We start from the raw sequence: 144,179 nt of genomic DNA, 5'->3' as shown, positions 1-144,179 counted from the left end.
ATGGATATGTGAAGCCTTTGAGGTGATCAGTTGTCTTTCTACTAATTTGGACGACGAATGTTGACTCGGTAGCTTCAGTTCGATGAAACGGAACTAATGGATTTGGAATTAGCGCAATTAGCCTTAGATAAGGTTAGTTTTTTACGGAAATGCGTAGAATTGGCTCGGAACAAGAACAAGTTCTTTTCTGATTACATGGAGTCATGATTTACACTTGCAGTGTGTGACAACGTGTTTTCTACAGATTCTTGGTACTAAAGATGACATTGGAAGGTGTGGAAGAAAGATAAGTAGAATCGGGGTATTTTACAGATACAGGTTTGACAATGGATTGTGGCTTCAACTAAAGAATTGTGGTGTCTATGATGATAATTGTGGAATTTATCTATCATGTTCAAAGGGGTGATTATGATCAAAATCAGATATTTCAAGTGGAGTCTGATCAAATATGTGAGGATCAGACCATTGACCTATGTTAAAGGCAGATTTGGAGGATTAACAAGCGCATTGCTTTCGACTTTTGTGGTGGGATTGTCACGCACTTTGAAAAAGTTTGATGTAATTTGGGTCATTGTGGACCATTTGACTAAGTCAGCTCTTTTCATACCAGTTCATACTACTTACTTACAATTCAGAGAATTTGGCCAGAATCTACATCTGGAAGATAGTTCATTTGCATGGGGTGTTCATTTCTATCGTTTTTGGATCACGGAAAGTAGTTTACATCTCATTTATCTTTGGTCTATGTAGAAGGAGTTGGGTACTCGGGTTTCTTTTGGCGGAATTTGCTTACAACAACAGTTACCATTCAAGCCACTATATGGTTGGAGATGTCATTCTCTAATTGGTTGGTTTGATGTGTTCGAAATTAGGTATTGGAGTACAGATTTGTCAACGAATTCTTTGGACAGATCAAATTAATTCAAGAGAGGCTTCTCACAACACATAGTAGACAAAAGGGTTATGTGGATTGGAAGATTCGTGATTTGGAGTTTATAATTAGCCAACGGCTTTTGTTGAAGGTTTCAACAATGAAGGGTGTGATGAGGTTCGGAAAGAATGGCAAGTTGAGCTCGAGGTAGGTAGCTTACGAATTGGATTTGCCACCTAGTTTTGGTGTTCACCTCAGATTTCATATTTCGATGCTCAAGAAGTACCATTTGCATGGTTCTCCAGTGATTCAATGCGATCCAGTGTTGCTTGATCAGAATTTGACTTTTGAGGAAAAGTCGGTAGCCATTTTGGATAGGCAAATGCGGAAGTTGAGATCTAAGGAGATAATTTCAATATAGGTTCAATGGAAGAATCGTTCGGCCGAGGAGGCTACTTGGGAGACCTAGTCGGACATGCAGAGTAGATATCCCCAAATTTTCGAAATTCAAGTACTTCTGCTCTCTTTACATTCGAGGATAAACATGTGTTTAAGTGGTAGATGATGTGACAATACATTAGGTCGTCTTGGCATTTTTATTCGCTTTTCCTTAAATGACCCTTCCCATACCTTTAAAATGATGCCTTTAACTTGTGAGGATAAGTGGCGCGATTCTCGAGCCAATCGGGTGAGCTTCAGAAAAGGAGAATGATTTATTGAAAATACTTAAGTTAAGAAATCAATATGGTGGACCAAAATCAACATATGGAGTTAATGAATCCATATGCGAGTTGGATAGTTTCATTAGGTTCGGAATGTGATTTATGACTTAGGTGGATAGTCGGGACGGATCTTGAGGGGTTCGGGTGCGTCTTGGACTCTTGTGATTTATGAATTGGAGTTGACCACGATCAGCATCGGATCAATATGACCCCATAAAGGTAACTTGGTGCGCTAGTAGTTCTATAGCATGTTTTATTACTAAAATGCATTTTTGATTTGTGTCGCGGGAGGTTCCAAATTAGCTTTGATTGGTAAAACAAAGTTTGGAGCATTGCTAGTTGTTGGTTTCTGGTCTTTGGGAGATTGGTCATCGCGTTCGCAGGCATGGAGTCGTATTCCCGAAGGGTTGCATGGCCAAGGCACTGTGATCGTGAAGAGGGAACCGCGATCGCCAAGAAAGGACCCCTCGTTAGTGTTATTTCATCCCCCAAACGAACTTGAACGTTTCATTCCATATCTTGAGCTAGGGACCTTGATTTTAGAAGGGTTTCTCAAGATTCATCGTGGGGGAAGGTAAGATTCTAACCTCCCTTTTATCATTCTATCTTAGATTCTTGCGGGATTTCATCATTTAAATCATGATTTGGGTTGAAAAATTGGGATGTCAAAGCCCCAAGTTGAAAATAGGAAATTCTTCAAATTGAAAGTGGAGTTTTTGAGTCATTTTCGGTAGTTAGACTCCATAGACTATGAGTAAACTGATTTAGGGAAGAATTACAATTTTGGCTTTCGGGCTCAGGATTGCCTTTTTGGGTAACCTTTTAGGGCCGAAATTACAATATCGCAATATGGGTGTCTACGGACTCATATGCGTATGCAGAATTCGTATTTGAAAAGATAGGGATTACTCAGAAGAGTTATGAAAGGTCAAGGTTTTGTTGTGAGATTCAGACTTCAAATCAGGCAAGTTGAGACCTTACTTGACTCTATTTCAAGCATGTGGATGGTAAAATTGACTAATAAAGAGGGAGTACTGGGAAATAAAAGAGGTCCCGTACTTGTGAGGTGAAGAGAACTGTTATTGGGTTGAGGTGTCATGTTCTGGGAAGTTGTATAGCATTGAATTGTTTATTTTCCTTGTTTGAATGTCAAAGCATATGAGTGTTATCTGATAGCTAAGATCGAGTCATGTGAATCGTGATGTGCGATACGAAATCCCCTATTTGATACTTTTACATTATATGCATCTCTTATTTGTTGCTTATGTGTTCTCATCACTACATAATACTCATTTAATGATGAAAAAGAGCTAAGATTGAGCTTTTTTTTTTTTTTTTACTTTATAATCTTGTTGCTTATTATGTGCATGTCATATTCATTCTTTCATATGGTATCTCATGCATATTACACTTGAGGATATATATGTGATATCTGGTAGAAAGTGATTCCAGACGGAGTGATGTGAATAATAAAGAGCCTGATTGGCTAAAGAAAGGTAAGTAGAGCTGAATTGGTTAAGTCTTTGAGATTGAAGCCTAAATGGCTAAGAACCCGATGAATAATGATTCCGGATGGTATATAGACCTCGCTAGTCCCCCATGGATTACGTATTCCATATTACAGAGCGTGTGTATACTAGTGATGGAAGGACTTTGCATCACTTGCATATCATATCATATCATTGATTCCTTATTGGTTGGATTACTTTAAATATTGATTGAAATGTACTTATCTTGCTTAATGACTATTTGAATACTTGTTGATTTGGAGGATTTCCTTACTTATATTTAATTTGGTTTACAATTATATCCTGATGGACTAATCGTGTTTAAGTGTGAAAGTAAGCATTCGTTAGACCAACCCTCGTCACTGTTTTAGTTTAGGGTTTGTCGACGATGTTGTTGAGTACACGTTGATTTCTCGTGCTCACTCTACACTTACTGCACCTTTTTGTGGGCAGATTCTATTTGTAGCACTAGCGGAGCTCAAGGCATCCCGATTGTTGAGGCGGTTGACTTGAAGGACTCGGGGTGAGCTAATGGCTGATCCGTGGCACCAGACTCTTCTCTCTTATTATATTTCTGTCTTTCCTCATTTTAGACAGTGTCTTTGGATACTATTTTAGACTTGTATTTTTTCTAGTGGTTCTTGTACTGGTGACACTAGGTTTTAGGGATTGTAGTACCTATTCCACATATTTATTATTATGAGACTTTATTATGACTTGATTTGACTTATCTATTTCATTTTTCGTATGATTTACTTGGTTAATAATCTGTCAGGGGATTGTGGATGGTTCGCTTACCAGGTGGAGGTAAGTGGCTTCACGGCTTGTAATTTTGGGTCGTGACATCTTTAGTTGTTGGGTTTGATTCTTGTCATGAGTTGTAACCTATTCACTTTACTACTCCATTAGCTTCAAAATGTCTATCTTACTTTCCTTTTTAGTTTGTTTCAAAAAGTATATCTCTTTCCTTTTTTGACAATTCCTCAATTTCAACTTTCCATATGACATGTTTAAGACCACAAGATTAAAGGGCATTTTGGTATATTCTACACATCTTTAATTTAAGACCCTAAGATTAAAGGGCATTTTGGTACATTCTACATATCTTTAATTTAAGATCACAAGATTCAAAAGTTTTCTTTACTTTCTTAAACTTCGTGCCAAGTCAAAACCAGACAAAATTTTAAAACGAAGGAAGTAGTTGTTTTGAAATAGGTGTTGCATTGAGTTGTAAGGGCTTCTAAGATTGAGTAGAGTCTTGGAAGAAATAGCTACAATTAGAGAGCATTGTAGAGGGCGAAGGTACTAAGTTGTTAGTTCCCTAGTTATAGAGTTGTAACCTAAAATTGCTCTTGAGTTTTAGTAAAGTTTACTATTCCGTAATTTACTTCTTGTTATTGTTGAAGAACCCAGTTCTTCAGTATATTAGGGAACTAAATTAACAATTAATTTAAATATATTATCATATGTGAATAAGAGGGATGTAGATAAATGTAATCATACACTAAGGGAGATGAAATGTTGTTTAGATAGTTAGGTAATATCTTTTTCATTTGTCAAAGTCTTAATTAGATTTAGAATTGTTCAGTATTCAATGTTTTGTCGAATATAGAAGACACGAATACCGTCTATTTTAAAAGAAGATAAATAAACATAAGAGAGGTGTTATAACTATCTTGGTCGCTACACTTGACCTCCCACTTTTTGGCAGTAGCTCATAAATTTATTTATATTTTTCCTCCAAAAGATCTTTTTATTGAATCATAAAAAACTATTTGTTACAACAATAATTATAAAAAATGTATAGAATATATCATGTTTTTATTTTTGAAACAATTATAAATTTAGCTAAATATTATGTGGAAACTTAAATAGCGTGGCAACCTAGACAAATCATTAGTCATTTGACCCAAATTTCAATTTATTATAAATTTTACCCCTATTCCTTTTTTACACAGTAGTTGCCTACATCGAAATTGGCCAATCTCATCAGTAATGAACCTTATAGTTTTCGATGTTGAATTCACAAATGCCGATCAAGTCGAGGCCTTCGGTTATAAAATTGGATCGAAAGAAACAAATGGAATCTATTGAGACGGTGTATATCTATGTATATTACCATGTATAATTGTGTATATCCATATATCGATGTGTATACCATACATATCTATGTATATTCACATATACATGTGTGTAATATACAGGGATATACGATGATGCACATGTGATATACATGTGTCACAATGATATTTTCCAACTCGAGTTCAACCACTAGTTTTAGCTTCAGATCAGTCCAAATCACCTCCACCTTTTCTCAAATTTTGAATATTGCCTCGTTCCGGTATTTTAACGAATTTCAACCATGCCCATAAAAAAGAAAAAAATATATTATTGAGTCTTTAAAAGGTTGTACTGGTTGTAATATTTTGTCGGACACTGGTTGTAAATAAAATTTTATGACTAACCTGGTAAATATTATCTATTTCTTGTGCATTCTTTTAACAAAAAATCCTAAATAATAAGTAGCATATTATAGATTCCAAACGGTTATACACATTTCTACTTCTCAAACTTGGGTCTGCAGATAATATTGGGTTGACTCTCAGTGAATCCAGATCTAATTCAAAGCCTGTACAACACTAGCTCAATTCTTCTATTGATCAGAAAAAACTGAGGAACCGAGGAGCAAGGTAGAGAAGATTGACAAGAGGGGGTTGCTCAGGCGGTAAGCACCCTGTGCCTCCAAGTTGAAGGTTATAGATTTGAGTCACCCGGGGGCAAAAAAGGTGAGCTCATGCGAGGGGTAAAAAAATGTAGAGAAGATTAATATATGAAGAAGATTGTTTCAGTTTTTTTTTTTTTTTTTAATTATTTGTCCATATAAGATAAGCTTTTATCTCTTTCTATGTCGTTACGTGTTGCAAATATTTTTAGATCCAGTACATACATCTCCCCCCCCCCCCCCCGGCCCACCCCCACCTTCCCCACCTTTTTGTCTCTGATTCTAAGTTGTGACATATTCTTCTTCTTTGAATTTTAAAGAGACGAAAGAGGTGTATATGAAGTGTACATACTTTGTATGTCCACTGTTCGATAATGTATACATGTGTTTATTTTTTTATACCCATGTATAATTATGTATATTTGTCTTCAAGTAGTGTATATTTATTGTATAATAATGTATAGTCAATATATATCTATGTATAATAATCTATACAAAGTATTTTATATTGTAATTTTGCATTTTTCAAGTGAACACAAGAATTTTTCCTTTGCCTTTTGATCTTTATTTATTTACTTATATTATGTTCGGGAGCATTGTCAATTTCCTGCAATTTAAACACACCTTTTATTCTTTGTTTTCCTATATATTGACTGCCTTCGTAGTATAACCAATTCTGTGGTTTTTGATTTCTATGGAATTAGTCACTTATTTATAGTAGTTTTTTTTAAAGGGAAAAGGGTCAAATTTATCCTCCAAGTATGATTTATAGTTTAAATTTGCCCTCCGTCAAAGTTTGGGATCAAATTTGCCCTCTCCGTTAGGATACTTGATAAATTTGCCCTTATATGGATGGAAGTCTGACTTGAACTCCACAACACAAAAAAATAAGCCACGTCGGATTCATGTAGGCTCCACATAGACTCCTAAACCCAATTCTCTTTTTAACCCGTAACCTGTTTCCCAATCCCAATTCTCTTAACCCCTTTCCACAACCCTAGTTCATTTTATTTTAGAAAGAGGGGGAACTCAAGAGAGAACAGAAGGGCAATCAACGATATTGTTCTCCATCGAAAAGGGTCATCAGTTGGTTTATAAATTGTTGTCAATTTGCAGTCTTGGAACATCTTTTTTCATTTTGCTAATTAGTATCAACATGAAAATGTTTGCTAATTAGTATCAACATGAAAATGTAGTGAATATGGCATATTTAGATTGACCAAGACATCTATTTACCTATGCCTTTATTAAAGATTACTAAATATTTTCAATTGAAATGTGGCAAATCAGTTAAATATTTGTTGAGCTTTTGGGATAATGTTTTATAGGACCAAATAGAGCAGCTATCACTAGCAAGTATTACAAAACGGTTGATAAAACCGTGCATTTCTGGGTAGGGTATGTTAGAGAAGAAATGGGAAGATAAACTCGCCATATATACATGCTGCCAAGATATTATGCCGTCTGTGAAATCAAAAGGTAGAAGCAATAAAAAATGTTGAATTGTTCATTTATATTACGCAAGAAGAGTTCCTTGCCTATGAGTAACCCCATTTATCATAGCACCAGTAGCATAGCACCATTGGCATAGAAACCATAACACCAGTAGGGTTGTGGAGATGAGTTAAGAGAATTGGGATTGGGAAATGGGTTAAAAAGAGAATTGGGTTTGGGAGTCTACGTGGAGCCTATGTGGATCTGACGTGGCTAATTTTTTTGTGTTGTGGAGTCCAAGTCAGATTTTCATCCATATAAGGGCAAATTTATCAAGTATCCTAACGGGGAGGGCAAATTTGATCCCAAACTTTGACGGAGAGGGCAAATTTGATCCCAAACTTTGACGGAGGGCAAATTTAAACAATAAACCATACTTGGAGGGTAAATTTGACCCTTTTCCATTTTTAAAAAGAACACAAATATTTTAAAAGTCATATGGACCAATAATAGTTACTTTCATATTATATTGGAATCAAATAACGTGTCAGCGCCAAAATTAGTATTCTCTCTGTCTCAATTTATATGATTCAATTCGGATTTCGAGAGTCAAACTTTTTATTTTGACCATAATTCGGACATGGAATCTTTAAGATTATTTGAAACAAAATTTACATATTAGAACTACGCAAAAAATACTTTTAAGTCGGAATATTTAACAATTCAAAATATTTAAAAGACATTTGCAAAAATTATAATTAACAAAATTCCTTTGACTCTCGAAATCCGAAACCTGAGTATTATATGTATTACATACGGATAGATGATAGGATGCTGAGCATTCAATGAGATTTTCTTTAATTGTGTTAGCAACTAGGACATGGTATTTTCTTTTTTAAAAAATCTTTCTTTCTCTTTTTCTTTTACACCCTCTAGAATGACATAATAGCAAAAAAATTAATAAAAAATAAAAAACAGTACCTATAAAAGTTGAATTGAGTATGATGTTCGGCAAAAAATGCATATATTTAGCCATTATCTTACATCTTGATACTTTTAATCGTCTTGTGAGTATTAATTCTATTGCTTTGTGCTTAATATTATATTTTTAATGTATAGGAATAAAGCTATGCAAGGATGAAGAGACTTGAGACAAAAATTGGATGAAAAGTTTGAAGTTACAAGAAAATGAAGAAAAGAGAACAATGTAATTGGATGAAGGCAGCAAACGTGAAGAATGGAAGACATTACTTGTTTGTCTATGTGGCAATAAGGTTATGGCTATGATTAATTAATGATTGGATAATTATTATATAATGATTGGAAAGAGTCAAAAGTGCAAATTAGAGGCCAAATGACGTGACAAAATTAGCAGCCGAAGATTCATTCTTTTTGCTAAAACAGTGAAGTATGCACGCCTCGTACAAGTATAGTTTTTAAACACATTTTTGAAGCAGGCGGTGTTTTGGAGACCTGGGGACGAGAGGGAGCAGCCCGCCAAGGAACAAGGTGAAAGATTCGGCAACGAGTTTTTTCCTTTCTTCTTTCTATTTCCCATTGTTGGTTATGAAACTTAGTATTGTGTTTTCACATACTTTTATGAGTAGATATTTTCTATCTAGTGTTTTGATGGAACCTTTTGTAGGATGAATTCTTGTTACGTTTTTATATAATTGAGCTGTTGGATTTTCTACTTGTTCAAATACATGTTTATTTCAATTGATTGAATGACCATCGATTAGTTGTTCCTATTTATTATGTATTGCTCGAGAGAGAATGCACAATTAGGTAGTTGTTGAACAACGTCACTCTCTAGGTATATGAGAGATCAATACAACGGATTTAAAAGCAGGATTAGAGATAACAAAGTTTTGACGTGGTCATAGCGAGCGGTAAGAAACTGCTAGCTAGAGTAGTTCGAGAGAATACGTTTAGTAAATAATTGTGATTGCTCGAGAGAGAATTACGATAAGTTGAGTGCTCACGATCCGTAGAGAATAATTCGGCGAGATTGTGGATAACGTAGCTAGAAGGATTCCGATAATTAGGGAAATCATGACCCTAGACCTCCTTAATTGTTTCCAACTTCATCCTCTTTAGTTGATAATATTTACTGCTTTATTATTTATTAGCTAAGTAGTTTAAAAGAAAAATCCTAATCTTTATAATTCAGAATATTGTTCAAACTTATTTTCTTTGTAATATTGAACAGCTATAGCTAACATTAGTTCTCTGTGAGATTCACTCTGGACTTTTAGACCGGATTATATTTGCAGCGACCGCTTATCCTTTTTACGACTACAGTTGGGCGTGATCAGAATACATGACATTATTGATTATAATATAAAGTTTTATTCGAACAATTTGAATTAAGTATTAGTAGGAAGACTTTGCTGATCTTTTAGTTGTACAATTAGAAATTTAGAATGCACGTCGAGGGAAAAATTTTAGTATGTGCCTCACATAACTGATAATAGCTGTGTATAATACTCCTTTTTGTGAGATAGAAAAGTGGACCTAAAATTTGTGGACCCAATAGTGTAAAATGTAGGTCCACTTTTCTGTCTCACAAAAAAGAGCCTCACACAACTGTTGTGTGAGGCACATAGTAAAACTTTTCATGTCTAGGGCAGGGTGCTCTCGCTTTGTCCTTTTTATCTTTGGCAATAATGCATGACTTGTGAATATTTTATAAAAGATTTAGTAGCCATTTGGCCATAAAAATTATTCGCTGTTTTCCGGAAATTTTTTTCACTTTTTTTTTTACTTTTAGGCGTTTGGCCATAAATATTCGGAATACAACTTCAAGTTGTATTCCGGAATACCAAAAATAAGAAAAACTTGTTTTTCAATTTTTTTTCATTTTTTTCATTTTTTTACACTACATTTCACCAAAAACTACAATTTCAAAAACTATGGCCAAACACAACTCCAACTTCAAAAATTTCAAAAAAAGTGAATTTGTTTTTGGTATTTATGGGGAAACGGCACCTTAAGATTACTGGACCTAAAATTTGTGGACCCAAAAGTGTAAAATGTAGGTCCACTTTTCTGTCTCACAAAAAAGAGTCTCACACAACTGTTGTGTGAGGCACATAGTAAAACTTTTCATGTCTAGGGCAGGGTGCTCTCGCTTTGTCCTTTTTATCTTTGGCAATAATGCATGACTTGTGAATATTTTATAAAAGATTTATTAAGATCACTACGATTTTTTTCGTTTTTGGATTTTGACTTTCTTCCTTTTATATTTAAATTTTTATTTCTTTTCTTGGTTAAATTTTTTCTGCTTATGCATATTAATTGAATTTTAATTAAAAAACATTTATGCTGTTAAATTAATTGATGAAAAGAATAACTAATTGCAGGAGAATAGAATTACCCAATCAGGACACTTATTTAAGTATGTTTTCCGCACTAACAGGTCACTGAATGTTTTGTTAATAGCATTGATTACATTATCTACTCATTGTGGATCAATTGTGTATGTGAAAAAAGAATATACATTCAATGTATGTAATTTTTTTTTCCCTTCCCCTACCACCAGGAAATTCCCTCTTTTTACTTCCTTGGTGATTCGAACCAACAACCTTCGGGTTGGAGGTGAAGAGTGCTTATCATCTGAGCAATCCCTCCTGTCAATAAATGTATATTTATTCTCCAACTCCTTGTAGGATTCCTTGACTTAGTGTCACGATTCATATCTAAGCCCCGTCATGACATCTGACACATCACTATCTGCTAGGTGTACCATAAAAAATAAATTCAAAAGAAATATCATCCTTGTCTCAGAAATCTCATAAGATAATAAATAGTAATATCTTGTAACAATGAAAATCTGAAGTAGAAATACATTAACCGAAATGATAGCCCAAACCCAATATACTATTGGAGGAGCATTTAAGGAGGAGTAATTACATAAGTATGAAAGACATAGTTTGAGAAGAAAAGAACTGTACAGGGTTAGAATAAAAGTTGCTCCACAATACAACGGTGAAAAACTCAACTCTATTGGAACTCCTTACGCCTCGAACAAGATCAACGACGCCCAACAACACTATTAAATAGATTTGGACAAAGTGGTGCGTGAAATTTAGTGAGCCTATGCCCAGTGAGATCATATGGCCCTTTCTTCCTACCCTTCGGAGCAAGTGATTTAAAATATGCATGAAAGAAACCACAACAGAGTATATATATATATATATCTGATATTGTAATAAACAACAAGTAAGACATGCAGCAAGCAGATAGCAGGTCAAACCACATCATAGTTCAACCATGGACCCTTGTGGGTTACAACCACTAGGCCAGTCAATCCAATCCGCGAGCCCTTGTCAATAGCGGGTAATCAACTAGATCGAAATCTTATGGTCTATTACAAGTACCCCTCATGGATACAGGGGATCATATTGACCGAACTATCTGATATAGATATTAACTTAAATAACTAGCATGTACAATACAATGCAAGAAATCACTGTGACGACCTGTTTGGCCGTTACCGTGATTTCCTCGAGTTTTGCGTCGCAAATTGTCTTTTGACCAGTACAACTTAGTCGCGCGGGAAAATTATCCAATTAAATTAACCCAGAATCATGTTGGAAAGATTTAAAATCATAAAGGGCCACTGGGCCCAGTAAGGCGCCATAGCGGCTAGAGGACAGCTATGGCGCTACCGCCACGCCACGGTGAGTCAACTTTTGCATAGGACCACCACGGCGGCCTCCTTCTCCGCCATAGCGTGACTGCTGCGCTGGACATGCAGTCCGCTGTGGCTGACATGCAGTACGCCACAACGGATAACGCAGAATTCTCCTAGTATTTAAACCCTAATTCTGGAATTGACCCCATTTTTCTCAAAACCCTAAATCTCAGCCGCCACCTGGGGCATTTTGAGAGCTAATCTCATGGTTTCTTGGAGAAGGTAACCCCTCTATCTCATTTACTTTATCTGTCTTCCATTTAGTATCCCATTTCACTAAGAGTTCATCTTCCAAGCTAATAAAAATGGAGGTTTCGAACTATTCAAGTCTATGATGATAAAATGGAATTTCTAAGCTTAAAATCTGGGCATCTTTGAAAGAATCCTTCAAGGTCTTACTCTAGGAAGATTAACCAACCTCTAGTTTCTAATCTTTTCTCTATTTTGTAAATGGGTTCCAACCTTAGTTCTTGATATTGGGATTTTATAGGAGGTGGAATATTAGTAATGACTTAGGTGACTTAGTCAACAATAAAACCCGGATTATTAGTTCCTAAAAACCTAGCGAATCTAGTTGAGAATAAATTCAAATCTTTTCCTTGCAAAACCCGAAGCTTGAATAAATTCCTAGAATATTGACTCTTGTTCTTTGGGGTTCCTTGATATTCCAAGACTCTTTGTTGTGGGTCACAGCTTGAAAAGGCGAAGTTAAAGATCAGCGGGATGTTCGTGGCACCTGCTCGGACTCGAGGTAGGTTACCGTTTACTTGATAGACTCCGATTAGTAACTTATATATATGCAAATAGAAAGTGATGGAGAAAGCATGCCTGGGTCGACGAATAAGGAGCTAGGATGGTTATTCTAGGTTGATTTTGTGTACTTAAGATTGTAGATTAAATTAGGGATTGATGGAGACATCATGTGCACCTTCGGATATAAAGTTGGGATGAAATTCTTAGGTTGGTACTGTTGATTGTGGTTTGTCGCCTTGATATGTTATGTTGGCATGTGGTTATGCGTTTGGGTTTGTATCCTATTAGTAACTCTAGGACTCATGCTTAGCGATTACTATATGTTTGGAGGATTCTATGCACTATGGTGGACTAGTTAGAAGGAAAGGAAAATTATGATATTGATGTTATTATTGTTGTTGTGATATGGGTCCAAATGTGGCACGAACATTCATTCATCCATGCGATCCTTGTTATCGTGCATTCACTCATTGATTTATATATATATGGATCGGGTTGCACATACCGCAACACTGGCTTGGATCGGGTTGCTCGTTCCACAACACTGACTATTGGATCGGGTTGTACGCCACAGCAGGTACATGGACTTAGCGGTCCCCTATGAGTCATGACTGTCGGAGCGTAGACATCGTCCGCCTGAAGTATGTGTGTATCATTGCATCTCATTTGCATTTGCATTCATATCATATTCTCATATTGCTTGGTTCAGACAGTTATTGACTTTTTGAAATTTTTGAGCTTGATAGAGGTTGTCGTGTTTATGTTTCAGACTTGCAATGGACCCTAGGGGAGATATTGGAATTGGTACTGAACTTTGCGTATATTGGACTGTATCGGATGTTGGGTGATTATTTGGCTTCTGACGGTTCCGGAAAGATAGACTGAACTTAGAAATCTGACTTAGGTTTTTCTTGAGGCGGTGTGGGAATTGTGACTTAAGTGTACCTTGGCTTGGCATAAGTGATTGTTGGAGTGTGATGGTATAGTTAAGAATTGGTACTAGACGATTTAGTAGTACGTGAACAGGAGTTGGGTTGATCATCCTATGGATGGGGGTAGTTGCTGCTTAGTGTCGATTTGTGGCGTAAGTCGGAGTAGTGTCTTGAGTGTTAGATTGCGGCGAGGTTTATTCTTGGTTGGGGTCCGTTTGTGTTGACGTTTGCCTTAGTATGGTCCATGTGGGTAGTTCTTTCCTTATTGAGTATAAGTGTAATGGAATGGTGTTAGGGTTGATTTAGTTGGTTGTTTCTTGAGTGTTAGGAGATAGTGGAGTTCTCTTTTCCCTTTTCACTTTGCTTAATTGCTTATTGTCTAAATTTTCTACCTATTATACTTATCCATTGTTATCTATTGCTTTTGTGATTTCCTAATCATTGTCGGCCTATGATATTTACCAGTACGAGTGTTATATTGATTCTGCACTTGCTACACCCTTTTGGGTGTAGATATGTTTCAGGTTGAGTTCGTGGTTTAGCTAGTTTTAAGGATTTGCCGGTGCTATCGTGAAGACTCTGTCATCTCATTCCGACAGGGTTGCTTCAGTTACTTTGTATATTTGTATTTAAGTTCAGTTATAGTAAAGTCTTAGAAGCTCTTGTACTAGTCCACACCAAATTCTAGGAAACATCTAAAGTCTTGTATACATTTTTACATTTATGAAGGGGAAATGGGTTATTGATGAATTTATTTTTAATTCGTTCCTTAAATGTGTTTATTGGTAAGGGAAGGTTCCCCTACTAGGTGGGAATAAGTAGGTGCCCGCACGGACCTGAATTTGGGTCGTGAAAATCACATTGACGAATATTATCATATCAGACTAGCTAAAATAATGCATGTCACATATTGCAAATACCCCTAGTATTATTCAATAGTGAAATCTCTATAAAGCCATACTCAATTTGTAGAAAATAATTTTAATCATGCTTTAAATTTCAACAAAGTGTCATTTCATATTTATAAGAGAGTATACCATAGAAAGTAACTCGAAATAGCATAAATGACCTAGCACGCAACGCGCAACACGTACCAAGTGTTTAGAGAGCAATAATGCACATTTCAGGTCACGCTTTTAGAAAAAGCAAGCAATCTAGAAGTTAAATTTGAAATCGGGTTGATTTGAAGTTAGATTTTTGTCACACCCCAATCCTGATAGGGAATGATGGGCATCCGACCCTTACTTAGAGCCGAGCAAACCCGCTGGTTCTCGTTATACTCATAATCTCCTTTGGACTCTTAAATCATGAAATGAAATGCATAATGAAAGCTTTCCAAAAACATTCTTTTCGTCTTTTTCAAATCAAGTAAAATCTGTAATCATATAAAATCTGTAAAGTCATGCATAATGATACATCGGCTTAGACAGCCGCTTACAAGACTGACATACTGTATATATGATTTTGTCTGCAAAAGTCTCTAATGTAAGATATGATATCAAAACCTAAGTTGGGACAGGGCCCCAACATACTCATAATACATATGACTCAACTCATAAGGAAATACTCTGACGCGGCATCACTCCGAATAGAATGGAGTTTACCAATCCGACTCCATGCTTTGGGATATCCTATAGTCAAACTCTGTATAACTTTCCTGCAAAGCAATATGGGGCTGTGTGGGATGAAATACAGCGCCCCCAGGCAAAGGGACGTCAGTACGAACAATGTACCAAGTATGTAAGGCAGCAGTACTCATAAAGAATGAGATATAAGTCATAATGAAAGTACGAGAAACAACCAGTAATATGAATAGCCCCGAAGGCAGAGAATACCAATGTAAGTAGCCCCGAAGGCAAGAATCATGCATGCTTTCATGTAAAACCATTTATGAATGCATAAGTATCCATAGGTCTTTATCGCCATCATATCTATATAACGTACCCGGCCCTAGTAGGACTCAGTGTGTATAACGTACCCGGCCTGTATCAGGACTCGGCGTGAATAGTCAACTGATCAGTGATTGCATATCTACGTGCCGTACCCGACCGACTATAGCGCGGCCCGATGTCAGTAACATAATATATATATATATATATATATATATATATAATGCATATGAGACTCATAGAATCATTATGGAACCTTTTGATAAGATGTAAGGACATAAGAATTTCAAGTGTCGTTATGAAGCAGTAATGTTTAATAAGTAAAGCTGTCGGTATCATAGACATGAACGATAGATAACAAGGTAGCATTTGGGGTCAAGTCATAATTCCCCTAATCTGTCTAAGAGTGGGAGTCACTTTTAAGGTTTATATGTTTGTCATTCGTTTGTATCGTAAAGATCATGTCAAAAGAAGAAAAGGAAATAGCCTTAACATACCTTGTCGCTTCTCAAGTTAACCATAACCTAGGTCTCGGGCTTCACCAATCTACAAACAATACCAAACATGCCAATAATCAAATTAAGATACTCTTCAAACCAATCCCTAATTACTTAGGAATCTAACGATATTCGGGCAGCATCTCCCCTAAAAACTTAATAATTCTCGTGATTCCAACTTAGCCAAATTATCAATCACAATACCAACAACAATATCAACAAATACATATTCAAATAGAATCAAATCCATTCTTAAATGACTTCCAAAACAGCCCAATATACATTCGTATACTAATGCTTGTATACACTTCTTTATTTTCGTATATACATAGTATAACGGCAACAAAAACAACAACAACTAGAACTACAACCAATCCCCATGATATTCCAGCCCACAAAGTAACTCATAATAATCACCAAATAGCCCACACGATAACAATAACAATTTATCCGATTTCCGATATAACTTTATTTCTTTCATCTAGCAACGTAGATACGACTCGGATAACTCAAATACATCTAGGAGAGAGGATTTCTTACCTTATATGCGCCAAGAACTACTCTTCTTCCACGTTACTTCACTTTGAAGTACAACGAGATCAAAGCGGTTAGCATAACCCACATGTTGTTCTTGAGAGTAATGATACTTTGCTTCTTCAAGTTGTATCTCGCGTTGCTGTTTTGGTTATTGAAAGAAAGCAAAATGTTGTCCAGTTCTAATATCTCAGTAGCTAATATAGGAATAAGCAAAGAAATATGTACCTCCTTTGCATAGCTAAAATAAATTAATGTTGCACCTACAATCATTTCTCAAGATAACATATATCTCAACCTAAGTAAAGAGGTGAGTTGTGCAATATATATAGTGGATCGTGAGGTCCACTAATGAAAGCAATTCATATCTTAAAAGACACCTACCCATATTCTTGCTTAGTCATTTTCAGCAAATTGCCAAAAAAAACCACGTGTCAATCATAGCAATCAACTTAATGCTTATCCCCCTTTCCATTAATTACACAATTAATCTTTACTCTCCCACTTTATGCCAACTTTTAACCAATTACCCACATAACTAATTTCTTGATCTCAATTCACTTAGATAATAATCATTTTTAGCACACCTTATATACTCATGTGATATGTCACTAGTCCATAGTCTCATTTGCCACACATAAAATATTATTTTCAATCATCGTTGTTACTCTTTACCATCTTAAATCATTTTGGGACTTCATCCTTTTATACACCGAGCTCTTAATTGCATGCTTGAATATGACCAAATCCTTCGGGCTGGGGTAAATTTGCTCATGTTGGATGGTTCAATTTCCTAGTCCAAAAATACGGGATGTTATAGCTTGAACCGTATTTCATTCAAATAAATTTCGAACCTTGACGAAACTTATTTTCTTCGATTTGTGTAACTTCTAATCCTTATGATAAATCTGTACTCACTCTAACCACCTATAAGCTTGGGGGATAACCTCGTTTCCGTTACTAGTGTCATTTAACTCACACGCTTTCCAACGCATGAAAACACGGGCTATAACAATTTTGTTTAGAAATGCAATTTGGATTTCTTAAGTTATAAATTTTCTCATAAATATGAAAACTCTACTATTTATGAAAACTATCAAAACTTCCCCAACTCTTATACAATTTTACCAAAGGAGAAAATCATAGTTCATAAATAATGTGTCTGAACTTCCTAAGGTGGCACATTAATAAATCAAATATCTCCATGTTGTACGTGAATAAAATTATCATGGTATTTATGATTTATTGTTTAAACATGCGTGTGCATATCTTTTTTTGGTAAATTTTTTTTTTTTTTTTTTTTTTTTTGGAGAAGGAAGATATGTACATACAAACCAGCAACCTTAAATGTTAATCAGAGATCAAATGAAAATACAAACAACATTCTATCCATCCCTACTCAATCCCAGAACTACATCAGACATACTACTACTACTACTGCCTTGCTGCATCTCTATGGATAAGAGTCCATATCCTTCAACACCCTAGCAGTTCTTGCATTGCTGATTCCTCTACAATGGACATCCCTTACAATTTCCCTGCTTAGCTCATCAATTCCCTTTTGTTTATTTTGAAAGACTCTTCCATTCCTTTCTTGCCAAACTGCATACATACAACAGGCCAGCACCATTCTAACACCTGGGCTTGCCAGATCTCCCAGTTGCATTCCTTGTAGACCTCTCAAGCTCCTGAGACCACTGTAGAGGTGCTCTTTGGATCTACTGTGACTTTAACATTTTCTACCATAAGTTTGCTGAAAATCTGCACTAAAAGAATAGGTGATCTATAGTCTACTCAGCATCATCACACAGTGGGCAAGTAGTGATATTAGTGATCTTCCATTTTGCAAGTCTGAATTTAGTATATAGTCGCCCATGAACTACCAGAGTTGAGTTAAATATCCACTTGGGGCACCCAACATTGTGACAAACAAGCCTTCTCCAGCTGACCTTAGGCGGGCCATCCCTTATGGCATTGTATATGGACTTGATTTTGAACTCGGAAAGTCGAAATTCATTCCGTGTTGCTTGACTTTAGCACTATCTCCTTAGCCTTGAGAATCTTCCTGAATATATCAGGGGAGCCTTCTCGGGGTTAGCTTTTTCAATGGGTTGATTTTTAATGTGGTAAGTGAGAAAAATGTAGTATGTCTGAATTCATTGGATCCAAAGCCTGTCCTTTTCTTGCAAAGATTCCAATAATGTTTACATATGGCTGCTTGTTCCACTTCAGTATGTATGTAACATTAAACCCACCAACACACTTACATATGGCTGCATTGCGTATCTAATATAACATAAGGTGGGATAAAAAGACTCAAGCACAAAAGTCATAATGCACAATAAATCTAACTGTGTGCAATGTAGATCATTGAAAGATTTGTGATAGGGTGTGTTTTACCATAGTGATGACTGAAGGGCAAATTTATTTCTGAAGTTGATTTAAAATTGACTTTTTCTTCCGTTTGGTTCAGAAGATAGAGATTTAAGAAATTAATGCCCATTGCACTTTTTTTGGGAAGTGGTAACATTTGTATTGAATTCCGTACTTGGGTAGTCCTAGAGAAACCATATTTACAAAGAAAGAAGAAAGAAAGAAAAAAAAACTTCCAAAACTGAGCCTACCATACTAGATAGAACCTAAACCATCTAGAATTGTCTCTGTCTCACTAGGGAAAACTTTTGTACACAAAAAGCAGAACAACAAAAAACAATTAAGCTTAATCTTCTACACATTGCTACTCCTATTTTCAAAACATCTGTCATTTCTTTCCTTCCATATAGTCCACCAAATGCAAGCAGGAATGATCCTCCATCTATCTTCGTTTCTAGCATCAAATCCAGCTTTCTCCCAATTGAATAGGGTGTCACCAATCTTACTATGCATCGTCCATGAGATGCCTTTGAGATTGATAAAAATCTGCCACAGTTGGTCAGCTACTTTACAGTGTAGGAAAAGGTGTCTAACTGTTTCAGCATCCCTACCACATAAGAAATGCCTATTTCATTAGGGGATTCCCTTTTTTTCCAGATTGTAAAGAGTTAGAATAACCTCATTAGTTAGGAGCCAAGTGAAACATGCCACTTTATAGGACACTTTAACTCTCCAAATATGTTTCTAAGGCCAGTTAGTAATCTGAGGTTCAACTTGATTTGCCTTGTTGTAGCCTTCCTTCACCTTATATATACCTTTGGTATTTCCATTCCACCATAAGCAGTCCTCTCTACTCTATACTCTATGGAAACTTTCCAGATACCTTTACAATTCAACCACTCTCGGATCTCTCAGTCATTCAGATGTCTTCTAAGTACCAAATTCCATCCTTGTTGTATCCTCATTTCAGCTACTGTCTTGTGTTGGTGCTGGGACAGAGCATAAATATCAGGAAAAGTGCCTTGTAAGCTGTCAGAACCCATCCACTTGTCTTTCCAGAAATGAGTCTTGTTGCCATTGTGGACCTTGATATAAGACTGACTTTTGAGAAATGGCCAGAAGAACCTGATGGTTCTCCAAAGGCTAACACCATAAGGAGTAGTGACTTCTCTAGTTACCCAATTGTCCATCTCCCTATATTTGGTTTTACCTATGTACACAAGGGAAGAGCTCAGGTATATATAAATATCATAGAAACCGCATAATTATAAAGTGTGTACTCGTGTATAAGTTGAATTTAGATAAGTTCCTTGAGTTGAGGTTCAGTTTTCTATACAAGTGTTTAGAGTAATGTAAAACACATGTTGTATTTAATATGTTGTTATTCCAAATCTGAATATGCCGGCTTCAGAGTTTAGGATTTTGTGAGCATTTCACTTAAATGAAGGGATTGGGCCATGGATAAATGCAAGCAGTAAGTAGTCTATTTGTTCAATCTTTTTGTCTCAGGGCAAACGCTCATTCACGAAATCACTAAAATGATTTTGGTGAACATTAGCCATTTCTAGTTCTCCATCTCTGCTCATGTCTACGGTGCTTTTGTTCTGGATTCGCCTCTCGGATTGAAGGGCCAAAAGCTGATCAGTGCGCGGAGAGTGGAGAACCTTAAGGACCAAGGGGATAGGAAGCTGAAAGGTATGGCAGGGATGAGATCATGAGGATCTGGCAAACTAAAAGAAAAGGAGCTTTTTTTTTTCTTGGAAGGAAGTCTAATTTTTCCCAGTTTTTCTTACCAAAGATCATGAATGACTCGTGTTGTGGAATCCGAGTAAGAAAACATTATCTTTTTTCATCATTTATACTTTAAAATATTATGGGCAAGTGGGCAACAGAAAGCATGGTGTCCAAAGACAAAAGTAGACACCGTGTAAAATAGTAGGAGAGTAAATTGTCATCTAAATCTCATCAAGACCACTGAGCAAAAGGGAAAAATGGGAGAAAAGATATGTGCACTCTGATGTTTTGTCTAGCTAACTGTTTTATTCCTTTTTATCTCACTCTAATTGTGTGCAAGTTTAATTTGTAGAGCATGAAGATATTTGGAAATTAAGTCCGTGTAGAAATTTTTACACCAAATGAAAGTGATGCATTCAGTAGAATGTCTTCTACTTAATCTTTCCAAAAATAAACAACATGTTATAGCACATGCACAAGGGTTTAGAGGGAATACTCTGAAGCTTTTAATGAGTATTGAGTGAAGGTTTCACTTCCCATTCATAAGAGTGTATAAAAGGGAAAAACAAAAAGGGTAGGTATTGTTAATCTCAAACTTGAAGACTGTATCTTGCATCCGTTGCAATCCTTTTTTGGTGGTGCTTGCTTTCCCTTCTTCTTTCAATTTTGTGATGTGTGCGTATGGAGCTTTGTTTCTGTTCCCTACTACGTCCATAGTTCCACAGTTGCCTAAGTGAATTGAATTTGAGATAATTCCCATTTTCAGAATAAATCTACACACACTTAATTGCAAAGTTAAATTTCGAGTTGTGAAAAGTCATTTTTTGATTCTCAACTCTTCTTCCAAAAGGAAAACTATATAGCACTTGTTACCATTTTCAAAAAAATACACTATATAGCAGTATATTTTTACTGCTATATACTATGTAGTTGTCATTAAAAAAAATGTGTGTAAGGAATAAAAAGAGACTTTTGAATCTTGGGGTTCTAAATTAAAAATGTGTGTAATGTACTATAATGTTCTTTAGATCTTGTTGTTTAAAACTTGTCGTGTAGGATGTTTGAATTGTCAACTTACTAAATATAGAAAGAGGCACTCTGGAAAGTAAGACACTTGAATTGGAACGGAGGGAGTAATTTTTAAAATTATTTATGAAGTTTCTATTCCTTCTATGTGGGCTTCACATCCTTTTTTTTTTGACATTTGCATTCTTTGGTTTAAGGTTTTGACAAAGAAAGAGTGATTGTTGCAGGATGAGTTTCAGTTTAGAAGTAGCAGAAAATATAAAGGGCTCAAATGGAGTGAACAGATATAGAGGATTCATATAGCCTGACCCAAATAGTTTGGCATTAAGGTGTAAGTGTTTTTTATGATGTTGCTAAAGTAAGGAAATGGTATGCGGGACACTGGAAATGTAGTGGATTTTATTGGTGCCGATCCGTGTTGGGAGATAGTCCAGAAACTTTTATGATTAGCACAAGCTAGATGATGTGAATTGATTGCCAATATTGACTAGAATTTAGAAAGATAATTCTATTCCTTAAGGATACCATTTGGAAAAGTAGAAAAATAGCAACTTGAGAACTCGAAGCTGACTATTGTGTGCTGTTATAGTGTAGGAAAGATTCCACTGCTCTCAGTGGATCGTGCTGGCACACTGGAAATGTAGTGGATTTTATCGGTGCCAGTCGACTGTGTTGGGGAGATAGTCCAGAAATTTTTATGATTAGCATAAGCTAGATAACGTGAATTGATTTCCAATATTGACTAGAATTCACAAAGATAATTCTATTCCTTAACGATGCCATTTGGAAAAGTAGAATAATAGCAACTTGAGAACTCAAAGTCGATTATTTTGTGCTGTTATAGTGTAGGAAAGATTTCACTACTCTCAGTGGATCGAGCTGGGACACTGGAAATGTAGTGGATTTTATCCATACCAGTCGACTGTGTTGGGGAGATAGTCCAGAAACTTCTATGATTAGCATAAGCTAGATGACGTGAACTGATTGCCAATATTGACTAGAATTTACAAAGATAATTCTATTCCTTAAGGATGCCATTTGGAAAAGTAGAAAAATAGCAACTTGCGTAACTACCCATTTCGTCGTTATTGTGAATTTCGAGAAAACCCGCAACTTCAACTCATTAAAAATGTCTTTATTTCAGTCATACTTCTGAAAATCGCTAATTTGATCAAATCCGTTGTGCACGTCGCATGAGAGTTTTGATATTTGGGCCACTAAGCCCAGTAGGACTGCTGCAGCGGCTAGTATGCCGTTACAGTGGTAGTGCTGTAGCGGTGGACTCTCTGTCGAAACGATTAGGTGGTTTGGTCAGTGGACCACCACAGCTGTGTCTTGCCGTCTTAGCGGCGTCATCAAAGAGGTCCCCATACCGCTAAAGTGGTGATGTACAGTGATTTTCCCTATTTAAGAGTTCATTTCAGGAATTGACCCCGATTTTCTCAGAACCCTAAAGTCCAGCCACCCCTCAAGCCTTTTGGGAGTTCAAATTCAGATCTTCTTGGGAATGGAAATCCTCCTAACCTCTTCTAATCCCTCCTTTCACATAGTAAATTGTTCCTAAGGTCTTCACCTAGAGAGCTAACAAAATGGGTACCACCAATTCCTAGACTTAAAAGGTCAAATGGTTAGCAAGTTCTTAATATGGGTTATATTGGCTCAATCTCTCATATTCATCACCCTAGAGTGGTTACTAACTTGGATTCTCTTCTTCTTCTTCTTCTCAAATTTGTAAATGGGTCTCTTCTATAATCTTGAAAATGGCTTTCTAAGGAATGAAGTTAAAAATGGTGACTTTACTTAGCTAGTAGCTTAAGTGGTTGACTTTGATCATGAATGGAGGCTAATGAATCACCTAGCTTTATTATGATGGGAAGAGAGTTTCTTGGTAATGGAAGCCTAGAGAATCTAGGAATATCCAACTCCCAATTTTCGTTATCAACCCGAATCTCTTGTAAATGACCTAATGGTGATTCCTATTTTTGGGGTCTCATGATTGTCTCAAGTTCCTTCATGCGAATTACAACATGATGACAAATCAAAGAGCTACGGATGTTCGTGGCACCCGCTCAGCCTCGATGTAGGTTACGGCTTTCCTTTTTGGTAGACTGCAATTAGATTTACATATTCATGTATTAGAAGGAGCGGAGAATGCATGTATAGGAATTGGAGATTGGGATGGATTCTTAGGATAGTACTGTTATGTTATATATGGTTCGGGCTTGTGGCCTGTAGATTCCCTAGGATTCTTGTATCGTTTCCCTTGAGCTTTGGTGGATTTTATGTGACTTGGTAGTTAGTTGTTTGGTACTTTCTTTATTATGACCCCTTAATGAGGAATTTTCGTAAGATGCAAGTAAGTGGTTCTATGCTATGTATAGTGAACCTTAATTATTATTGAAACGGATAAAATGTATCAAGGGCTGTGAATCGATTCTATACTGGGTATTAATGATGTCTTGTAAGTAGATGGTGAAGTTATCCTATATTGAGGTTGGTAGGTAGTAAGGATATGACGTGATATTGTTATGTGACTTATCCGTGTTGATTTTGGAGACTATTGATATACCTTGTTCATGATATTGTGAGGTCTTACTTGTTGAAGTTCGATACGAAGATAGTGTCATATATGAATTGTGTAGTATTTCATGATATGGTTGGTGTACCCATGCTTGGTACTTGTGATATCGATCTGATTATTGATGTCAACTCATACATTGCACGCATTCTCATCCTTTATGATATACTGTTGATACATTCATGATACTTGAGGAAACACTGGGATGAGCTGGGCTCAGTTGCATGAGAGTGACGTAAGAGTCCGATATCCGATAGTTGTCCCAGAATTGTGGATTGAGTGACACGATTATCGAGGTTTGTGCCAGAACCATGAGGTACGTGGACTTCGCGAGTCCCCCATGGGTTGTGCTACCGAGACGTCAATACTTTCGTCCGGAATACATGTGTACACAGCATTGCATTGCATTCATACATCATTGTATTGCATTACATTATGGATTATATAGTGATGATCTTGTGATTACTCGTGTTGTTTGGTTTCGGATTGGATATATTGAGACTTGATACAATTGGGTTTAGTTTCTAAACCATAGGCCATGATCTTGAATTATCTTTGTTAACTGTTCGTGGTTCCAGTTTTATGTGTTTGTTTCCTAAAATTAGGTGAATAAAGATTATCATAATGATGAGTTGACTTTTATACTAAGATCGAATAGCGTAATGATAATTGACTTGCGAAGCTGGTGTGGAATTGCCTAGTGTTTATTAGAGAAGAGTTAATTAACTTAAGAATCCTGATGTTATGGCGAGCGGTAGATAATGTACCTTGTTGATCTAGTTTACTTATCATGCTTATTTGTGGACTCTTTTACTGATATGTGCCTCTAACCATTGTCGGCCTATGATACTTACTCAATACGTGTTGATTGTACTGATACTACTCTTGCTACATCCCTTTTGGGGTGTAGAGTGTTTCAGGTGATTGATTGTTGGCATGTTTCGGAAGATGCACGGTGCCTATCTTGAAGGCCTCCACCCACTTCATTCCGGGATGGAGGTTGGGTCTTAGAGTTATTATTGCATTTCGATTTCACATTAGTCGCTCTTGTACTAGTCTAGACCAGGTCGAGGGAATAGAAATGAGTTATTGTAATGATTTATCTGTTGTAATCACTTCCGCTATTTTGGGTTAATATATTGAATTGATTTCCGCTGTTATTTATTCATATATTGAAGAAAAAGAATTGTTCTTTACTTGGAAAATATTTAATTGGATTAATGGTTCGCCTACCGAGGTGAGAATGGTAGGTGGCCGCACGATTCTGAATTGGGTCGTGACAACTTGAGAACTCGAAGCTGATTATTTTGTGTTGTTATAGTGTAGGAAAGATTTCACTGCTCTCAGTGGATCGTGCTGGGACACTGGAAATGTAGCGGATTTTATCCGTGCCAGTCGACTATTTTGGGGAGATAGTCCAGAAATTTATATGATTAGAATAAGCTAGATGACGTGAATTGATTACCAATATTGACTGGAATTCATACAGATAATTCTATTCCTTAAAGATGCCATTTGTAAAAGTAGAAAAATAGAAACTTGAGAACTCGAAGCTGATTATTTTGTGTTGTTATAGTGTAGGAAAGATTTCACTACTCTCAGTGGATTGTGCTGGGACACTGGAAATGTAGTGGATTTTATCCGTGCCAGTCGATTGTGTTGGGCAGATAGTCCAAAAACTTTTATGATTAGCATAAGCTAGATGACGTGAATTGATTGCCAATATTGACTAGAATTCACAAAGATAATTCTATTCCTTAAGGATGCCATTTGGAAAAGTAGAAAAATAGCAACTTGAGAACTCGAAGCTGACTATTTTGTCTTTGTTATAGTGTAGGAAAGATTTCGCTGCTCTCAGTGGATCGTCCTGGGACACTGGAAATGTACACCTTGTTTGTTCTTACAAACAAATCCAACTGTGTTTTTGTAACGACCCATTGACCCATGTATCCTTGTTGACCCTTCCCGAGAGTCCCGTTAGTACGATCTATGACTTAATGAAGTCATTGGTTTGGTTCCCGAAAGGTTTGAGTGTGATCTGAGTTATTGGTGGAGGAACTAGTTAAGTTAGCTAGTTAGAGTTGACCACGATCAACATTGGGTTAGGACGACCCCGTGTCAATATTTTGGAAGTTCCAATATGTTAGTATGATGATTTTTAACTTGTCCACAAGTTTTGTCACGCTCGTATTCGATGTTTTCGCCATAGGTCTGTGGATAGAAACAACTACAGATTGATCAAATGACCTTTGTTTTGTGTGAGGTTTGAACCATTAGATCCGTATCGTAATTATGAAGCTATAGCAACAAGAATTATCAAGTCATGCCCTTTTTTGTTAGGGCTGTTCCAGCAGGTCCGCTGGCAGCGGACCTATGGCCACCATAGCGGGTCCGCTGCAGCGACCTACTGGCCATCGCAGCTACCGACAGGGGCAGAAAAGCCCTATTTTAATACTCCAACTCCTAACCATTACCCCCAAGACCCCAAAGTCAGTTTTCAAGAGAGAAAGAGCCAAAATTCATTCCATTCTTTGGTGAAAGCATCTTTGTCATGACCTATTTTAGCCTAGGCCATGCGGGCACCTACCATTCCCACCTCGGTAGGCGAACGCTTTACTCGGCGTTCACAATCAATAGACATAATAAAATAGCAGAAGAAGTAAATGACGTAAGTCTCACAATATGATATAATATAGATAAGTGCGGAAGTAAACGAATCTAACCAGTATCTGGTTTGGTCATACAAAAGCATCTAAATCCGAATACTAAGGTCTGAATAATAATACATAAATGTCTCAAATCATGTCTTGAGTGAAAAGTAAGGCATGATCACTAAAATCCCCAAATCGGATTCTAGTAAAAACCCCCAAATTGGATATGAACCCTAATTCTCCAAATCCGAAATTCAACCTTTAAAGTGAAAGATATATGATCACTAAGATTAGATTCATCATATTTTAGTATTACCATCATCAATTTTATCAATTATAACCCTAGGGAGAAGCCTTCCAAATCCCTTCTTCAAATTCTATTTCTAAAGGATTGAAAAGGGAAGGGATGATTCTAAGATGATACTCATTAAAGAGAAGTAAGTTATTAGACCAAGCTTTACCTCCAAGAAATTCCTCAATTTATCCCCAAGAAAGCGACCTTCCCAAGCTCCGTATTGAGTTATGACATAATGAGGGTCTAAGTCTTATTTTAAGACACATTTAATGAAATTCCCATTTCAGTGACCGCCACGAAGGAAGTGCCGCTACGGTGGCTCGCGGCGGGTCGGGACTGTATGCCCGGATAAAGTACATTTCTCACATGACCACCCCAGCGGTCACGATACCGCCATAGCGGTACCGCTGGGGCGGCTCTGGTGCAGCCGTTGCGGGCACCAGACACCAGAAATCCCAATTTTTTTCTAAGTCTTCCATCAAATTTTTGGATTATTCCCGAGGCCATCTGCTCACAGCCCGACCACCTAAACTCATACAAAAATACGCTACAAAAGCATTCGTGGTCTCAAAATTTTCAACGGAGGTCCCGTTGACCGAGTCAACCACCGATGCTTACTTCCCATTTCCCATCCAAAGTCCTGAGATGCACTAAAATGCATTGGGAACCGAACCAATCATACACACCAGTTCTAACCAATCATCCGGACCTCTCGGAGTCGACGAAACTCCGAAAATGGTCCGTTCGCTCAAAAGTCAACCTTGGGTCATAAGTGAGTCAATCAATGCTCGAAAGTGGCGAAAGTGCCAAAAGATCCATAATGACCAAACGGATCCTTACAATCTTGGAGGGTAAGTCCCCATCTTTATTTGTTCTTTTTCCTTTCTTTTTCAAGTTTCTTGATTATTTTAAGGTCCATCAATGGTGGGTGAAAATTCTAGAACCCTAGAATTAGTAAACCCTTAAATAAATGGTGGGTTGTTGATTTTGTTGTTGATTAATCATCTAGGAGTATAGATTATCACTTTCTAGGAAGGGAATTTGATTTTTTATGGTTGAAATTGCATGTTGAGACTTGGGGTTGTAATAAACATGGAAACTTTGTCCTAATCTATTTTAAATGGTAAAATTGATTAAAAACCCATGAATTGAAGGTTAATGATTGTAGAGATAGAAGTTATGATAAATTCACCATTAAAGGATGGTTTCATCCATTGAAAAGGGTAGAAGTAAGTGGGTCTTCTTCCCCAAATTGTTTTTCTTGTTTAAATACATGGTTTGTTGCTTAGCATTATATTATTAGACTTTGACCGTTATGAGGCGTTTCGGAAATAGAAGGCTCGTGTGGAGTAGTTCGTGGCTCGTGTGGAGTAGTTCGTGGCTCCTGTTCTGCATTCGAGGTAGGTTACGACTTACTTTAGTTAAACTTTGATTAGTGAAACATATGTATTGTGTAGAATTGACGGGAGAAAGCATGGTTTTCGGACATGGTGTTTTGGTTGGATATTAGCTAGGTTGGTATGAATTCTGATTTTGTGGGCTCGTCGCCATTACTTTATGTACTGAAATATGAGGTGTAGTTGTATTCATACTATGGTGATTCGAGGTGGATTTCTATTAGGTTGATTACTGCTGATGGTGGCTTGTTGCCCTGTTATTGTGATTAGACTTATTTCCTAAATTGTCGTCTTTGTACTCAGTTCTCTCTTATTATGACACATATTATCAGAGAAAGGAAGGATAATGAGTTTAGATTTGAATTGCGATATAAACTTGTGACAGTACGTAGATGAGAACTTCATGTATGATTTACTGTTGATGATAATATATAGAAAAATGTAGCATCTTGGTGATACAAGACTTTGTTGTGAGGCATACGTGCTATGTGTGGAAGTAAAGAGGGACATAGGCTCTTATGTTGGGTGAGATGGTTTGTATGATCCATTTCATGGTTGAGTTGATCTAAGTCTTGATATGACTTGTGGTTGTGACTTGTACCTTCACCGTTTCTGTATTGGTTTGCATTGATTTACCATGTTTACACTCATTTATGCATTCATACACTCATACATGATAGAAATGGTTCAGTAAGGATTCATGAAAGACTTGTGGTGTGATTCCTTATGTTTGACATTGATATTGCTAATTGTTCATAGTCCATACATACTAATAAACTGGAATACGTGGAGACATACATTGTGATATAAAATTAGTGAACAAGTTAATATAATCTTCTTGTTGAACTTGTGATACTATTTGATGCTAGTTGTGAGCTTGTGGTCCGAGGTTCGTTCCGAAAACGAGTGGTACATGATGTGGATCTGCATCCGAAGTTCTTTCCGGAGCGGAGGGTTTATGGCTCGGGTCCGATGAGTATCTAGAATGAGTGGTACATGGACACGATGGGTCCCCTGCAGGTCATGACTACTGAGCAATGACATCAGTTAGCATGTGTGTACAGTGTGTAATTGGCCAGTGCATTGCATGCACTTCATCATATTTTGCATTGCGCATCATTACATTTTATTCTGCATTATTATATGCTCGTTTAGTTCTGATTTTTCTATGGTTTGTTGAATGGCTTTTGGGATATAAATATGACTACTGATTGAGTTAAATTATGGATTAGTTATTCTACCTAGGGACGGAACTTGGACTTGTGATTATCAGGTGAGATTATTAAAACTTGACAGACTCGTGGTTTAGAAGCTTCATCTTAGGCTGTGACTCTGTTATGGGATATTCTGTGACTTGGATTTGAGTATTAAGTGCCTATCTGTTTATCTTATTGATTTTATGCTTATATACGTGAACTATCTTAGTCGGCCTATAATGCTTACCGGTACATAGTGTTTTACGATACTACCTTCTTTGCGCGCACTTTTTTAGTGCATTGTGTTTTAGATTTCATCCAGACTACAACTCTAGCTTGAAGCTAGTTAGCTTGATCAGATCCGAGGGTGAGCTTCCATTCATGCCATGCCACCTGAAAATCTCTCTTTCCAGATGTCTACTTTCATTCTGGACATTATTTGTTATTTTATTTGAGATATATTTTATTTTTTAGACATTGTTGGTTAGAGTTCTTGTACGATGATTTTTAGATTTTGGGGGTGTAATAGTTAAGACTTCTGCACTTCTATTATCTATTAATTATGACTTGTTGTATTTATTTATTCATTCACGTATTTATTAATTGTTAGAGTATAAATGATTAAAGAAGTTGAAATTGGCTAGTGATTAATGGGTTAACGGGTAAGAGTTCACCTACTAGTGTTAATAAGGTAAGTTCCCGCACGATTGGTTATTTGGGTTGTGACAGTTTGGATCGTAAAATAACTCATAATAAATTTTAAAAAAAACTCTCTTAAAATCTTATTTAAAGACTCATAAACAATAGAATTAAAATTTCAAAATAAAACAAATCACAACTAAAATCGTTACCTAATCCAAACGCACGCACATTTGGAACACCAAGAGGTGTTTGGTTGGGCAACACGTTCTCCCAGAATTAATTATCTCAGGATTGTTATGCCACCCTCCCATAGAGATGCAAATAATACTACAATCTCGAGATTAGTTATATTACGATTTTATTCCAAACAAATGCGAATAAACTCTTCTCAAATTTAATCCCGAAATTAATTATCCTTATCCCTCGTACCAAATGAGCTCCAAATCTTTTTTGAAAAGAGTTCTCAAAGTGGACTTGTATTGAGTGTTTCTTTAAACAAAAGTGTACTATGACTATCTTTATACTACAAGGGGTTTAAATCGAACATAAGTAAAACCTCATGGAATAATGTGAAATTATCCATTTGTTTATTCTCGTTAATCATGGTCCTTAAAGGAGAAATAAACATTAAATACCAAAAATTGAAAAAATCCCCAATTTCATTACAAAGCCCCTGGCAAAATCGAGAAACCTTAGAAAATGATCAAATCAGTAGTGAAGCATGTATCGACCATCTTCAATAGGCCAAACGTAGTCTTAAATCCACTAAATTGGGAGCTACAACAATGGCGAGGAATAAGACTGAAGGTTAGGAACAACAACTTAGACCAAGCGTTGTTTTTATGCAAAGGAAAATGCAGTCTAGTGCAATGGAAAGGTTGATTAAGCGTGAACAGTTACATCATATTAAGAACTCGGAGAAGCGGGTATTGGCTCGTAAGATTCTTGAACGTAAAATCCGTTCTCAAGAACTCGCTCGTAAGCCTAAATCTATCCTCATCAAGAAAGTCAGGTAACATATAACAATTAAATTTTAGTATCCGAGTCTTCCTTATTCCTAGTTTTCTATTACTATTTATTGTCTCTTTATGCTTTAATTTTCTTACTATCATGTTCTTGTTACCGTGTATGTTTTCGTATTTGTGTTGTTTCTGCTTTACTTAAGCCGAGGGTCTATCAGAAACAACTTCTCTCTATCTTGCCAAGGTAGGGGTAAGGTATGCGTACAACAATTTATGCAGTTATTGAGACTTCTATACTAATTGTTGTAATAACTGCAAAATACGTTGTATAAATAATTTGCAGCAATTGATGTACTAGTTGCAATAAGAAGGTGGCACGACCCAACCGGAGGGCCATGACGGATACCCGGTGCTAACCCACCCGGGCACCTCTCATCGTACATTCATATTTACATCTAGGTGAGCCACATGGCCTATGCATACTTTCTATACATCGATAACACTAATCACATCGGGCAACGACACATTTATATCATCACCAACAACAATGCCCGTATCCACATACACAAGCCGATGAGGCTAACAAAATAATATACAAAATATGAGCCGACAAGGCTACAAGACATCTAACCATACACAACTATCCAGGAGCCTCTAAAGAGAGTATGTAACATCATATAGACGGGCGGGACTCGCCATGCCTATATGTATGTACACAAAATAATACCAACTCGTAGCTCTGTGATGAATGGAGCTCTCACATGCAAGTCCCCCGGACAAATAATCTATGGATCAAGTCTGTCTCCCTGTCCACATGCGGGCATGACGCAGCGTCCACAAACAAAAGGACATCAATACAAATAGTGTACTGAGTATGTAAAGCATAATCAACATCATATCAGGAGCATAAGAAATAGCATAAGGAATAACTTTAGATAGAAGAATCATGAGGTAATCGAGCCATTTGTACCTCTAGTGGCCATCATCATATTTACTTACTTGTTTCTCATAGGGACCTTCCGTTTCAAATACTTACTTACATATTAGTACCATACCCGACCATGAAGGTTCGGTGTTTCACATACCCGGCCATGACAAGGCTTCGTGTCATATATACCTGGCCCTACCAAAGCTCAGTGTTATCCGTACCCAACTGCAGTGTTGTGCGCGCGATAAACATCATACCCGGCCATAGAAGCTTGGTGTTACATAATAGCCATACATACTTATACACGTATACATAAGAGTCCATAAGTATCATCAATATCATTGGCATCATTGTTTTCGTTACATCTATCCTTAGAGGATCAATTGTCATATAAGGGAGGTAATGGCATCGTGAAAGTATTGAGGATCATGAGCTTTAGTAATTTTTGAGATAGAGTCATTTGGAAGACATTATACAACTCATGAGAGGGTGTATAGAAAGGGAATCATCCCTTAGCGAAAGAAGGGTTAGCCTTACATACCTCGTCGTTTTCTTAACTACTTAACGTTCCCCGTCGAAGCTTGGAGAATCTACATTTAGAAGGATTCATGCCATGGTTAAGCCTTAATGATACTCTTAAATTCAACTAGAACAATTCATGATCTAACGAAAATTGGGAAGCATTTCCCCTATTTCATCAACTTCCACCCTATTACAAAACAACTCCCAAACAACCACAATAATATCCACAATATCATAATCAAATAATCACATTCCATTAAGTCTTCAAAATTCATTCCCATGATCAACTTATACTAACAACTCCACACCCATCCTTAGCATATTTTTCATGCAGCGCTTCCTCATCACTATTATTACCTTCCATAACAAGATTATACCCATATCACACTAGGAATCATGACTCAAGTTAGCTTACTACTAAAAAACATCATAAAAGCTGCATTTAGACCTCATTTTCTACTTTCTTCTTTCACCCAAGTTGTCAACAACCAAGCATTCATGATAACATGAAATAAGCATGAAAACTAACCTTTTATCTCATAAGAATGAGCTTTGGAGCAACTATCAACTTATATGAAAACCCTAGCTTCAATACCCAAGAATTTCTTATTATCTACTAACCCTAGCAAGACTTCTAACACATGGATATCTTGATTCTTGCCTCTTGATCTTTGTTTTCTCTTGGGTTGGATTGGAATATGCTTGGAGAAGGGTTTTGGAGCTCTCAATACTTGTGGAAAAGTGGGAAATGAAATAAAAGAACAAGGGTCGTCTATTTATACAAAAATTAAAAAGCAGCCCGATGGACTTATACGGACCATTTATATGGTCCGTATAATATTATACGGTCCGTATAAATGGATTGAAAATATACCTTTCTGTAAAGGTCATGTTATACGGACCCCCCTTATGCGGACCGTATAAAGTTATACGGATCGTATAAGTAGTCGTATAACTCACAGTTATCCGAAACTTTCTCTCGTTGACTCGTTTGACTCCCAATCCTTGTGGAACCTTCTTGACACTTATATAACACTTCATTGACCATACAATAGGCCCTATAGCAGACCCTCAAGACATTACCAAATAAATATTAGCTCAATTATAGCGAAAACCTTTCCGAACATGACTTACATTTCACTTTCTTCAACAAACTTAGGCTCATATATTCATACAATTTCAAAATCTTATAGTATGCACCTTAAGCTATCTAATACCTTCCTTAATCTCGTAAGGGTTTTGATAATCACCTTAAGCTCAATCACCTTAAGCTCACATTAGCCTACTCACAAGGCAACAAATTCAAAATTTTCAAGGTGTGACAGAAGGTTACTTGTTGCAACAACTGCATTAGTTGTTGGAGATCTTCTGATCGTTGGATTAAATAGAACCAAAAAAATTGAAGCTGCCTCCAATGACTTAGTGAGTTGTTGCAATGTCACGATCCAACCGGAGGTTCATAATGGGCACCCGGAACTAACCCAACCGGGCAACTCTCATTGTACATTCACATTCACATCTAGGTGAGCCACATGGCCTACTCATGATTTCTATACGTCAATAATACGAATCTCATTGGGCAATGACACTTCTATATCAACATCAACAACTATGCCCATATACATATACACAAGCCGACGAGGCAAACAAAATAATATACAAAATATGAGCTGACAAGGCTAAAAGACATCTAGCTATACACAACTGTCTACAAGCCTCTAAAGAGAGTATGTAACATCATATAGACGGTACAGGACCCCGCCATGCCCATATGTATATACACAAAAGAATAATACTAATAGTTGCAGCTCCGAATCAAATGGAGCTCCTCTATGCAGTCTCTGAACAAGTAATCTACGGATCAAGTCTATCTCCCTGTCCACCTGCGGGTATGACGCAGCGTCCACAAACAAAAGGACGCCAATACGAATAATGTACTGAGTATGTAAAGCATAATCAACATCATAGTAGAAGCATAAGAAATAACATAAGATAAAAGAGTCATGGGATGATAGAGCCATTTGTACCTCTAGCAACAATCATAATGTTTTCTTACTCTTTCTCTATTAGGAACCTTCCATTTCTAATGCTTACTTATATAGTAGTACCATACCCTACCATAGAGGTTCGGTGTCTCACATACCCGGCCTTGACAAAGATCGGTGTTATACATACCTGGCCCTACTAAGGCTCAGTGCTATCCGTACCCAACTGCAGTGGTGCGCGCGATAGATATCGTACCCGGCCATATAAGCTCAATGTTACATAATAGCCATACATAATCATACATGTATACATAAGAGTCCATAAGTATCATCAACATCAACATCATCATTGTTTTCACTATATCTTTCCTTAGAGGATCAACTATCATATAATGAAGGTAATGGCATCGTGAGAATACCAAGAATCATGAGCTTTAATTCAAGGGATGAAGTCATTTGGAGGACATTATGGAACTCATGAGAAGGTATATAGCAATGGGAACATGCCTTAATGAAAGAAGGGTTAGCCTTACATACATCTTTGTCCCCTTAACTACTTAATGTTCACCGTCAAATCTTGGAAAATCTACATTTAGAAGGATTCATACCATGGTTAAGCCTTAAAGATACTCTTAAATTCAAACTAGAATAATTCATGAGCTAACGAAAATTGGGCAGCATTTCCCCTATTTTATTGACTTCCACCATATTACAAAACAACTCCCAAACAACTATAATAACATCAACAATATCATAATCAAGTAATCACATTCCACTAAGTCTTCAAAATTCATTCTCATATTCAACGTATACTAACAACTTCACACCAACCCTTTGCACATTTTCATACAACGCTTCCTCATCATCATTATTACCTTCTATAACAATATTACATCCATATCATACTAATAATCATGACTCAAGTTAGCTTACTACTCAAAAACATCATGAAAACTACATTTAGAACTCATCCTCTACTTTCTCCTTTCACCCAAGTTATGCAACAACTAAGCATTCTTAATAACATGAAATAAGCATGAAAACTAACCTTTATCTCATAAGAATGATCTTTGAAGAAAGTTATCAAGTTGTGTGAAAACCCTAGCTTCAATACCCAAGTTATTCTTGAAGTCTACTAATCCTAGTGAGCTTTCCAACACATGAACACCTTAATTCTTGCTATTTGATCTTTGTTTTCTCTTGGGTTTGAATGGAATATGTTTGGAGAAGGGTTTTGGGAGCTCTCAAGACTTGGAGAGTAGGTGGGAAATGAAATAATGAACAAGGGTGGCTATATTTCACCAAAATAATTTTGGCCCGACCCAGATATATGGCTCACAGTACGGGCCGTATAATTTATACGGTCCATATAATTGGACCGTATAATCTCACCAAAGAGTCATCCTTCTCTGGAAGCATTCTACGGACTATTATACGGGTTGTATAATTTATACGGTCCGTACAAACTGGAAATTCCCGAAACTCATTTTCGTCGACTCGTTCAACTTCTAGTCCTTATGGAACCTTTTGGCACTTATATAACACTTCATTAACAATATAATAGGCCCTATAGCAGCCCCTCAACATATTTCTCAATACGCATCAAATCAACTATTGCGAAAACCTTTCCAAGCACGTTTTGCGTTTCACTTCCTTTGACAAACTTAGCTTCACACATTCATATAGCTTTAAAATCTTATGGCATGCTCTTAAAACTACTAGATACTGTCCTTAATCTCATAAGAACCTCGTGTTCATCTTAAGCTCGCATTAGTCTACTCACAAGACAACTATCCGAAATCTCCGAGATGCAACATCCCCCCCTCCCCTTTTAGGAACATTCGTCCTCAAATGGTAGGTTCTTGGGGATTCTATAAAAAAAAATTCAGAGTTTCCCCTGTAATATGGCACTACCATCCTATCACAGCAAACCAAAATATATCGCCTCACAGGGCTACAACAATAACATCAATAACCATTGCCACACACGACCAAGAAAGCATTACATACCTGAGGACATTGGCGTCTCTGCCTGAGTCACTTCTAGAGGTCGAAATAAATGCGGGTACCTGAACTTCATGTCTTATTTCGCTTCCCAGGTCATTTCCTCTCTATTATTATTATTTCTCCATAAAACTTTAACTGAAGCTACATCTTTAGTTCTGAGTCTCCGTACTTGCCTATCAAGAATGGCAATAGGAACTTCTTCATAAGACAATTGTTTGGTGACTTGGACATCATCAACTGGCACAATTCTAGAAGGGTATCCAATACACTTACGAAGCATCGACACATGGAAACCTGGGTGAACTGTCTCCAAACCAGGAGGTAGATCTAATTCGTAAGCTACCTGGCCTACCTTGCGCGCAATTTCATAAGGCCCAATATACCGAGGACTAAGCTTGCCCTTTTTGCCAAATCTCATAACGCCCTTCATTGGCGACACCTTCAAGAATACCCAGTCTTTCACTTGAAACTCTAAATCTCGACGATGATTATCTGCAAAAGATTTCTCGCGGCTCTGAGCTGTTAATAGTCGATTCTGTATGAACTTGACCTTTTCTGTAGCTTGTTGGACCAAGTTTGGTCCTATCAATTTAGCATCTCCCACTTCGAACTACCCGATTGGCGATCTACACGTTCGTCTATATAAAGCCTCATATGGGGCCATTTGAATGCTAGAATGATAACTGTTGTTATAAGCAAATTCAATGACCGGTAAGTGATCATCCCAACTACCTCCAAAATCCAATACACATGCCCGTAACATATCCTCAAGTGTCTGGATGGTACGCTCAGCTTGCCTAGTCTGTGGGTAAAATGCTGTGCTAAGACTCGCCTGAGTCCCCAAACCTTCTCGAAAAGATTTCCAAAAATTGGCTGTAAACTGAGTCCCTCGATCGGAAGTATTAGATCTTTGGAACACCATGAAGTCGTACTATTTTCGTAACATATAGCTTTGCATAATCCTCAGCTACATATGTAGTTCTGACTGGTAAGAAATGAGCTGACTTCGTGAGTCTATCTACAATCACCCATATAGAATCATACTTATGTCGAGAACGGGGTAAGCCTGCAATGAAATTCATATTAATTACTTCCCATTTCCAGGTCGGAGTTTCTATATCTTGTAATAACCCACCGGGCTTTGGATGCTCGATTTTGACTTGTTGACAATTAGGACATTGAGCCACAAACTCCGCTACATTTTTCTTCATTCCATTCCACCAATATATGGATTTAAGATCATGGTACATTTTCGTTGCTCTGGGATGAACAGAATAACGGTAACAATGGGCTTCTTTCAATATCTGATGTCGTAACCCTGCAACATCGGGAACACACAACCTGCCTCGATATCGGAGAACTCCATCTCCCGAAATCTCAAAGGATGACTTCTTCTTCTGGGGAAGTGTATTTCTATAACTAACTAGTATGGGATCTTCGTATTGGCGCTCTTTCACTTCAACTACTGGCGACGAGACAGCTGAATTCTGAATGGTAGCTCCCACACTGCCTGAGTCCATGACCCGAACTCCTAGGCTAGCTAACCGCTGGAGCTCATGAGCTAACTCTCTTTTCTCCGGCTGAATATCATATAGGTTTCCCATAGATCTACGGCTAAGAGCATCGGCCACAATATTCGCCTTCCCGGGGTGATACAAGATGTTAACATCATAATCTTTCAACAACTCCAACCATCACCTTCGCCGTAAATTCGACTCTTTCTGTGTGAAGATATACTGAAGGCTCTTGTGATCCGTATAAATATCAACATGGACCCCATACAAATAATGTCTCCACATCTTCAATGCATGGATCACCGTAGCTAACTCAAGATTATGGGTTGGGTAATTTTTCTCATGTTTGCGCAACTACCTTGAGGCATAAGCAATCACCTTACCATGCTGCATCAACACACACCCTAATCCAACGCTCGATCCCTCTGGAAGTATCAGGACTGGGGCAGAAGTTAACATATTCTTTAACTCTTGAAAGCTACGTTCACAAGCATCTGTCCATTTAAATTTAGCTAAATTCTGGGTTAACTTCGTGAGTGGTGCAGAGATGGAAGAAAAACCTTCTACAAATCTTCTGTAATAACCTGCTAAGCCCAGAAAACTACGAACCTCCATAGGTGTTGTAGACCTTGGCCAAGTCTTTACGGCCTCAATCTTCTGGGTAACTACTCGAATGCCATCGGCCGAAATAATATGCCCTAGAAAGGTCACTGAGTTTAACCAAAACTCACATTTCAATTTTTTTTTAAATAACTCTCGAGTTTGGAGAATTTTAAGGACGGTACATAAATGATCCGCATGTTCTGCCTTGGACCGAGAATATACCAGGATATCGTCAATAAACACGCTCACAAATAACTCTAGGAAAGGTCAAAACACATTGTTCATTAAATTCATGAATACTGCCGACGTGTTAGTTAGCCTAAATGACATTACCCGGAATTCGAAATAGCCATATCTTGTTCTGAAGGTCGTCTTAGGAATATCTTTCTCCCTAACTCTCACCTGATGATACCCAGATCTCAAATCTATTTTTGAGAACCACTTGGTACCATGCAATTGATCAAATAAATCATCAATCCTTAGGAGCGGATATTTATTCTTGATCGTCACCTTATTCAATTGTCTGTAGTCAATACACATCCATAAGGAGCCGTCTTTCTTTCTTACAAATAGCACGGGTGCTCCCCATGGGGAAGAACTAGGCCTGATGAAGCCCTTCTCAAGCAAGTCCTTCAATTGCTCTTTCAACTCTCTCAACTCTACGGGAGCCATTCTATAGGGAGGAATAGATATGGGTTTTGTATCCGGTAGCACGTTAATAGAAAAATCAATCTCTACGCTTTGAGGGAAGGCCTGGAAGCTCATCCAGGAATACATCCGAAAACTCATTCACTCTTTGGGATAGACTGAAGAGTTGGCGATTCAGCTTCTACATCTTGAACCCGGATTAAGTGGTAAATACAACCTTTAGCAATCATTTTCCTTGCCTTGAGATAGGAAATAAAGCTCGCCTGCTTGGCGTCTTTGTATTTCCTTCCATTCCAAAAGCCGGTTCTCCGGCCGGAAGTGAACCATCTTCATTCTACAGTCAACAGTGGCATAGCAAGAAGCCAACCAATCCATGCCCATAATAACGTCAAAGTCCACCATTTTCAACTCATATAAATTAGCCATAGTACGATGATTACAAATCACAACTATACAATTTCTATATACTAAGCTAGATATTACCGGTTCACCAACGGGTGTAGATACTTCAAAAGGTTTAACTGACTCCGATTTCAACCCAAATCGACCAGCAATATAAGGAGTAACATATGACAATGTGGAGCTCGGGTCTATCAAAGCATATACATCATGAGAAAATACCGTTAATACTTGTGACGACATCAGGGGAAGACTCAAGATCCTGTCGCCCAGCCAATGTATAAATACGGTGCTGAGGACCACTAGAACTGGGAGCTCCTCCTCTACCTCTACCACGGCTGACTGGTGTCTGTAAACCTTGCCCTGGACGGCGTATAGACGATGAAGACCTAGCTGCTGACCCTAAGGGCTAGACCCTACCCCTACCACCAATCGAGGGGCAGTCTCGCATGATATGGCCTGGCCGACCACATGCATAGCAAACATCTGAGCCTAATCGACATTGGCCTCAATGTAACTTCCCACACTGAGAATATCTTGGCACGGGTGGCCTTGCCTGACCCGAGTCGCCTCTGAAATGAGAACCTGAAGCCCTAAAACTCTGACTCGGTCCTAAGTGAGTAGATCTATCAAATCTCTGGCCTATAAACTGTGCAGGTGCACTAGGCATAGAATGGCCTGAATACCTAGAAAACTGCTGTCTTTGCCCTCCTCTAAACTCACTAGTCAGACCTGAAGATCTAGCCCCCTTGCCATACCTTCTATCATGCTCATGCTCACTTATTTGCTGTTGTTGGCTTTCCTCCAAATTTTGGGCATGGGCTTGAATGCGTGAAATATCCATGTTGTCCTGAAGGGACGCAGTCGAGCACTTATCCATCAAGTGTGGCCCTAAACCATTCACAAATCGGTGTAGTCGATCACCCATATCCGCTACCATTGTCGGAGCATACTTAGCCAAAGAATTAAAACGGGGGCTATACTCTAAAGCACTCATACTCCCTTGCCTTAGATTTAAGAACTTATCGGCTCTAACCCGCCAAACCTCTGGAGGCAAGTAATGTCGGAGGAAGGAATCCATAAATTCTTGCCATACTGGGAAGGTGCAGTAACTCCCCTTGAAGCCATCCAAACCTTATACCAATGAACAGTGACATCCCGCAATCTATAGGATGCTAACTCTACCGATTCAATGTCTGAAGCATGCATTAATCGAAGTATCCTCAACATCCCATCAATAAAGTTTTGAGGTTCCTCATCCGACTTTGACCCGAAGGGTTCAAGCAAACAAAGTCACGGGCTCTTGCACTAACAGCCCTATCCCCGCACCCGTACCTTGCCACTGGGCCGGAGCAGCAACTAATTGCGTGAGAAAATGAATGACCTCTTTCACATCTTGGCCCGAGGCATCTGGAGGAGGAGCTGGGGCTGAGGCTCCCTCATGCTCCTCTGAAGCAGGTAATGAATGGGAGGACCTAGTTGGAACCTCATTCTGGGATTCATCCTCCTCTATAACTGTTGGCGGTATTCCTTCAGCCCGTTTTTCCATCACTGTCTTGCCCTTTTGTGCTGCCGTAGCTTTTCTCTTTACAAATATTTTTGAAATACATAATGCACGGTTAAGGAAAGAGAAATCCTTATATCATGGCTCTATCACACGATCTGTGAAGAAAGAAGGTCATTCATTCCTAAAATGCCCGCAGCCTCTTGTTTATAAGTGTGGCGCGCAACACACCCATAAATAATACTCTACTGGACACGGCTCGTAGACACACCCTAGGACGGAACGGCTCTGATATCACTTTTGTCACGAACTAACCGGAGGGTCATAACGGGCACCCAGAACTAACCCACCCGGGCACCTCTCATTGTACATTCACATTCACATTTAGGTGAGCCATATGGCATAATCATGATTTCTATAAGTCAATAATACGAATCTCATTGAGCAATGACACTTCTATATCAACATCAACAACTATGCCCATATACATATACACAAGCCGACGAGGCTAACAAAATAATATACAAAATATGAGCCGACAAGGCTAAAAGACATCTAGCTATACACCGCGCGTCACGAGCCTCAGAAAGTATGTAACATCATATAGACGGGACGGGACCGCCATGCCCATATGTATATACACAAAAGAATAGTACCAACAGATGTAGCTCCGAATCAAATGGACCTCCTTTATGCAGTCTCTGAACAAGTAATCTACGGATCAAGTCTATCTCCCTGTCCACCTGCGGGCATGACGCAGCGTCCACAAACAAAAGGACGTCAGTACGAATAATGTACTGAGTATGTAAAGCATAATCAACATCATCGTAGAAGCATAAGGAAAAACATAAGATAAAAGAGTCATGGGATGATAGAGCCATTTATACCTCTAGTGACAATCATAATGTTTTCTTACCCTTTCTCTATTAGGAACCTTCAATTTCTAATGTTTACTTATATAGTAGTACCATACCCGACCATAGAGGTTCGGTGTCTCACATACCCGGCCCTAACAAGGATCGGTGTTATACATACCTGGCCCTACTAAGGCTCAGTGTTATCCATACCCAACTGCAGTGGTGCGCGCGCGATAGATATCGTACCCGGCCATATAAGCTCGGTGTTACATAATAGCCATACATAATTATACATGTATACATAAGAGTCCATAAGTATCATCAACATCATCATCATCATTGTTTTCACTATATCTTTCCTTAGAGGATCAACTATCATATAATGAAGGTAACGGCATCATGAAAATACCAAGAATCATGAGCTTTAGTAATTCAAGGGATGAAGTCATTTGGAGGACATCATGGAACTCATGAGAAGGTATATAGCAATGGGAACATGCCTTAATGAAAGAAGGGTTAGCCTTACATACCTCTTTGTCTTCTTAACTACTTAACGTTCACCGTCGAAGCTTGGAAAATCTACATTTAGAAGGCTTCATACCATGGTTAAGCCTTAAAGATACTCTTAAATTCAAACTAGAATAATTCATGAGCTAACGAAAATTGGGTAGCATTTTCCCTATTTCATCGACTTTCACCATATTACAAAACAACTCCCAAACAACCATAATAACATCCACAATATCATAATCAAGTAATCACATTCCACTAAGTCTTCAAAATTCATTCTCATATTCAACGTATACTAACAACTTCACACCAACCCTTTGCACATTTTCATACAACGCTTCCTCATCATCATTATTACCTTCTATAACAAGATTATATCCATATCATACTAAGAGTCATGACTCAAATTAGCTTACTACTCAAAATCATCATGAAAACTACATTTTGAACTCATCCTCTACTTACTCCTTTCACCCAAGTTATGCAACAACTAAGCATTCTTAATAACATGAAATAAGCATGAAAACTAACCTTTTATCTCATAAGAATTATCTTTGAAGTAAGTTATCAACTTGTGTGAAAACCCTTGCTTCAATACCCAAGTTATTCTTGAAGTCTACTAAACCTAGTGAGCTTTCCAACACATGAACACCTTAATTCTTGCTATTTGATCTTTGTTTTCTCTTGGGTTTGAATGGAATATGCTTGGTGAATGGTTTTGGGAGCTCTCGAGACTTGGAGAGAAGGTGGGAAATGAAATAATGAGCAAGGGTGGCCATATTTAACCAAAATAATTATGGCCCGACCCGGATATACGGCCAATTATACGGGCCGTATAATTTGTGCGGTCCGTATAATTGGACCGTATAATCTCACCAGGGAGTCACCCTTCTCTGGAAGCATTCTACGGACCATTATACAGGCCGTATAATTTATACGGTCCGTATAATTTATACGGTCCGTACAAATGGCCGTACAAACTGAAAATTCCCGAAACTCATTTTCGTCAACTCGTTCAACTTCTAATCCTTATGGAACCTTTTTGGCACTTATATAATACTTCATTAACAATATAATAGGCCCTATAGCAGCCCCTCAACACATTTCTCAATACGCATCAAATCAACTATTGCGAAAACCTTTCCAAACATGTCTTGCGTTTCACTTCCTTTGACAAACTTAGCTTCACATATTCATATAACTTCAAAATCTTATGGAATGCTCTTAAAACTATTGGATACTCTCCTTAATCTCATAAGAACCTCGTGTTCATCTTAAGCTAGCATTAGTCTACTCACAAAACAACTATCCGAAATCTCCGAGATGTAACATGCAACTTCTATGTTACTTGTTGCAACAAATACTTCAATTGTCGCAACAACTTACTAAGTTGTTGCAACAACTTATCATTTTTTTATAGTTTGGTATGTCTTTGTCATGACCATTCTTTTAAAACAATATCTCTAAGTACCTCGAACACTAATAATGGGGGACTCAATAACAAAAGGGGTTAATTGCCATGTTGAATGGGTTGAGAGCAACCATCATTTTATTTGGCGTCGGAAGGCTGGTGAACATGGTAGAGACGATAGTGATGACTGTCCAAAGAGAGTGAATGACATGTTAAGTCGGGCAAACCGAGAAGAAGGAGGACAAAAAGAAGGCGTGGAGTCGGGAAATCATTTCCAACGAGAAACAAATAAATGCCCTATATGCAAAACGTTGGCACAAAAGAACTACATGCCCAGACCGAAATACTCCATCGTTGTTAATCTTGCACTGTATTGTAATAATAAGTATTGTTGTTGTTGTTTGTAAACTTGGGTTGTATGACATTTTAATGTTGTTGTTCTTTCTTGTAATGGTAAATTATGTTGTTGGTGTTTGTGAAATTGATTTATATGATATGTTGATCTTGTTCATATCATAAATGTACGTATTAACAAATTGCTAAATAGTTTCCAACAAGTAACAAATCTGTTGCGACAACTTTGTAACTTGTTCGGGGGTTTTTCAACAAGTGACAGGACTTGTTGTAGCAACTAGTTACTTGTTGGTGGTTTTTTCAATGAGTGACTTGTTGCAAAAAGTATGTACGTGTTATGATATTTTCAACAAGTGTCACGGCTTGTTGCAATAACTAATAACTCATGCCATGTTGAAAATCCATGGAATAGTCTCTAACAAGTAACACATTTGTTGCAACAACTAAGTTACTGTTGTTGACGTTTGCAAACTTGGGTTTTATGACATTTTGATGTTGTTATTTCTTGTAATGGTAAATTATGTTGTTGGTGTTTGTTAACTTAGTTTATATGATATGTTGATCTTGTTCATAACACAAATGTACGTATTAAGAAATTGTTAAATAGTTCATATCACAAATCTTGGTTCTTATAAGAGAAAGAAACATTAAATACCAAAAATTGAAAAGAAAAAAAAAATCCCCAATTCAATTACAAAATCCCTAGCAAAATCGAGAAACCCTAGAAATGATCAACTCACTAGTAAATCATGTATCAACCATCTTTAATAGACCAAACGTATCCTTAAATCCACTAAATTGGGAGCTACAACAATGGCGACGAATAAGAGTGAAGGTGAAGGACAATAACTTAGACCAAGCATTGTTTTTTTATGTAAAGGAAAATGCAGTCTAGTGGAATGGAAACGCTTATAAAGTGTGAACAGTTACACCATATTAAGAACTCGGAGAAGCGAGTATTAGATCGTAAGATTCTTGAACATAAAATCAGTTCTCAAGAATTGGCTCGTAAGTTCAAATCTAACCTCATCAAGAAAGTCAGGTATAAGTAACATTTTAAAAAGTAATTTTTAAAAATTATTTGTGAACTTGCTATTTGGTGGGTGTGTTTGGTATAACGAAAAATGTTAACTCCAAGTAAATATTTTTCTTAAAATAAAGGATTATTCATATCGTTAGGCTTTGAAAATCATTTGAAAGTTTGCATATATTCAAAACAAAGTGGTTGACAAGTTTCAATTTGGGGCACCTATAACCCACTTGATTTTAAGAATATAAAAGGAGGTTTTAAACTAAAGAAATGTGGAATGTACCAAAATATTCTTTAATCTTGTAGTTTTACACATATCATGTGGCAAGTTGGTATTAAAGAGTTGTCAAAAAAGAAACAAGCATTTTTTTTTAAACAAACTAAAAAGAAAGTAAGACAAACGGAGGGTGTAATTCTCTTAATTATTCATGACATTCCTATTTAGTTTATGTGGGATTGACATCATATTTGAGATTTGTAATTTAAGAAAACTTAAAAATGAAGGAGTTGATTGTTGTTGGATAGCTTTCCAACGGTATATTATGTGATTGGAATAAAACTTGTGCTAGTGGGAGAAATAGATATATCTAATTTTAATGAACGCTATTGATTTAGGATAAAAGTTAGGTGTGTTTATGATGTTGCTAAAGTAAGCAGATGGTATTGGGAAGACTAGCAATTAGTGGATTCCAAAAGTGAAAAAAATTCCGTAGGGAGATCATCTAAGTTTAAAATAAGACAAGGGAGCATGCTAGCCCGTGAAAGGAGCTAATATTACTAGAATTCACACAACATCGTGCTAAGGATGCACGGGGGGAAAATAGAAAAATATAAATTGAGAACTTAACTCGAAATTTCATATTATTGTTGACATTCCAATTTTTTGCGTTCCAAAAATTCAAATGGCCATTTTCCTCCTCTCTTATCCTCGCAAATCAAGGTAAAAGATTATTCAAAAAATCCAAAATAATTATAACATTAATTTTGGTGATATTTTGCCATTTCATTTGGCCAAATACACTAATATATATATGTTATGTATATTTTACATATAACTTCAAGTAATCATGCGTTATTTTAAGCATATTTATTAATTTGCAAAATCAAATTATGTCAAAACAAGTGTTTTAATTAGGTACGCATTTTTAAATTGTCAAATGAAGTCATTTATGGCTTAATTACTATAATTGATCCATTATGGTAAATAAATGTTTTACTTTGTCAGAGTTAAGAAGCTTGATTAATTAATTGATTAAATGACTCATCTTAATTTCATTTCAAATCGGTTAAATTGGTCATTTTGTTAACAAAAGATTGTATGTTGAATCCAACTTTTTGGCTATCCTTTAAATTTTAAACCAGCCTCCATTTCTAGTCCAAAGTCTCATTAACCCACCCCAAAGGAAAGTTTATGGTCCATACGGGCATTAAAAAACCTATATACTTTCATTTCCTTCAAAAAATAGAAATATCCATGTACGAACCCTAAGGATCCTCTTCCAAACACCTCATGTTAACTACAGCTGGGTAACACTATTTCTGGCTAAAATTCCAGCACACTTTTGCGAGATTCAGTCTGGTTCGTCCATTTCGGGCAAACAATTCCTCTTGTCTTCTTCTTCAGAAAAACAAACGGCAACATGCTTTTCTCCAAATGTTTTGATTTTCTCTTTTCTTTTCAGATTTCAAACCTTTGTAAACGAATTACAAGTTCTTGAAGTGTCCCACATCGAATTTGAACATCTCAAACCCTAGAACTGGCCTTCTATAAATAAAGAACCATTTCTTCATTCTTGGACAGATGGTTTTGGACACGATAAGTTGGCTTTTTACACCCACAAGAGTAGAAACACTTAGAAACGCCTTGAGTTCTAAGGAAGTTTCTTGCTCATAGTTAAATTTTTGAAGTTGTTTCCATTCGTCAGAAGCTAGGTTTGGGTGAAAGGATGTTCGTCTACTCTCGTCGCCCCCGTCGCTGCTCTCAAAAAAGGTAATCCTTAGTTCTTTCATTTAATTTCTATCTTCATTCATGTTTTTAGTTTAGTAGGTGTATGATTAGCATGTTCAGTTCTTATTTACTGTTTTTGCACTGGTTTGGTATAGCTATTAAGTGTGACTTAGCTCTAGGTTTCTGGTAAGTTTTTAGATAATGTTGATGTGAAGACTTAGTATGTGAATCAGTTGCTTAAGCTTTCCTGTATTTGCTCTTGTATGTTCAGTATATAGTTTAATTTGTTTAAGTAGCTTGATAATATTGTTAGTAGTGTTATAATCTTGTTTGTATAATCTGTAACTAGGTTGTTCTTGATTAGTAATGTAGGAATTAAGGTAAAATAAGATAGTGAGTAAGCCTTGATTAGTTGGCTGTTAAATTTATTTAAATATGATCTTGTTTGATTAGCTAAGCTTGAGCTTACACTGGACCTAAAACGATCCTTGGAAATTTGATAAATACTTAAGATCACATAAATGTGTTTAAAAACAATTAAATGGGTGAGGTTTTGACCCTTAATTGCTTTTCACACTTTCCTGATAGAAGAAAGGGATAGCTAGCAAGTCTTGTAGCTTTAAAGGGATTTAAAAGGAAGAAGGTAAGACTAAGCACTTAACTGGTAAAACTTATTAGCCTGGTTTGTGGTTAGGAAATCTGTTAAGGCTAGATCACTTAGAAGAATGGAAAGGATTTGAAGTGGTTTGAATAGGATAATAATAGAGAACCCCTACTTAGTTTGAAACTGCTGTGGGGGATTAAGTATGACTCTGTCGATCCCTACTCATATAAATGTGCTAGTCTGAATACATTTTAGCCTTGAGTGATAACTGCACAACTGTTGTATTGCCTGTCTGATGTTGTGACTTTTACTTTTATTTGGTGGATTAATGACTGTTATTGGTGTGTCCCTCCTTGTGCCTGTTCTTTCTCATGAGATAGGTATAAAGTTGATCTAGAAGAATTGGTTCCTAGTTTTTGTCCTAATTCCAGTATTGCTGATGGATATTAATTAAGCTAAAAATGGGTCTTCAAAACTGTTATTCTATGTGAAAGAAGTATGCATATGAATCCTATATCCATCTTCCCTTTAAGATAGATAAGCAGCCCTCTTTGGCATAAGGTTGAGTCTGAGTCTGATGATATATGCAGGAACTGTTCAAGTGTTCCTTTCCTGCATTTCTTTCTTAAAAAATGATCCCTGTATGAATGTTAGTGTGTATTTTACTTGAAAGTATGGTGAATTGCCGAGTTTCTGGTGCTACAATGTGTTTGTAGATGTTTTTTGTCCTCTCTTCTTGAATATGTGATAAGTTGGAATATGCACTGTATATATATGCCTCTATGTCTTGTATATACTTATATGCATATGAGATGTACATCCAATGTATACACTTGTATATCACAACCCTATTTGATTGAATAGGCTTACCTCTTTTGTACCCCTTTGAATATATGCTAAAATGGCCTTATTGGTTGCAGAGTGGATCTGTGTGTAGACTCAGTTATGGTGATCACACAACAACATGAAATTCTTCACTTTACATTATTTCTTGGTTGGAACTATATTCATTCTTCACCCTTCTTCTTCTTTACATGACTTGGGGAAATTTCCCAATCTCAAATGTTCCCTGAGTTGCTGCTGAACTTTGGGAAAATCTGCTGTACTTGTGAGGCCTTTCAAAAGGAGATGAGTTTGAATAGCCAACCTACTGTGGCTACTCTTAAATGGAAAGAAGGTGGACTGATTGCTTTATTATTCTGAAGCAAGCAGATGCTATATTGGTGTCCCTTTGCATTTTCTAAAGCAAGCAGACTGCTCCACTAGAGCTACTATCTAGGAGAGCAATTGGTACTTTGTGTCGGACTATGGCTGCTGAGTAACTATTCCATTTGACATGTACTGTTGCTTTCAAGTTGCTGTGTTTGGAAGCACAATATGTTATGAGCTTGCTACCTTGAGTTGCTGTTGTGAACTACTGATCTTTTGAACAATTGTTGTGTTCTTGAGCCTTGGGGCCTGATATACACTTTGAGATGCCCTGATGAAATTACTACTACACTGCTGTTGTTTTGCTGTTACCTACAACTTAGCTTCTGCATTTAGTATGAGTTTATGTTCTCAACACAACTACTGGTATTTTGAAGCTTGAAATTGTGTTTTTGGTTGCAATATTAAGTTGGTTGCTATTGCATTTTTAGTCGAATTTTGGGGCAACTTTGAGGCCAAATGTTGCTCCTCTAAATGTGAAGAGTTGCTAAGTTTTCTGAAGTATGAAATGTTGTTTCTTGGTTGAACAAACTGCTGCTTCAAAGCTGTTTCGAACAGCTGCTGTTACTCTTGTCATTTTGCTGAAAATGAATAGATTGCTATGCTTGGTGAAAATCTCACTGATTTGAACACGATGCTACACTAGGGCCAATGAGAACATTTAATTTGAGGCTAGGCCTTGTCGGAAATGTTATCCCTCTATTTAGGCGATGATGACCTCATAATAATATCACGAGGTAGGAACCAATATGCGTTTGGCGAGACAACTAGAATCGCCACTAGTTTGGAGCCAAGACATGTTTCGAGTGTCTTTGCCACATTCGGAAACATGAGTCTAAGCCTCCGTAATCAAAACTCTCAAAGTTTGATGCGAGTCCAAGGGATATTATTTTTATGTTCATAAACGTCATCCTATGGGGTGACGTACCATTTTGACTGACTACTTTTCTTTTCATTGTGTGTGGTACAAATAAAACAAGTATGGAGAGCAAAAAAGACGAAGTAAAAGGATCGGATGATTAATCGGATAAGAACTAGAAGAACGTGGATTGCTAAGGATTTGGGCCCAAGGCCAAAAAAGCTAAATCTTTTTCCCCTTTCCTTTATTTTTTTATAAACATGCTAATTTTATATGTTTACATCATTTTGTATGAACATTCATACTTGGAAATAATTGTGTATTATTGAAACCCTTTAGATCTTAATTGAAACCTTGCATAAAATAAATGATTGAAGTTGTTTTCAAAAACTGTTTTGGGCCTTGGCCCGGGTAAAGATAATAAAACAAAAGAAATTCCACTTAAACCCAAGTTGGGGAAGATGGCTTTGTTATGGAATATGGTTGACCTCTCTCTCTCTCTCTCTCTCTCTCTCTCTCTCTCTCTCTCTCTCTATATATATATATATATATATATATATATATATATATATATATATATATATATATATATATATATAATGATAGAATCATGACATTGGACCAAATTAGTGGAAGATCTAATTAAGAAAAATCTTAAGTGTGCTTTGGTCTGAAAATGAAGTGAAATTAATCCATTATAAACATTTTTTTTAAAGAAAAAATCAACTTTTCTTCTTTAAAAGATAAGTTTGCCAAAAAGTGGAGTTTTATGATTAGCAAGACAGTTTTAGCAATAAACTAAATATTTTTAGCAAATAATCACATTAATCACACATTCAAGCTCGTAGGTCAACCGTATTTTACGAATTCTTAATACTAGGATGCTTAAAACCTTTCCTAGGGGATCACCAGAACCCTTACCTCGAACTCTGATCAAAAAGGATTTTTTTCTTGTTTGATAAACCCTTTTAAACCCGGTTTTTTTAGTTTTCCTTAAATAAATTAGGTGGTGACTCTAAAATACTAAAATCCATTTAGAGCACCAACAACATCTTAGTAGTTTTTATGTGCATACGTGAAAAGTGAACCATAACAGTGATATAGTGTAGGTAAGATTTCACTGCTCTCAATGGATCGTCTTTGGGAACATAGCAAGCTGCTTTTATGTTAATCACACACTAAATGACATGAATTAATTGTTGATGATGACTAGTATTAGCAGAGATAGTTCTTTCCCTTAATGAGGCAACACAAAAAGATAAAAAATAGAAAATTGAGAACTTAAGTGGACTAGGTTTTGTTATGATGTGTAGAAAATATTTCATTTATTTTCCCCCGGAGGTTAGCTCAATTGTCAAAGGTTGAGGGTATTGTATCATAGGTCATAGGTTCGAGCCCTGCGCCAAGTGAACTAACTCTGGCATTTAAGGGAAGAAGGGCAGAGACGGGCCCATTATCCCCAAGAATAAAAAATGTTTACCAAAATATTACATTTATTTCAGTGAAGAAAAGTTGTCTTGGCGATTGTTGCATATGTGTGTCTTACTGTGAGGAGTTAGGTTTGCTCCACCTTCCGTCCCCAAGGTTTAGTTTTGCTTATTTAAGATGGGTGATTATTATAACTGATATTTAGTCACACGGAATTTGATCGACTAATGTTAGCGAACAATCTCAATATGTTGTATGTGAATGGAATTATCATGGTATTTTTAATTCACTGCTTAAACAGGCATGTGCATATTTAATGTAACACAAAGTCGGGATAAAAGAAGTCAATCATTAAATCGTAATGCATAATATCTAAATGTGTGCAATGTAGGTTGCTTATTCATTTAACTGTTCTAGTGTCATGTGATAAGGTTCATTTTACCATAGTGATGACTGAAGGATGAATTTATTTCTAAAATTGATTTGAAATTGATTGTTTCTTCCGTTTGGTTCATAAGACAGAGATGTAAGAAGTTAATGCCTATTGTGTTTTATCTACGTACAAAAAGGAAGAGCTCGGGTATAAACATTTAAAAAAGTCGCATTTACTAATGACACTTTGATTATAAAGTGTGTAATCCTGTATAAGTGTTGAAATTTAGACAAGCTCCTTAAGTTGAGGTACAGTGTTTTCTATGCAACTGTTTAGAGTAATGTGAAAGTCTGTTGTCTTTGTTGTGTTGTTATTCCAAATTTGAATATGCCAGCTTCAGAGTTTAGGATTTTGCGAGCATTTCACTTAAATGAAGGGATTGGGCATATAATTGAGTATCCGTTTCCCTCCCTTTCCTACCAGGATTGGAAATCCTATATTTTACATATCCATACGATTGAGTCCTTTAGTTTCCAAAATAGTGTAAAAAGAAGTGTTCGAATCATTGCTATTTGACTTGGACCTGTTCTAAAAAAGTTGAGGTATTTTGGAATTGTTTGTTGACACGGACAAAGTTAGGAAATTCTTGCTCCCATTGGACCATTTGTATCTATATGCATTAGGATCCCAATTCATGTACTATCTTTCTTTCGAATACTGATTACTAAGAATTTGAACAAAAAGTGGATACGGTTGTCGAAATGCAAGCACTGTGTAGTCTATTTGTCCATTTTTCTGTCTTAGAGCTAACGTTCGTTCACTAAATTACAAATGGTTCTGGTGAACATTAGCCATTTCTTAGTTCTCGGTCACTGCTCACCAGATGGACAGGACATTAGAAATAATAGACTATCTTCAATGCTCTTGTTATGGATTCACCCCTCGAATTGAAGGGCTAAAAGCTGAGCGGTGCATGAAGAGCAGAGAACTTTAGGGACCGAGAGGATAGTAAGTTGAAAGATATGGTGTGGACGAGGTATGAGGATCTGGGAAGCTAAAAGAGAAGGAGTAGGAGAATTCTATTCTCGGAAGGAAGTCTAGTTTTGCTTACTGAAGATCATGAGTGACTTTGTCGTGGAATCCAACTAAGAAAAGATTATCTTATTTATCATTTATGCTCTAAAATATTACAAGCAACAGAAAGCATGGTGTCCAAGCACAAAAGTAGACACGAGGTAAAATATTAGGAGAGTAAAATATCATCTAATTGTCACTCAGACCACTGGGCAAAAGAAAATAATACTAGAAAAAAGGGTCTGTGCACTCAGATTTTTTTTTCCGGGGGATGTTGGGGGGGGATGCAAAATAGTTACTACAAAAGTCCAGAAGCAAAAAGAGATGTTGGGTCCCCCATCTGTCCCGGGTACCTATGTTGGTGGAGGTAGAAAGTACCCCGTGGAATTATTCGAGGTTCGTAAAAGCTGGCCCAACCACAACAGCTAAAAAGAAAGATGTTATTCCCATTACCGATGTTCGGATTAAGACTAGAGACCTAATAGAGTTCGAAATATCTTAGCTTTGAGGATTGATTTGTAGCTGATAGTCCATGAAAATATCTTTTGTTCCTTTCATTCCAGATACTCCAAAACAATAGCAGCAGATATCATCTTCTTAATGGTGCTATCAACTTTCCATTTTGTCTCAGTCTAATTGTGCACAAGCTTAATAGTAGAGCATGAAAATATTGAGAAAATTAAGTCCTTGTAGAAATTGTTAAAAGCAAATGAATGTGATACATTCAGTTGAAAGGTTTCTGCTTAACCTTTCTAAAAAATAAACAACATTTTATAGCACAAGGATTTAGAGGGAATATCGTGAAGCTTTTAATGATTAATGGTTTCACTTCCAATCATAAGAAGGGTATGGAAATAAAAAGGGAAAACAAAAAGGGTAGGCATTGTTATTCTCAAACTTGAAGATAGGATCTTGCATCCGTTGCAATCCCTTTGGTGTTGCTTGCTTTCTCTTCTTCTTTCAGGTTTTGTGATGTGTGATGTCTGCATATGGAGCTTTGTGTCTGTTTCCTACTCCATCCACAGTTTCACACTTGCCTAAGTGAACTGCATTTGAAGTGATTGTCATTTGCAGATGAAATATACACACATTTAATTGCAAAATTTTATATTTAGCCGTGAAAAGTCATTTTTCGAGTCTCAATTCCTCTTCCAAAGGGAAGATAGTATAGCACGATAATTGATAGTATAGCAGGATAATTGCATGAGATATCAATTTGTTTTCTGTTATCCTTTCGTTAAGCTTTCCTGATTAATGACGAACACCTTCTCTTATTGCCAATTTCCTGTGTATGACCATTCAAAACTGCTATCATTTGTAATGAGGCTTTCCTATGTAACTATTTTGCAACAGTTTGTTGCTCTTTTATACAATACTTATACCAATAAAAAAAACTGCCTTCATTTGTAATATTAATGGCCTTAACTGCTATGCCTGCTGGGGTTTATAAAGGAGGATGTTCCAGCAGAGTTTTCTTCACCAACTATCTCGACTTGGCAGGGAGATTGCTACAACCACTATTTTCTTGCACCTTCCTGTGTGGACTACACACACCTTTAAGAATAATGCACTTGATGTAGACTTTTGGCAAGGTTTAGTGAATAAGATCATTGCTAGACTTTTTCGGACTCATGGTTAATTTGACAAATTAGTTTCAAAGGATGCCTGTGGTGTACTGGGAATGCATGAATGCCATAACGATTCTTGGTTTGACAACGCCAAATCTGGTCAGTGAAGGTAGCTGGAAAAAATAATTATATTTACCCAAAAAAAAAAAAAGTTGCTTTTCATGCAAAAAAATACTACTAAATTGTATTTATCTTCTTCAACTGTTGATGATGGTGTTTGTGTTGAGTTCCCACATCGGTGTGATGTGGATTATTAGCCCTTTTTTTTCTTGGAAATCCTCATCTCATGAGCTAGATTTTGGGGTTGAGTTAGATTTAAGGTTCATTTCTTAGAATTATTTGTCTCCTTTTTACATATGGACTTAGGGCAATTTTTATTGCTTAAGCAATGCTTTTGGGGTGGGGATTTTCATTTTTTAGTAAAAGGTGGAATCAGCAACACGAACAAGAGTTGAACTTCAGTATCAATTCAAAGTAAGGCCTAATTACTAGAGAAATTTATTGAAAGCATTATTGTCGGGACTCTTCTAACAAGCCATAGCTATAGTTTAGCTAATTACGGCTCGTAGCTACTAATTCCCTGTCATAGGTTGTATTTTGTTATATTCAATTTGGTCATTTTCAATTTGTTGTACAATTCGGTTGTATTTAAACAACAAAAATCCAAAAAAATATAGGGATAGTCATCTGTATTAAATTCATTGTATTCATTCTTAGCTACTTTTACACTATATTCAATTCGGTTTTATGCAAATAACAAAAGTTTCAAAAAGTACAGGAATTTGCCGAAAAAATCTCATTTGAAATATAGAAATAAAAACGAACATAGAGAAATAATATATTGTATTTATTATTTACACTCAAAAATAAAGAATACAGTCAAATCCCACCAAATCTGAGAAACAAGAAATAAAATACACTCAGATCTGAGAAATTCCGATCGTTTGGCCATGGATTTTGGCCAGAGATGATGACGGCGGTGGAGGTGATGAAGTCGATCTGGGACTCGAGTTTTCCGACGGTTTCACCAACAAAGGCAGTGGGCCTTACGATGATGAGAAAAAAGCAAGAAAGAGGAAAGCATATGATATTGTTCGTGGTGGGAGCTCATCAGACTTTGAATTTCGCCGAAGTGGCTCGAGCAGGCTTGGAGAAGGAGACGGTCAGATTTGAAGAAATGAGGGAGAATAAGGAGAATTTGTTCTCGATGTATTTTTCTCTCTGGTGTAGTATTTTCTTTAAATATATAGTATAGTTACGGTAGGTAATTAGATATAGAGTATAGCTATGGTAGGTAATTAATTTAAAATATAGTTACGGTAGGTAAATACCTCTTAGATGTTATCTACAACATGTAAAATTTTCTTATATTAAAATAAGCCCAAGGCCTAAGAAACACAAACCCAATACAATTAACTATTGAAATGGCTTTTATCCTACACAGAATAAAAAAGGAAAAATCACCCCTACAACTAAATAAGACCTTATATTATTGAATATATAGGTTAACCCTATTTACCAAATATAGTAAGGTTTTACATTTTATAACAGATTGGGAAAAAGGTGTGCTTGTGTGTGTAAACCTTCTTTCTTTCTTCTAGCAATTTAACACAAACTTGATTTATTTCAATGAATCTCAATCCGGAATATCCAAATTTTGATGGTCTGTCAATAGTGTGGCTTTGAATTTCTTCAAATTTCAGCTTCTAGAAACTCCAATGTCAGCCATTAAAGGACCTTAAAGCTCAAGTTCGAAAAATGAATTTGCCTCAAATGAACTTCGTTTTGAGTGGGTGATATCTCAAAAGAATAGGAACGCCAAGGAGAGCTTGAATCTAGCATTTGGGACTATTTGGGTAAGATTTGAGTTTAGTCCTAGTTTTTTGGCTTGAATTTTAGTCCTAAGTTTTTGTTGAAGTCTAAATATTGTATGACAATTGTATATAATATTAAGTTACAGTTGAATTGTATCAAATTTGATATATATATATATATATATATATATATATATTAAACTTGTATTCTAATTGTATGACAAGTTGTATGAAAATTGTATTATAAGTTTGTAAAATGTTGTAGTTTTATTAAATTTGTCTAAATATTGTATGACAATTGTATATAATATTATTGTAGTTGTATTAACTTTTCGAAACTAACATGAACTTTATCCTTATATATATATAAATTTATATATATATATATATATATATATATATATATATATATATATATATATATTATACAGATTTTATACATAAAATCGTGAGCGAGATATGAAGCGTGATTTATTCCAAACACCTAAAGAGAATTTTATATAATTTTTTCACAATTATATACGTATTTCATATCCATTTTATACAGTTCTTATAAACGAAATTGTGGACCAAATTCTAAACCTTGAGCGACATTTGAAGTGTGGTTTCGTATATGTTTTGGAAAAAAATTCCTACTATATTTGGTAAACAAAAATCTCCTACAACTTTCGATAAATATAAGTCGTACTTTAAATATATAAGTTTTTTTTTTTTCCCAATAAAAATGTAGCAAGCCATAGTGTAAGTTTTGTTTCCAATAAAGTTACCTCGATGTTCTCTATAGCAAAAAGATATACTCACCCATCTCACAATTCTCGTCATGTTTTTCATTTACATGCCTTTGAAAAAAATTATTAGGAGGGGTGTTTTACTCTTTTACCTTAATTTATGTCTTAAGATATAATCTCTCTTCGTTGAATATTTACTTTTTTTGTGTGGCACAATTGAGATATTTGTAGTATTCAATAATAGTTACTACTAAGAGTAAAATGGAAAAAAGATAATTAATTTTATCTTAAACTTCTAAAATAACAAGTATTTTGAGAAAGAATCTCGGCAAATGTAACAATGTTAAAACATGAATAACAACGGTTTGAGAATTCATATTTCTCAAACAAAAATATCCATCTCTCTTTTGTTTTTTTCAATTTTTCTCTTTTTGGATGGGCAAAATGAATAGGTGAAGCAAAGAAAGAAAGTCAAGAATTCATATCTCTCAAACAAAACATATCCATCTATTTCTTTTGTTTTTTCAGTTATTTTGGATAGGTTGGATTATGATAGGTAATGCAAAGAAAGATTGAGACCTTAATATTTTTAGTAGGACAACTGAACAAATTTTCACCCGATAAATAATAATGGTTGCCATTATTAATTTATCTTCAGTATATAACAAATATGCAATGTATATAAAGTAATCATCCATTGATTGTACAGACTAAAATATGTAAGAAATAAACATTAAAATTATTTTTGACATGAACTTTGCTAGATTGCTATGAAGGTAAAAATTCAAGGAAGCTAAGAATCTATTTTTCTATTATTTCTCAAACAAATTACCAATTTACTTCTTTTATGAGATTTGTTGTGAATTAGGTGATGCAAATGATGGAAGGTAGCAGGTGTTTGGTAAAATTTCTAACACTCACCTTCACCTAAGTGATACATAGGTTGTTCATGGTTCGATTTGGCTCGATTTTTCTTTAAAAAAAAAAAATCAATTAAGTTAGTTTTTCAAATATTGGAATCAAACTAAATCAATTAAATCTATTTTTCATCATTTCGATTTTGTTGTTTTGCCAGTTAATTTGATCTTTTATCGTTTTAAAATATGTGATAATACACTTCCAAATACATATTCGAGTGACTATATTCCAATATAACGCTACCAAACAATTACTCTTTAAGAAAAGAATGAATTATATATTTAATCAAGTTATATATGTAGTTATACAATAACATACCCAATATAATTTCATAAATGGGGCCTAGGGAGAGTGGCGTGTACGAAGCCTTAACCCTACTTTGTGAAGGTGAGAGGATGTTCCTGAAAGACTCTCGACTCAAGTAAAGCAGGTGTGAAAAGGAAATACAGTAGTGAAGAAGCTATTTTGAAAAATAATAAGAAAAGAACATTATCAACAAGTAACGCGATAACTGAAGCAAAGAAAACTACCGGTACTAACAAAATCAGAGAATAAGATAGTAAGAGAGTAAAAAGAATATCACTAATAAGGAAATTTGACAACGCTCTATTACCTACTAACCGTCTAAACTAATACTCGACCTCCAAATCCTCCTACCTAGGTTCATGCTCTCGGTAAGTTAGGTGCTTCATGTCTTGTTTAACAACCTCTCTCCAATATTTCTTCGACCTACCTCAACCTCTTTTCAAATCACCATATCCAACCCCTCACACCTCCTCACCGGAGCACCTGTATATGTAGCTTCCTCCCTAAAATTACAAGCATTGTCTAAGAATTTAGCCATTCTCCCGAACTTAATAAAACTCCTTACAATGAATTTTTTTAATGTAAAAAAATAATGATTAAAGAGTTCATTCAATTAAACAATGACGAATAATTAAAGGACTCAAACAATAAATCATTCTTAATATGAAAGAGATTCTTGGACTTATCAAAAAAAAAAAAAAGACCACATGTCAAAATAGTAAGTAAAGATAAAAAAAATAGATTACTATAAAGGCAAACACCTAAATTACAAATCAAGAGTGTAAAAGAATAATATATACAATAAATTTTTAAATATTTATGTAAAAATACATATATGCATGTGCAATTATAATTTTTAAATAGGTATTTATATAGTCAGTTTGGTTTGATATTTTCGCTTAAAAGCAACCAAATTTAATTTTGTCATTTAAAAATCAAAACCAAATTTTATATATATATATTTTTTTTCTCTTCGATTTGTGATCTTTTTATTTTTCCATAAACATCCCTCACTGATACATATGAGTGTTACAATTTGAATTATAACTTACAATTCAAGCTAAGAGTTGATCGTCTTTCAAAAACTGGAAAAACCCCAATTTCAGTACAAAACGAAACCCTAGAAATGATGAACTCAGTGGTGAAGCATGTATCAACCATCTTCAATCGACCCTTAAATCCAGTGCTACAACAATGGCGAGGAATAAGAGTGAAGGTGAGGAACAATAACTTAGACCAAGCTTTGTTTTTGATGCAGAGGAAAATGCAGTCTAGTGGAATGGAAAGGCTTATAAAGCGTGAACAGTTACATCATATCAAGAACTCGGAGAAGCGGGTGTTGGCTCGTAAGATTCTTGAACGTAAAATCCGTTCTCAAGAACTTGCTCGTAAGCTCAAATCCATCCTCATCAAGAAAGTCAGGTACTCCATCTGTTTCAATTTGTTTGTCTGGTTTTGACTTGGCACGGAGTTATAAGAAACAAAGTGAGACTTTTGAATCTTGTTTTGTGGTCTTAAATTAAAGATGGTTGTACTTCTTTAAATCTTGTTGTCTTAAACTTGCTAGGTAGAATGTTGGAATTGGAAAACTTACTGTGTATATAGAAAGATCCATTGTTTTTGGGACAGGCCAAAAAGAAAAGTAAGACACTAAAATTGGGATAGAGGGAGTAAAAAGTAATTTTTAAAATTATTTATGACGTTGCTATTCGATCTTTGTGGGATTCACATCGTATTTGAGCTTTGCATTGCTGGTTTAAGGTTCGGATAAAGGAGGAGTGATTGTTGTAGGATGAGTTTCAGTTTAAAAGTAGCACAATTGGAATGTAACGGTCTCAAATGGAGCAAACAGATATAGAGGATTCATATAGCCTGACCTAACTAGTTTAGGATTGAGGTGTAGGTGTTGTTTTTTATGTTGCTAAAGTAAGGAATGGTACTGGGAAGAGTAGACTAGCAATGTAGTAGATTTTTTTTTTTTTTGAACAGTTAACATATCTATTATCAACAAAGAAAATACACCAAAGGTGTACTTTCAGTGGTAATTACAAGTAGTAGTTAGAGAAAGCAAAACCTACCACCTATAGCCCTATAAACAATCTAGAATACTAGTTATATCCTCTGCCTCTTGGGGGAATTCATGAATACACCAAAAATAGAAAAATGCTAGACAATTCATCTTCAATTTATGGAAGGTGATATCTTTAAAGCATCTTTGATTCCTCTCCTTCCATATTGTCCACAAGATGCAAGCTGGAACAATCTTCCATCTCTCCTTATGGCCTGACAAATTACCATCTCTGTTCCAGCATGCCAGAACTTCAACTGTATTCCTTGGCATAGTCCAATTAAGCCCTCTCAAATTGATGAAGAACTGCCAAAGTTGTTCAGTCACTTTACAATAAAGGAAAAGATGGCAGCAAAACTGCTGGCAAGAATTTACAGAGGAAAGCCTCTTTACAAGTTGTGTAATGAACTCAAAAAGTCAACCATGGCTTCTGCATCATTAGCTATTGCCATGTTGCACCAAAAAAACAGTAAAGAAATGCATCTGTGCTTCAAACTAATTACAGATTCCTTTCTGCTATGAAACGTTCTTGAGTTTCTTTCCTTCCAAATACACCACCAGATGGCGGCAGGCAGTGTGTTCCAAGTTCTTAGTTTGCCTTTTCCCAGTCCTTTCACATGCCAGCATTGCAGAAGCTCGAGTGTAGTCTAAGGCATCACCAACTGACCCCCAAAATATTTAAGAGAAGATACCACATTTGTGAGGTGTAGGGGCAATGTAAGAAAAGGTGATTGACACTCTTCCCTTCCTTCTCACACAATAGACATCTGCTGCAGATTGTAATCCCTCCTTTCTGAAGATTTTCATGAGTTAAAACTGCCCCGTGTGCCACCAGTCACAAAAAGGCACCTTTGAAGGTCGATTGCTTTTTGTGACTGGCGGCACACGGGGCAGTTTTAACTCATGAAAATCTTCAGAAAGGAGGGATTACAATCTTTCTCCAGATGATTCTCCAAGGCTAGTTAGGAATGTTTTTAGATGATCTCATCAAGTTCTGGTAACAGATTCTAACCTTGAATTCCCCCTTTGCATCTCTTTTCCATATTAAAGTATCAGCTTTTGACTGGACCAGGCTTTGGCCATGTAGCTGAAGCAATAGGGAGGACACACTGTCAAACTCCCAGTCATTCTTATTGCGTCTAAAAGTGAGGTTCCAGCCATGCTTTGACCAGTAATCCGAGACAGTGGCATCGCGATGTTGTGCTAAGTTGAATAGTACTGGAAATTGCTCTTTTAATGGAGAGTGCCCGAGCCAAATATCCGACCAGAACTTTATCTTTCTAGCATTTCCAACTTTGAGAGCGGAGTTTGAATAGAAAGAGTGCCAATGTACGCTGATGTGTCGCCATATACCAGTCGTACCAGAAGAAGATGGTAGTTTGGTAGTCCAGGGATTAAGGAGACCGTACTTTGCACTAATAACATTCCTCCATAGTGCTTCTTCCTCTTGACTAAACCTCCAGAGCCACTTTTGCATTAAGCTGATGTTTCAGATTTTTTATCCCGAGGCCCCCAACTTTCCTGTCTTGTGAAACGACCTCCCGTTTCACCATATGAAAAGCTTTATGTTCCCTGTTACCTTTCCACAAAAAATCCCTTCGAATTTTATCCAGTCTTTTAGCTACATCGGCTGGTAAAGGAAACAAGGACATAGTGTAGGTGGGTAATGAGTCGAGCACGCTATTGATCAAAACAACTCTGCCTCCCAAGGAAAGATTGTTCCTTTTCCAGCTAGACAATTTCTTTTCACAGCGTTCTACTATATCATTCCATATTGTTACAGCTTTTGCTTTGGATCCAAGGGGTAGGCCTAGATATTTTGCAGGAAAGACTCCAACTTTACAGCCCATGATATCTGCAACTTCCTGGATGTTGGGTATTTCATTGACTGGATAAATAACACTCTTTGCGAAGTTTATATGGAGACCGGACACTGCTTCAAAGAGCAAAAGAATCAGTTTTAGATGATAAATTTGCTCCCTTTCTGGTTCGCAAAAGATTAAAGAATCATTGGCATATAGAAGATGAGTGATTTCCAGCTCCCCCTGATTTCTGATACAGGGGTTAAAACCCTTAATCCACCTGTGTTGTCCAGCTGTTACAAGCATCCTGCTCAAGCCTTACATAACCAAAGTGAATAAGAAGGGGGACAATGGGTCGCCCTGTCTTAGGCCCTTTTGAGTGGCGAAGAAACCCTTAGGAGAGCCATTTATGATGATGGATAATTTTACTGTTGAAATACAGTAGGATATCCATTTCCTCCAAAACCCATCAACTTTAGCATGTCTAAGAGGAAATCCCAATGCACATTGTCGAAAGCTTTCTCGATGTCTAGCTTACATAAGATTCCCGACTTCCCTTGCTTCACTCTGGAGTCTATACATTCATTCGCAATTAGTGCGGCATCCATTATTTGTCTACCCCGTACGAATGCCATTTGAGAAGTCGACACTAGTTTATCCATCACAATTTTAAGCCTGTTGGCCAGTAGTTTAGACAACACCTTGTAGAAACTACCAATTAGGCTTATTTGTCTAAAATCCTTCAATTCCTTTGCTCCGTTCTTCTTGGGAATTAGAGCAATATAGGATGCGTTCAAACTTTTCTCAGATCTTTCTTGAGTGTGAAAAATGTTGACTGCTGCAATGAGATCAGACTTTACAGTGTTCCAACATTTTTTGTAAAATTCCATAGTGAAACCATCCGGGCCCGGAGCCTTGTCACCGTTACAGTCTGTAATCACCCCCAAAATTTCTTCTTCATGAAAAGGCCTTTGCAACCACTGATTCTCTTCTGCTGAAATGGATGGCATGTATTCTTGAGCCCAGGAAGGTCTCCAGCTCTCTGACGAAGTGTACAGGGACTGGTAAAAACTCAAAATTTCATTGACAATGGCTTCCTCTTCTTCCAGCACTTGCCAATATGGTTAATTCTCTTGCGTGCATTTGCCATTTTGTGGAAGAATTTTGTGTTTTTATCCCCATGTTTGAGCCATAGACATCTTGATTTTTGTCTCCAAGATATCTCTTCAAGTCTTGCTATTTCATCCAGCTCCATTGAGATGTCCGCTTTAAGAACCATCTCGCTCTCATTTAGGATCCTATTCTCAGCCTCCCTATCAAACCACTGCACTTTCCATAAAATTTCAGCTTTTCTATGCTCTATTCTACCGAAAACATTCTGTTTCCACTCCTTCAGCTGCGTTTTGAGATGCTGAATTTTTTTTGCAACGATATGATCCGGGCTGCCTTGTATTACGCAGAAATTCCACCAATGTTCCACCAAATCCACAAAACCTTCATGTTCAAGCCACATATTTTCGAACTTGAAGTATGAAGGATTGCTTGACCACTGTCCTCATTGCAGCAAGAGGGGAAAGTGATCTGAAGTAATTCTTGGCATCACAGAATGTTTCATGTTCCTGAAATTGTCATCCCACCCTGCGGAGTATAAGAACCTGTCAATTCTAGACGCCGTGGAGCTATTAATTCCCCTGGTCCACGTATACTAACCACCATTGAGAGAGGGGTCAACTAAGCTCAAGCTCTTCTATAAAATCTGAGAAGTCTTCCATTGCTCTTGTGTATCTGTTGGAATGTTTCCTCTCCTCCGCGAATCTGGTGACATTAAAGTCACCACGGATCACCCAAGGCTCTGTGGATAAACCCTTGACTGCAGATAGTTCCAGCCAAACATTAGACCTATCGGCGTCATTTGTTGGTGCATAAACTCCGGAAAGAACCCATTCAAAACCAGTCAGCAGATTTTTGAAATGGACTGAGATGGAATGGAGACCCTTTAGAATCTCAGTGCCCAACCATGTTTCTTTTTCCCATATTATTGCTATACCCATACCCCCCCCCCCCCCCCCCCCCACACACACACACACACACAACCCCCAAGTACCTGCTGCCTCAAGTGCCAGATAATCAGCTCTCCGGCCCGGGCCTAACTGACGACCAAATTCTAATGGAAAGTTCTCCAACTTGGTTTCTTGGAGACAATAAAAATCAGCCTTCCACAACCTGAACACTGAATTTAATAAATTTCTCTTTTCTGGACAATTAAGGCCCCTAACATTCCATGGTAAGATTTTTAGCTTCATCTGTACATCAATTTTGGGACTCTCCTGCCTTTGCCTTCGCTTGTGCCCGCCTCATAATTAAGTCGACACTCCAAATTTTTTACTTCACGGTTCTCTTTAGGCTTCTGTCGAGGGCTGGGTGTTGCGTGACGCCTCTGAGATTGTCGACAATTCTCAATCTTTAATAGAAACTCAATAATCAGATCCTGGGCTCCTTCCATTCTAACTCCAAGTATTTTCCCCAGTTTTGGTGTATTCCTTTTGATCCCCGTGGACAAGTCTGAGTTAGTCACTGACGATAATGCTGGCTGGTCATCTGGTGCCCATTGAAGAAGAGGGGTTGGTTCGCAAGAACCAATAGCTAATGGTTCAATAGCTTCTTCCATCAAATTAAAATACTCTGCATGATTACCAGCCAGGGGAAAAGGCATAGGTGTAGAGGGTTCAAGGTCTGAATTGTGACATAGTGACAAGGATAACTGATGGTTGGATGATGCTGATTCATTAGAAAAAGATTTGTCGCATATAGATGGAGCAGCGAACAGAGAGAGAGGTAGAGATGGTATCGCTGGTTTGGGGTGCACAAACTTTGGGTTGGGATTGTTTTAAAATGGTGAGGGCATTTAGAGGTTGTAAAAGCTTGTGTTAAAACAGCTTGTTTGGCCACTAACCATGTAAAATATGCCACTTTGTATGGAATTTTAACTTTCCAGATCATCTTCCATGGCCAGAAACCAAGTTGAGGACTGATGTTACTGATTCATTTATAGGCAGATTTGACTGAGAATATTCCTTGCTTATCCTTCAACCAAACTAAACTGTCCACCTCATTGGAGTAATCCTTGAACTGTTCAAGGGTGTTGTAAAATCCTATCAACCTTTCCACTTCCCAATCATTGAGCATTCTCCTAAAGCTGAGGCTCCATCCTTGATTATCTCTAACTTCCAGGATTGTTGCCTTCTGCTGTTGATTCAGAATGTAAATATCAGGGAACAAACTCTTCAGGGATTGTTAACCTACCCAGACATCATTCCGGAAAGATGTCTTCCCACCATTGCCTACTTTTATCTTTGAATTGTGCCATAGTCTAGGCCACTGGTTCCTGATAGTTTTCCACAGCCCAACACCATATGGATTCTTTACTTCCTTTGTTATCCACTGATTTTCCATCCTATATCTGGACATAATCGTTTCTTTCCATAAGGATTGTTCCTCTAAAGCAAATCTCCATAACCATTCCCGCAGAAGGCTCTGATTCTGTAACCTCAAGTTCTTAATTCCCAATCCACCCCCCCGCTTGCTAGTGATAACTGTACACCAATTTACGAGGTGATGCTTCTTTGTCTCACAGTTTCCTTGCCATAAGAAATTCCTTCTCAAAGTGTCGAGCTTCTTGATGACCTCAACTGGCATGGGGATTAAAGACATCATGTAGGTTGGCAAGGCATCTGGTACACTGTTGATCAAAGTTACTCTACCTCCGAGTGAGAGATATTGACTCTTCCAGTTTACCAATTTTTTTTTTGGTTCTCACATTTCTCCAAGACTGCATTCCAAATATTCATGGATTTACTCTTTGCTCCCAGTGGCATGCCAAGGTATGTAGTGGGTAAATCTCCTACTTTTCCTCCCAGAATGTTGGCCAGCCTATTGATACCTGGAACTTCATTGACTGGATACACAAAACTCTTCTCCCAATTGATGTGGAGCCCAGAAATAGCTTCAAAAAGGATAAAGATAACTCTTAGCTGCTTCAATTGATCGCTCTCTGCATCACAAAAAACTAGTGTATCATCAGCGTATAAAAAGCAATGTAGTGGATTTTATTAGTGCCAATCGACTGTGTTCGGCAGATAGCAAGAAACTTCTATGATAAGCACAAACTAGATGACATGAATTGATTGCTAATATCGACTAGAATTCAAAAGATAGTTCTATTCCTTATGGAGGCCATTCGGCAAAGTAGAAAATAGAAACTTGAGAACTTGAAGCTGACAATTTCGTGCTGTGATAAAGTTGGAAAGGTTTCACTGCTCTCAGTGGATCGTGCCGGTAACATAGCAAGCTGCTTTTATGTTAATCACACGCTAAATGACATGAATTAATTTTTGATGATGACTAGAATTAGCAGAGATAGTTCTTTCCCTTAATGAGATAAACACAAAAAGAGAAAAAAAAATAGAAAATTGAGAACTTAAGTGGGCCAGTTTTTGCTATGATGTGTAGAAAATATTACATTTATCTCAGTGTGAACTGTGAAAGAGTTGGCTTGGCAATAGGGCTTCAACTGCTTAGAGCGGATTGTTGCATATGGGTGTCTTACAGGAGTTAGAGTTTGCCCCACCTTCCGGTCTAGTTTTGCCTTATTAAGATGGGTGAAAATTGTGAGGTTTATTCGCCAAGGGTTGATTGACTCATGTCAGCGAACAATCTCCAATTTGTTGTAAGTGAATGAAATTATCATGGTATCTATGATTCACTTTTTAAACAAGCATGCATATCTAATGTAACACAAAGTGGGGATAAAAGGAGTCAAACACTAAATCATAAGGCAAAGTAAGATCTACATGTGTGCAATGTAGATCATTGAACTATTCTAGTGCCTTGTGATAGGGTGCAATTTACAATAGTGATGAATGAAGGGCTAATTTATTTTTGAAATTGACTGTTTTCTCTGTTTGGTTCATAAGACAGAGACTTAGTTTAACCTATGTACAAAACGGAAAAGCTAGGTATACATAAATATTAATAGAAACCGCATATACTATTGAGACGTTGATTTTGAAATGTGTACTCCTGTATAAGTGTTGAATTTAGATAAGTAACTTGAGTTGAGATACAGTGTTTTCTATGCAAGTGCTTAGAGTAATGTAAAAAAAATCCACTGTCTTTGCCGTGTTATTATTCCAAAATTGACTATGCTGGCTTCAGATTTTAGAATTTTGTGCTATGTTGCTCGGACTCGGGTGCGGGTGTCGGATACGGGTACGGATCTAGAGGTCGGATTCGTCACGATCTAAATTTTAAGATACGAGGGTACGGATCCCCACGGATCGGGTGCGGGGATTCGGCAAAAAATAATTCAAAATCCTAAAAATAGAGTTATAAAACCTAAATTTTGAGATATTATGTGGAAAGCTTGAGGAGAAAATATTGATCAAGAGGAGAATCTTGGAAGGAGATAAAAGGAAAACGAGTGACATAGAAATTTCTATATACAAGTTATTCTATTTTCTTCAATTTCACCATAGCTTTTTGTTTTGATTACATAAATCATTGAATTTGTCCGGAATTCCTCCCTCGATTTTGGTCAAAGTCCCCAAAATTGGTTGACCAGATCGGGTACGGATCCCACACCCACACCCACACCCATGTCGTGTCGACACGGGTGCGGCACCGAAAGTGAAGAGTCCGAGCAACATAGATTTTGCGAGCATTTCACTTAAATGAAGGGATTGGCCACATGGAGAAATGCAAGCAGTGCGTAGTCTATTTGTTCAATCTTTCTGTCTTGGAGAAAACATTAATCCACAAAATGACTAAAATGATTCTGGTGAACATTAGCCATTTCTAGTTCTCGGTCACTGCTCATGTCTTCGGTGCTCTTTTTCTGGATTCACCTCTCCGATTGAAGGTCCAAAAGCTGAGCAGTGCTTGAGAGGAAAAAAAACTTTAGAGCCTAAGGGGATAGGAAATGAAAGTGAAAGGTATGGCAGGGTCGAGATCATGAGGATTTGGCAAGCTAAAAGAAGAGGAGGAGGAGCTTTCTATTCTTGGAGGAAACCTAATTTTCCCCAGCTTTTCTTACTGAAGATCATGAATGCATGTTGTGTTTTCCACCTGCTGCAGTAGGAGGAAGCAATTGATCGCATTTTCAGTCCCTCTTCCCAAAAGACTTCAATTTTTTAAACAAACCCCTCCGGCCCATGAAAATTTGAGAACTCTAGATTCATCAGTACCTGTTTTAGGGGACTGCTAAGAGGTATGCCAACTCATTGGATGAGTAGTTTCTAGCCGATTACCTTGCCCGGTTAGGAGAACAGTTAGAAGTAGGAAAAGATGCCGACACCAAACAGTTGAATTCTCCTTCGCTATCCAAGTAATAAAAGATTATCTTGTTCATCATTTATACTTTAAAATATTAGGGGCAGGTGGGCAACAGAAAGCCTGGTGTCCAAAGACAAAAGTAGACACCAGGTAAAATAGTAGTAGAGTATGTCATCTAATTCTCATCAAGACCACTGAGCAAAAGGAAAAAAAGGGGAGAAAAGATCTGTGCACTCTGATGTTTTGTCTAGCTAACTGATTTATTCCTTTTTGTGTCACTTTAATTGTGCACAAGTTTAATTCGTAGAGCATGAAAATATTTGGAAATTAAGTCTGTAGAAACTGTTAGAGCAAATGAAAGTGATGCATTCAGTAGAATGTTTTCTGCTTAATCTTTCCAAAAATAAACAGCATGTTATAGCACATGCACACGGGTTTTGAGGGAATACTCTGAAGCTTTTAATGAGTATCGACTGAAGGTTTCACTTCCCATTCATAAGAGTGTAGAAAAGGGAAAAACAAAAAGGGTAGGTACTGTTAGTCTCAAACTTGAAGACTGTATCTTGCATCGGTTACAATCCCTTTTGGTGGTGCTTGCTTTTCCTTCTTCTTTCAAGTTTTGTGATGTGTGCGTATGGAGCTTTGTTTCTGTTGCCTACTACATCCACAGTTGCCTAAGTGAACTGCATTTGAGATAATTCCCATTTTCAGATGAAATCTATGCAAAGTTAAATTTCGAGCCGTGAAAAGTCATTTTTTGGTTCTCAACTCTTCTTCCAAAGGGAAAACTATACAGCAGATGTTACCATTTTCAAAAACAAAAACTATTTAGCAGGATAATTGCCGAGACATGAATTTGTTTCCTGTTCTCGTTTCTTGGATCTTGAAGCACTTTCATTGAGGCTGGCGGCTGATATATTTTTGCATGATTCTTTGTATTTTCATTTTTTTTCGAGCTTTCCTACTGATTAAGGTCGAAAACTCTTTTATCTTGTTGCCAATTTCCTGCATGCGACCATTCAAAACAGCTTTATTTGTAATATTGACTTCCCTAACTGCTATGCCTGCAGGGGCCTATGAAGGAGGATGTTCCAGCAGAGTTTTCTTCACCATCCCAATTTGGCAGGATGGTTGCTACAATCACCATTTTCTTGCACCTCCCTACATGGACTACACCTTTTGAAATAATATTTGCCTTTTGTTGATTTTCTATTAGATTTCTCATACACTCAGATCTAAAATTATGGCGAAGGTTAGGGGAGAAGATCATTACTAGTTTTCTTCTCTTCTTTTTTCCATCTTCTGGTTCTTCTTCGGACTAATGGTTAATTTGACAAATTAGTTTGCATAGAATGTGTGTCGTGTATGGGAATGTATGAATGGCCATAACGATTCTTGGTTTGACAAAGCCAAATCTGTTCCGGGAAAGTAGCTTGGAAAAATGATATAGTAATATTTACAAACAAAAAAAAGAGTGACCCTTCATGCCAAATATTACTTAAAAAAATGCACGGAATCTTCTTCCAGTGTTTAAGATGGTATTTGAGCAATGCTTTTGTAGAGGTCAAAGAGCGTTAAGACGCCTCCATAAGAGAGAAAACCCAATACAATTAACTAGTATTAGAGTGGTTCTTATCCTACACAAAGAATGAAAAATGCAGCATAGGCATAGTGTAAGTTTTGTTTCCAACAAAGTTACCTCAATGTTCTCTTATATAGCAAAAACATAAGTAAAAACTCCTTGGCAAATGCAGCAATGTCAAAACATGAATAACAAGAGTCCGGAACCAAAATAACCCCAAAAAAAAGGGTATGAACCAAAATACCCCAGGAAAAAAAAGAGGTACAAAAGTACCTTTAACGCATGATTTCATGCGTTAAAGGACTTGACGGAGACGGACCCGTTAAGTCCTTTAACGCATGATTTTCATGCGTTATTGGATGCTCTTTTTTTTTTTTTTTTCTTTCTTTCTTTCTTTTCTTTCTTTCTTCCTTTCTTTCACACTTTTTTTACATATTTTAGCCATAGATTAATCATGCTTCGAGACTCTAAAACTTGAATATTTTATATAGAATCCTATTTATTTTTGTGCGATTAATAAGGTAGGCTCAACACATCAAGGATACACAAAATTTCGGATTGTCGTTTTAGTGGTTGAAAAGTGCTCAAAGTCCATTTTTGTTTGAAGACTTGTTGTCATTAGCTTTAAGTTATTTATGTTTTAGGGTTTCGTGTTATTTTTATATTAATGCGTAACTTTATTTTGACAATTTCACAAATAAATAAATTAACAATAAATAAAAAATTAACAAATTAATAATCCAAAATCAATTAACAAAATATTAATTCATAATCAATTATTTCTGTTTAATAATTTTTTTTTTCTTTTCTTGCGTTATACCCTTCAACACCCAACTAATTTTAGTCCGCAACTTAAATAACTCCAAAAGTGGGTTTGGGTATCAAAATAATCCATTAACGAATAACGAACAATAAGCTAAATCCTGAATAACGAACGATAAACTAAATCCTGAATAACAAATGATAAGCTAAATCCTTAGTTTTGGATTGAACATCATTAACATAATTTCCGAAAAGGATTAGTTAGTTAACATAATTTTTGACGAAGGATTAGTTAGTTAATATAAAATTTTGTTCGTTATTACTTTAACTATATGAGTTAAGTAAATTATAATCAACAATACAATATCATGGATTATTCAAAATAACTAACTAAATCCTCCATAACTTATCCTAGTTGAGTAAGTTCTAATTAGATATAAAATTTTAGTTAATTTCAAGAATAATGAATAATTTAGTATTTACAAATACGACACCTCCATGGATCTCTGTTAATTATTTATTAATTATGGCATTGTTAATATTTGTTAATTATGTCATTGATAATATATTTATTTCTGAAATTATTTTTCCCATGTTAATTACTTGTTTATCCCATGTTAATTATTTGTTAATTAGTTCGTTTTTTACTAATAATATCTTCTCAACGCTCCCGCCGAGGTTTGATCCCTGATGGATGAGATAAAAAAAATTCAAAAGCCAAAGGCTTTACCACCAATCCAAGTTGGTTAAAGTAACAATGTAGACACTTTTTATTATTTTGTATGTTCACTAATGCTATCTAACTTGTTTTCTTAAATTGAATTTGGAACCTTGAAATTGACATTGAAAACATCATTATCACGGGATTATGGAATTGAAATATATTTTTCGCCCTCAGATTTAAAAAAGAAATAAATGAAAATTGCGCACGAATTTGGGAGAAGATTGAAATTGAATGGGATAACAGACGTTTTTGGAAAATTCGGGGCGGGCGAACAGCCTTGCGGCAGTTCAGACGCATAGATCTGGAAAAAATACCCAAAATCAAAAAAAAATCACATCAAATGGACATCCGAGCGCAAAGTTATGACCATTAAAAATTTCACCAACTTACAAATAAATTAGTGCGCAAAAGGTTTTTTAATGGGTTATTTTGGTACCCAAATCCACTTTTTGGGTTATTTAAGTTGCGGAGTCCAATTAGTTGGGGGTTGAAGGGTATAACTCAAAAAAAAAAAAAATTACACATAAATAATTGATCATGAATTGATATTTTGTTAATTGATTATAAAAATAAAGTTATAATCACTAAAAATAAAGTTACGCATTAATATAAAAATAATGCGAAACCCTAAAACATAAATAACTAAAAGCTAATGACAACAAGTCTTCAAACAAAAATGACATAATTAACAAATAATTAACATGGGATAAACAAGTAACTAACATGGGAAAAACAATTTCAGAAATAAATACATTAACAATGACATAATTAACAAATATTAACAATGCCATGATTAACAAATAATTAACGGAGATCCATGGAGGTGTCGTATTTGTAAATACTAAATTATTCATTATTCTTGAAATTAACTAAAATTTTATATATAATTAGAACTTACTTAACTAGGATAAGTTATGGAGGATTTAGTTAGTTATTTTGAATAATCCATGATATTGTATTGTTGATTATAATTTACTTAACTCATATAGTTAAAGTAATAACGAACAAAATTTTATATTAACTAACTAATCCTTACTCAAAAAATTATGTTAACTAACTAATCCTTTTCCGAAATTGTGTTAATGATGTTCAATCCAAAACTAAGGATTTAGCTTATCAATTCTTATTCAGGATTTAGTTTATTGTTCGTTATTCGAGATTTAGTTTATTATTCGTTATTCGGGATTTAGCTTATTGTTCGTTATTCGTTAATGGATTATTTTGGTACCCAAACCCACTTTTGGAGTTATTTAAGTTGCGGACTCCAATTAGTTGGGTGTTGAAGGGTATAACGCAAAAAAAAAAAAAAAAAATATTACACAGAATAATTGATTATGAATTAATATTTTGTTAATTGATTATGGATTATTAATTTGTTAATGTTTTATTTATTTGTGAAATTGTCAAAATATAGTTACGCATTAATATACAAATAACACGAAACCCTAAAACATAAATAACTTAAAGCTAATGACAACAAGTCTTCAAACAAAAATGGACTTTGAGCACTTTTCAGCCACTAAAACGACAATCTGAAGTTTTGTGTATCCTTGATGTGTTGAGCCTACCTTATTAATCGCACAAAAATAAATATGGTTCTATATAAAATATTCAAGTTTTGGAGTTAATCTATGGCTAAAGTATGTAAAAAAGTGAGAAAGAAAGGAAGAAAGAAAGAAACGAAAGAAAGAAAAAAAAAAAAAAAAGAGCATCCAATAACGCATGAAAATCATGTGTTAAAGGACATAACGGGTCCGTCTCCGTCAAGTCCTTTAACGTACGATTTTCATGCGTAAACCGCATTTTTGTACTTTTTTTTTTCCTTTGGATTTTGGTTCATACCCTTATTTTTTTGGGTTATTTTGGTTCCGGACTCGAATAACAACGGGCTAAGGATTCATATTTCTCAAGCAAAAATATCCATCCATTTCTTTTGTTTTTTCATTTCCTTTGGAATGGTTGCGCTGTGAGTGGGTGATGCAAAGAAAGATGGATCTTAACATTTTTAATTGGGCGGATGAAATATGATTTCATCCGAACAACCTTTACAGTTTGTAGCTCGCTATCGTTGTGTACTCATTGTATAACACAAGTGTATAATTGATGTAAAACGTACACACGAATTACACAGTAAATATACTGACTAAAATTTGTAAAAAATAAAAATTAAAGTTATTTTTTGTTGTGTACTTTGTTGGGCTGCTGTGTAGTAGGCCAGTTCATCTGTCAGAATGGATCGGGTTTGTCACATTTCGAACTAATAGTTTCGGTTTTCAAATTTTGTAAAATGCAATCCGAATTCAATCCAAATTAACCTCTAATCGGATCAGATTTTTAATGTTTGTTTTGGGTAAACATTTCGGAGCAGATTGTACGCCTTATTAAGATGCTATAGCACTGCTGCAACACGCCAACATCCCAATACCTAGTTCATAATCTTCATCAACCAATGTCTAATAAATTTTATTAAACAAAATCATCAATAAAAAAAACTGAAATTTCAAACAGATGTCTAATAAACTGAAAGGCAACAGGCCAACGCCCAGTTCATAATCTTCATCAACCAATATATAATAAAGTTCATTAAACAAAATCATCAACAAAATAAACTGAAATAATCAACAAAGTAAACAAAAAGGAAGACAAATATATCACAAATGAAATGGTCACTGCGGCTTTATAGGAATAATGATCATAATCTAGATAACCTTAAACCGCTGAGGCCATTGTTTCTTTCTGTATGCAGCCATGAGAGCTTTCTCCGACCTTGTTCCAATAAAATCACAGAATGATAGACCCACCATTCCTTTCTCAAATCTCAAGTGAAGAGCACTAGTTTTGAAAAATATTTTAAGTTCCATTATAGATCAAAAGAAGCGAAATAGCATATTTAACAGTAGGTACAAGCATAATAACTCACATGAAAGGATTTGAACTACCAGTGCGGTTTCTCATCCTTGAAATGAGTTGATCAGCCATCTGCTCAATCTCAGGAAGGAACTTCAGAGCATGATAGTTGATCCTGCACATCAGCCTGTTTATCTCTGGAGGAACATTGTCACACCTAAATGATACGCAATTAGTTTATCAGGTCAATTAAAGCAGTATGGGAATCCAGTTACCCAAGTCGATTGACAAAAGGTTTTAGTGACATTATCTTCTTCTCCTTGACGCGTGGCAAACATTATCTAATTAGAGCTCTGCTGAAGCCTACTTGGGGATGTTCTTGACTGTACGCCTAGCAAGCATTGTATAAGCTTTAGAAACACAAATGCAAAACGTAACACACTGTTGTAAATGAAATTGCAACTATGTGCTCACGTTCAGCAACTACTAGGAACAATAAAATGTTTCTCTTATAAGAATGTATTCGAAGATCGCAAATTTGATCCTATAAGAAAGTTTTTTTTTATTTTTATATAAGGTAATCCTATAAGAATGTTTTACACAAATGCTGACAACTAAAGATACAACAATTTGCTTTTTTCATATTCCTTTATGAAGCAATAAAAGATCTAACAAGCAGGGCTGGTGGAGTTTATATACCATTACAAAACAAAAAGGTTTACATCACAAAGTTGAAAACTTGACAGGGTCTTAAATATTTGATACAAGTAAATGCAACCGATGAGTTTTGGCTAGTCCTTGGAATTTGATAAAATTACAAGTAGGGAAAGGTGTCATATATTAGGGCAGTAATATGGTTCATGCAAGATGAGTTCATGCGTATCTGACATCTGTTATTTAATATCTGCCTATTTTTATATGGAAAGGATCCTCCAAAAACACAAAATCGGCTAGAAACTGAACGCATCACTATCAGATCCAAATCCATATTCAGTACTCCTTCTAAGTCAATGTAACATTGCAACTACACCACGACAGCGCGGCTGGGGATCTTATGAGGTTAACTTGAATTTGTACAACACTATGTTGATTAATCTTGTCAGGAAATTCATAGTTAGAACTATTTAAGAAAACTATACTTAGAGCGGCTGCATGAAAATGAAACTAGCATTCAAATATAAAATGCTAAGCAAGCTAGGAGATCATACCTTATGCTTGTGAACAACTCACTTTTGTTAGTAAACCACTCTGGGATATCGCGAACTATTCGCACATCATAGGGTTTCCAAATTATGGAAAAGGGACCAGTCTTAGATAGGGAACAATAATTAGGTCTGATCAAGGAGGTTACAGACACAGAGGTTCAGGAGGCATTGATGGAAATAAATGACCATAAGGCTCCTGGTTGTGATGGCTTTAATGCTTTATTTTATAAGAAGGCATGGTCCATCATAGGAGAGGAAGTCACAAAGGCAGTCAAATGATTCTTGCAACTGGCAGGATGTGCAAGCCTATAAACTGCTCCTCAATAAACTTAATTCCAAAAGTGCAACATCTATCTTCAATCAGAGAATACAGGCCAATTTCCTGCTGCACCATATTGTATAAGATCATATCAAAGATCTTAACTAACAGAATGCAAGGAATAATTAGTTGATTGGTTGATGCAAGTCAGGCAGCTTTTGTGCCAGGCAGAGTTATTGTGGACAATATCCTTTTAAGCCATGAAATGGTGAAAGGATATGGCAGGAAAGGAGTGTCACCAAGGTGCATGTTAAAGGTGGACATCCAAAAAGCCTATGACTCAATTGAGTGGCCATTTGTAGAGCAAATTCTGAGGTATCTGAACTTCCCAACAATCTTCATAAACTAGCTTATGGAATACTTAAAAACTATTTCTTATTCTATCATGATTAATGGTGTCCATATCCCTCTATTTGAAGCAAAAAAAGGATTGAGGCAGGGGGATCCCTTGTCCCCATACTTGTTTGTTTTGTGCATGGAGTATCTAGGAAGACTATTGAAGGATATAAAGTAGAACAAAGACTTCAAATATCATCCAAAGTGCAGTAAATTGAACATAATCCAACTGGGGTTTGCATATGATCTCCTTTTATTCTGCAGAGGGGACTTCAAGTCAGTACAGATCCTATTAGACATATTTACAAAAAAATTTGAGGCATTTGGATTAAAAGCAAATAGAATCAAAAGCTCTATCTACTTTGGGGGAGTAAATCAAACAATACAAGATCAGATTCTTGAATACACAAGGCTTAGAAAAGGGGAGATGTCGTTCAGATGCCTTACACAGGGCTTACAAAAGGGGAGATGTCGTTCAGATGCCTTGGTGTCCCTCTGAGCACTAAAAGACTATCCATTGCCCAATGTGAGCCTCTCCTAGAGAAGATACTATGAAGAATATCCTCCCGGACAGCTAAATTCCTCTCATATGCAGGGAGGATCCAACTGATCAAAGGTGTCTTGTTCTCTATGCAAACATACTGGTCCCAAATATTCATTCTACCCAAAAAAATCATTGCACTGATAGAAAAAATGTGTAAGAGATTTCTATCGACTGGTAAGGCTGAATTTACAAGGAAAACACTGGTGGCTTGGAGCAGATTGTGCCAACCCCAATCAGTTTGGGGGTTTGAAATTTATTGACATTGCAAAATGGAATTAAGCTGCTGTGTGCAAGCTGTTGTGGAACATGTGCAGGAAAAAAGATAAGTTGTGGGTAAAATGGGTTCATATATACTATGGGAAGAACAAGAATGTGTGGGAGGTGGAACCAAAATAGGCATCCTGGGTGGTCCAGAAGATATTCAAAGCAAAAAAACACTTTGCGGAAGCTGGATATTCAAAAAAGGAGGTTCACCAACTATCCCACATCACTATCAAAAGTATATACCAGAGATTTCAGGGACAATTTGATAAAGTCAGTTGGAAAGGGATTAGATGTGGTAATCAAGGATCTCCCAAATGGATATTTATATTGAGATTAGCTGCTTTGGAAAGACTATGTACTTGTGATAGACTTAGAGGATGGGGTATGGATATTAATGATCAGTGCAAGTTATGCAATAGTGAGATAGAAACACTTAATCATCTCTTCTTTAAGTGTGCATGCTCTGGAAGCATGTGGTGCAGGATACTCCAATAGCTACACATTAGCAGGAGCAATTTGGACTAGGCTGAGGAACTCAAGTGGGCAGAATCATGGTGTAAGGGAAAGAGCAGCCAGGCTGAGGTATACGAAATAGCACTTGCTGCCACTATCTACTATGTATGGAAGGAAAGGAACAATAGATTCTTCCAGCAGGAAACCAGAAGTACTAAAGGGATCCTGAAACAAATTGCACAAGAGGTGTTTTACAGAGCAAATATGAATCCAAGGAATAGACTACTGTTACAAATTCTAAATTATTATCCTTAGTCTAGATGATAGGAGTAAAGATGTACTTGGAGTATAACAGAAGTACAGGCATGTCTGGTTCTGGTTTTTTTAATCTGAGCTGTAATGTTACACTTTGGTAAATAAAATATCTTTAATTACCAAAAAAAAAAAAAAAAAAAAACATAAACCTCAATTTTAATTTCTATGCAGTTTGAATAAAATCTCACTATGGTGCAACATACAAAATCTACAACATCCATCCTTATAAGCAACGAATAGCTGAGTCAGTCAAGTTTCCCTTACGTTTGGTCTTTCCATATCTGATCTTGCTCTAATACTGGCAAAATAAGAGTAGCATTCATAATTTTGGCCACTGCAACAGCATTGCATATCTGCAAAAAATGCATGACTAATTAAAGTGGTACAAATCCTTTGAGAACACATAACAGATTCCATAGATCCGTAGATAATTTAGCAAAGATAATAACTAGTTTTCATTCATTTGTTTTGTGATAGTATAGTTTTCATTCATTAAACAACTTCCAAAATAAGAAATAACTAAAAGCTACAGAGACAAATATATACAGATGGGAAAAAAAAGTATAGCATACGACATGAAACATACAACGATCCTTTGTTGGTTTAAACCACCCTCAGCATGTATGAATATATAACCGTTTGTGGCGTTCTCAGGCGGAATATCTGCAAAGCACCAAGCTATGTCACTATTTTGGAAAATGAGGAAGTAAAAGGGTAAAAGAACAGTTATTCCATAATTGGATAAAGTATTCCAACAAGCTCAAGAGGTTTGTAGCTGTCAATGACACATCTAACCCAAAGAGAGGTTTGATGAATAAATTTTGGCAAACAAGGGAATATCAGGCAGAAACCTGTTACACCATTTTTTTTCCACTTCTTAAGTAATGCTACAAGTTTCATGAATGGGAAGAACAACTCTGCTTTCCAACTTCTCAATGACACATGACATATACCAAAGCCTATTTGCAGAGTTCTGCAGCTCTGTATCAAGAATGACATTCTAATTTACTCTATTCTAAAAAGCTGTAATTCATACAAAAAATTTAGGTGGGAAAACAACTAACATTTCCAGGCTCCAGAATGTAATGATCTAAGAACTTTAAGGAGTATATGTACAAAATTTCCCGACTAGAAGACATGACAAGGCAAACGTACAAATATAATTTTAATGAGCATAAGAATACCTGATATCAGTCCCTTACGTTGCTTCGCACAAGGCTCCCATGAGGTTGTTGTTGAATAAGGATCTCCCACAAGGAAGGAGTCTCTTTCACCTAATAAAATTAGACAGATTGGACGTTTGACTACAATGATGGTAGTGATTATGTAATAGGATGTAGTAGCAGACGAAAGGGTAATCTATCAAGAACTTACCGTGGACACTGAAGAGTTATACCATCCTTTTTGCTCAAATATGGGCATTTTACATACATGGAAAAAAAAACGTAAGCAATGTTTTAAACGCTAAAATTGCAAGTATCAAAGAACATCAGATAGGGAAATACATTATATATCCTGTCAATAATAGTTTGTTTAATCAAATCAAAAGGCAATGTAGCATACAAAACAATTACTAGTCCCGATGACAAACTTTTTAATCAAGAAAAGCATTACCTATTCTGATTCATATCATAAACCTTCCCTTTTATTTCAGATTATTTGCTTGAAATCTGTAACCTATTTAGTAACTAATTCTGAAAAGAACTATTACATGTTGAAAGAGGCAGCTACTCACGAAATCGCTGACAGCTGATGTTGAAATTTATGTGCTTCAATTTACCTATTAAAATACTATGTGTTTTAATTTCACCACCCTCAAGAATATCGTTGAAAATCAAACTTCAAGACAGATTAAGGGTAAGGCCATCAAGAAGATATGGTAGATGATTCCTGCAATTATTTTTTTGGTGTTTGTGGACTGAAAGAAACAGAAGATGTTTTGATGGAATCTCAACTCCAAACTCCTCCCTCAAAGCTAAGCGTCTACTTAGTATTTTTAGCTGGGTTAAGTTAACCCCTGTAATTAGCACAGACCAATTTTGGGAATTTGTTAGCTCCCTAGTCATAGATTGAAACATTGCATAGGTGAAATATGTTACTTCATCAAAACTAATTATTCATATATATGAAATCAGAAGTAAGCAGCCGAAATACGTACACTGCACCGAGCTGTCCTTTTTTTTTTTTTTTTTTTTTTTTTTTTATGAAATCAAATGTAACAAGCTTTTATTCATATGATTCCATACGACAAATGAAATCATTTCTATGAAGAAAGTCAAGGAAGAAACATGCTTACACGGCCCACGATTTGACTGATATTAGAGATAATATGAAGCAAACTTCAGCTATATAACATGTTAGTGTACATAGAAGAAAAACTCTAAAATATTGGCTTGCATTTAACAAAGTAGATAGCATTACTTAATTACACTAGCAGCCGAAAGACGTACATTTCCACTCTAGTAAACATATTATGGAGTTAAGGTCTTAATTTGACCAATATTCATCAAAAGGATTCCCTGTATTAATCTCTAGTCAATGCACATCTTCTCTAGTAAACGTCATATGGAAGTCAAGGTCCTGAGTTGACCAAAAGTTATCAAAAGCACTTCCTAAATATATGTCTCGTCGCTTCAAATTGCCCAACCATTCAACTAGTTGAAGTAGCTATAAAAATCTTCTATTCCGTTCCGTTCTATTCAAGCTCATCATTCCAACATTGGTAAATAATTTATCATTCAAGGCAATTCACGAGTTCTCTAAAATACATACACCTTCCATAAATGACACACTTGTTCCTATCCGAACCTAGTGTGAGCATAACAACATTTAGCCTTAACAGGAACTAGTATCAGTTGTGTGAGACAAATAATTAAAAAAATCGTGGTTCGACATTTCAAAACAATTCTTTCTCAGTTCAACATTTCAAAACAATTCTTTCTCAACCTCAAAAAAGAATATAAGAATTTCATTCAATGATCTCGATAAGAATAGAATAAAATTTGATAAGTTATATATTCAGTTACTTTTAAAAATCCATCTAGTTAATTGAATGTTCATCAATTATTTGAATATTTATACGATGTGAGTCTTCTCATATTGCGATCTACACAATTTTGAATTATTTAAGGATAAATTTTATAAAGTTGTAATTGAAAGATTAATTAGAATATTAATATATCAAAAACTAAAATAGTTGCTTTTTGATATAACTCCATTACTATGATTCTGAATAAAACATATTTTTTGGAAAATAATGCGAAATATCTTGCTATCCCGACCAATTATTTGTTTTCTTATCCAGATACACCTTGTTCGCTCTTAAAAACAAATCCAAATGTGTTTGGATCGTAAAATAACTCATAATAATTTTTAAAACAACTCTCTTAAAATCATATTTAAAGACTCGTAAAAATAAAATTAAAATTCCAAAATAAAACAAATCACAACTAAAATCGTTACCTATTCCAAACGCACGTGCATTTGGAACACCAAGGGGTCGTTTGGTTGGGCAACACGTTCTCCCAGAATTAATTGTCTCGGGATTGTTATCTCACCCTCCCAGAGAGATACAAATAACACTACAATCCCGAGATTAGTTATGTCTCGATTTTATTTCAAACAAACGTGGATAAACTCATTTCAAATTTAATTCCGAAATTAATTATTCTTATCCCTCGTACCAAACGAGCTCCACATGTTTTTTGAAAAGAGTTCTCAAAGGGAACTTGTATTGAGTGTTTCTTTAAACAAAAGCATACTATGACTATCTTCATAGTTCGTACTACAAGGTGTTTAAATCAACATAGATAAAAACTGCTTAGACTGATGTGCATTTATCCATTTATTTATTCTCGTTAAACGCAGTTCTTAAAAGATAAAGAAATGTTAAATGCCAAAAACTGAAGGAAAAAAAACCCCAATTTCTAGAAATCGAGAAACCCTAGAAAATGATCAAATCAGTAGTAAAGCATGTATCAACCATCTTCAATAGGCCAAACGTAGCCTTAAAATCCACTAAATTGGGAGCTACAACAATGGCAGGGCATAAGAGTGAAAGTGAGAAATAATAACTTAGACCAAGCATTGTTTTTTATGCAGAGGAAAATGCAGTCTAGGGGAATGGAATGGTTGATTAAGCGTGAACAGTTACATCATATTAAGAACTCGGAGAAGCGGGTATTGGCTCGTAAGATTCTTGAACGTAAAATCCGTTCTTAAGAACTTGCTCGTAAGCTCAAATCCATCCTCATCAAGAAAGTCAGTTAAATATTACAATACTCCCTCCGTCTCAAATTATCTATCGTGGTTGCTAAAAATAGTTGTCTCAAATTATTTGTTATTTTAGAAGGTCAAGGAATAATTAATTATCTTTTCGCAATTTTACCCATTAGTAGAGTTTTGTCATTAATGGAGATGACACTTAGGTAAAGTAAACATTTAATGAAGAGAGATTATAACTTATACATAAACAAGGGTAAAGTTATTCAAATACCTCTCCTAATTAATATTTCTTAAGGGCCGTGTAAAATAAAAAAGCGACAAATTATTTGAGTCCCTCCGTCTCAATTTAAATGTCTTAGTTTGACTGGTCACAAAGTTTAAGGAATAAAAAGAGACTTTTGAATCTTGGGGTTCTAAATTAAAGATGTGTGTAATGTACTATAATGTTCTTTAGATCTTGTGATTTTAAACTTGTCATGTAAGATGTTTGAATTGTCAACTTACTAAATATAGAAAGAGGCACTCTGGAAAGTAAGACACATGAATTGGAACGGAGGGTGTAATATTTAAAATTATTTATGAAGTTGCTATTCCTTCTATGTGGGCTTCACTTCCTTTTTTTGAGATTTGCATTGCTGATTTAAGGTTCTGATAAAGAAGGAGTGATTGTTGTAAGATGAGTTTCAATTTAGAAGTAGCACAAAATGTAACGGGCTCAAATGGAGTGAACCTCTCAGCCTCAAGGTGCAAAAATATAGCAACTGACAAGGAGTAGCTGTATAGGTACCAGTTAGGGTGCCAATCTAGTATAGCACTGCTAACAGGACGGTCAGTCGATAGCGAAAGCAAAACTTCTCACATCTCTATGACTCTTTGTTCTCATGACCTCAAAGTGATTGACTACATTCAATTATAGAGGATTCATGTAGCCTGACCCAACTAGTTTGGGATTGAGATGTAGGTGTTTTTTTATGATGTTGCTAAAGTAAGGAAATGGTACCGAGACACTGGAAATGTAGTGGATTTTATCGGTGCCAGTCGACTGTGTTGGGGAGATAGTCCAGAAACTTTTATGATTAGCATAAGCTAGATGACGTGAATTGATTGCCAATATTGACTAGAATTCACAAAGATAATTCTATTCCTTCAGGATGCCATTTGGAAAAGTTGAAAAATAGCATCTTGACAACTCGAAGCTGACTATTTTGTGTTGTTGTAGTGTAGGAAAGATTTCACTGCTCTCAGTGGATCGTGCTGGGACACTGGAAATGTAGTGGATTTTATCGGTGCCAGTCGACTGTGTTGGGGAGATAGTCACAGAAAATTTTATGATTAGCATAAGCTAGATAACGTGAATTGATTGCCAATATTGGCTAGAATTCACAAAGATAATTCTATTCCTTAAGGATGCCATTTGGAAAAGTAGAAAAAGAGCAACTTGAGAACTCGAAGCTGATTATTTTGTGTCGTTATAGTGTAGGAAATATTTCACTGCTCTCAGTGGATCGTGCTAGGACGCTGGAAATGTAGTGGATTTTATAGGTGCTAGTCGACTGTGTTAGGGAGATAGTCCAGAAACTTTTATGATTAGCATAAGATAGATGTTACGACCCCATTTAGCTAAGTCGTACGGGCACTTATCTTTCCCACCTCGGTAAGCGAACCCTCAACCCAATGATAGCAAAAACGTAAATAAACAATTAAATAAGCGGAAGAGAATAAATCACGTAAGTCTGACGATAATAATATAGAACAAGTGCAGAAATAAGAAAATACGCCCCAGACTCTATTCTAATCCATACAAGAGCATCTAGCTAGATATATATACAAGTCTGGAATATAATAATACATCAAGTCTGAATATGTCTCAGAATGGAAAGTAAGACATAAATAAGAGGAGTCTTCAAGGCAGCGGACGTCTCGTGCTCACCTTGTAGACTCTAAGTCGTACTGATAGCGACTATCAGCCATGAGAGACGGAAGTACATCCCACCTGAAATTTTGCATTCATAAAAGAATGCAGTACAAAACCACAGTACTGGTAGGTACCATAGGCCGACTAAGTATAGCTAACATAATTCAGACAATAAAGTAAGATAGGTAGATAAATCAACAAGTATAAGTCAAACACAATTTAGAACTATGCACACGTCATCACCTAGGTTAAAGCATCTAAACCCAAGTGTGCCAAGTCTCAATATATCTAATCTGAAACCAAACAACAAAAGTAAATCACCAGATCATCACAGTATAAGCCATAATGCAATTCAATGATGTATGGATGCAAATACAATGCAATGCTGTGTACACATGTACTCCAAACGGAAGTATCGACGTCTCGGTAGCACAACCCAGGGTGACTCGCGAAATTTAAGTAATACTCGCCCCTGATCTTTGCCCAACAGACAGACGAGACTCCGGATCTTTGCCCACGGAGGATTTTCATCAGCACAACCCATGGGGGACCCGCGGAGTCCATGCACCTCACGGTCCGGCAACAACCTCGGATACTGCTACCACTCAACCACGATTCCGGGACAACCATCGGATATCGGACCTACGTCACTCTCATCCAAACCAAACGCAGCTCATCACAGTGTTTTCTTAAGTATCAATAATGTATCAACAGTATATCATGAAGGATGAGAATGCATGCAATGTATGAGTCAACATCAATAATCATATCAATATCACAAGTACCAAGCATGGGTACGCCAACAATATCATGAAAGACTACACAAGTCATATAGAACACATCCTCGTATCAAATGTCAGCAAGTAATATACTACAATATCATGAACAAGATAGATCAATAGTCTCCAATATTACCATCACTATGTGACATTAAGCCAACAACAATAGGACAAATCAAATCACAACACAACGGGGTGGCTAGCCCCAATCACACAACAGGGCCCAACCTAAGACAATATCCAACTCAACTTTATACCCGAAGGTTTACATGATTTCTCCGACAATATCATCTAAATATATGCTTCGCTAAATGAAATCTCACCATAGGGTAAGCCATAACCTACCTGGATATCCGAACAGCAATAACACCAATAATCACTCCTTTGCCTTTCCTTTTCGCTGAGCCTCGAAATCAAGAAAGTCTAAGCATATTCAAAATCTAGATTAGAAATCATGAAGATCAATACCTATATTGCTATCATTCAAATTGGATAAAAAAACAACCCTCGAACTTGGAGAAACGGGGCCTATAAGGTCAAAACAGAAAATTTGGGGGTAAATTATCCAATTAAACACTAGGTGATCAAAACCAATCAACCAATTGCTAAATTAACTCAAAGATTCATCCAATTTCAAAATTCAAGCAAAACCCCCAAATTTGGGTATAAACCTTAACTCTTAAATCCACAAATTAGCCTCTAATTAGGAAGAAGTTATGAAATAAGGGTTCTAATCATCAATTCAATGCTTATTGAAGATAACACAACCAACAAATCATGATTTAAAAGCCTACATAAAATATCCATTAAACCCACTTTAATCTTCCATTACTAATGAACTAATAAGGAAAAAGGGGATTCTGAGATGATTAGGGATTATGAAATAGCAAGGAGATTAGAAGGACTTACCACCAAGAATCTTCTCCAAGAATCCTCTAGAATTGTTCCCAAGAGCTCAATTTTCGGAATGGTAATAAATGAGGGACTTAAGGCATTTAACACTTCATTTAATGAACTAACTGCCCGTCACCCGCTTCCGCGACAATATTACCGCTCCAGCGGTGCCGCCCCAGCGGTCCCATAACCGCTACAGCGGTCATGCCCAAATGGCACCGACCGCTTCAGCAGCGGGTGACCGCTACAGCGGTACCACGGTCGCGATCTTTGGTGCCGCAAAAACGGGCACCAGACATCAAAAAATTATTCCCATTTCAAAACTCAACCCGAATTTTCGACTAACTTCCGAGGAAATCTGCTCACAAATCACATACACAGACCCATATAAAAACACGCTACGAATGCACCCGTGGCCTTGGAATTCCCAACGGAGGTCTCGTTGACCGAGTCAACCCCGATACCTCAATTCCAACTTCCCAACCCAAGTCCCAAAATGCATCCGAGTGCATTGGGAACTGAACCAAATATACACACAGGTTCTAAAAGAGCATCCGGACCTCTCAGAATCGACGGATTTTCGAAAAAGGTCCGTTTACCCAAAAGTCAATTTTGAGTCAACTCTTTTTCGCTTTAACCCCAAATTTCACAAAAAGTCACCCGAATCAAATCTAAACATCTCGAAAAGCATGTAAATGGTCCCCTCGGGTCAAAAGGGAGCTAACCAAGCTCGATAAAGGGTCGAAAGTACCGGAAAGACTATAACGACCAAGCGGGTCGTTAAACTAGATGACGTGAATTGATTGCCAATACTGACTAGAATTCAAAAAGATAATTCTATTCCTTAAGTATGTCATTTGGAAAAGTAGAATAATAGCAACTTGACAACTCGAAGCTGACTATTTTATGTTGTTATAGTGTAGGAAAGATTTCACTGCTCTAGATGGATCGTCTTTGGGACATTGGAAATGTAGTGGATTTTATCGGGCCAGTCGACTGTGTTGGGGAGATAGTCCAGAAACTTTTATGATTAACATAAGTTAGATGACGTGAATTGATTGCCAATATTGACTAGAATTCACAAAGATAATTCTATTCCTTAAGGATGCCATTTGGAAAAGTAGAAAAATAGCAACTTGAGAACTCGAAGCTGATTATTTTGTGATGTTATAGTGTAAGAAAGATTACATTGCTCTCAGTGGAACTTGCTAGGACGCTGGAAATGTAGTAGATTTTATCCGTGCCAGTCGACTGTGTTAGGGAGATAGTCCAGAAACTTTTATGATTAGCATAAGTTAGATGACGTGAATTGAATGCCAATATTGACTAGAATTCACAAAGATAATTCTATTCCTTAAGGATGCCACTTGGAAAAGTAGAAAAATAGAAACTTGAGAACTCGAAGCTGACTATTTTGTGCTTTATTGTGTAGGAAAATTTCACTGCTCTCAGTGGATCGTCTTTGGGACGCTGGAAATGTAGTAGATTTTATCCGTGCCAGTCGACTGTGTTAGAGAGATAGTCCAGAAACTTTTATGATTAGCATAAGCTAGATGATGTGAATTGATTGCAAATATTGACTACAATTCATAAAGATAATTCTATTCCTTCAGGATGCCATTTGGAAAAGTTGAAAAATAGCAACTTGACAACTCGAAGCTGACTATTTTGTCTTTGTTGTAGTGTAGGAAAGATTTCACTGCTCTCAGTGGATCGTGCTGGGACACTGGAAATGTAGTGGATTTTATCGGTGCCAGTCGACTGTGTTGGGGAGATAGTCACAGAAAATTTTATGATTAGCATAAGTTAGATGACGTGAATTGATTGCCAATATTGGCTAGAATTCACAAAGATAATTCTATTCCTTAAGGATGCCATTTGGAAAAGTAGAATAATAGCAACTTGAAAACTCGAAGCTGACTATTTTGTGTTGTTATAGTGTAGGAAAGATTTCACTGCTCTCAGTGGATCGTCTTTGGGACACTAGAAATGTAGTGGATTTTATCGGGCCAGTCGATTGTGTCGGGGAGATAGTCCTGGAACTTTTATTATTAGCATAAGTTAGATGACGTGAATTGATTGCCGACATTGACTAGAATTACAAAGATAATTCTATTCCTTAAGGATGTCATTTGGAAAAGTAGAAAAATAGCAACTGGAGAACTCGAAGTTGATTATTTTGTGATATTATAGTGTAGGAAAGATTTCACTGCTCTCAGTGGAACTTGCTGGGACACTGGAAATGTAGTGAATTTTATCGATGCCACTCGACTGTGTTGGAGAGATAGTCCAGAAACTTTTATGATTAGCATAAGCTAGATGATGTGAATTGATTTCCAATATTGACTAGAATTCACAAAGATAATTCTATTCCTTAAGGATGCAACTTGGAAAAATAGCAACTTGAGAACTCAAAGATGACTATTTTGTGTTGTTATAGTGTAGGAAAAATTTCACAGCTCTCAGTGGATCATCTTTGGGATGCTGGAAATGTAGTAGATTTTATCCGTGCCAGTCGACTGTGTTGGGGAGATAGTCCAAAAAATTTTATGATTAGCATAAGCTAGATGACGTGAATTGATTGCCAATATTGACTAGAATTCACAAAGATAATTCTATTCCTTCAGGATGCCATTTGGAAAAGTTGAAAAATAGCAACTTGACAACTCGAAGCTGACTATTTTGTGTTGTTGCAGTGTAGGAAAGATTTCACTGCTCTCAGTGGATCGTGCTGGGACACTGGAAATGTAGTGGATTTTATCGGTGCCAGTCGACTGTGTTGGGGATATCGTCCAGAAACTTTTATGATTAGCATAAGCTAGATGACCTGAATTGATTTCCAATATTGGCTAGAATTCACAAAGATAATTCTATTCCTTAAGGATGCCATTTGGAAAAGTAGAATAATAGCAACTTGACAACTAGAAGCTGACTATTTTGTGTTGTCATACTGTAGGAAAGATTTCACTACTCTCAGTGGATCGTCTTTGGGACGCTGGAAATGTAGTGGATTTTATCGGGCCAGTCGACTGTGTTGGGGAGATAGTCCAGAAACTTTTATGATTAGCATAAGTTAGATGACGTGAATTGATTGCCAATATTGACTAGAATTCACAAAGATAATTCTATTCCTAATAGTAGAAAAATAGCAACTTGAGAACTCGAACCTGTTTATTTTGTGATATTATAGTGTAGGAAAGATTTCACTGCTCTCAGTGGAACTTGCTGGGACACTAGAAATGTAGTGGATTTTATCGGTGCCACTCGACTGTGTTGGAGAGATAGTCCAGAAACTTTTATGATTAGCGTAAGCTAGATGACGTGAATTGATTTCCAATATTGACTAGAATTCACAAAGATAATTTTATTCCTTAAGGATGCCACTTGGAAAAATAGCAACTTGAGAACTCAAAGCTGACTATTTTGTCTTTGTTATAGTGTAGGAAAGATTTCACTGCTCTCAGTGGATCGTGCTGGGAACATAGCAAGCTGCTTTTATGTTAATCACTCGCTAAATGACATTAATTAGTTGTTGATTATGACTAGTAGTAGCATATATAGTTCTTTCCCCTCATGAGGCAACACAAAAAGAGAAAAAATAGAAAATTGAGAACTTAAGTGGACTAGTATTTGTTATGATGTCTAGAAAATATTACACTTACCTTCCCCCGGAGGTTAGCTCAATTGACAAAGGTTGAGAGAATTGTACTATAGGTCATAGGTTCGAGCTCTGCGCTAGTGAACTAACTCTGGCATTTAAGGGAAGAAGGGCAGAGGGACGGGCCCATTATCCCCAAGAATAGAAAACGTTCATCAAAATTTTACATTTATCTTAGTGAAGAAAAGTTGTCTTGTCAATCATTGCATATGCGTGTCTTACATTGAGGAATTAGGTTTTCTCCACTTCCATCCTCAAGGTTTAGTTTTGCTTATTTAAGATGGGTGATAATTATAACTAATATTAGTCGCCAAGGAAGTTGATTGACTAATGTTAGCGAACTATCTCAATATGTTGTATGTGAATGAAATTATCATGATATTTTTAATTCACTGCTTAAACAGGCATGTGCATATTTAATGTAACACAAGGTGGGGATAAAAGGAGTCAAACACTAAAATCGTAATGCATAAGATCTAAATGTGTGCAATATAGGTTGCTTATTCATTTAACTATTCTAGTGCCATGTGATAGGGTTCAATTTACCATAGGAATGACTGAAGGATGAATTTATTTCTGAAGTTGATTTGAAATTGACTGTTTCTTCTATTTAGTTGACAAGACAGAGATGTAAGAAGTTAATGCCCATTTTGTTTTAGCCTATGTCCAAAAGGGAAGAGCTCAGGTATAAACATTTAAAGAAATCGCATTTACTAACGACACTTCGATTAAAAAGTGTGTGCAGCATAATTGTTGAAATTTAGACAAATTCCTGAGTTGAGTTACAGTATTTTCTATGCAACTATTTAGAGTGATGCAAAAGTATCTTGTCTTTTTTTTTTTTTTTTGACAAGGTAACAGACAGTGTATATTAATCATCAGCACAAAGTGCTGGCATCCAAAAATTTACAGCATTGAATCTACATCCAAAAGAGTAAAAACAAAGACTATCTCTAAATCCTATTTCATCTTATAAGGATCCTATGATGTCCACAATAAAAACATGGTCATCTATATACTCAGAACTTCACCAATAACAAAAACTTAGAATGCAACTCATTTTGATCCTTTGCAATGAGCTACTATTGCCCTCAAAACACCTGGAGTTCCTCTCCTTCCAAATAGTCCACCATATAACTGCCGGGACAATTCTCCATCTATCTTTGTTTGTGCTGCCACTTCCCTCAGTATTCCAGATTGTTAGAGCCTCTGTTGTTCTTCCAGGCATAGTCCATTTTACACCTCTGAAGCTGATAACAGATTCCAGAGCTGGCTTACCACTTTACAATGAAGAAATATATGGTTAATTGTCTCTGCATTTTGTTCACAAAAATAACACCTTGAGCAAAGATCTGCGCCCCTCTTTTGGAGATTCTCCTGAGTAAGAACAGCTTCTTTCACAACCAGCCAAGTGAAAACAGTCACTTTGTAAGGAATTTTGACTTTCCAGATAAGTTTCCATGGTAGGAAACTGATATGAGATCCCATCCGATTCACGTCCTTATTGGCAGAGCTTACAGTAAAAACACCTTTACTGTGGCATTTCCATCTCAAGGTGTATTTTCCTTCTTGCAACCCCTTGCACTGGTCAAGAATGCCATAAAAATTGGCCAATCTTTCCATCTCTCAATCTTGCATTAATCTTCAATATGTCAAGTTCCATCCTTGAGTAGACCATACTTCATGTTGAGTCGATTCCCGCTACTGATTCAAGATATAAATGTCAGGGAACAATTGTTTGAGACTACCATTCCCTAACCAATTATCTTCCCAGAACAAAATCCTCCTGTCATCTTTCACATTAAAGCTTGTTCTTTCAAAAAAACCATGATGGACGTTTCTGATTGATCTCCACAAACTAGTACGATATGGAGTATTCACTTCTTTTGTCTTCCAAAAATCTTCCTTTTCATACTTGGCTTGAATCACAGTGCCCCATAAAGTTTGTTCTTCCTTAGGAAGTCTCCAAAGCCATTTCATCAGAAGACTTTTATTCTGCTTTCTCAGGTTTTTGATACCTAGACCTCCATACTTTTTGTCCAAGATTAAGGTCTCCCAGCTGACCAAATTATAACCTTTTTTCTCCTTGTTTCCATGCCATAGAAAATTCCTTCTAAGAGCATCAATTCTTTCCTCCATATTGACGGGAAGAGGAAATAGTGACATCAGGTAAGTTGGTATAGCATCTAACACAGAGTTGATCAGAACCAATCTACCACCCAGAGACAAATATTGAGATTTCCATCTAGTCAATCTTTTCTGACATCTTTCCAGCACACTATTCCATACATCTTTAGATTTGCTTTTGGCTCCCAAAGGCACTCCCAAATAAACAGTTGGAATCTTACCTATCTCTCCTCTTAAAATTCCAGCCAATTGTTGAATCCTAGCCACCTCGTTAATTGGAAAAATCAAGCTTTTCTCCAGTTAACGTGAGGACCTGAAGTGGCTTCAAAGAGGATAAGAATAATCCTGAAATACTTCAACTGACTATCCTCTGCATCACAGAAGATAATAGTATCATCTGCATACTAAAGGTGTGTTACTTCAACTCTTTCTTTCACATCCTTTGCTACATTGAAACCCCTTCTCCACCCATTATTATGGACAGTCTTCATCATATTATTCAGTCCCTCTATCACCAGAATGAACAAGAAAGGTGATAAGGGATCACCTTGTCTCAAGCCTCTTTGAGAAGGAATAAAAACCTTCAGGTAAACCATTTATAAAAAAAAAGAACCTAACAGTGCTAATACAAAATTTCATCCATCTGACCCATTTCCCTCCAAACCCCATCTTTTGCATACTTCCAAGCAAGAAATTTCAATTCACATGATCATATGCCTTCTCAATATCCAGTTTGCACATGATGCCTGGTGTTTTGTCTTTCATTCTGGAATCTATACACTCATTGGCAATGAGAACAGCATCAGTGATTTGTCTCCCTCTCAAGAAAGCCATCTGTTGTGTATCTACTAGTATGTGCATCACTTTCTTTAGTCTTTCTATGAGGATCTTGGATATCAATTTATATATACTCCCAATTAAACTGATAGGTCTGAAATCTCTCAGTTCCTTAGCTTTATTATTATTATTTTTTTTTTTGGAATGAGAGCTATATAAGTTGCATTGAAGCTCTTCTCAAAGACTTTCTGAGAGTGAAAGTTTTGCATAGTTGCCATAACATCATCCTTCAGAACCTCCCAACACTCGACAAAAAAACCCATAGTATATCCATCTGGACCTGATGCTTTATTCACTGCACATGCCTTGAGACCATCTAAAACCTCTTTCTCCTCGAAAGGTTTATGCAACTCCTGCTGCTCCTATAAATTGATAGTAGGACACTGGTTCATGTTGTAATAAGGTCTCTAATTCTCAGATTCAGAGTACAACTTCTAATAGAAGGAAGTAATCTCCCTTTTGATGTCCTCTGACTTCACAATTTCTTCTCCTTCCACCATTATCTTATCAATGTGATTGTTCCTCTTGTGGGCATTAGCAATTCTCATAAAGAACTTTGTGTTCTTATCACCTTGCTTAATCCACAAAGTTCTTGATCTTTGTCTCCATGATATCTATTCTTTTTTGGCATAATCTTCAAAATCCATGAAAAGATTAGCTTTCTGGATTGCCTCTTCTTCAGTTAATGATCTGCTCTGTTGGATGCTGTCAAAATCTGCAATTTTGCTCAATATCAGATTTTTATTCTTCTCCAGGTTCCCATATGTACTTGAGCTCCAGTCTTTCAATATGGCCTTCAGAGCTTTTACCTTGGTTGCTAAAATGTAATCAGGCCTTCCCACAAACTCAAAAGAAGCCCGCCAATCCTTAACTTTTTCATTGAAGCCTACAGTTTTCAGCCACCATCCTTCAAATTTGAAATAAGACTTTTTGTGTTCCTAGCTGCCACTTTTAAGAACAAGTGGTGTGTTCTCAGAACAGATTCCGGGAGCATCTCTTTCTTCACATTATTGAACATTTCCCCCCACTCAGTGGAGTACATAATTCTGTCAATTCTAGAAGAAGCTTCCAAGTTGTTCCCTCTAGTCCAAGTGTAACTCCCCTCCCCCCCTCCTCTAGTTGAGGATCCATTAGCTCCATATCCTCAATAAGATGAGAGAATTCATTCATGTAAATAGAGGTTCTAGAGCAATTCTCCTTCTCTGAAGCATACCTGACAATATTGAAATCATCCCTATCACCCATGGCCCTGTAAATAAGCTTCTAACAACCCCTATTTCCCACCACACTTTTTGTCTTTCCAGGTTACAATTTGGTGCATATACCCCTATCATGTGCCAGCTGAAATCACTGGTCTTGACTTGAAGCAACAAGTCAAAGTGTAAGAACCAAATTCCAGTATTTCCCCTTCCCAAATTTTGTTATCCCATAACATCAATATGCCTCCTCTAGTGCCACTTGCCTCCAATTACCCATATCTGACTTCTGTTTCCCCAAATCTATTTAACTAAATCCCCATTGTCACCTTCTAGTTTAGTTTCTTGCAAACAAAGGACATCTGGTTTTCATTCTTGAACTAAACTATTTATCACCCTCCTTTTGTCTCTACAATTTAATCCTCTCACATTCCATGATATTATCCTGACATTCATCATAACCTCATAGAATTTCCTTTCCCCCGAGTTCTAGCCCCTGTGTTTTGAAATTTCATGTTTACTGCCAGCCCTTTTAATTCTTGTAAACCTTTGATTTTGGGAGTTTCCATGACCTTTGTTTTTGCTTCTTTAATCATTGATTGTCTCTTGAAAATGGTCAAGTAAAAAATACCCTCCATCCAAATTTTCCCCCAAAATAACCTTACCATCCACCTATTGGGTCTAAAATACCCTTATTCCTAACAGAATATTCTCATTAGACACGTGGCATTTTTCTATTGGTTGGCTTATAAAATTAATTGGGTAACCCAAGTGCCCCCACCCCCCCCCCCACCCCCCAGCTCCCTGTGAATTTTTTTTTTTTTTTTTGAAAAAAAGTTGACTTGTTTTTGCACCCCACCCCGCACCCTACCCCTCCCGCACCCTCCCCCCCCCCCCCGACGCCCGAGGGAGGGAGGGGGCGTAGGGTGCGGGGTTTGGGGGGAGGGGGGGGGTGCGGGGTGAAAAAAAAAGTCAACTTTTTTTTTCGGGGGAGGGAGGGCGAGGGCGCGGGGTTTGAGGGGGGCGGTGCAAAAAAAAACGTCAAAACTTTTTTTTTTTTTTTCAAAAATATTAATTTTTTTTACGTCGGGGGGGGAGGGGGGTAGGGGTGCGGGGGAGGTGTAGGTGCGAAAAAAAAATTGTAGTCTATGCCTTTTTTACTGAAAATATACCATGTTTTTTAGGGTATATATATTTTTTTTGGTAACTCAATTACATTATACATTTTAATTTATCAAGACATTTTGGGAGATTGTCCTTTTTACTAGGAAGTTGAGAAGCGTAACAATATTTTTTTTTGCACCCCACCCCGCACCCTACACCCCCCCCCCCCCCCGACGTAAAAAAAATTAATATTTTTGAAAAACAAAGTTTTGATGTTTTTTTTAAGTTTTGAAACGCCCCCCTCCTTTCCGAAAAAAAAAAGTTGACTTTTTTTTACGCCCCTGTCCCCTTCTAAAAAAACCCAAAAAAAAACGTCAAAACTTTTTTTTTCAAAAATATTTTTTTTTGCATTGGGGGGGGGGGAGGGGTGGGTGCTGCAAAAGGTGGGGCAAAAAAAAAAAAAAAGTCAACTTTTTTTTCAAAAAATATTTTTTTCACGGGGGGGGGGGGGGTCGGGTCGGGGGGGCGGGGGGCTTTTAGTCAATATTGCAAAAATTAAACCAACCAGAAAAATGACACGTGTTTAATGAAAAGATTTCTGACCTTGTTTTAGACCCAATAGGTGGTGCTATTTTCTTTAATCATAGTTTGAGGGTATTTTTGGCCCTTTTCCGTTGATTGTCTCTTGTTATTTATCTTCTTAAACAAAGCCAAAGCTTCCTTTTTGTGGTCCTCAAATTCAACCCTGAACTTCTTGCTTAAACTGATTATAATTTGATTAACCCATATTGATGCATCCATCTGCCCATCACTTTCCTCCTCTAAACATCAAGAATTCAGAGGCTCGGCATCCTCGATGTTCCATGCTGCCTCATCAGTACAATTGACTAATTGCATGTCTTATTGGTCTGTGCTAACATCATTCTGTGCTCCTCCCTCTTCTATATTGTCACTTCATCTTCAAAATCCTCCCCTTCTTCTGTACAAGTGCTTTTCATTGTAATTGTTGGCTGAAATTCTTCTGGAATTCTTTAGGATAGCTCTCCAGAATTGTTGTCGAAAAAGACAGATTCTGTAATGTTCGCTTCTATTTCGAATAGCATAAGATCTGACTTTGTATTGCACGTGACAATATTTTGTTGACAGTTAATAAGTTGGGCCTCAGTAAATAAAATAGGGCCTTTTTTCCCGCTTCTTTCCACCCATTCGAACCAAACTTCAGCTCTGGCGGCTAGTCTGGTAATATCATATGACTTAAAACCTACTGCAAAGTAGATTCTGTTTTCACCCATGTAAAAACCGTAACTTCAAATATAATCCCCAAGAAATGATTAGCAGAATAAACAGAATAGAAAAGGATGTTGGAAATAAACCAAACGATCACCGAAAAAAGAGACCCCCCCTTGGGAAGTGTGCCTGAGAGCTTTTTAAAGAGAGAGAAAATGGTGTGGCTCAATATTTCACTTGAAGTTCCAAAAAAAAAAGAAAAAAAAAGTATGTTGTCTTTGCTGTGTTGTTATTCCAAATTTGAATATGCTAGCTTCAGAGTTTAGGATTTCGTGAGCATTTCACTTAAATGAAAGGATTAGGCACATGTCAAAATGCAAGCACTAGTCTATTTGTCCATTTTTTCTGTCTTAGAGCTAACGTTTGTTCACTAATTTACTAATGATACAGATGAACATTAGCCATTTCCTAGTTCTCGGTCACTGCTCATTAGATATAAAGGATATTAGAAATAATAGACTGTCTTCGATGCTCTTGTTCTAACCCCTTGAATTGAAGGGCCAAAAGCTGAGCGGTGCATGGAGAGTGGAGAACTTTAGGGCCCGAGGGGATAGTAAGTTGAAAGGTATGGTGTGGACAAGGTATGAGGATCTGGGAAGCTAAAAGAGAAGGAGTAGGAGAATTCTGTTCTCGGAAGGAAGTCAAGTTTTTCTTACTGAAAATCATGAGTGACTTTGTCGTGGAATCCAACTAAGAAAAGATTATCTTATTCATCGTTTATGCTCTAAAATAGTAGAAGCAACAGAAAGCATGGTGTCCAAGCACAAAGTATACACCAGGTAAAATATTAGGAGAGTAAAATGTCATCTAATTGTCACTTAGACCACTTAGCAAACAAAAAAAAAATACTAGAAAAAAGGATCTGTGGACTCAGATTTTCTTTTTTTTTTTTTTTGTTGGGGGGGGGGGGGGAGTTACTACATAAGTCAGGAAGTAAAAAGAGATGTTGGTTCCCATCTGTCCCGGGTACCTATGTTGGTGGGAGGTAGCAAGTACCCCGTAAAATTAGTCGAGGTGCATGAACTAAAAAGAAAGATATTAGTCCCATTACCGATGTTCAAATTAAGACTAGAGACCTAATAGAGTTCAAAACATCTTAGCTTTGAGGATTGATAAGTAGCTGATAGTCCATGAAAACATCTTTTGTTCCTTTCATTCCAGATACTCCAAAAAAAAAATAGCAGCAAGTACCATCTTCTTGGTAGTGCTATCAACTTTCCCTTTTGTCTCAGTCTAATTATATACAAGCTTAATTGTAGAGCATGAAAATATTGAGAAAATTAAGTCCTTGTAGAAATTGTTAAAAGCAAATGAAAGTGATATATTCAGTAGAAAGGTTTCTGCTTAACCTTTCTAAAAATAAACAACATTTTATAGCACAAGGATTTAGAGGGAATATCGTGAAGCTTTTATTGAATAAAGGTTTCACTTCCAATCATAGGAAGGGTATGGAAATAAAAGGGGAAAACAAAAAGGCTAGGCATTGTTATTGTCAAACTTGAAGATAGGATCTTGCATCTGTTGCAATCCCTTTGGTGTTGCTTGCTTTCTCTTCTTCTTTTAGGTTTTGTGATGTCTGCATATGGAGCTTTGTGTATGTTTCCTACTCCATCCACAGTTTCACACTTGCCAATGTGAACTGCATTTGCAGTGATTGTCATTTGCAGATGAACTATACACACATTTAATTGTAAAATTTTATATTTAGCCGTGAAAAGTCATTTTTCGTGTCTGAATTCTTCTTCCAAAGGGAAGACAGTATAGCAAGATAATTGCCTGAGATATGAATTTGTTTTCTGTTATCCTTTCATTAAGCTTTCCTAATTAAGGATGAACACTCTTCTCTTATTGCCAATTTCCTGTGTATGACCATTCAAAACTGCTATCATTTGTAATGAGGCTTTCCTATGTAACTACTTTGGAGCATTTTGCTGCTCTTTAATACAATACTTTTACCAATAAAAAAAATCGCTTTCATTTGATATTAACGACCTTAACTGGTATTCCTGCAGGGGTTTATAGAGGAGGATGTTCCAACAGAGTTTTCTTCACCAACTATCCCGACTTGGCAGAGAGATTACTATAATCACCATTTTCTTCCACCTTCCTGTGTGGACTACACACATTACATACACAAGTTATCTCTTTTGCAATTATAGGAACTGCTCTCTCCACCTTTTAAAAATTCTTGTGTTTCTTTCTACCCAAACTGCATGAACAAGTTCAGTATAAACTTGTTTTAGCAGTCTTGCCTGTATTGATTTTCCTCGAATTACTTTGCATATCCACTGTCGATACTGCTGATTATCATTGCTTCGCTGATTTGAGACTTGTAGCCACTGCATCAGCCTTCCCATAGTTGCATAGTGAATAAGCACTCTCCAAACAAATGATCATTAGTCTCTGGATGGATTCTGCAAAGTGAACAGGTTGGACTAACATTAATTCCCCATTTGATTAGCTTGTCCGCAGTATTCTCTGGATGGATTCTGTAAAGATTTCTCTTGGTCTTGCTTCATTCCTGAACATTAAATGCCTCCATTCAACCTTAGCATGGTTCAGTAATAATACTGATTGCATATAAAACTGTCCGATCATGCTATGCTTAGGATCAACTGCAACTTGCCTCTCTGTGGAGAACTCCCTTGCCTCCATTATTTTCTTCACCATCCAACTTGCTTGCTTAGGTATAGGTATAGGAATAGTATAGATATCCCTTTCTTTGATCTAATAGTTATAGATCCACCTAATCCATAACTTATCTTTCTTTTGAGCCAACTCCGAACAAGTCTTTTTCTATTGCACATTTATTCCATAATCTGAGATTGAGAATGAAAAGACCAACAACAACCTTGGGTAAACACATCTTCTCCCATGAGACCAATGCCCTGTCAGTGCTTGACCATATGTAACTTCTACAGTGAGACTCGATTAACTTGATGACCTTAGCAGGTAGAGGATAATTGGGACCAACAGGCCTGAACTCCAAATATCACTGTCTTGACTAGTTAAATTCTTCCTACATAAGATAATTCCTTGGTAGTCCAAGAAGATATTCTTGCAACAATCTTATCCACCAGTGGTTGCCATTGGATCAGAGTGAGTTTCTTTGAGGATAGTGGTATACCTAGGTACTTGAAATGCAAGTCACCTTGACTGTACCCCAGCAATTGCAGAATGTTTGATCTCTCACCACTACTTACACCACCAAAGTTGACATTGCTCTTAGATAAATTAGCATGTAAACCAGAAGCCTTAGAAAACTCAGTGAACTTAGTATGGATCAATTGGACTGATTTACTATCACCTCTTACAAAAAGCAAAAGCTCATCTGCAAAGCTCAAAAGATTGAGTTTTAGTCTAGCACACTTTGGATTATACTTAAAAAATTTACCCCCCACTAGAGTAGACAATTGCCTACTCAGATATTCCATCACCATTGTAAACAAAAAGGGAGACATAGGATCTCCCTGTCTAAGCCCTCTAGCAGCATTAAAAAGGCTCAGATGGTTCCCCGTTTATCACAATTGAGTAGTTAACAATTCTGATACACTCCATCACCCAGTTGATGAATTGAGTGGGGAATTTCAGCCCCTCCATAACCTGCTCGATGTATATCCACTCAAAAGAATCATAAGCTTTTTGTAAATCTACTTTAATCATACACCTAGGGGAAGTGTTCTTCCTAGTATAAGCTTTAATGAGTCCATGAGACTATATGATATTATCAGCAATCCTCTTTCCTGGGATAAATCCGCTTGTGTTTAAAAAAAAAAAAAAAAAAAACTGAAGTTATCACTTTCTGAAGCCTAGTAGTGAGGACTTTAGAAATGATCTTATGTAAGACTATGCAACATGCTATAGTCCTATATTCTTTGATAGTAGCAGATTAGAAGTTTTAGGGATTAAAGTAATTGCAGTACAGTTAATAGCCTTATAAGTTCACCCCACTTGGAGAAATTCTTCACTGCTGTAGTTACATCCTCTTTGATCACTGCCCATTCCTTTTTGTAAAAAAGAGCATTAAACCGATCCACACTTGGTGCTTTGTCATCTCGTATGGCCCATAAGTTCTCTTTGATATCCTGATCAGTAACTGGCATACATTGATCAAGTTGTTGCTGATGACTTATAACAGGACCATTCTTCATGACCTCTCTGTTTACTGCTGGTAAATTTTGTGCAGCTGATCCCATGAGTGATTTATAAAAGTTCAGTATCTCCTCTGATATTGCCACCTTCTCTTAGACTTTACCCTTTGCCGAAGTTATTAGTTTGGTGATCTGCTTTTGCTATTTTTTCTCCGTAGTGACAGCTGAGAAGTACTTGCTATTTGAATCCCCTTGTTTAATCCAGCTCACTCTTGACTTCTGTTTCAACACACCCTCCTTTATTAGAGACCATTTTTCCAATTGTATTAGAGTTCTTGTTTCTAATTGAGCTAGTGAATCAGTATAGTGATGTTGCATATGTTGTTGTATAGCTTTCAACTCATCTCTAGCCTAGTCAATTTTCATAGTGATCCCCTTGAACTCATCATTATTCAGTTTCCTAAAATGAGGTATCAATATCTTTAACTTCCTCCAGATAGTTTTCCTCTTACCATTAGCTTGTTCTGATCTCCATATTTGGTCTATGATAGGAAAAAAACTAATTATGATCTGCCCAATCATTAAAGAACCTAAAAGTAACTTTAAATTGTTGGTCAGCACATTGGAAAGACAACACCATTGGTGCATGATCAGAGAAAAGAAACTCATCATACTGGTTAAGAACTTAGCCATACCTAATCATCCATTCATCATTACCAATAATTCTATCCAGTCTACAATATATTCTATCATACAATATATTCTATCATCCCCTAATTGCTTGTTTGTCCAGGTATAATAGGAGCCTCTCCATGGAATTTCATTTAGCAACAGGTCACGCATACAGTTTGAGAAAATTGCTGGTTTTTAACAAAGAAATGCAGGAAATAACAGAGAAAAAATATTGAGAGAAAAATATATACTGAAATGCAATCAAAGGGAGTTATATAAGCTATGTTTAGCTCTGCATTTATAGGAAAGAAACAATAAAAAGATAATTATAAACTAGCCTAAAATATCTCTGCAGAGTATATCTTTAACTAACCAACCTAGACTAGAATATCTCTACAGAATATATTTCTAACTAACTAATTACTAACAATAAAATGAAGTTTATTCAAAAAGCAAGAAACAAAATTACTGCAGTCCAAAAGAAAATATTCTAACACTCCTCCTTGGTTTTGTAATTGCAAACTCTAGACTTGGTTGGAATTGACTTCGTGAACAAATCTGCCAATTCATCTTTGGTGTTGCAGTTTTCTGGCATGTATTCATCTTCTGTTGGATTAAATGAGAAGTTTTTAACCTTCATTTTAACTCGTAAAATCTCCTGCTTAGTGGCATCAAAGATTCGACGGTACTTGTCATCGAATAACAAATCCTTTTTCCACTAGCTGGCCAACACTTAACAGATTTTGATCAATATCAGGCACGTAAAGAATATGTAAAATTATTTTTGTACCTGAACCTGTTTTGATTGCAATAGTCCCTTTTTCCTTTTGTAGGAATATAGTCACCATTCCTAATTCTGACTTTCTTGTTTTCCATTGACATAAACTCTTTAAAAATGTTTCTGTCATATGTCATGTGGTTTGTACAACCACTGTCAATCATCCAAAAATCAGACTTCTTGGTTGAAAAATAGGTTGCCACAAACAAACGGTCTTCTTCTTCTTTATTGGTGATTTGTGCATCTGCTTCATATTTTAGAGATTTGTTTTTGCAAATCACTGCTTTATGACCAAGTTGCTTGCAGATCTTGCACTGTGCATCTAGCCTCTTCCAACATTTAAATGGAGGATGACCTTTTTTGCCACAATGCTAGCAAGGTGGGTAATTTTTCTTTGAATTATCACCCTTGCTTTGAGTCTTGTGGTTGGCTATCAAGGCTCCTTTAGCCATACCATCTTGCCTCATAAGCCTCCTTTGCTCTTGTGCCTGCAATGTATTTAGCAATTCTGCCAAATTAATCTTGGATAGATCTTTTGCGTTTTCCAAGGTAGTTATGGATACTTCGTATCTTTCTGGCACCGTAACAAGAATTTTTTCAACGATTCTTGAATCTTTAAACTTAGTGCCAAGCAACCTTACCTTGTTAACAATGCCAAGAAGCCGGTCTGAGTACTCTTTGATGCTCTCAAATTTCTTCATCTTTTGCAATTCGAATTCCCTTATTAAATTCAACACCTTCATGCCTCGATTCTTTTATCTCCTTTGTATTCTTCCTTCAGATAATCCCAAATTTCTTTTGCTGTTTTGAGAGCCATAACTCTTGTGAAAGTTGTTGCAGACACACCAGCAAACAAAGTTGCTTTCGCCTTTGATTTTCTGATTTTCTTTTCTTTTTGGCTTTTTATGTGCGCCAGGATGGGATTCTTTGGCAGTGGAAGAACATCATAATCCTCTTCCATAGCCTCCCAAAGATCTAAAGCCTCAAGATAAGTCTCCACTCTTACTGCACATAGATGATAATTTTCACCATCAAAGATAGGAGCAGATATTTGAGAAAAGCTATTTTCAGAATCCATCCTACTCACATGTCCATCAAGAAAATGGCTGTAGATACCAATTGTTGGTTGTTAACAAAGAAACGTAGGAAATAACAGAGAAAAAATACTGAGAGAAAAATATACTGCAATGCTATCAAAGGGAATTATATTATTTAGCTATGTTTAGCTATGCATTTATAGGAAGAAAAAATAATAATTATAAACTAGCCTAAAATATCTCTGGAGAGTATATCTTTAACTAACCAACCTAGCCTAGAATATCTCTGCAGAATATATTTCTAATTAACGAATTATTAACAGTAAAACAAAGTTTATTAAAAAAGAAGTAAAACAAAGTTACTGCAGTCCAAAAGCAAATATTCTAATCCTGTGCTTTTGAGGAAGTTACAAGATTACCATACAATTACCATACAATCTATCTCCAGGTTGTAGCATGGCATTGAAATCTCCACTCAATATCCAAGGAAGAGTAACTTGTGCTGATAATACCTCCATATGTGCCCATAATTTCTTCTTCTGTTCTGTTGTATTGTGACAATACACCACTGTTAAGTAGCATTCTACCTGACCTTGCCTTCCTGTAACATGACAGTGCATAAACTGTGTTGGTTGTTGGATCATGGCAACTGTATGTACTCTTTTGTCCCACAGAACCCATACCCTACCATTTCTTGCGTGTGCATAGTTATTTAACATTAATCCCCAACTTGGGGCAATCCTATTGGCAATGTTAGGGCCTTATTCTCCTTCATCTTGTTTCCACCAAACCTACAAGAGTAATATGTTGTGCCTTTAAGTACTTTTTAAACTCTTTTTGTTTGTACCTCTTGTTGATACCCCTAACATTCCAAACGAGCCACTGCATTGTTAAGATGTGGAGCCCCCACCCTTGTCACTAGGTAGTGCTTTGCCTATCTCGAGCATCTCCTCCTGGATAGCACTAAAACAATTCTTAGTTGGAATTGTGATAACACTTGTAATTGTTGCATTAATCTCAGCTGGTTTGTCCACTTCTTTACCTCTACAATCTTCTCTCATTAGAGCTGGGTTTTGAGTTGTTTTCTCTGGTGACCCTACTCTGGACACAGCTCCCTTCTCAAGAGCTGCCACATTAGCATTAATATCAGTCTGTTTAGTTACCACCATTCCACCATTAGTCCTCCATTCTTGCACTACCCTTCTAGGTCTTCTCCTTCTTCTTTGTCGTACACCTTGCCTTGGTTCATTAGCGCTATTTTTTGCGTAACCATGACCAAGTTTTTGACATTGGGAACAAAACACTGGCCTCCAATCATAAGAAACGTTTTGCTGGAACACTCTACCAGTGGTGTCTATCACTTCCACTTCATCAGGTAATGGCTTAGTCACATTTACCTCTATTGAAATTCTAGCATATGATATCCACGTTTGTTTGGTAGTGAAGACATCAACATAGATCGACGTTCCAATGATACTAGTCATTCTACTCAATGAACCATTCCCCCAACATCTCATGGGTAACTTTGGAAATTTTACCCAAATAGGGATATCAGTCAAGAATTCCGAATTCAGATCAAATTCGGAGGACCATTGCTCGAGAATGATAGGTCGATTATTGATTGTATATGGTCCCGAGTACAACATGTCACGACCCAAGTGGAGGGCCATGACGGGCACCCGGAGCTAACCTACCAAGCACCTCTCATCATACTTTCATAATCATATCTAGGTGAGCCACATGGCTAACTCATAATTACCATGCATCAATAAAGCAAATTCCATCGGACTAAGGCACCATTTTATATAAACATCATCAACTATGCCCATATATACACAAGTTGACAAGGCTATCAAAATGATATACAAAATGTGAACCAACAAAACTGAGGGATATCTAGCTATACACATCTGTCTACGAGCTTTTGACACCTAATTTTCACCTCATAAAACGTATATTTTTAATTTCCATATTTTCCGAGTCCAAGACGGGGTGAGAATGCCCTTAAAAATTTAAAATTTAAAAAGTTCCGAGAAAATTGCAAAATTGACGTTTAATTACTATTCTGTGAAAATTGACAATTATAAGAAATTACGAGTTATTTATTTTCATAAATGTAAGTCAAAAAACAAATAATACACATCTCGTTCCGTCTAACTCGAGAAAATTGCTAATTAAAACAACGTATGAGTTACGATTCATTTTGATCGCATTTTTTCACATACTTAAATATTATCCGGAAGTATGTCAATATTGGGCTCGTATTAAAGCTCGTATTTCAAAATGGCGTAATATAAATTTTACTTTTATAAAAAATGACTTTACGAGTGACTTTTGAAGTGAATACGCTCTTTTAAAATTTAGTATTTTTGTTTTAAAAGTGTGTACAAGGTTTAATTATTTACTTTTAAAAACATTAGAGGTCTTTTTAAACTTTTTAAATTCTTCTGGGGGTGAGGGTATATAAGACGAGGGGGTCCAAAGTTATCTTTTGATAACTTCAGTCCCACCTCATCTCATTTTGAGAACTGAAGCTCTCTCTCGTCTTCTCCAAGTCTCTAATGGCGATAACCTAGGGTTTGATTCGCGATCAGGATTGCGACCCTTCCCACGATTATTTTCATGATATTTTTGAGTGGTTTTCCTCCCCTAATCATGTTCTATCTCGTACCAGGTTTAATTTGGCCTTATTTGTATTTTTAGCATATATGTTATTCAAAAATAGGGTGTTACTCGGGTCATTTGTTGTGGTAGGTTTGCCATGGCCGAGACTACAAGTCTTTTGCCATCTTGTGCACCCTACCACATTGAAACTTTTGACCTAGGGGAAATTTCCTATATACATCAGCATATTTCAGTACGATTTTGGGGTTCTTATCTGTTTTAGTACGTTAGTTATCATTTGAATTTGTTGTATTGGCTAGAATTTGTTCTATGTGTGACTATGCTGTACTATTCCGATATTTTCTCCTAAATTATAGGGATATAATGGTGTATTTGTACGAATTTTGACTGAATTCCACCTATCTGGTATGAGGTGTACACATTTTGATTGGTAGATAGTAATATTCTGTACAATCTTGTGAAAATCCCTTGATATTTTTGAAAATATTCGAATTTAGGGCGGGAATTCTGTTTTGGAATTTATTCCTAATCCATTTTTACCCCTAGCATCTAAATTCAGCATATAAATAGAAGTGTCTATTCATTTTTAGGGATCCAGAATTTTCATCCTAAAAATATACTAAGTCCTTTACGCTATAGCATATACTCCTACAATATATCACATATATACTACAATATACTACATATATACTACAATATACTACATACAAATACAATACTATAGAGAATACTAAGATACACTACTCTATAAACATATACTTCTTAAAGAATACAAAGCTATTTTTCTTTTAAAAAAAAAAAAGGAAGAAAGGTGTTAAGGTCTTGTTTGGTGTTGAAGCTTTGGATTTCAATCTCTCCTTTGATCTTTAGGTTGCCCCCAAGAAAGGTAACCACCCATCCTAACTCTATTTACTTCATTTTAGCTTGTTAAAATGCCATTTCTGTGCTATACGTGTTAAAAACTGCTTAAAATGCTTTCTTGTATTGATTATTGTTTATATGGCTTGTTTGTGTTGTTATGATATTGTTATTATGGTTCTGTGTTAGTTTAAGTTAAGAATAGTGTTAAAAAGGTTTTAAAATGAAGAGTAATGCATGTTTTTTTTACTACAAGTTTATTGTTCCATTGAATATTGTCTGGTTTTCAAAGCTTTGTTTGGTTTAAGCCTTAAAATTCTGTATAAATTAGGTTGTGATATTGTTCTGTTAGTTCTGGGTTCTAGATGGTTTAAGATGTGATGTAAATGCTCATTTTAGCCTAAGTTTTATTGTTTTTACAAAGTTTTGAAGTTTGTTTAAGCCTATTCTTTGAAAATAAGAAATCTATCTAGTATTAGTTTGACAATATTTCTGAAAATGTGATGTTTTAAATAAGTAAAAATGGAAAGAAAGGGGTTGTTTGGCCACTGTTTGTTGATTTTTGACTTCTATGGTCTTGTTTAAGGATGAAATCTATCTAAAAAGGAAGTAGGACACTTTAATACTGATTAAGTTTATCAATGAGGTGCTAAAATAGCTTTAAGGGTAAGAAATGAAGAAAAAACTTGCCTGCTTGTTGTTTTTATCCTTGTTGGAAGTCTTTAAGTTAAAAATAAATAGAAATGAGGAGATTGACATGTGAATTAGCAGTAGACTATCCCTGCTTGTTGTTCTTGTGAGAAACTGTAATGGTGCTGCCTAACTTTGTGACTTCTATGCAATTTTGCTCCAAAGTTGCTATGTGTTCATGTCCCTATATAGCTATATTATGCATATCTTGACCTGTTTGATTAGTATAAGGTGATCTGGATCTATTCTTGTCTGATTTGACTAAAACTAGATGTATTAGGGATGAATCTTTGAAAATTCTCTGCTACTGTGAGTTGACTCACCTACTTGAGTACTTGAAGAGGTAGAACCAGCATTTTTTATTTGATTATGATCCCTGGAATGCCTAGAAATGTGAATGACAAGGCTCTGAGTAGAAAAAATGGGTTTAAAATGACATTTAATTGTCTTTAGGACTCTCCGAGTTGATTCATTAGGACAATTTAGACTTCAAATAACCTTGACTATGTGTGATCTTGTTTGGATTAGCTTCCAAGGTTTTTTTTTTTGGCTTAGAACTACTTGATTTCTACCTGTCCTGCTATTTTTTCTATCTGCCTAAGTTGTCATTGTGCTTGCCTTTATCACTCATCTGAATCAATAGACTTACCAAATCCCAGCATCTTTGTACATGTGCTTGGAACTTGTATAACTTGCCTTTGCTTCACTTATTTTGTGCTAAGATTACCTAAAGCGTGATTTAGCAAGCTTGTCCAGCCCATTTGTCTAGTTCATCTTTGTGTATCTACCCTCCCTCTATCTGTATAGGCTATGCCCTGTAGATGATCACATGAACTTGATTGACATTCATTTTTCTCATGAATAACACTTTGTTTACTTTGGCTGCTTCATTACATGTGACTCTTCTAATTTTCCTTTTCACTCTACTGTCATTCTGGGAACCTCTACATTAATATAGGTCTATTTGCATACTTTGAGTGTCATTAAAAAACTCTATTTATCTTTGAACTTGAGTTGACTACCTAATCATGTATGGTTTGTTTTATGAGAAACTGGGATAAACTAAATGCCACCTTTAAACTCTGAGAAACTTGATTTCAAAGAGTGTTTATGCATGGCTGATGTTTCTGACTATCATGGCTCATTATGAAAACCAAAGTAGAACCTTTTTACTACTCTGAAAATTGGAAACCTTAGTTGACTTGGCATTAAACTGCTGGATACTAAACTTGGGAAAATGGCCTTTGGAAACTAATTCTGGTCACCTTGCCTTGTTATTTGTTGAAACTGTCTGTGTGCATATGAATTTAATGCAATGATGCAATTAAAACTAAGTGATAATTGTGTGTCCACTATGGATTCTGTTCTTGTGTATTTGGAGGTCCTGCATATCACTTTCCTACTTCTATTTGTCATTTGGTTCTAGCACACCTCATGCCTTGTGTTTTCATAGTTGATTCATCATTGAACTCTTGAAACTTTGCACCTTTTCTTGACATTACCATGCTGCCCTGGTTCACTCTTTTAGTTGTTGGCTAATTACTATACATTATATATGATATTGTCTTCCTAAAACTTGCCAAATTTTGTAGCCTTTGTGCCTTATTGTGAAGTGCTTATCTGTTTGAGTTTTAATCTGTGTTGCCTGCTTAACTGTTTGCTGAGCTTTAGTAGCTCTGAATTTGTATAATTTGCAACTTGTGTGAGATTAGCTTGAGCATGGAGGGGTATGCCCCCCTTCTTGGGTGATTTTGCTCTCCATGTTCAAGTATATCAGTGGTATATTGAAGGTATATTCAACCTGCACTTAGTATAATCCTGATTATAATTGTTGTACAACAGAGTATATCTATGTATATCACCTCTTAGACACTTAGAAAATTTAAAACAAAAGTTGGGGGAAAGTATATCAGGCTGTATATTGGGTATATCTAAGGTTCAACACTTAGAATTATTTCTGGGAAGAACTTAGTGGGCCATTAGTTGGGCCAGATGGTCATTTGGGCTAGTTCAGTCGACTGTTACTATTAATCACTTGCTTATTGGGCTCCTGTAGCTTTTGTTAGCATTATTTGTTGCTGGGCTTGGCCCAAAAATGTTGTAATTCATATTTTGGCTTTGTAATAATTTATGTAGTTTAATTTCCGTATTATTTATAATTATTGAGCAAATACTAATGTTAAGTATACCTCTTGTATTTTCCACCCTCCAACCCGTTGGTGGGCTTCCACGAGGCCCATCAATGCCTAATATATCAAATCTACAAAAACGGAGCGTAGATTGGAGCATACGTTGGATTAAGGGCTCAAATTGTATTTTACTTCTTCTCTTGGGCTTGTTCGGCCCAAGTCCCTCAAACTTTACATTTGTGCCTTTACATTATAATTATATGAGCTTTAAATTTTAGATTTGGGACCCTTATGTTTAAAACAGCGTATTTGAGTCGCTAAAACACTTTTTATACATTAATCGACGTTAATATTGTGTAAAAATTGGGAACTAGATTGCTTTGGACTATTAAAGGACTAAATCTGCCTAATTTTGGAACTGTGGACTTAAATTGACATTTCTGGAACTTCTAGGACTGGACTGACGTGGACTATTTTGGGACTTTCTGGATTGATTTAATAAAATTAAGACTTGTGTAAAATTTGTATAAAACTTGTAAAAATAGACTAAAACTTGTATAAAATTGGATAATTTAGTTAAGTAAATTACGGTTTATATACGAATACTATAGTATGCCAAAACTATTTTATAAAACTATTTTCTATACTTAAACGCATTTTTCAAAAACATTTTTTGGTGGACTTACGTAGAGTCTTACTTAGGCTAAGAGCCTTCGGATATTAGCCTAAGTGTTCTAGTCCGACACCCTACGCCCAATTTTGGGCAAAACTATACTCCATCGATTTCTTGAAAAATGTATTTTTGCATGTAAATGACTAATCTTTTATTGCGGAAATATAAACTTAAGCAAATTTATCCAAAAACAACTTATAATCATAAGACACACTATTAGAACCCGTAGGTAAACCGCAATTGAGTACGGGTGCCTAACACCTTCCCAGGAGGATCGCGAACCCTTAACTTTGGTAGATTAGGTTTCTTTTAAATAATAGTTTTAAATGAACCCTTTTCGAATCAGTTTTCCTAATTTTCTAAAAATTAGGTAGTTACTCTAAAATGTATCCTTTAGAGCACCATTAAGTAGTTGGTGGGTTTTTCCGACTTTTCCGGTACAATTGACAACCGTACTTTTCCAGGATACCTCCCTCCTTTTATGAGGTATGTGTGTTATAGCCCGTATTTCGTACGTTCGGATAATTCGGGATAATTGCGAGAAGTTAAAGGCAAGATTATTTCCAAAATTATTTTAATGTACAAGTTGGTTATGAATTTTATTTATGAACATTGGTAGTATGGAAATGTTGGGAGAGGCCAAGGGTAAAAAGAGAAATTTGCAAAATGGCCGATGAAAATAATGTGGAAGGCTAGGGCAAAATGGTAGTATTGAGGAAAGTCGAGGGGCAAAATGGAAATTTCACTAAAGGGTTCATGAAAGTTCTAAAAGGGCCTATTGGCCATGAAAAAAAAAAAAAAAGAGAAAAGATGACAAAAATAAGTCATCTTTTATTTTAGAAAAAAAAAATTCAAGGAAAGAAAAGGAAAATTCTAGAAAAATGTAGAGAGAGGGCATGTGCCCCTCACATGAATTTGGAAGAAGATATATATATAAGAGGGGTTCATCTTTTGAATCAAGAATTTGGAGAGAAAGAAAGAAAGAAAGAAAGGAAAAAAAAAAAAAAAAAAAGGGGAATTCGGCCAAACAAGGCCAAGAGGGAGTGAAGGAGAAAAATATTTTTCTTCAAGTATTCCTACCAATTGGAGGGTCCTCTATGACATGGAAGAGTTGTTGGAGCAAGTAGAACACATATTCTTGCAAAAGTTATAATTCTAGCTAAGTGTGGAAGTTGAAGGAAAAAGGTAAGAATTCATTTTCTTTTATATGTTATGAATGGTTTGGTATGTTGTAGTATGTGGAAATGAATGGAATTCATGGAAATATGAAAGTTGTGGGTGTTGGCCGTGTGTGTGTGATATTGTGCTAAAAGATTGAATTAATTTAGTGTAGTGTGTTGGTTGTTGTTGTAATGTATAGGAAAAGATGGAAAATTCATAAAATATGTTGTTGTTGTGGTGTGGCCGAATGGGGTGTGGTTTGACAAGCCATGGTGATTTAATTCTATTTGATATTTTGGTTGTTGTGTTGTGGATTTTATGTTGCTAGTAAAAGCTTAATGATCTTAATGAAATTGTAGTAGTTGGAGACTTGTTTTAGAAGCTTATGTAAATTGAATGAAATGTTCTTGCATGCATGGAAGATAATGTTGTTAGTGTGGTATTGTTAGTATGATGCCGTTAGTGTGGAGTTCATGAATTTGGAAAAAAAGGAAATGTATTGTTATTGGTTTTATTGGAGTTGGAGGGTGTTGGATGGATTAGTATGTTGATTGAATCGTTTTGAAAGTCATGTGAATTGAATTGAATTGAATTGAATTGGATGTTGAAGTGTTGCTAGAATAATTGTTGGTATTGTTGATAGTTTGGCCGGGTTGAATTCCGGATTGTTGTTGATGACTTGGGCCGAGTAAGACTCTCGGGTATGGTGTATTTACGGGGGGGAGGTGAAATTTCGAGATCATAAGTGAATTTATTTGAAAAGTCAAGACAAGTGTGCTTAGTAATGAATCTAATGGTTGCATCAATTTTCTTGAATGTAGAATAGCGGTAGCGAGCTTGGACAATTAAGCGTAGCTAGTTGGTCGTGAAACAGGTATGTTAAGGCTCGTCCCTTTTCCTTCTATGGCATGAATCATACGTTGCGATTTTATAAATGCTCCCATAACGTCCTTATTTTCTAAAGTTAGAAGTTATGATTTCAAAGCATGATTTTCCTTCCTAAAAGTTTATGAATGTTTTCCAAAATATCCATCTTTCTCCAAAATCTAAGTTTTACGATTTTTGAAAGTTTTTATGACCAAAACAACGACTATGATTTTATGATGACAATGATGATGCTAGATATGAGAAAATGACTAGGACGAATATGTCAAGGATATGTTCTTACCATGGATACGACGATATGAAATGTTAAGCTATTTTTGGATAATGACTATTTTAAAGGTTTCAAAGTATATGAAATGATATGTTATGACCCGTTTTTTACGTTTTCCGTGATGTTATCCTTGATTGATAGTCTCGCCTTATAATTGTTCCTTCAAGGTGAGACAAAGCTCCCATGATTATTCCATAAAGAAATCGGAGGTTACCGACCTTACGTCACTCCGACGGATACACGGCTTTCTTTGAGCTCTCTGCGCATGCTTATATGACATATGTACATGACATATGGACATGATATATGTATATGTATATGGGGAAAGATGGGGAAAGGTGAGGCGCTATAGACGCATAGCCACCTGATCAGTTGGTATAATAAGATACCATCCCGGACGCGGGATATGTGGGTAAATGGATCGGGCCGAACGTTCCTCGCATTATATATGTATATGGATCGGGCTGCACGTTCCGCGGCATTATATTATATTATATTATATTATATATGTATATGGACTGCACGCCATCGATATGATATACGGAACGTTCCGCAAACTACTAAGCGTGCAAGGTATTCGCCAAAAAGGACACTCATATGTACAGCTTGCTCTCCTATATCATGATATGCTCTATATTTCTTTTATGTCATTAATTATGTTATGTATCTCTCGTATAATATTATACATGCCTTACATACTCAGTACATTGCTCGTAGACGCCCCTTTCGTGGGGTATTGCGTTTCATGCGCGGGTACACTCGACAAGTAAGAGCTACCGCCGAAGGCGTTCAGGGAGGAGTTGGTAGACTCCATTTATTACCGGAGGTCGCCGAGTCGATTATGTGTGTTGTGCGGTTGCTCGAAGTTAGAGACTTTAGCGAGTCGTGAGTCCCGGTGTCGATTTTGAGAGTGGGTCCATTAGCTAATATATTTTTATTACGCATTATGTTACAGAGTCCTTACACTTACAGACTGTGTTTAAATTGAGAAACGACAAAAAGAAATTTTGAAAATTTTACTATGTATTTTATTTTTGTTTGATCTAAGAATCCAAAGGAAGTATGTATGTAGTAAGAGTCAGCGGGTTCGCTCGGCTCCGAATGTGGGGTCGGGTGCCCATCACACCCTAGTAAGATCAGGGTGTGACAATGTGCGAGTCGTTAAAACTTAAAATCCCAACGCCTGCTACACGAGCCTCTACGAAGAGTGTGTAAAATCATAAAGACGGGACAGGACCCCTCCATGCCCATATATGTACACAAAAAGAATAATACCAACTATTGCAGCTCCGGATCAAACGGAGCACCTCTATGCAATCACGATGAAGCACCCTAAAGGTACGTGCTCGTCTCCTGTCTACCTGCGGGCACGAACGCAGCGTCCACAACCAAAAGGACGTCAGTACGAATAATGTACTGAGCATGTAAGGCATGAATAGTAACATGATAAAAGCTTGGAGAATAACGTAAGATAAATGAATCATTTATACCTCATGATACCTCTTAAGACGTTCATCATGCTTACTCAACCTTTTTCTAAAGAAAACATTCTATACATATACATATAATGATACCATACCTGGCCATCTAGGCTCGGTATTATCCATACCCAACCATATCAGGGATCGGTGTTTTCCATACCCAACTGTAGTGGTGTGCGCACAATAGATATCATACCCGGCTATATAGGCTCGGTGTCATAAAATAGCTATATACATGTATGACATACATAAATATCCGAGGGAAACATTACAACTTTATCAGGGTGACATAAAGTCGGTAAGCCCGCAATTTCTATTATGGAATCACCATCATCATCATCATCATCATCATTATCATCATCATCATCATTATCATCATCACTATGAAGAGCTTTTACTAATAATATCTCAAGAATCTTGAAAGTCATGAACTTCTAGCATTTCTAGGAATAGGACATTGCGGATATCTTAGATGGATTTACGATAAGGAAATCATGCCTTTAGAAAGAAGGGTTAGCCTTACATACCTTTACGTCTTCTTAACTACTTAACGTTCTCCCCCAAAGTCCGCAAAATCTATATTCAAGAGGATTCACACTAAGGTTAAGTCTTGAAAACACTCTTAAGTTCAAAATAGTGCAATTAACGAACTAACGAAATTTGGGCAGCATTTTCCCTATTTTGTCAACTTTCACCATATCACAAAACAAATCCCAAACAACAATAACAACATCCACAATATCATAATCAAGAAGTTAGATGCAATTTAATCTCAAATTAATCCAAAAATCCCTTTTCAAGTTCATCTCATAGTCATCTTCTTCACTTCAACATTTTATGACTTCTCCACTTTAATTCTTTTCCTTTCCAAGAATAACTACACCTTTACATCAACTCCATCATGTAAATAATAGGAAGAACATACCTTATATTGGAGGAACTTCACCTTTCTCAGCTCCTTTCAAGACCAAGTTCATCACAACTTTAAAGAGAAGTAAGAACCATCACCCTCCATGGATTAGCTCTGGGGTTTTGATGTTGATCTTCTCTCTCGATGATATAGAAAGGTTTAGAACATTGGGGAACCTTCAATAACTCTCAAGAACCTTCTTTTAATGTGGGGAAATAAGTATGGAAAGTTAATGTGAAGAATAGGGTCCTTTAGGGTTTAAAAAGGTGTCCAACTCGCCCTACCGCTCCATGTTGCGGTGAGTATGCGGAAGCATACTCCCTTCAAAACATGGGGGTGGTTTTGGGCAGAATGCTCACCAAAAATGGGGAGTTTGCGGCCTAGCATACTGAGTATGCGGCCGCATATTGCCCATTTCTCCCCGGTTTCGCGAAAATGTGCTCTTTTCGGTTCGTTTGACTTCCAATCCTTATGGAACCTTCTTGGCACTTGTATAATACTTCATTAACCATATAAGGGGACCTATAGCTCCCCTCAAGGCAATTCTAAGCAATGTATAAGTCAAATGGTATGAAAACTTCCTAAAACATAACTCGAATTCCAATCTTTCAACAAACCTACTTCTGCCGTTTCATATGACTCTGAAACCTTAAGGTGCATACTTATAATTATTAGATAATGTCTTTAACCTTATAAGGGATTCATATGCACTTTTATTCTTTCATTAGTTTACTCGTCATGCAAACGACACGAAATTTCCAAGATGTAACACAACACCTCTTTCATATCATGCATAGTCTTAAATTGATAATGTAATACCCTTCTTTGTGCAAGCATACATCTGGTTTCTCCACATTTGGCCAGGTTTGAGCTATGTATTTGCACATAAAGTTATAACCGGGTGTTTATCCTATAGCATACGCAATTAGAGCAGATTTCCACTTCAATGTCTCATGTTCAACCTCTGTTTTATCCAATTTTACCATTAAGACAATGACATACCATTCTCAATAGCTTGATTACCTGTAGAGAGTTCCTTCTATGGGTCAGTAGGGGCTGCTTCAACTAATTTCTCTGATTGAGCTTTAGTAAGATCTTTTGTTTCATTGTTGTTACTGCAGCTTACGACTAGTTAACCTCACTGTCTTGTACCGACCCAAATCCCAACGCGCGCGGATCTGAGCTCACCTTCACCACACTGCTCGTAGATGCCACATCATAGGGATAAGTATAGCCTATTGGAGGACTCGTCATAAGCTGCCCATTCAGCTTGTTTGATTGTGACAACCCTAGATTCAAATCCTTCATAGCCTTGTTCATGGTCCTAAAAGTCCCTTTGCTTCCACCTGATTGAGCTATGATTTGAATCTGGGTTGATTTTGGCGTAATCACCCTTTGTTCGTTCCCCCGTTCAAGCGTTTCAGCAATGATTCTAGAACTGACTGAACTTCCCACAGTGATTTCTGATATTATTCAAGGCCGACCTCTCTTCTTGGCCATGGCGACCCTGTTCGGCGAGGTTAGCTTAACCTATGCTGAGAGAGAACGAAAAGAGAGAGAGAGAGAAAGAGAGGGAGAGAGAGAGATCATAGGTTGAGAGCAATGCTTTTGGGGTGGGGATTTTCATTTTTTAGTAAAGGGTGGAATCAGCAACACTAACAAGAGTTGAACTTCAGTATCAATTCAAAGTAAGGCCTAATTGCTAGAGAAATTTACAGAAAGCATTATTGTTTAGACGCTTCTAACATGCTGTAGCTATAGTTTAGCTAATTATGGCTCGTAGCTACTAATTCCTTGTCATAGGGTCTATTTCGCTGTATTTAATTCAGTCATTTTCAATTCGATTGTATTCAAACAACAAAAATCCAAAAAAATATAGGGATAGTCGTCTGTATTCAATTAATTGTATTCATTCTTATCTACTTTTACATTATTTTCGATTCAGTTGTATTCAAACAACAAAATTTTAAAAAATACAGAAATTTGCCTAAAGAATCTCATTCGAAATACAGAAATACAAGCAAACATACAAAAAATACATTGTATTTACTCTAAAAAATAAAGAATACACCCAAATTCGCCTAAATCTGAGAAAAAAGAAGTAAAATACACCTGCACTCTGATTTGAGAAATTTCAATCGGTTGGCCATGGATTTCGACCAGAGATGACAATGACGGTGGAGTGTTACGCCTCTCGTTTTCGTCGTAGTAGAATTTATGGTTTCCTATTTGGGTATGCCTTTGGCATAGAGACCTGTGCCCGAGTTTTGGAGATAGAAAGTGTCTTACCCCGTGTACAAAGGTACCTGCAGGTATTACTGGTAATTTACAGGATTAGAAGTTGAACGAATCGAATCGACGCAGTCTGAACTGATTCAGGGAAATCTGTAGATATCAATCAACATCGACGGGCGGTCGACATGTCGATGGAACATCATTGCGCACCGTCAGTATGTCTCCGCAGTCTCTGATCTGCAGGCCAGATCGACGGACCGTCGACACGTCGACGGGTGGTCGACCCGTTCGTCGAACCGCATCGCTGGAACTTTCTAGTTCCAATTATAAATATATGATCCCACGAATTATTCCTTATTTTCCTTATTATCAGACCAGGGAAAACCCTTAAATCTTCCTTTTAATACTTTCCATCATATTAGTGGAGATTTGGTAAGATCCGAGCCCCGTAAACCCGACCTTGTGAAGAAGAAGGTGGTTCCTAGGGTTTCATTAAAGTTGTGAAGCTTGGGAAGTTGGATTTGAGGTTGATATTTGGAATCTTAGACCCCTCAAGGTATGTAAATGATTCCTACCCTTGTATTTAAGTTAATTACGAAGATATTTAGTGGTTTTAAGTAAAGAGAAGATAGCTGTGAAAGTGGTAAGTTGATGAAGGGTAAAATGGTGATTAGGGGCTGTTTTAAGATATGATTGGGAATGGATTTGAGTATATCTTGATATGTAAGTGTTGTCATTGTTGTTGTTGATATTGTGGTTGATGTTGGATTGAATCGGAAGTTGAAGGATTGTTAAGTTTACACGGGAAATGTTCTCCACAATTCGTTAAGCTCTTGTTATATTTTAAAATGGTTAGTAAGTGAGGTAAATAAGTCTAATTTAGGCCTATGTTATATTGATTGTAGATTTACGAGTTCAAGAAGTAGACGTTGGACGATTAGATACACTTCAAGGTATGTTAAGGCTATTCCTTTTTCATTTTGGCATGATCCTATGTTATGAGCCAACAAGCGATTAGACGAGCTTCCATATTACTCTACTCTTAGAAGTACTAGGAGTACGTCAGTATTTGATGTTCCTACACCCCGTATGATTGTTCCTTCTGTTCATGGATCTTGAGATTTCTTATGTTTATGTTGTTAGCTCAAAAGATGTTCATTGGAGATAGTACGATCTTGTGTCACTCCGAGAGTTCTATGTATTCAGTTTATACATGCATTGCATTCATACATTCATATGCATATTGACCCGTGACCGACTTAAGGCATTATATACGCGTGTATTATATGTATATGGGGTATGAGGAAAGGGATAGGCACCACCTGATCAGCTGGTGCACCTTGATGATGATATATGGATCGGGCCGTACATTCCTCGCCATTATTAGATGATATATGGATCGGGTCGTACGTTCCTCGGCATTATCATATGATATATGGACTGGGCCGTACGTTCCCTAAGACTATTATATGGGCTATGGATCGGGCTGAACGTTCCTCAGCACTATGACCTATATTTATGTACATGAGCATGATTATCATTGAGAGCATGCATATTATGCGCCCACAGAGGCATAGTCAGTTATACAGATTTATACAAATACTTACAGATACTCGTTCATACAAATGCATGCAGAGTTGCGTAGATATGATCAGATATTTAGTCATACTTATGCAGTCAGATAGTCATTTCGCCCATAGGTTTGTATTTCATTCATGATTCTTATTTATATGTTACTTTTATGCTTTACATACTTAGTACATTATCTGTACTGACTCCCCTATTGTTCGGGGGGCTGAGTTCATGCCCGTTGTGTTCAGCAGACGGCGGTCCATCTAGTAGGACTCTATCCGGTGGTCGTTGCGCTCCATTTGATCCGAGCACACGTTACCATTCGGTATGCTACTCTTTTTGAGATGTATATGTATATGGGTACGACGGTTCCCGTCCCGTCCTTTCTACAACTTTTATTCAGGCAGAGGTCTCAGGGAAGTTGTATGTATTTGTCAGATAATGTAGCCTTGTCGGCTTCCATTCTTTTGTGTACAGTATATATAATGGCCTAGGTGGCTTGCACTGTCCTTTCAGCGTGTATATGTATATACAGATTGTACAGAGTTTATGATGTCACCCCTTCAGGCTTATAAGCAAGATGAGAGATCGCTTAAGTCACTTATGGGCCCTTGATGTTCAGTATGGTTCAGATATGTGTATAGGGGTGTTTGGTCACTAGAGGTCAGACACTCGTCACGACTCATCGGTTTGGGTCGTGACATGGAGGTGATGACAAAGTCGATCTAGAACTCAAATTTTCCGACGGTTTCACCAACAAAGGCAGTGAGCCTTACAATGATGAGAAAAAAGCGAGAAAGTGGGACAGCAGTTGATCTTCATTGATATTGTTCATGTGGGCGCTAACCGAACTTTGAATTTAGCTGAAGTGACTCGAACAGGCTTGGAGAAGGAGATGGCCAGATTTGGAGAAATGAGGAGAATAAGGAGACTTTGTTCTCAATATATTTTTCTCTTTGGTGTAGTATTCTCTTTAAATATATAGTATAGTTACGGTAGGTACTTAGATACATAGTATATCTATGGTAGGTAATTAATTTTAAATATAGTTACGGTAGATCGCTTAGATGTTATCTACACCATGTAAAATTTCCTGATATTAAAATAAGCTCGAGACTGTATATAAGAAACACAAAACCCAATACAATTAACTATTGGAATGGCTTTTATCCTACACGGAATAAAAAAGGAAAAATCACCCCTATAAATAAATAAGACCTTATATTATTAAATACATAGGTATTTTTACCTATTTACCAAACATTGCAAGGTTTTACATTTTATAACATAATCGGAAAAAGGTGTGCTTGTGTGTATTAACCCTTCGTTCTTTTTTTTTTCCTTATTTCTTCCAGCAATTTAACACAAAATTGATTTACTTCAATGAATCTCAATCCTGAACATCCAAATTTTGATAGTCTATCAATGGTGTGGCTTCGAATTTCTTCAAACTTCAGCCTCTAGAAACTCCAATGTCAGCCATTAAAGAAGCTCAAAGCTCAAGTTCGAAAAATGAATTTTGCCACAAACGAACTTCATTTCGAGTGGGTGATATCTCAAACGAACAGGAACATCGAGGGGAGTTTGAATCTAGCATTTGAGACTATTTGGGTAGGGTTTGAGCTAGTTTTGGACTGAATTTTAGTCGTAGTTTGTAGAAGTCCGAAGTTACAGTTGAATTGTATCAAATTTGTATTAAACTTGTATTCTATTTGTATGACGAGTTGTATGAAAATTGCATTATAAGTTTGTAAATTGTTGTAGTTGTATTAAATTTGTCTAAATATTGTATAAAATTGTATATAATGTTATTGTAGTTGTATTAAATTTTCAAAAACCAACATGAACTTTATCCAAAATTTAAATAGTTATATACATATTCCATTTATAATTTATACAGATTTTATTTATAAAATTGTGAGCGAGATACGAAGCGTGATTTACTCCAAAAACCTAAAATGAATAATTTTATATAATTTTTTCACAATTATATACATATTTCATATCCATTTTATACAGTTTTTATTCATGAAATTGTGGACGAAATTCTAAGCCTTGAGCGAGATTCGGAGTGTGGTTTCGTATATGTCTTGAAAAAAAAAAAAACTCCTACTATATTTGGTAAACGAAAGTCTCCTACTACGTTCGATAAATGTAAGTCTTATTTTGAATGTATTAGTTTTTTCCCAATAAAATTGTAGCATAGCCAGAATGCAAGTTTTGTTTCCAATAAAGTTACCTCGATATTCTCTATAGCAAAAAGATATACTCCGCAATCTGACAATACTTGTCGTGTTTTTCATTTACACGCCTCTTAAAAAACATTATTAGGAGGGGTGTTTTACTTACCTTTATTTATGTCTTCTCTTCGTTGAATATTTACTCTTTTTATGTGTCACAATTGAAATATTTATAGTCTTCAATAATTATTGCTACTAACGATAAATTGATAAAAAGATGATTAATTTTATCTTGAACTTCTAAAATGACAAGTATTTTGAGACATATATTTTTAATAAAAACGACAAGTATTTTGAGATGGAGAGAGTACTATAAAAAGAAGGGAAGAGGTGCAAATATACCCTTCAACTTTGCGATTTAGAGCAGATATACCCCATTAAAAAAGTGGTGTATATATACCCCTGCTATTACATAATGGTGCAAATATACCCCTGCCCTTACACAAATAGTGCACATATACCCTTTTCGCTAACGAATTTTAAAAAAAAATCATTTTGGCTTATTTTTTAATTAAAAGATAATGCCATGTGGCTTTTAAAAAAAAACGTCTATCCATTTGTTTAGTAGACATATTTTTCTAACGCCACATGATAAATTTTTTTTCTCTAGTGGATCGAGTCTGGTTCATTTAAAAATATATCTCTGTGGCTTTTAAAAAAAATAAATCTACCCATTTTTTTTAAACGAACCAGACCCGACTCACCAAAAAAAAAATTATCATGTGGCTTTAGAAAAATATGTCTACTAAAAAAATGGGTAGACTTTTTTTTTAAAGCCACGTGGTATTTTTTTTAATTAAAAAATAAACTAAATAAATTTTTAAAAAATTCCGTCAACAAAAAGGATATATTTGCATCATTTTGTAACGGTAGGGGTATATTTACATCACCTTTATAACATGGGGTATATCTGCTCTAAATCGTAAAGTTGAAGAGTATATTTGCACCTTTTCCCTAAAAAGAATCTCGGCAAATGTAACAATGTTAAAACATGAAAATAGCAACGGTCTGAGAAATCATATTTTCTCAAACAAAACCATCCATCTCTCTTTTGTTTTCTCAATTTTTCTCTTTTTGGTTGGGCAGTGCACAATGAAAAGGGGAAGCAATGAAAGAAAGCCAGGAATTCATATCTCTCAAACAAAAAATATCCATCTATTTCTTTTGTTTTTTAGTTATTTTGGATAGGTTGCATTATGATAGGTAATACAAAGAAAAATGAGACCTTAATATTTTTAGTATGACAACTAAACACATTTTCACCCGATAAATGGTAATGGTTGCCATTATTAGTGTATCTTCAGTATATAACACATATACAATGTATATAAAGTAATCATCCATATAGATTGTACAATAATTAATTATTTTTGACATGAACTGTGCGAGATTGCTATGAAGGTAAGAATCCAAGAAAAGAAGCTAAGAATCTATTTGTTCTCAAACAAAATAACAATTTACTTCTTTTACGAGACTTATTGTGAATAGGTGAGACAAATAAAGAAAAGTAGTAGGTGCCTGGCAAAATTTTTAACACTCACCTAAGTGATACATAGGTTGTTCATGGTTTGATTTGGCTCGATTTTTTCTCTAAAAAAACTAAATCAATTAAGTTAGTTTTCAAATATTGGAACCAAACAAATTAATTATGTTGAGTATTCATCATTTCGATTTGTTTGTTTGTCAGTTAATTTGATCTTTTATCGTTTTAAAAATTGATTCAGTTGTACAAGAACAAGGGGGACATCCAGAATTATAACAACTATAGAGGTATCAAGCTTCTAAGCCACACTATGGAAGTTTGGGAGAGGGTGGTGGAAATAAGGGTGAGGAGGAGCGTGTCTATCTCCGAGCACCAGCTCGGATTCATGCCAGGACGCTAGACTACAGAGGCCATTTATCTTGTAAAGAGATTAATGGAGCAACATAGAGAGAGAAAGAAGGACTTACACATGGTGTTCATCGACCTAGAAAAGGCATACGACAAAGTCCCGAGGGAGGTTCTATGGAAATTCTTGGAGGCTAGAGGGGTACATGTGGCGTACACTAGGGAGATCAAGGACATGTATAATGGAGTTAAGACCCGAGCGATAACGGGGGAAGGTGACTCGGAACACTTTTCGGTCTTGAAGGGGTTGCATCAGGGATCGAATCTTAGCCCATTTTTATTTACCCTGGTGATGGATGGATTGACTAGGAAAATCCAAGATGAGTGCCATAGTGTATACTATTTACGGACGACATAGTTCTGATTGATAAGACTCATAGTGGAGTTAATGCAAAGCTAGAGGTATGGAGATAATGCAAAGCTGGAGGTATGGAGACATACCCTAGAGTCTAAAGAGTTCAGGTCGAGCAGGACCAGGACAGAATACTTGGAGTGCAAGTTTAGTGGCATTGCACATGAGGCTGGAGTAGAATTGCTGCTTGATGCTCAGGTCATCCCAAAGAGAGGAAGCTTCAAGTATCTTGGGTCTATTATCCAAGAAGATGGGGAGTTGATGATGATGTCACACATCGTATGGGTGTTGAGTGGATGAAATTGAGGCTTGTGTTCGGAGTCTTGTGTGATAAGAAGGTCCCACTAAAACTTAAAGGCAAGTTCTACAGAGTGGTGGTTAGACCTACTATGTTGTATGGAGCGGAGTGTTGGTCAGTTAAGAAGGCTCATGTTCAAAAGATGAAAGTTACGGAGATGAGGATGTTTCATTGGATGTGTGGCCACACCGGGAGAGATAAGATTCGAAACGAAGATATCCGAGACAAGATGGGAGTGACATCGGTGGAGGACAAGATGCGGGAAGCGAGGCTGAGATGATTCGGGCATGTGAAGAGGAGATGCGTGGATGCCCCAGTGCGGAGGTGTGAGAGGTTGTCTATGGATGGGTTTAAGAGAGGTAGAAGTAGGCCGAAAAAGTATTGGGTAGAGGTGATAAGATGGGACATGACACAATTCCAGCTTACCGAGGACATGACCTTAGATAGGAGGTTGTCGAGGTCACAGATTAGGGTGGAAAGCTAGTAGGTAGTATAGGGTTGTCTCGCTAGTAGTTATAGTATTACTCATGTAGTTGCTTGTCCTTCGATGTTTGTTATTATATATTGTTTCTTGTACTTCTTGTAGTTTATGTTCTTTTTTTTATATGCTTTGACATGATTTCTTCACTTCCGTTATTTCTTTTTCTGCTTGTTTGGAGTTGCTTTTCTTGAGCCGAGGGTCTATCAGAAACAACCGCTCTACCTCTCAAGGTAGAGGTAAAATCTGCGTACACTCTAACCTCTTCAAACCCCACTTTTTATTTTTTATTTTTTATGATTTTAACCTTTCTTATTAAAGAATACTTCTAAGTTGGTTTGATGAACTTTTAAGCCAATTCAAACATCCACATTTCTTAAAATACTCATCTTATTTTTCCTTTAAGATATTTTAAAGAAATTCTTTTAAGATTACTCTTTCTGTCTCAAATTATTTATTGTGATTTCAAAATATAATTATCTTGAATTATTTTTCATAAAATAAAATAAATTATTTTTTCATCATTATTTTATACTTGATAATAATACTTTCAAGAAGCTTATAAGTAAACTACCACAGATAATTTAAGACGGTAAAATAAATATGGCTTTTGTAAGTGAGTCCGGAACCAAAATGCCCCCCAAAAAAACATTTTGAACCAAAATACCCCAACAAAAAAAAAATGTTACCAAACTGCCTTTAGCGCAGTAAATTATTGCGCTATAGTGTCCCTCCTTTTTTTTTTCGGCCCTTTTGGTAACCCTTCTTCCATTACACTTTTTAACGTACTTTGACCATAGATTAATCATGCTTCGGGATCCCGAAACTTCAATATTTTATATAGAACCCTACTTATTTTTGTGCGATTAATAAGGTAGGATCAATACATCAAGGATACACAAAAGTTCGGATGGCCGTTTTAGTGGTTGAAAAGTGCTCGAACGCCATTTTCGTTTGAAGGCTCGGTGACATTAGCTTGAAGTTCTTTACGAATACTTAAATTTGTTCATTAATAATTAATCAAAAGTTAGTCAAAATGATAGCATTCATACAAAAAAAAAAAACCTAATTAAATTGCATCATTCGTAACCTTGAGTAGATGAAAATACTTAACATACTAATATTCTTCAAAATAATTTTTAGATGAAAGATAATCATAAATTAAACTTAAAACTAAAATCACAACATTCTTAATCATCATCAGAGTACAAGTCCTCAATATCGTCCTCAGAAAAATATTGGCGGTTTCTTAAGACACATCTTTTTTCAGTAGCAATTAGTTCTCCACCGGTTGATGATGCTTGTTCTTCGACAAACTTTAGCATGTAAAATCTACATCGTCTTGCTAGCATTCTGTTGTTTTCTTTTCTAATCCTTTGCACGGCAAGCTTGCAAGTTTCTGGACCTACTTGAGGCATAGTTAAGGAGTAGCTTGTTGGGATTGGAGCGTTGAGATTTTCCAAGTCACGAACAAGACGTTCTGATTCGGCAAGCCGATGTGACCATTCTCGGCATAAACCGCAATAATATTCCCACGGATCTGAATATTTCACACTGCAGAAATCATCATTACGCTCTATAAGAAGGTGGGGATTTAGCTCATCTAGTTTGAAATCATTGGTATCGCTCGAAAAATTGCTATGATTTGAACTCTCATCATCACTGCTATTTGGTTCTTTTGGAAGGAGTAAAGACCAAGCTGAGTTTCTACTACTCGACATTGAATATGGTGTAGTCTAATAATAAAAGAAAGGGCTACTTATATAGTTGCAAACCCCCAAGTACCCTCGGGGGGGGGGGGGGAGGGTCTTTATGACCCTACCTACTTACCTTATTGTAAGAAAAATATTAATCTTCATCGGACATTTCACAGTCCGAATCCCACTTGGATCTAAATCTTGTGCTACCATGTATACCATATTCTACCCTATGGTAACGTATTTGCATCCGATTGTTCTCTTCGCTAAAACGATTAAGAGCCAAATTAAACTCTTGTGGAGTTCGCGAGGCATTGACATAGCACGTTTTTTTGGGCGTTTAAGCCCTACTGACGCTAACTTGTGCTCCAGTGCTGCAACCTCCCTAACACGCCAATCCTACTCCTCTCTCATTTTATTATTGTATTCTCGATTGAATCTATCGTTAGGGTTATTTGAGTAATGAAAATCATCATCATCTAGTTCCCAGGTCCTACCCGTTGCTTCAAATATGTTTGCTGGAGTGAACGATATAACACGACTAATATCTCTAAATTGGTCAAAAAATGACATAGTAACTCAATTTTGTGTGGAATGTTGTGTGGTTGGTAACAACTATTCGTCAAATTACGTTATATAAAGTTTGATTCGAATCATGACGTTTTTGTTTTGAGTTGAGGTGACAATATGCTGCAGCGGTATAGCGCAGTAAAATGCTGCGTTATACCAGTATAACGCATTAAATTACTGCGTTATACTGTCATAGCGTGGTATTTTACTGCGTTGTGACAGAATAATGCAAAAAAATAATTACCGCGCTAAATTTATTCTCACCGAGACGACATAACCCAGTTATTTCATGCGTTATGCAACACTCCGCACTCAATTTGATTTGACGTAACACCGCAAGTGTAACTAATCGTAATTGCATGCGCGTTGGTTCTATATTCAAACTTCAAATCCTATATTAATACCGAGTTCGTATAAGGCAAAAAAAAAGCAAAAAATTTTAAGTTTCATCTAGTTTTTGCATTTTGTATTCCTCCTAAATTATTCAAAATATGCGGATGTTCCAAGAATTAGAGTTTATTTATTCTGGGACGGACAAATTATATTCGAGGAAAATAATTTGCGCTATGATTCTTCCCCAAAATACCATGTTAAGTTTTCACTTGACTTAAAATTCTCAAAACTACTCCAAGCCTTGTATAATAGACTACAAGTTAGTAGAAGTGATTTTGATCTAAATATAATTGAAAAATATCCAACGTCATTTACGCCGCAAGGTGTAACTAGTTATGGACAGTGGTACATTCAAGACGATGATTCTTTGACTGATTATTTGAAGGCGCCTTATGATTATAGGCAATGCATAACTTTAAACGTCCTTGAAATGTATATAGAGAAGGTCCCCATTAATCGACTTGAATTCATGGCTAGGGCTCCTCGGGAAGCCCGAAATAGACCTCGTCGGGAAGCCCGTCTATAATTCAGGCCGAAGTCACTCAAGCGGAACCTACTTATCAACACAATTACCCTGACATGAGTACCTATGAAAGCATTTTGACTAGCCAAATGCCTCTGGATAGTTTAAGTCAGCAATTTGACGGGCAGTGGTAAATATTCATTTTTTACATTATTATTATATTATTATTATTATTATTATTATTATTATTATTATTATTATTATTATTATTATTATTATTATTATTATTATTATTATTATTATTATTATTATTATTATTATTATTATTATTATTATTATTATTATTATTATTATTATTATTATTATTATTATTATTATTATTATTATTATTATTATTATGTGTAGTGGCACTTGAATGCTACTAATGATGTCGATTATATTATTTAGGGGTTATACACCTGATATGGATCATATCGGACGGTCTCCTCAATCGGGATGGATGAATCAGGTTGGAACATCCTCAGCCTATCCAACAACTCAAAGCGATGGTCCTTCCTCAAGTTTCGGTGCAGTTGATTACTATCGATACGTCTATTTTTTTTTTAACATCAATAGTGTTATTTGATGTGTAGTAGTTAAAACACCCTAATTTCTTATGTAGGGAGAATGTGGTGGTTGCACCAAATTATAGGCCTGCTATGGATGGTCCGGATTATCCGAATTATATAGTGACATCATCCAGCGATAGTGAGGAAATACCTAATGCGGAGGAAAGTGACGATGAGCAAAGTGACGATGAGATTGAGGTTGGAACTAATCCTCAACATCAAGTAGAACTGTTGCAAGACATGATGAACAGTCCGGCACACGAGGAGGAACTGAATTCACAGCAACCATTTGAACAGCAAGAGTCGACTCCGGTTCAGCCGCAAAGCCAATTTCAACAGCAAGAGTCGACCCCGATTCAGTGGCATTCCGATGAGATCCCCTATCTTTATCATCTTCAAGATCGCCCAGATGAATTTATCTTTACTAGGGATGATGATCATATTCGGCGAAGTTTGTGGAAAGAGCCAGTGGATCTTTTAAAACAAAAGGCTCATATTGAAAAAGGGATGATTTTCAGCTCGAAAAAATCATTGCAAAGGGCTGTTAAGATTTATTGCATCCAGGGGATGAGGGAGTTTAAAGTTGACGATTCCACACGAAACTTTGGCGATTGGTCTGCAAGTGAAAATATCAAGGTCGCGAATGGATGCTCCGTGGTAAGGAAACCGCTCGAAAAGATGTGGACTATTTCAAAGTTCTACACAAAGCACACTTGTGATATGGGTGACCTCCCAGATGATCATTGCAATCTAGATACTAATTTGATTGCGCGTGTATTAGTTGGCGACATTAGAGAAAACCCAAGGTATCCCCTTCGCCTAAGTTTATTTTATTTTTGGTGTTAATATAATGTTCCTCGTTGTTATATGCTGATATTTCAACTTTTTCAGGTTCCCTATTAAAGATTGTATTAGAGCCGTCCTGAAAGTATATAGCAAAACTGTTACTAGGAGGAAGGCGTATCTTGGGCGTAGGCGTGCACATGAGATAGTCTTCGGCAATTGGGAGGGCTCTTTCAAGACGTTGCCGAGATACATGGCGGCTCTACAACACTTCAATCATGGTACTGTTGTTGAATGGAAGCTCAAATCGAAGCCTGGTGTGCCCGGTAATATTTTTGATTTTGTGTTTTGGGCCTTCAAACCATGCATTGATGGTTTTGCTCATTGTCGGCCTGTAATATCAATAGATGGAACACATGTGTACGGGAAGTATGACATAAAGCTGCTAATAGCAGTTGGAATGGATGCAAATGGAGCTATATTCCCTCTAGCTTTTGCAATTGCAGCTAATGAGAGCATTAGTACGTGGGGTATGTTTTTGGACTACTTAAGGCAACACGTTATTAAGGATCGCATGGGAATATGTGTGATATCAGACAGACATGCTGGCATATTGCACAATATGTTCAATTTGCAGGGGTGGCAGCCACCCTTTGCCTACCATCGTTATTATTTAAGGCATTTGAAGGCAAACTTTCAAAAGGCATATCGAATCCCGGCACTTTGCAATTGGATGTGGGCTGCTGCAACAGAGCATCAGGAGAAGAAGTCTAACCTGCAGATGGACATTATTTGGCGGGCGAACGAGGAAGCCTTCCACTGGTTGAATGCAATTGATAAAGACACATGGACATTACACCAGGATGAAGGTAGGCGATGGGGTATGCTGACAACAAACAGCTACGAGTCATTCAATGGCTTGTTGAAATCTCGCACGGGGACTACCCGTCACCGCAATGGTGAGAATGACATTTAAGCGAGGTTGTGGACGGTTCGTCGTCAAGTAGATCAAAAGAGGCCAAAGCACATGCAACAACAGGTCTAAGATGGATGCCAAAACCGTCAAAACTGTTCTCGAGTACCATAAATATAAGGCTCGAAACATGACCGGATGGAGTACAACCCCTCGCAGCGCATATTTGAACTCACAACAAGTGTGCACCAATGTAAAAAAGGTAACGTCCACACAATTTGTGAGATTTCAAGAACATGCACATGCGGCAAGTGGCAATCATATCACATGCCATGTTCTCATGCCTTCAAGTGTTTTATCGCAATGGGAAAGAACGCCTCCCCGTACATGGCTGAGGAATATACAGTTGAAAATTATGCAAGAACGTATGCTGGAAGGTTCTACCCACTTGGTAGTGAGAGTTATTGGCCACCGGATCCATTTTCAATGGTTGCAAATAAAGCATTTATCCGTAAATTCGAAAAGAATGCATACTCGCGTATTCATAATGAAATGGATGTTCCACCGGGGAGATACACTCGAAAATGCTCATTTTGCAATTATGTTGGTCATGATAAGCGCAAGTGTCCCTTACGGCATGGTGGTCAAACTACATCTCGCGGTGGAAGTATCTCTCGTGGTGGAGGAAACTTTCGTGGTGGAAGTACCTCTAGTGGTGGTGGCACATCTCGTCGTGGTGGCACATCTCACGGTGGTGGCGGAAGATCAACTCAAGGGCATTAATTGATGAATGTTTTTTAAGTTTTTTTTTCTTACTTTGATGATTGTATTTTAAAAAGTTTGGGTTTCTTATTAATGAATTAGTATGTTAAGTATTTTCATCTACTCAAGGTTATAAATGATGCAATTTAATTAAGTTTTTTTTTTTTTTTTGTATAAATGCTGCCATTTTGAATAACTTTTGATCAATTATTAATGAACAAGTTTAAGTATTCGTAAAGAACTTCAAGCTAATGTCACCGAGCCTTCAAACGAAAATGGCGTTCGAGCACTTTTCAACCACTAAAACGGCCATCCGAACTTTTGTGTATCCTTGATGTATTGATCCTACCTTATTAATCGCACAAAAATAAGTAGGGTTCTATATAAAATATTAAAGTTTCGGGGTCTCGAAGCATGATTAATCTATGGTCAAAGTACTTTAAAAAGTGTAATGGAAGAAGGGTGTTACACCTCGAAAAATTTTCCGTTGATGCACAGTGAATAGGCTAATGAAGAGCACGAAGTCTACGATGTTTCAATAAGTAAGAAATAGCATTTGATGATTCTAATCAAGATTTCCAAAGACATTGGAAGTGGGAGACCAAAAGTTGTTAAGGAAAGCAAGGTATACGTCATGTGTCGGGCAAGATTTACGAGTATCGAATTAACGACGACTTAATGAAGTTTTGGGGAAGAGTTGTAACGTCCCTTGGATTTTTAATGAAGTGCTAAACAAGTGTTAAGAAGGTTGCATAAGGATTGGAGATCAAATGAAGTGACGAGAACAAGTTCAGTGGACTGGTGGGTTATACGGCTCATTACACGGACCGTATAATGTTATACGGACCGCATAGTGGACCGTAGGACCATCACAGTGAAGGTCCCTCACTGGTGGAATTATACGGTCAGTTATACAAACCGTATAAATTTATATGGCCCGTATAATGGACCGTATAATGGTTCCAGTGAAGGGTGAGCGAAAGGACCATTTTACGGTCACTTATACGGACCGTATAAGTGTCCGTATAATGACCCGACAGATCAGAGTGCTGAGTTATTAAAAAGGGGACCAAGTTCATTATTTCATTTTCACATTTCACACCTTCTCTCTAGAACTCTCTAGAATATTTCTCCCACATAAATTCAAGAGATATTAGTGATCAACTACATCAAGTTAAGTGCATCAAGTGTAAGAAACCCATTAAAGTTCATCAAAGACAAGGAATCCAAGTGAAGGAAAAACTAGGGTTTTGCTCAAGTGAGGAAATTGCACCCAAGGTTAAATCCTACACCATCTAAGGTAAGTTTCATGACATCTCCATGTTATTTAAAGTATTTGGAAGTTGAAACACTTGGATTGCAAAAGAATATAAGAAATGGGTCATGAATGTGCAATAGTGCCACTTTTGAGTAAATGTTTGGAATGAGTTATGATTCTTGATACATTATGAATATAATCATGTTATAAATGATGTCGAGAACATGGGATAGACCTTGAATATGAATGAACGGAATTATATGATACGACTATCAATATGGATGAATTGGAATAAATGGTGAAGTAAGAGTAATGTAGTTGACTAAAGGCTATTGTGATGATATTATGAATGCTATTATCGATGTTTGGGAGTTGATATATGATATGGAGGAAGACGTATAAATAAAGGAGATGCTGTCCGATTTTCTCTAGAATTAGTCATGAATGCTAAGCTATCCATTCTATAATATGAGTATGCATTTTAATGAAGGTAGAAACGTGAGCATTGAAGAAGCACGAGCAAGTGATAGAATAGTTGAACGGAAAGGTATGTAAGGCTAACCCTCCTTTCATAAGGCATGGTTCTTTGGCCAAATATATATATGTATTCCTCTATGAGCCTACGATATTCTCCAATGATCCTATCTCTAGAAGCTACGAAGCTTATGATGCCCAATACGATACGATTGTACTAAGTTTCTTATGCGACGAGAAATCCTCTAAAGATAGAATGTAATGAATGACGATAGTAAAAAGGCTAAAGATAAATATGAGCTTATATGTATGTATGCCCATGAGAGGCTATTGTGAACCCCGAGCTTATATGGCCGGGTAGAATATAGTGAATATGTATATATGTATATCTATATATGATGATGCGCGCGCACCACTGTAGTTGGGTACGAATAACACTGAGCCTTGGTAGGGCCAGGTATGTGAAACACCGAACCTTCGTGGTCGGGTATGCTATATAAATGCTATGTATATGACATCAATATGAGTACGATTATGCTAAGTATATGTAAGGGCTATATCTATGATACGTAAATGACATGTATATGATATGAACATGAGTATGAAAGGAAATATGAATACGAAGATGAAAATGAATACAAAAGGTAAATGAGTACGGATATGGATATATGTACACAGATACGCAATAGAAATGGCATGTCCCTATAGAAAGCAAGTAAGTGCTATGACGATGATACTATTGTCTCCCATCCTATGTTATCTTATATGTTGACTATTATGCTTTTATATTGATATTGATATTGATCATGCTTTACATACTCAGTACATTCTTTGTATCGACGTCCTTTTGTTTGTGGACGCCGCGTCCCGCAGTAGCTGTGGAGACAGACTTGATCTATAGCGACATTTCTCAGGGACTACGTAGCGGAGCTCCATTTCATTTGGAGCTACAACTTTTGGTATAGATTCTTTTGTGTACATATTCATGGGCACGGCGGGGTCCTGTCTCGCCCATATGTTATGATATGACATACCCTTCTTAGAGGCTCGTAGACATGTGTATATGGTTAGATATGTTCGGCCTTGTCGGCCTATATTTTGGGATATTATTTTGATAGCCTTGTCGGCTTGTGTACACTTATATGGGCATAGTTGTTAATGATGATATAGATGTGTTGTTGCCCAATGAGATTAGAATGATGATGAATGAAAAGCATGATTTAACTATGTGGCTCACCTAGATGAGATATGAAAGTATGGTAAGGGGTGCCGGGTTAGAGCACCGGGTGCAAAATTAGAAAGATCCTCCGGTTGGGTCGTGACAAAAGTGGTATCAGAGCAGTTCAGTCCTAGGGTGTGTCTACGAGCCGTGTCTAGTAGAGTCTTGGTTATGGGTGTGTTGCACGCCACACTTATAAACAAGAAGCTGCGGACATTTTAGGAATGAATGACCTTCTTTCTTCATAAGAATCGTGCGATAGAGCTATGATGTAAGAACTTCTTGTTTCTTAACCATGTGTTGTGTATTTCGAAATGTGAAAAAGAGAAAGGCTACGAGCGGGCCAAAGGGCAAGACGGTAAATAAAAGCGGTCGAAAGAGCACCGCCACCGGTAGTAGAAGAAAGTGAGTCCCAAAGCGCGGCTCAATCTCAGTCCTCCCGATCAGTGCCTATATTAGAGGAGCGTGAGGGAGCTGACTCCAGCACCTTCGGTTCCTCCACCGGTGCTTCGTCAGCACCGTGAAAGAGGCCATTAATCTGGCGACTCAATTGGTTGCGCCCGGACTCGGAAGGCAAAGCACGGGGCAAGGTGATAGGTTTGTTAGTGCAAGAGACCGTGACTTCATTAGTTTGAACCCTCGAATTCTTTGGATCAAAGCCGGATGAGGACCCTCAGAATTTTATCGATGGTATGTTGAGGACGCTCCGTTTGATACATGTTTCAGACACCGAATCGGTGGAGTTAGCGTCCTACAGATTGAGGTATGTCGCGGTCCATTGGTACACGGTTTGGATGGCTTCACGAGGAGCCAATGCACCTCCTCCGGTGTGGCAAAAATTTGTAGATGCATTTCTCCGCCATTATTTGCCTCCAGAAGTTCGGCGAGCTAGAGCCGATAAGTTCCTAAATTTGAGGCAAGGGAGCATGAGTGCTCTAGAGTATAGTCTCCGCTTATTCCTTGTAATAGGTATGCTTCGGCCATGGTAGCGGATATGGGTGATCGAGTGCATCGGTTTGTGAAAGGCCTAGGGCCACATTTGATGGATAGATGCTTGACCGTGTCCCTTCAGGACAACATGGATATTTCACGCATTCAAGCCCATGCTCAGAATCTAGAAGAAAGCCTACAACAGCAAAGAAGTGAACGTGAGCATGATAGAAGGCATAGCAAGAGGGCTAGATCTTCGGGCCCGATGAGTGAATATAGAGGCGGGCACAGACAGCAGTTTTCGAGGCATTCAGGCCAATCTATGACTGGTGCGCCTCTATGATTTTCAGGCCGCAGATTTGATAGATCTACTCATCCCGGCCGAGTCGCAGCTTTTCGGGATCTCGGTTTGGGAGGTGATTCGGGTCGGCGAGGCTACCGTACCACGATGCTCCCGGTGTGGGAAGCTACATTGGGGTCGGAATTGGGTTCGAGGTTTGCTATTCATGTGGTCGACCGTGCCATATTATGCGAGATTGTCCCTCGTTAGTGGCGGAGGTAGGACCCGGCCTTCGGGGGTCGATGGGGATCTTCGGCATCTATACGCCCTGTGGGGCTAGGTTCACATGCGCCAATCGGCCATGGTAGAGGGGGGGAGAGTCCCCGATTCTAGCGGTCCTCGGCACCGTATTTATGCTTTGGCCGGACGCCAAGATCTTGAGTCTTCTCAGTGATGGTTTATTTATGATGAAAATGATACAAAAGGTTGCATTTATCATCTAGTGCGAGTTCAAGATAAGAAGCTGAAGTACTCTTGACGATCCTAATTAAGATTTCCAAAGACATTCGAGTTAGCGGGAAAGAAAGTTGTTAAGCCTATATCTATTCCTCCTTATAGAATGGCTCCTTGCAATTGAAAGAGTTGAAGGAGAGTCGTGGGGAGCACCCGTATTGTTTGTGTTACATCTCGAAAAATTCCCCGTTTATTTGGATGAATGTGTATACGAGGATAAAATTACTTGAGTATTAAGTTAATGATGTCTTAATGACCCTTTGAGGAAGAGTTATAACGTCCCTTAGAATGGTATTGAAGTAAGGAACAAGTGTTAAGAAGGTTCCATAAGGATCGGAGATCAAACGAGTCGACGAAACAACTCTCGGAAAAGCTGGACAAACATACGGCCGGACATGCGGCCGTATAAGATCTACGGACCGTATGTCCAACCGTAGATCCGGCCCGGCAGAGTATCATGATTCTTGGACCAGATATACGGTCCAACATACGGTCGTATAGATTTTATACGGACCGTATGTTGGTCCGTATATTTCAATCGGGAATTTGAAGTTCATTTTTATATAAGGGACCCTTTTTTCATTTCATTTCATTTCATTTCACTTCACCTCCACACTTCAAGAAACCTCTAGAGAGTTCCAAACATTTCATCCATAAGAAAACATAGAAATCAAGGATCAACAACAAGAAATCAAGAGAATCAAGTGAAGGAAACCCATTAAAAGTCATCCAAGTCAAGAAATCCCAAGAGAGATAAAATAGGGTTTTGGTGCTAAGGGTGAATCACCATTCCAAGCTTATTCCTCCATCATCTAAGGTAAGTTTCATGATGTTTACATGTTGTTTGAAGTATTTATAAGTTGAAACACATGGATTGTAGAAGTGTATAGCAAATGGGTCATCAAATGTGTGAATAGTATTGCTAGTGAGTAGTAGTTGAATTGAATCATGGAAATGGATATGTTGATGTTATGAATGCGTTATAAATGACCTATAGAACATGAAATAAGTATTGGATATGAAAGAATACGACGATGGACTTTTAGTCATGAATATGGAGAATTGAAGTAGAATTGTGAAATGCGAATTATGTAAATGAATGACGATTGTTGTTAGTGATATTGTGATGATTGTTATGAATGTTGGGAGTTGATATGGAATATGGCGGAAAGTAGTATAAACAAAGGAAATGCTGCCCAAATTTCTCTAGCTTTAGTAAGTATGTTTTCATGATTGATATAGCTAATGACGATACGAATTCTCTTGAAGGTATAAACAAGTGCACTCAAGGAGAACGAGCAAACGATAGAATAGTAAACGACAAAGGTATGTGAGGCTAATCCCTTCCTTCTAAGGCATGAGTCCATATGGCATGAATTTCCTCTTTCATTACGAATGTCCTATCTTCAAGAAGGCTACGAGCCATTATGCACGAATAGCCATACGAGATAAGAGATATGCTACGATTATGATAATGATAATGATGAGCTTAAAGTCTAGAGATGCTATAGTCTATGATGTAATGTTCCAACTAAGCTAATGAAGTCTATATGAAATCTATTGATGTTAATCACTACATACACTCACCTTATGTTTGTTCCTTCAAGGTGAGGTGGGATAGTTACGAATGCTCATAATGACATCGGGGGTCACGACCTTACGTCACCCCGACATACTATACTTGCTTCCAAGTTCTAATGTATGAATTGATGATATATGTATGATGATATTAAATTATGATGAAACCATGATATGAATATGAAATGAATGATAGCGATGACTATGATGATGTATAATGTACGATGATAAATGCATGCTATGTATGATGATACGATTCCACCGCGCCTAGATGGCCGGGCATGTCACCGCTAAGGCGGGCTGCTATGATTCCACCGTGCCTAGATGGCCGGGCATGTCACCGCTAAGGCGGGCTGCTATGATTCTACCGAGCCTAGAGGGCCGGGCATGACACCACTAGTGGGCGGCATATGATGGTTACCCGGACGCGGGTTAACGACATGATGATGTATGATTGATATGACGATGCATGTATGGCATGATGATGTATATGTGATATGATAAGGCATACGCTATGGTAATGTATATGACATGCTTATGTATGATGAATGTATATGAAATGTACCTATGATTATATGAGTACACAGGTTGCATCTCCACCTCATGACTTATGATATTCTTATTATGCTTATTTCATTCCTGCCTTACATACTCAGTACAATGTTCGTACTGACGTCCGTTTTCTTTGGACGCTGTGTTCATGCCCACAGGTAGGCAAGGAGACGGTGCCGATCTATAGGGCTAGTAGGTTGTGTGAGCACTCCATTGTCCGGAGGTGCCATTGATTATTCTTTTGGTACATATATATGTATATATTCATGATTGGGCACGACGGGGTCCTGTCCCGTCCATATGTCTAGTACTCTAGTAGAGGCTCGTAGATACGCATGTGTGGGTAGTATGGTCCCATGGTCTCCATGTATATGTATGGATATTATTTTGATAGCCGAAGGGCTTATGTTTATAAAAGCAAGTATGTTTTATATGATGATATATTATTATGAAATTGAGCAAGTATTATGAATGAGGGCATATAGATAACGGAATGAGTGGTGTTCGGTGGTTAGCCCCGGATACCCGTCGCGGCCCGTAGTTCGGGTCGTGACGAAGTGGTATCAGAGCAGTTCAGTCCTAGGAAGTGTCTACGAGCCGTGTCTAGTAGAGTCTTGTTTATGGTGTGTTGCGCGCCACGCTAATAAACGGGAGGCTACAGGGCATTTAGGAAAAATGACCATCTTTCTTCATATGAAATCGTGCGATAGAGCCGAGTATAAGATTTAATCCTCCCTAATGAGTATGTTGTGATTTCAGAAATGCCGCCAAAAGGAAAAGCTAAAGCTGCCCCGAAGGGCAAGACTATGAAAAGGCGGGCAGAAAGAGAGCCGCCCATGAATGCAAATGAGGATGAATCACGTCATGAGGCTTTATCTATTGCCTCCACTACTCCGCTTATTACGGAAGAGCAAGAAGGGGCTTCAGCTCCAGCTCCTATGCCTCCGGTTCCTCCACCGGCTACATCGGGTCAACAAGTGACCGAGGCTATTAATTTATTGACACAGTTGGTTGCCGCTCAGGCACAAAGGCAAAATACGGGCCCAAGTGATCGTTCAGCTAGTACTAGAGCCCGTGACTTCATGAGCCTAAATCCTCCGAAATTCTTTGGGTCAAAGCCGGATGAAGACCCGCAAGGTTTTATTGATGAAATGCTAAGAACATTGCGGATTATTCATGCTTCTTAGACCGAATCGGTGGAGTTAGCATCATATAGACTCTGAGATGTGGCGGTATTATGGTATAACAATTGGATAGCGTCGAGGCAAGAGAATGCGCCTCCTCCCGTGTGGCAAGAATTTGTTGATGCCTTCCTTCGTCATTATTTGCCGCCCGAGGTCCGCCGAGCTAGAGCGGATAGATTCTTGAATTTGAAGCAAGGTAATATGAGCGCCCGGGAGTATAGCCTTCAATTTAATTCTTTGGCTAGATATGCTCCTACTATGGTAGCCGACATGGGCGACAGGGTGCACAGATTTGTGAGTGGCTTAGGGCCACATTTATTCAAAGAATGCTTGACGGCTTCATTGCAAGACGGGATGGATATTTTCCGCATTCAAGCCCATGCCCAAAATCTTGAAGGGCAACAACCTCCGCAAAGGGGTGATCGTGATGTTGATAGAGGGCAAAGCAAAAGGGCCAGATCTATGGGCACAGGTAGTGATTATAGAGGGGGATCGAGACAGACATATTCTAGGCACTCAGGCCAGTCAGTGACGAGTGCACCTCCCGGTTTACAGGCAGAAGATCTGATCGCTCTTTCCGTTCAGGACAGGGCCAGAGTTCGAGGGCCCCAGGTTCTCAGTTTAGAGGAGATTACAGTCAAGGGAGACCACCAGTTCCTCGATGCAGTCAGTGTAGAAAATTGCACTCAGGGCCATGTCGCCAAGGCACAGATGCATGTTATATTTGTGGGCAGACAGGACATTTGATGCGAGATTGTCCGGTGAGATATGGCAGAGGTGGGGTTCAGCCCACAGGTTCGGCAACAGGATCCTCTTCAGCACGTCCTACAGGGCAGACTCCCCAGACTCCAGCAGGCCGAGGTAGAGGCCGAGGGGGAGCATCTACTTCAGGTGCCACACAGCACCGCTTATATGCTTTAGCCGGACGACAGGATCTCGAGTCGTCTCCAGATGTGGTCACAGGTACATTGACTGTGTTTTCTCATGATGTGTATGCATTGATAGATCCGGGTTCCACGTTATCATATATTACCCCCTATGTTGCTAATCGTATTGGGGTGAAACCCGAGCCAATTAAATCCTTTGAGGTGTCTACTCCGGTTGGTGATCCCGTGATAGCTAAACAAGTGTATAAAGATTGTATAATTGTGATATGTGATCGCCAAACCAAAGCTGGTTTAGTTGAGCTAGAAATGCTAGACTTTGATGTTATAATGGGTATGGATTGGTTGGCCTCATGCTATGCTAATGTTGATTGCCGAATGAAATTAGTTCGATTTCAATTTTCGGGAGAGCCCGTGCTTGAATGGAAAGGTAATACGGCAACTCCAAGGGGTAGGTTTATTTCCTACCTTAAGGCAAGAAAGATGATCGCCAAGGGCTATATTTATCATTTAGTCCGAGTTCATGACACCGAGGCAACATCGCCAACTTTTCAATCGTTCGGTAGTGAATGAGTTTCCGGATGTATTTCCAGATGAACTTCCAGGCCTTCCTCCAGAAAGGGAGATTGACTTCGCCATTGATGTGTTGCCGGATACCGAGCCTATTTCTATTCCTCCTTATCGAATGGCTCCGGCAGAATTGAAAGAGTTAAAGGCACAATTGAAAGATTTGCTCGAAAAGGGGTTCATTAGACCCGAGTTCATCACCGTGGGGAGCGCCGGTTTATTTGTGAAAAAGAAAGATGGCTCCCTACGAATGTGTATTGATTATAGACAATTTGAATAAGGTGACGATAAAGAACAAGTATCCTCTTCCAAGAATTGATGATTTATTTGATCAACTACAAGGTGCCAAATGGTTTTCCAAAATAGATTTGAGGTCGGGTTATCATCAAGTGAGAGTTAGAGAAGAAGACATTCCTAAGACAGCTTTCAGAACAAGATATGGCCATTATGAATTTCGAGTGATGTCGTTTGGGCTGACTAATGCTCCGGCAGTGTTTATGAACTTAATGAATAATGTATTCAGGCCTCTCTTGGACTTGTTCGTGATAGTATTCATTGATGATATTTTAGTGTATTCTCGCACAGAATCAGAACATACAGATCATCTACGTATTGTTCTTGGAATTCTCCGTACTCGGGAGTTGTATGCAAAATTTTCAAAGTGCGAGTTTTGGCTAAATTCTGTGACATTCTTGGGCCATGTGATTTCAGATGATGGCATTAGAGTTGATACTCAGAAAATTGAAGTTTGTGAAGACTTGGCCAAGGCCTACGACGCCTACGAAGTTCGTAGTTTTACGGGTTTGGCAGGTTATTATAGAAGATTCGTAGAGGGCTTTTCATCTATTTCAGCCCCATTGACGAAGTTAACCCAGAAGTCAGCAAAATTTCAGTGGAATGACGCTTGTGAGCGTAGCTTCCAAGAGTTGAAGGACAAGTTAACCTCAGCTCTAGTTTTAACACTTCCAGAAGGGCCGGATGGCTATGTTGTGTATTGTGATGCTTCCGGTGTTGGGTTAGGATGTGTATTAATGCAGCATGGAAAAGTCATTGCTTATGCTTCGAGACATTTGCGAAAACATGAAAAGAATTACCCAACTCACGATCTTGAATTGGCGCGATTATTCATGCATTGAAAATGTGGAGACATTATTTGTATGGCGTACATGTTGATATCTATACGGATCATAAGAGTCTCCAATATATTTTCAAACGAAGGAGTTAAATGCGGCGGCGGCGGTGGTTAGAACTATTGAAAGATTATGATGTGAATATCTTATACCACCCGGAAAGGCAAATGTGGTAGCGGATGCGCTTAGTCGCCGATCTATGGGTAGCCTATGTGAAGTGCCTTTGGAGAAGAAAGAAATGATTCATGAACTCCATCAATTAGCAAATCTTGGAGTGCGTATAATTGATTCAGGCGATGCAGGAGTTAGTGTTAACAATCCCACAGTTTCATCCTTGGATGCGGAAATAAAAGAGCGTCAATACGAGGATCCCAAATTGAAGTATTATAAAGGTGTGAAATTTCCAAAAGAAAAGTCACCATTTGAAGTCTCGGTAGATGGGGTTCTCAGGTATCAGAATAGGTTATGTGTTCCGGATGTGGCGGAACTACGCCGCCGAATTCTAGAAGAAGCTCATTACTCCTGGTATTCTATTCATCCGGGAACGACAAAGATGTACCATGATCTTAAATTGATGTATTGGTGGGATGGCATGAAAAGAGACATAGCAGAATTTGTAGCCAAATGTCCAAATTGTCAGCAAGTAAAGGTAGAACATCAAAAGCCAGGAGGATTATTGCAAGCAATGGAAATTCCTACGTGGAAATGGGAAGTGATTAATATGGATTTTATTGTAGGATTGCCCCGCTCTCGAGGCAAGTATGATTCTATATGGGTGATTGTGGATAGATTGACAAAAGCAGCTCATTTTCTCCCGGTAAGAACTACATATTCAGCTGAAGATTATGCAAGGTTATATCTTAAGGAGATTGTAAGGCTTCACGGTATTCCAATATCTATCATCACAGACAGAGGAGCACAATTTACAGCTAAGTTCTGGAAATCCTTCCAAGAAGGTCTAGGTACTCAAGTAAGGCTTAGTACAGCATTTCATCCGCAAACTGACGGACAAGCCGAGCGTACTATACAGACCTTGGAGGATATGTTAAGGGCATGTGTTTTAGATTTTGGTGGTAGTTGGGATGACCACTTACCCCTAATTGAATTTGCCTACAACAATAGCTATCATTCCAGTATCCAAATGGCTCCGTATGAAGCTTTATATGGAAGGAAATGTAGATCTCCAATTGGATGGTTTGATGTCGGAGAAGTGCAATTAATAGGCCCCGAGTTGATTCAACAAGCGGTAGAAAAAGTCAAGGTGATCCGAGATCGATTATTGACAGCCCAAAGTCGCCAAAAGTCTTATGCGGATAACCGCCGGCGAGATTTAGAATTTCAAGTTAATGATTGGGTGTTCTTGAAAGTATCACCGATGAAAGGGGTGATGAGATTTGGTAAGAAAGGAAAGTTAAGTCCTCGATACATTGGACCCTACAAAATCATCCGCAAAGTGGGTCAAGTAGCGTATGAATTAGAATTGCCTTCAGAGCTTGAATTAGTTCATCCAGTATTCCATGTTTCGATGCTCCGCAAATGTGTGGGAGATCCCACAAAGATTGTGCCAATAGATGATGTTCAGATCACAGAAAAGCTAGCTTATGAAGAAGTGCCTATTGCCATACTAGACAGGCAAGTACGAAGACTTCGGAATAAGGAAATAGCTTCAGTGAAAGTCTTATGGCGAAATAACAATCGGGAAGAGATGACTTGGGAAGCGGAAGAGAAGATGAAATCCACATATCCGCATTTATTTCAGCCCTCGAAGAAAAATCTATGATGAAACTTCGAAATGATAAGGTATGTATGCTTTATTTTTATGTATATGGGTCGTGTGTGGCCAATCTATATTGCTATTGTGTTGTGGCCCTGTGAGGCAATGATATTATGGGTTGTTGTGATAGGATGGTATCGCCATATTATACGGGGGAAACTCGGCGAAATTTTTCTAGAATCCCCGACGACTTAACATTCGAGGACGAATGTTCCAAAAGGGGGAAGAATGTTACACCTCGAAAAATTCCCCGTTAGCGTACGGTGAATAGACGACGAGGGGACATGATGTATACGAGGTTTGGACAAGTAAGAGATAGTATTTGATGATCCTAATTAAGATTTCCAAAGACATTCGAGTTAAGGAAAGGAAGTTGTTAAAAGAAGCGAGTTATAAGTTGAATGTATCGGATAAGAATTACGAGTATTAAGTTAATGATGTCTTAATGACCCTTTGAGGAAGAGTTATAACGTCCCTTAGAATGGTATTGAAGTAAGGAACAAGTGTTAAGAAGGTTCCATAAGGATCGGAGATCAAACGAGTCGACGAAACGATTCTCGGAAAAGCTGGGACAACATACGGCCGGACATGCGGCCGTATAAAATCTATGGACCGTATGTCCAACCGTAGATCAGCCCGAAAGAGTCATATTCACTGGACCAGATATACGGTCCAACATACGGTCGTATAAATTTTATACGGACCGTATGTTGGTCCGTATATTTCAATCGGGGTGAAGTTCATTTTTATATAAGGGACCCTTTTTCATTTCATTTTCATTTCCCACTTCACCTCCACACTTCAAGAAACTCTCTAGAGAGTTCCAAACACTTCATCCATAAGAAAACATAGAAATCAAGGATCAACAACAAGAAATCAAGTGAATCAAGTGAAGGAAACCCAACAAAAGTCATCCAAATCAAGAAATCTTAAGAAAGAGAAAATAGGGTTTTGGTGCTAAGGGTGAATCACCATTCAAGGCTTGTTCCTCTAGTATCTAAGGTGAGTTTCATGACCTTTACATGTTGTTTGAGGTATTTATAAGTTGAAACATATGGATTGTAGAAGTGGATAGCAAATGGGTCATCAAATGTGTGAATAATATTGTTAGTGTATAGTAGTTGGATTGAATCATGGAAATGGATATGTTGATGTTATGAATGCGTTATAAATGATTATAGAACATGAAATAAGTATTGGATATGAAAGAATACGACGATGGACTTTTAGTCATGAATATGGAGAATTGAAGTAGAATTGTGAAATGCGAATTATGTAAATGAATGACGATTGTTGTTAGTGATATTGTGATGATTGTTATGAATGTTGGGAGTTGATATGGAATATGGCGGAAAGTAGTATAAACAAAGGAAATGCTGCCCAAATTTCTATAGCTTAGTAAGTATGTTTTTCATGATTGTTTAGCTAACGTCGATACGAATTCTCTTGAAGGTATAAACAAGTGCATTAAAGGAGAACGAGCAAACGATAGAATAGTAAACGACAAAGGTATGTGAGGCTAATCCCTTCCTTCTAAGGCATGAGTCCATATGGCATGAATTTCCTCTTTCATTACGAATGTCCTATCTTCAAGAAGGCTACGAGCCATTATGCACGAATAGCCATACGAGATAAGAGATATGCTACGATTATGATAATGATAATGATGAGCTTAAGTCTAGAGATGCTATAGCCTATGATATGATGTTCCAACTAAGCTAATGAAGCTATATGAAATCTATTGATGTTGATCACTATTATATACTCACCTTATGTTCGTTCCTTCAAGGTGAGGTAGGAGAGTTACGAATGCTCATAATGACATCGGGGGTTCACGACCTTACGTCACCCCGACATGACTATACTTGCTTCCAAGTTCTAATGTATGAATTGATGATATATGTATGATGATATTAACTTATGATGAAACCATGATATGAATATGAAATGAATGATAGTGATGACTATGATGATGTATAATGTACGATGATAAATGCATGCTATGTATGATGATACGATTCCACCGCGCCTAGATGGCCGGGCATGTCACCGCTAAGGCGGGCTGCATATGATTCCACCGTGCCTAGATGGCCGGGCATGTCACCGCTAAGGCGGGCTGCTATGATTCTACCGAGCCTAGAGGGCCGGGCATGATACAACTAGTGGGCGGCATAT

The 144,179-nt window shown here is 37.0% G+C and overlaps 2 protein-coding genes and 3 long non-coding RNA genes across 5 annotated transcripts; 4 read left to right on the top strand and 1 right to left on the bottom strand.

Moving 5' to 3' along the window:
* Window positions 1-47,182: 47,182 nt before the first annotated feature.
* LOC132034315 (uncharacterized) lies at window positions 47,183-49,776 on the top strand. Its single transcript, XR_009409025.1, has 2 exons — window positions 47,183-47,677; window positions 49,160-49,776. It is a non-coding gene; the product is annotated as an uncharacterized LOC132034315 (long non-coding RNA).
* A 3,751-nt stretch (window positions 49,777-53,527) lies between these two features.
* Window positions 53,528-120,010, top strand: LOC132034314 (uncharacterized). Its single transcript, XR_009409024.1, has 3 exons — window positions 53,528-54,774; window positions 54,835-56,682; window positions 119,844-120,010. It is a non-coding gene; the product is annotated as an uncharacterized LOC132034314 (long non-coding RNA).
* Window positions 59,608-70,129, top strand: LOC132034312 (uncharacterized). The gene is made up of 2 exons (XM_059424620.1): window positions 59,608-59,998; window positions 69,847-70,129. The coding sequence occupies exons 1-2, from the start codon at window positions 59,703-59,705 to the stop codon at window positions 69,854-69,856; spliced, it is 306 nt and encodes a 101-aa protein (XP_059280603.1). The 5' UTR covers window positions 59,608-59,702; the 3' UTR covers window positions 69,857-70,129.
* Window positions 74,338-75,251, bottom strand: LOC132034313 (uncharacterized). The gene is made up of 2 exons (XR_009409023.1): window positions 74,765-75,251; window positions 74,338-74,676 (listed from the first exon to the last, which is right to left on the bottom strand). It is a non-coding gene; the product is annotated as an uncharacterized LOC132034313 (long non-coding RNA).
* Window positions 120,011-127,290: 7,280 nt separating the features above from the next.
* LOC132035024 (uncharacterized) lies at window positions 127,291-128,962 on the top strand. Its single transcript, XM_059425347.1, has 2 exons — window positions 127,291-128,009; window positions 128,095-128,962. The coding sequence occupies exons 1-2, from the start codon at window positions 127,294-127,296 to the stop codon at window positions 128,960-128,962; spliced, it is 1,584 nt and encodes a 527-aa protein (XP_059281330.1). The 5' UTR covers window positions 127,291-127,293.
* Window positions 128,963-144,179: the final 15,217 nt, after the last annotated feature.

The sequence above is a fragment of the Lycium ferocissimum genome, chromosome 10, assembly GCF_029784015.1.
Source record: "Lycium ferocissimum isolate CSIRO_LF1 chromosome 10, AGI_CSIRO_Lferr_CH_V1, whole genome shotgun sequence".
Classification (NCBI taxonomy): Eukaryota; Viridiplantae; Streptophyta; class Magnoliopsida; order Solanales; family Solanaceae; genus Lycium; species Lycium ferocissimum.
The sequence above is the reverse complement of the archived record's forward strand: the minus strand, read 5'-3'. Positions and strand labels throughout refer to the sequence as shown.

Excerpts from the sequence above, each read along its gene's own strand:
- LOC132034312 (XM_059424620.1), top strand. The coding sequence starts at position 59,703 with ATGATGAACTCAGTGGTGAAGCATGTATCAACCATCTTCAATCGACCC.
- LOC132035024 (XM_059425347.1), top strand. The coding sequence starts at position 127,294 with ATGGATGGTCCGGATTATCCGAATTATATAGTGACATCATCCAGCGAT. Across the intron at positions 128,010-128,094 it reads GACATTAGAGAAAACCCAAG|GTTCCCTATTAAAGATTGTA; the intron begins GTATCCCCTTCG and ends CAACTTTTTCAG.